Source organism: Episyrphus balteatus, chromosome 2 (assembly GCF_945859705.1).
Source record: "Episyrphus balteatus chromosome 2, idEpiBalt1.1, whole genome shotgun sequence".
Classification (NCBI taxonomy): Eukaryota; Metazoa; Arthropoda; class Insecta; order Diptera; family Syrphidae; genus Episyrphus; species Episyrphus balteatus.
In genome coordinates this window covers 25738452-25882630 of record NC_079135.1, presented here as the reverse complement: position 1 = coordinate 25882630, position 144179 = coordinate 25738452, and the positions used below count along the sequence as shown (strand labels likewise).

The 144179-nt window shown below is 29.6% G+C and overlaps 15 protein-coding genes across 18 annotated transcripts; 9 read left to right on the top strand and 6 right to left on the bottom strand.

The window, feature by feature from the left end:
• Window positions 1–6862: 6862 nt before the first annotated feature.
• Window positions 6863–7483, top strand: LOC129909332 (uncharacterized). The gene is made up of 2 exons (XM_055986419.1): window positions 6863–6880; window positions 6944–7483. The coding sequence occupies exons 1-2, from the start codon at window positions 6863–6865 to the stop codon at window positions 7481–7483; spliced, it is 558 nt and encodes a 185-aa protein (XP_055842394.1).
• Window positions 7484–9039: 1556 nt separating this feature from the next.
• On the top strand, window positions 9040–9529 carry LOC129909331 (uncharacterized). Its single transcript, XM_055986418.1, has 2 exons — window positions 9040–9051; window positions 9116–9529. The coding sequence occupies exons 1-2, from the start codon at window positions 9040–9042 to the stop codon at window positions 9527–9529; spliced, it is 426 nt and encodes a 141-aa protein (XP_055842393.1).
• Window positions 9530–42501: 32972 nt separating this feature from the next.
• LOC129908163 (keratin-associated protein 19-2-like) lies at window positions 42502–43376 on the top strand. The gene is made up of 2 exons (XM_055984492.1): window positions 42502–42731; window positions 42795–43376. The coding sequence occupies exons 1-2, from the start codon at window positions 42636–42638 to the stop codon at window positions 43218–43220; spliced, it is 522 nt and encodes a 173-aa protein (XP_055840467.1). The 5' UTR covers window positions 42502–42635; the 3' UTR covers window positions 43221–43376.
• An 8496-nt stretch (window positions 43377–51872) lies between these two features.
• On the top strand, window positions 51873–52498 carry LOC129912435 (cuticle protein 64). Its single transcript, XM_055990654.1, has 2 exons — window positions 51873–51983; window positions 52054–52498. Exons 1-2 carry the CDS (start codon window positions 51972–51974, stop codon window positions 52438–52440), a joined length of 399 nt encoding a protein of 132 aa, XP_055846629.1. The 5' UTR covers window positions 51873–51971; the 3' UTR covers window positions 52441–52498.
• A 592-nt stretch (window positions 52499–53090) lies between these two features.
• Window positions 53091–70202, bottom strand: LOC129909330 (uncharacterized). Its single transcript, XM_055986417.1, has 7 exons — window positions 69832–70202; window positions 65048–66230; window positions 60468–60614; window positions 60135–60389; window positions 56692–56914; window positions 53630–53649; window positions 53091–53569 (listed from the first exon to the last, which is right to left on the bottom strand). Exons 1-7 carry the CDS (start codon window positions 70170–70172, stop codon window positions 53162–53164), a joined length of 2577 nt encoding a protein of 858 aa, XP_055842392.1. The 5' UTR covers window positions 70173–70202; the 3' UTR covers window positions 53091–53161.
• Window positions 56484–107039, bottom strand: LOC129910862 (vitelline membrane protein Vm26Ab). Of its 2 annotated transcripts, XM_055988451.1 has the most exons (3): window positions 107030–107039; window positions 56997–57031; window positions 56484–56914 (listed from the first exon to the last, which is right to left on the bottom strand). In XM_055988451.1, exons 2-3 carry the CDS (start codon window positions 57006–57008, stop codon window positions 56687–56689), a joined length of 240 nt encoding a protein of 79 aa, XP_055844426.1. In that variant the 5' UTR covers window positions 57009–57031; window positions 107030–107039; the 3' UTR covers window positions 56484–56686. The 2 variants fall into 2 exon arrangements, with proteins under 2 accessions (XP_055844426.1, XP_055844425.1); XM_055988450.1 differs by lacking the exon at window positions 107030–107039 and having other exon boundaries at window positions 56490–56914; window positions 56997–57348.
• LOC129910858 (cuticle protein 16.5-like) lies at window positions 57517–58216 on the top strand. The gene is made up of 2 exons (XM_055988446.1): window positions 57517–57664; window positions 57759–58216. Exons 1-2 carry the CDS (start codon window positions 57653–57655, stop codon window positions 58077–58079), a joined length of 333 nt encoding a protein of 110 aa, XP_055844421.1. The 5' UTR covers window positions 57517–57652; the 3' UTR covers window positions 58080–58216.
• On the bottom strand, window positions 64743–66644 carry LOC129910840 (toll-like receptor 13). Its single transcript, XM_055988426.1, has one exon. It carries the CDS (start codon window positions 66587–66589, stop codon window positions 64919–64921), a length of 1671 nt encoding a protein of 556 aa, XP_055844401.1. The 5' UTR covers window positions 66590–66644; the 3' UTR covers window positions 64743–64918.
• On the top strand, window positions 84364–85870 carry LOC129910844 (uncharacterized). Of its 3 annotated transcripts, none has more exons than XM_055988432.1 (4): window positions 84364–84412; window positions 84647–84731; window positions 84830–85436; window positions 85499–85870. In XM_055988432.1, the coding sequence occupies exons 3-4, from the start codon at window positions 84930–84932 to the stop codon at window positions 85826–85828; spliced, it is 837 nt and encodes a 278-aa protein (XP_055844407.1). In that variant the 5' UTR covers window positions 84364–84412; window positions 84647–84731; window positions 84830–84929; the 3' UTR covers window positions 85829–85870. The 3 variants fall into 3 exon arrangements, with proteins under 3 accessions (XP_055844407.1, XP_055844405.1, XP_055844406.1); XM_055988430.1 differs by having other exon boundaries at window positions 84647–84763; XM_055988431.1 differs by lacking the exon at window positions 84364–84412 and adding an exon at window positions 84543–84561 and having other exon boundaries at window positions 84647–84763.
• LOC129910857 (uncharacterized) lies at window positions 88943–89531 on the top strand. Its single transcript, XM_055988445.1, has 2 exons — window positions 88943–89071; window positions 89134–89531. The coding sequence occupies exons 1-2, from the start codon at window positions 89060–89062 to the stop codon at window positions 89455–89457; spliced, it is 336 nt and encodes a 111-aa protein (XP_055844420.1). The 5' UTR covers window positions 88943–89059; the 3' UTR covers window positions 89458–89531.
• On the bottom strand, window positions 91318–92003 carry LOC129910856 (uncharacterized). The gene is made up of 2 exons (XM_055988444.1): window positions 91769–92003; window positions 91318–91706 (listed from the first exon to the last, which is right to left on the bottom strand). The coding sequence occupies exons 1-2, from the start codon at window positions 91778–91780 to the stop codon at window positions 91377–91379; spliced, it is 342 nt and encodes a 113-aa protein (XP_055844419.1). The 5' UTR covers window positions 91781–92003; the 3' UTR covers window positions 91318–91376.
• Window positions 96196–97136, top strand: LOC129910853 (uncharacterized). The gene is made up of 2 exons (XM_055988441.1): window positions 96196–96643; window positions 96707–97136. The coding sequence occupies exons 1-2, from the start codon at window positions 96632–96634 to the stop codon at window positions 97133–97135; spliced, it is 441 nt and encodes a 146-aa protein (XP_055844416.1). The 5' UTR covers window positions 96196–96631; the 3' UTR covers window position 97136.
• LOC129910859 (uncharacterized) lies at window positions 102491–102899 on the bottom strand. Its single transcript, XM_055988448.1, has 2 exons — window positions 102857–102899; window positions 102491–102792 (listed from the first exon to the last, which is right to left on the bottom strand). The coding sequence occupies exons 1-2, from the start codon at window positions 102866–102868 to the stop codon at window positions 102502–102504; spliced, it is 303 nt and encodes a 100-aa protein (XP_055844423.1). The 5' UTR covers window positions 102869–102899; the 3' UTR covers window positions 102491–102501.
• LOC129910851 (uncharacterized) lies at window positions 103169–103927 on the top strand. Its single transcript, XM_055988439.1, has 2 exons — window positions 103169–103281; window positions 103342–103927. Exons 1-2 carry the CDS (start codon window positions 103267–103269, stop codon window positions 103912–103914), a joined length of 588 nt encoding a protein of 195 aa, XP_055844414.1. The 5' UTR covers window positions 103169–103266; the 3' UTR covers window positions 103915–103927.
• A 530-nt stretch (window positions 107040–107569) lies between the features above and the next one.
• LOC129910861 (uncharacterized) lies at window positions 107570–108597 on the bottom strand. Its single transcript, XM_055988449.1, has 2 exons — window positions 108064–108597; window positions 107570–107969 (listed from the first exon to the last, which is right to left on the bottom strand). Exons 1-2 carry the CDS (start codon window positions 108073–108075, stop codon window positions 107712–107714), a joined length of 270 nt encoding a protein of 89 aa, XP_055844424.1. The 5' UTR covers window positions 108076–108597; the 3' UTR covers window positions 107570–107711.
• Window positions 108598–144179: the final 35582 nt, after the last annotated feature.

Genomic DNA, 144179 nt, shown 5'->3' with positions numbered 1-144179 from the left:
GTTTGAAAAAAAAAAAAAATCATGTGTGCAATTCACACGTGGTAGAAGTGAAACCTTAAAAAATCATTTTTCTTGACAAAAATAGAAAAAATCTACCTATTTTTATTCTATCACCTTCAAATCCATGTTTTTTATATGACAACCTATATAAACTTTATATCATCTGAAAGCTCTTTATTTTAGCTTAAAATATATATATCGATCAGGTCTATGAGGCATCTACAAAAAGAGCTAGAATTTTTTGAACTCGATCAATTTCCATAAAAAAAGCGAAAAAACACGTATTTTTATATTCTCACGCTATTAAATGCATTTTTTCCCTAACAACCTATAAAAAATTTTACACAATCTGAAAGCTTATTGTCTTAGCTCAAAATATATATATCGATCAGACCTATGAGACATCTACAAAAAGAGCTAGAATTTTTTAAACTCGATGAAATTTCATAAAAAAAAGCAAAAAAAAATTTTTTTATGTTCTCATGCTATTAAATCAATTTTTTTGTTTGACAACCTATAAAAAATTTTATACCATGTGAAAGCTTATTGTTTCACCTTGTATAATGATGCATAAATCTTATTTCAAAGATGTCTACAAGAGAAGTTAGAATTTTTTTTAAGTCAACCATGTCGAATTTCCAGACTGAGATTACGGTACTTCCTACACTGGTAGCTGGTCATCGCCAACAGATCACCACAGGTGTTTTGAGGTATTTTTAAATTTTTTTCAATTTAAGATTGTGTAACTTGTAGAGCACGTAACGTTATATGGGATATATCAAATAAAAGGTTATGTTATCTGCATGCGTATTAAAGTTAAATCAAATTTGTATGTGCACTAGATCAAAAGATATAACGTGTGTTAGAAAAGAACATCTTTTTACCGTTATCTCCGAATTTTGAATATGAAATTAATTGAAATTTTGTACAATTATAATTTATTTAATTACCTATCTACAGTACAAATTTCATTCATCTATCTATTAAAACAAAAAAGTTATAACAAGTTGAAGTCGTGTCGCGTTTTCGTTTCATCTTGTTTCAAATCACTACGATACTAAAGAAGTTTTCACTTCAAAAAAATCATCAAAATCAGAGCTGTTCGGCCGGGTTCCCTAATAATTTGCTTTAGTTACTCTACTATAGTTTTTAATTCATCAATGATACTTACAAATGCGAAATGTGTTTTTTTTTTACTTTTTGTACTTTTATATTTCGATGCACTTGTACAATACATATCGAAATTATAGAAATATATCAATTGAAAACAAAATGCATTTGAAATAAAAAAAAAATTAAATAAAATGAAAAAAATGTTAAAAATTTTCTGCATTGAAAAAAAATCTAATACATTCGTCGAATTTGTTACAATTTTGGCCTATATTTTCAATTTTCAACTCTAATGAACCTATTGCAAGACCAAAAATAGTCAAAATTGTAAGAAATTCGACGAATATTAAATAAAAATTTTTAAGGCACACTTTTGCATTGATTTTTTTTTTTTTCAATGCCGCAAATTTTTTTATTTGCAATAACATTTTTTTTTACGCAAAATATTTTTATTTGGAGTAAAAAATTTATTTTTAATGCAAATATTTTTCAGTTGCAATAAATTTTTTTTAATGCAAATTTTTGTATTTGCAAAAGTTTTTTTTACAAATGCATTAAAAAAAATGATTTTGTACAACCCCGGTACATATATGTAGTTATGTATGTAGTTCTTTTCATTTTATTTTTGAAGAGCGAATACGTACGACCATCTTATGGATTTAAAAATTATTGTAATTTATTTATTTATATTTTTCTTATGAAAAATTGAGAAAAAAAGCTGTTTTCTCCAAATTTATAGCCAAATAATTTATGTGCATAGTTTTATGTGTCGAGACACTTCTTAGATTCCAAACACGTTCATGTTTTTTTTTTTGTTATGCTGCAAATACCATAATATTGTGTTTATCTGAAAGACATAAACAATAAATATTTGGAGCTTATGTACAGATAAAAATAAAAATGATTGCAATGGCGGTCTTCTATTGAACTTAAATTTTATCATAAAAAGTCTAAAATCAATACTTGTTGATAGGAGAAATAAAAGAAATGTATGTCATTTAATTTAATTTAGGTATATAAGTTACTTAATGTTTGTATGATATCTAGATGTCTCTGATGTGGTTTGGGGAAGTAAAACTTGTTTTGCTAGTTCATTTAGTTTCAATAAAACGCATTAACTGTGTTATAAAAGCAATTCACTTCTAGACAACGACTATAGTTGGTGGAAGTTACGCATTACGTATGGGTTAATTTTAAGAAAAAAATATACACCTACTTCATTTGAGATTATGACTTTCCTTGCAATTTTGACGGGCAGAAATTTCGGTAAAAATCTCTCAAAGTAAATTCCGGATATTTGCTTTCATCGAAATTGCAAAATGTTTGGCGCATTTTACCAATCTAATCACAGAAATTTGGCTTAAAATGGGAGAGTACTGTAAAATATTTAACAACTTCCAGAATAATTTAGGAAATCTCAGAATTTGTCAAATTTGTATCATAAATTGATCAAAATGATAAAATTTGTTTTTCTCAAGATTTTGTGAGGTCCTACTTTTGAAATTAAAAAATAAACACCTGCCATTAAAAAATATTCTTGATATCTGACTTACAAGTTGATGACTCAACTGTTAACAACGACATCTTTTGTACATTATTGTTTCAAAAATATTTTCAGAGTATTACCTTAAAATTCTAAAAAAAGCCTCATATCCTAAAGTTACGTTTTCAACTTCCAAGACCGTTCATAAAATAATTTTTTTTTTCATTTCTGACTTTCTTGTAAATGATTAACCGATTACACACAATTTGATAAAAACATATTTGAAACCTATGCTGAACAAATTAAACACAAAAAAAAAAGGAAATAACTTTTGAAGCTTTGTAGAAAAATTTAATTTTTTGTTGTAATGAAAAATCAATTTCTTGAAAACGTAAAAATTAATTTGGTTTATAATGGCATACATTTTTTTCTTTTTTTTATACATATTAGGGTGCTTCTTAAAAATCAATTTTCGAAATATTAATGGGATACCCTTTCATTTTGTTCTTCCTGCCTTAAATATAAATTGGGTAAAATTTGGGCCAGTTTACACACGTTCTAGGGGTCGCTACCACAATTCAAAGTTTTGAAAAATACACCAAATTTTGTTTTTTTTTTCCAAAAATTTTAAAATTTTTATCAGAATTAAGTACTTTATATTAAATCTTTAGCTGTTTTGAAAGAAATTTTGATAAAAAATACAGCGGAATAAAAATGTTTGAATATTTTTGAATTCGACATTTTTTTTGTGTTATTCTGTAGAATAGCAAACTAAGTGATCTTCTTAATTGAAAAATTCAATGTTTTTATCTGATTGTTTATGAGCCTAATATCTTTATTCGTCAGACAGTTAACTAACTTTGTATTGTAACAAAAAAGTTTTTGTTGAAATTGATTTTTTTTTTTACTTAAATCTTTAGTGAATGGTAGCGACCCCTAAATTTTAATATTAAAATCAGAAAAAAATACCATATACTATGCTTATATGGTAGAACATAATGCAGGGGTGTCCCATTAAAAAATCGAAAACAAATTTTTTCGACCATATAAGAAGCACCCTAATACATATATTTGCGAAACTGACTACTTTAAAATAAAATATGTAAAATATTCAAATATTTTTGCCCAAGAAAACTAGTTTTAATTTTCGTAACAATGCTTTAACAATGCATTTTTTTTTTTTTAAAGTAGAATGACACATTTTTTAAATTTTATTCAAGTTTTTTGTTTAGTTCTTTGACCGAGTTGTTATTTTACATTCTGAAATCCTGAAACCAAAATTTTGTTTACAAATCAAAAAAAAAAAAACATGCAAATAATTCAGTATTACATATTATTTTGCATATTCTCAATTTCAAAATGCTGCTGTCAATTCAGAATGCTGCAAATCTAAAATTCTTTTTTTTTCGAAGTTCTGTAAATCCATAATTCTGCTTTTTAAAATTCAGTCAAAATATTTTTTCTTTTTAAATTTTCAATTACAAAATTATGGTAAGCAAAAAATTGAAAACCGAATTTTGGCACATACAGAATTACGACTCCAACGTCCAACCATTTTTATTATTCTGTATTCTAAAATTCTGAATGCAGAGTGTTTTATTTCAAAATCTAAAATTCTGTTAATCGATAATTCTCGTTTTTTAAACTCTATAAATGCTATAACGTTGCCAGTTTAAATTCACCACCTTGAAAAAACAAAACCGTTTTGATAATGTGAACTTGCACAATGCTTTTAGAATTTTGGAATACTAACTTTGGATTTATATAATTTTTTGTTAACAGGATCTAGTTTTTTAAATTCAGAATATTTGAAATCGAATTTTGGAACATACCCCATTTTTTTTACTTGCGATATAGGTACTATATATCAAGTTATGCATTCGTACAAAAAAAAAAAAAAGTTGAGATAACATTTTTCCATGACATTATGATGGTAGACAATGCCAAAAAAGTGGGTCCCGGAAGTCCGTCTGTCTGTCTGTCTGTCTGTCTGTATAAGAACCTACAGCCTAAACGGACCAAAAATAACGGTACTTGTCATATACTGATTTTAGTAAAATTGAAATATCTCGAAAACGGCTTCAACGATTTTGTTTAAAAAATTCAAATGTTAGTCTTAAGCTAAGGTGTATCTTTAAATGAAAAAAAATTATTTCTTCAAATCTTTATTAACGGTAACTGCCATAGAACCATTTTTTTCAAATCCGATTATCTCTGAAACTGCTTATTCCATGTCAACGAAACTTTTTGTGAAGAAGCATTTATATAATTTAAATATAAACCAAAAATAAAATTTTCAAAAAAATGATTTTTGGATTAAAAAAAAAAAATTGAAAATTTTTTTTTGAAAAATCAAATTTTCGAAAACGGGACATTGAATTTTTTTGAAATTTTTTTTTATTTTAAAACTTTTTTCCAAAAAATTATTTAGAAAAAATTAATTTTTTTTAAAAACGGCTCTAACGATTTTGAAAATTTTTTTTCTAAAAATGCATCCTAATATATCAATCAAAACTGCATACTTGTTTTGGAGGGCAATTTGATTTCAGATTTTATTTTATTTTTTTTTTAAACGAATTTTATTTTTTTTTTTTCCAAATTTCTATATAAAATTTAAGCAACTCTAAGAGCAAGTTCGTGCGACCCAGTCGTGCATTTTATTTTTAATAGGTTATTCAAACAAAACAATTATTTTTATTATATGCATAAGAAATATAATAAATATAATAAATAATTAATAATTCGAACAAGAAACAAGTCTTCCGAAATTAAGAATTTGAAAAAAAATTTTATCTATAAAATAATAAAATATGTAATTTATTTATTTTTCTTATGGCTAATTTTTCAATAGTCAGTTAAACAGTCAGTTAGTAGTTATTCGCCAGATAGAGAGAAAATAAATTTTTCAACAACCAGATATAGCTTATTCCTAGGAATAAAACTATTTGCTTCTTTCAGAGACGAATAAAAATTATTCTACGGAATGTCAAATGTCAAAGTTGTTTTGAAAGAAATTTTGATAAAAATACAGCGGAACACAAGTAAAAAAAAAACAATTATGAATAAAAATGACGTTTAATTTTGAATATTTTTGAATTAGACATTTTTATTTTGTTATTCTGTAGAATAATTTTTTTTTTTATTGAAAAATTCAATGTTATTATCTGATTGCTTATGAGCCTAATAAGTTTATTCGTCGAACATTTAACTGACTGTTTATTAGAAGATTGAAAAATCGGCTCTAAAAAAAAATAAATACAAAAGTTTTTGGAGTAGGTAGTGAAAAATCTACTACTTAAAAAAAAATTATTTTCATAAGAATAACTCACAGTTTTTGGTACTAAATTGGTGAGGTTTAACAGTATACAATATAGTCTATAGCACAAGTCTATAGCCATTGATGATGTTTTTTTAATGCTGAGCAGTTGCTAAATTTTCTGATATGAATGCAATTGAATAAGAAGGCGACATAATACAAGTTTGCAACTTTGTAATATGCACTCATTAAAAAACGAAAAAAATCAAGATTTATATAAAATCGTGACTGAATGTTTTTCACTGCAATAATAATTCAATTAAAAATATACAAAAATTCAAGGCCAAGATCATTTTGTTAAGAAATTCTTATTACACCTGGCTAAAATAGTATGGCTCAACAGCCATTTTTATTAACCACCATAAAGACACAAATCATGAGGGCATTGCTCCACATATTGGTCACAGTTACAAATTATTTGAACTTCAAATAAACAATACTTCCAATTACAATACTCTATCCATTACTTTGTCTAATAAATTACATAAACTTCTTGTGTGACATAATATTTTATGTTTTAATCGTACTTTAGGTTTGTCCCACTTCCGTTAAACAAAATTTAAATGATGTAACTAATAAATTAGAGGTATTGTTTTAATTCATGTTAAAGTGAGTGACAAAAGACAATGCTTGAAGTCACGAAGACACAATAGCGACAAAAATTGTTCCCTTAAAAGGCTTTGCAACGTAACGAAAGTGAAATTATTAACAATCGATGTTTGACTGAGCTGGGAGCTAGGTATTCATTTAAATTATTACAATTGAATGCAATTTTAATATAAATTGTGGACACATAATTAATGAACAATCATAATTCGACATTTGTTTGAAGTGTTATCAACAAGTTTTGTTAACACTTTTTATAACATTAAACAAGTAGGGAGCTTTATAAAATACAAGCCTAGAGTTTTTTTTTCGTTTAAAGGACTTTTTTTTTTATTTTTCTAAGCAAAATGTCTCTGCTAAAATTGGTAAGATTTAATTTGTTAACAATTTAATGGATACAAAATTAAAATAAAACATAATTCTCAAAGGTTTTTGTCATCCTGGCTATTGCATCGGCTTGCAATGCAAGTATTGGACCACATTTTGATCTAGCACCTCTACCATATGGACCACCAACAGTTTTCCCTCCTCCCGTACTCCCACCTCCTTTATACCCAGGACCAGCTTTTCATGCTCACCCAACAGCACCAATTTGGCCAGCACCAGTCCTGCCTGCACCAGCACCATTATTGCCCGCACCAGTTCTCCCAGCTCCAGCCCCATTATGGCCCGCACCAGCTCCAGTCTCATACTTCCCTCCACCACTACCAGCTCCATTAGCTGCAGCTCCACTTCCTCCAGTTTTCGATCCGATCCCATTCGCTCCTACATACCGTGCTATTCCCGGACCCATCACAAAGACCCACCACGTTTCAGTTGGATGGGCACATCCAATACAAGCCAAGATTATTGCAGCTCCAGCTCCCCACATCCATCCAGTTAAATTAATCGAAGGACACGCACATGCTCATGCACACCTTCACCCACATTCAGCGCCACTTATTAGTCATCATCATCATCAATGGTGATCTTTTGGTGAAAGTTAATTTTATATATGTAGAATGAATTTGTATACCTTATACCTATACCAAAGAGTATTTAAATATTGACTAATTTTAAGTGAGTTTTATATTTTAGAATAAAATACGAAATCTCAAATTATTATTATTTATGTGGAATAAGACAAAAAAATTTTAGCAGATTGAATTTAATATAAAATATAAAATTGAACTAAATCGTTTTTTACCTTAAATATCTTTTTCAAAGTTTTATATTCACCTTTTCCTGGGTTGATTATGAGTTTAAAGAGTCATTTCTTGATAAAATATGAAAAATGAAACATATTATAAATTCTGTAAATATGAGGAAGTAAAATAAAAATTTCCCCGAAAATTTCCCTTTGGGATCAAAAATTTCCCTATTGATTTTTTTATAGAATGAAGTTCAAAAAGTTTGGTTTTAGTAAATTTTTTGCTTTAAATCAATTCTACAGGGTCAGTAAAAATATCCTTTTCTTATTTTACTGCAATGAAATACCGTTTTCATTTTTATTTTTTTTAATTTTTCTGTTTTTTTTTTCTCTTATTCTAAATACAATACATAATTCCTAACTACAGTTTTAGGCATACAAAAATGACGTATGAGACAAAGAACGGAGTAGAAAAGATTGCAAAAGTACGAAACATTTAATTGGAACAATTTATTTGACAAAAATTCATCTGAAATCTAAGAAAACGGTGAAGTGACTTAAGGAAATTGAGTTCCATACTAACTTTAGAAAAGAAAATTAATCAAATATGTTTATTCTGATTGGGTTTAAGTTAAACCGTTTAAGCAAACATTTAAATACCTACTTTTCTCTGAGTAATGCTTATGACGTTTAAAATGTTTTTTGTATGTTTTCCCAAGTTTCGATGATTTAGCCAAAAAATAATTTTTCTAAAAAAGACTCCAATCTTTCTTTTGATTGATCTCTAAGTTGACGTGACGACATTCAAATCTTAAATGCCTTTTTAGATTGTTAGCTTTCTTTCTTTTATAAAGATTTAGCTTCTTTTTTTTGTCTTTTGTTTTTGTATAGGTAATTATGTATTGACTGGCTCTAACTGAGTATTTTGTTTGAATATCAAATTAATTCAAATTAAATAACAATTTTCGATCATTCATCTCGATGCTGAGTATTAAATCATTTTAACATTTTTGTCACGTTTTTTTGTCTTCGTTTTTTTTTTTTTTAACTTAAATTCGGTATAAAATGATTTTTAAGACCATTTTGGCGTATTTAGAATAACAAATCAGACTAGCCCGGTTCAAGCAGCTGATGTGTTAGACCCGGCTTTTTTTGTAAGCGAAAAAACTTTTTCTTTCACTTGAAAGTGTTTTCCAATCACGTTGTGATATGCAAATGTTTTTTTCAAAAAAATAGCAAAGCGGATGTTAGTTTGATGAACAAAACAAAACAAAGTTTTAAAAAGCAAAATAACTATATAAGGTAGTGTGGCAACATTTTAAAGCGCATTCCAGTTTCAACCACTCAATCAGTATTAGCTCTTTTATTTCCTATACAAAAAAATCCTTTTAAACCATGTTTCATTACGTAAGTTCAATAATAATTTCTTTATTATTTAACCTTTTTGTACTTAAATATATTTTCTGTATAGATCGCATTACTGACTTTTGGCCTTGTGACCCTAACCACCGCCAAACCATTGTACACAACAGCTGGATCTTCACAACTAGATGTCCGAAACAATTACAACAGTGGATCAGGATATGCAACATCGATAGGATATGCTTCACCACTACAATCGAGAATTATAACAGCAGCTTCTCCATTCGCCTACTCAGCTCCAATTGCCAGATATAGTCCATCAGTTTTGGCAGGCCCATTTGCATATGGATCTCCAAGATATGAATCTCCAGTTTTGGGCGCAGGATATGCATCACCGTATGCAGCTCAATATGCTTCTCCATATGCGTCACCAGTATTCGCTCAAGTTGCTTCTCCGTACTCTGCAGCTTATGCATCGCCATATACGATCGCCGCACCTGGATCTAGTCCAATTTTACTGTAAAAAAACAAAAATTTTTTTTATAGACTTGAAGTTGTTTAGGTTAAGTTAATTTATTCAAATATTTATTAATTAAATTATATCAAAATTTGGAATTTATAATGAAGTGTGTCTTTGTGTGTTTTTTTTTTTTTTTGATTTTATTACCAAAATTAAATCAATCTTAAGCTTGTTTGATAGCTTTTCTGCTACATTTACATTTTCAGCACTTTTAGTAGCAAAACTGGTGTTAAAAGTTACAAAATTTAAATATTTATTGTTTAAAGCCTAACAAAAATTAAAAAAAAAAAAAATCTGTTAGGCTTATGAGTTTTATTCGGTTAAGATAACTAGGTCTTGTTAATAATAATGTGTTATCTAATAATTAACACACTATTTTTAAGCTCAGGTTACATCAGAGAGAAAGAAAAACTACTACTACTACAAAAAGCTCTAAAATTACGTGTCTCATTTTTTTTTTAACCATTTTACGATTTGTTCTAAAAATTAAAATACAAAATCATCACAGTTTGTAACCACCCAAATGAACGTGCGTATTTTTAGGCGAAAATTAAAATTTCATGATCATTGAATTAATTTTGCAAACATTAAAAATATTTAATCAATGCGTTAAAAGTTGTGGTTTGAGATTTGAATTTTTAATCTCATGAATAAAATAGAAATAATTAATACATTAAGTTAATTTATTCAAATAACATTATAAAAACTATAACAAAATCAATATAAGCAACCAGAAATATAGTGATTTAAATGTAATTAAGTTATTTTTATTCGATTTATTTTATGTCTTTTAAAAGAAAACAAATTTCAATGAATGAATGAATTTTTGTAATAAAAATAAATTTATCTTGAGAAAAAATAATAATATGACTGAGTCGCACATACTTACTCCTATAATGGTTAAATAGCTCTTATCTTAAAGATTTTTATGAACAAAAAATTAGGGAAAATAATAATTTGATTTTACTAAAGCATATTTTTGATAATGTAAGAACATATGCACATGTCTATACAACATCTACAAAAAGAGCTAGAATTTTTTTAACCCAATTAATTTTCATAAAAAAACAAAACAATCAATCTCTTTTCTCTTCTTAAATCCATTTTTTAAAAGACAACCTATAATAAATATTATATCATTATTATTTCACCTTTTATATGACGCTTCAATCATATTTCTACCATGTCTACAAAAAAAGTAAGAATTTTTTAAAGCCAACCATGTCGAAATTTCAAACTGAGATTACGGTACTTCCTCTTTTGCTGGCTGGTCATCGGCAACAAATTGTCACAGGTGTTTTGAGGTATTTTTCAAGTTTTTTAATTAAAGATTATATAACTTGTAGAGCACGTTCCGTTATGTGTGATATATTAAATGAAAGGTAATATTATTAGCATGCATATTAAAGTTAAATAAATTTGTTATGTGCTCTAGATCTAAAGATATAACGTGTTTAGAAAAAGAGCATTTTCTCACCGTTATCTCAGAATTTTGAATATAAAATTAATTGAAATTTTGCACAATCATAATTTATTTAATTACCTATCTACTGTATAAATTTCATTCATCTATCTATTGAAACAAAAAAGTTATGATCAATTGATTTTTCGTGTCGCTTTTTCGTTTCATCTTGTTTCAAATCACTACGATACTAAAGAAGTTTTCACTTCAAAAAAAATATTTTATGAAACTACAAAAATATGACAAAAATTTTTAATTAACAATTTTCTTCTTTAAATAGGATTTCCACATACAAAATCCCATTTTAAAAGTAGAAACCCTATTTTTTTTTATTTTTAGTATTAATCAAAATAATGAGCTAAGTAACTCGACGCGTCGCACACAGGTAAATTTTCCCAAAAACATGGCCAAAATTATTTTTTGTTTTTATTCAATTTATTATTGCATGATTATATCAAAATAAGATAATTTCCATAAAATTCACCATTTTTAAGTAAATTTACACGAAAATTCACAAAAAAGAAGCAAAAAATGAAAAAAGTCGTTTTTTTTACTTTACGCCATAGGGTTTCTTTCATTTGACATTTAATAATACAATATTTATACATTCAATAGATTGAAAAAAACAGTTGAACAGTCGTTATTATAAATAAATAAATAATGCAGGCATAGATAACAACTATATACATAAATAAACATGAGTGTGAGTTTGTATGTGTGTACATCATTCAATGACTTGTGAGTAGGGCTGTAAAAGTAACGACAAAATGAGTACCCGCATGTATACGTTACTTTTGATCAGGGGCGGACTGGGGGTCAAAGGGCCTCCCGGGACTTTAAGGAAAAGGGCCACAAATACATAATTCACTTTTAAAATTTTTAAAAAGAAAAGTTTATAAGCAGAAACTGTTTCTTGATATTAAGTTTTTTCACGTTTATTGATCTATAATCTGTGAACAGGCGGATCAATTTATTTGAGTGATTAAAAATTAAAAAAATGTACCGGGCTTAGTTATATAACATTCATTTTAAAACGTTAAGGGGTAATAACACCTTGTAAACAATGAAATCGTGCGTTATTTTCATCAGCGTATAAAACAAAGAAGAAGTATTATTTTCTTTTGGTGTTTGTTTAGTTTATTTAAGTATATTAATAGGTAACAGAATAGGCTAATGTTAAATTTTTTAATGATGTGAAATTTTTTAAATGGCGGTGTAGTTCAGGAATGATAGTAAAATCCTGTGCTCCCATCGGGCGACCAACTAACTCCTACAGTTTTTAACCGATTGGGCTGAAATTTTGTGTGGAGCTTAAAAATACTATTCTCTAGTGAAGTACGTAGGATTTTTTTGAAATATTAAAATTTAACGATTTTATGGTCTTTTTTTCAACGAATTTTGTTTTTGGAATGAAATAATTTTTTCAAACTAATGCCATTTCTTTAAAATGGCCCAATCGGTTAAAAACTGTAGGAGTTAGTTGGTCGCCCGATGGGAGCACAGGATTTTACAATCATCCTGAACTACACCGCCATTTAAAAAATTTCACATCATTAAAAAATTTAACATTAGCCTATTCTGTTACCTATTGATATACTTAATTAAACTAAACAAACACCAAAAGAAAATAATATTTCTTCTTTGTTTTATACGCTAATGAAAATAACGCTTGATTTCGTGGTTTACAAGGTGTTATTACCCCTTAAGTGGGTGTTATCTAATATAAGGTCTTTATATATCAATATATCGAATGTCACTTTTCATAAAAATGTCCACCTCTTCCAAAAATACAAATACAAATCGAAAAAATCTGTATCTTAATTTGTTTGACTAATGTAGAATGTTATTATTATTATTTGATCTCAACACAACTTTCTAGAATGATATTATAGCCCAGGCAAATTAGTAAATCAAATCGCATTTTTCGCAGGACTAAATTTTTTTCGTGGAATGTATTTTGGTGAATGTCCTTATCATAAAACTCAATTTTTTTGGGATGGTAGGATGTCCAAAGCAGCCGCCATCTTGGAAAAGAGGTTGGTACCATTTATATTTAATAGCTCCATTTTTACTCATTTTAACAATCTTATTCACAATAAAATTATCTAAAAAATGATGTTCTAACGAATTCCGTGGCTATATTAAATTCAATAGTATAACTGGTTCCGGTTTGTCTCGAAAGGTGGGGACAAATTGACACTTTTACTTGCGATATTGGTACTATAGGGCAAGTTAAAAATTCGAAAAAAATAATCGGACTTGAGAACACAATCAGACATGACATTAAGATGATAGAGTATACTAAACTATACTAAAGTGGGTCCCGCTATTCTGGTCTGTCTGTAAGTACCGCGAGTTATAGCCTAAACTAATAGAGCTATTTTTTTCAAACTTGGTAGTTAATAGTTTTGGGTGATTCCCTGGAGGACAAATTGAAATTTTTTTTAGGGCCAAAACTAACCGTACCTACCTGTCTTTTGAAAAATCGATTTTTTGAAAACGGGTTGATATATTTTATGGAAATTTCGTTATTATATTATTTCTTATAAATGGCATACCAACTATATTTTTTGAAAATGTTAGAAAAATTTTATATATAAAAAATTATTTTTTATAAAACGGCTTTAACGATTTTCGAAATTTTTTCTGAAAGTTCCTTTTCATGGAAGATATCAAATAGCATAGGTACTTAGTTTTGCGTAAAAGATCATTTAAAACGGTGTTTAATTAATTACAAAAACAGATTTTATTTATTTTGACGACTTATAGAATTCCTTAAAAATATCAAATTTTAATTTTCCCTAATTTTGTTCAGGGGGCCTATTACATAATACGAAACGAACGGCAAAACAACGATAGCCACGACAAACGATAGTCGCGACAAAGAGCGACTATATAAAACGATAACGCATAAAAGAAATTGTACCAGATGAAACAGGAAAAAAAAATCCTTTTTCAAGCGCAACTAACTTCACTCCTATTTGTGACTGTCAAAATTGGCTCAGTAAACAAACGAAAAAAAAGTAAATTAAATTTCTAAACTTTGCTAAAAATGTGTTTTCAGAGTGTATTTGTAGATTTTTCACAAGTGGACATAAATAAGAAAATACCTAATATAATTATACTTGTGTTTAAAAGAACGTACGCGCTTATCAAGATCGATGTATTTTTCCGGAGGTGCACTTGCATTGAGAGTGTCTGCGAAAATGTTCCAAAGTAATTTGGATTTAACCTTGGCTTGGACTTGGGTGTTTGGCATGGTCGGGATTGTTTTCCATACATTTCATAAGAAAATCCATTAATTAACGGCCTATTAAATGTATAACATATTTTATTATTTTCATACTTCATTTCCAAATACAATGTATTCACATTTTTTTGCCGAACAGGAATATCACTGGCAGACACGAAATATTTTTTTAACAACGAATAAAAAATGTTTTTATTTACATATTCTCCTCCAATTAGTTTTTTATTTTAATTATTTCAAGAGGAATATCACTAGCAGACACAAAATATTTTCCACAACAAAACCAAAACGAAAGCCAAACGACAGCAAAATGTCAGTCGTATTGAAAAAACGAGTATCGTTCAGCCTTAAACGATTTTCATTTTACGCAGTCGCGTGTCATCGTTTTTATACGATAATCGTTTTACGGAGTCGCTTTTCAACGATAACGAGCCGATTTAAACGATAATCGTTTTAAGTAATAGGCCCCCAGTAAAATTCGTTAACATCAGAGTTACTTTTACCATAAGAGCAAGTGCTATATATTTCACAAACTTTTGAAACTATAACACTTCTAATTGCACTGGTTTACAGCCAAAATGGACACTCAATCCCACTATTTTTACTTGCTCTATAGGGCAAGTGTTGGTTTCGTGTAGAAAAAAAATTGAGGTTTTAATCAAAACCAACATTACCATGATGGAGAAGATAAAAAAAGTGGGTTTCGTCATGCCGTCCGTCGTCGGTCTGTCCTACGAGCTATGGCGTAAACGGGAAGATATGGTAGATGGATTTCCTTGAAACTTGGTACAGATGATTTTTACCTATTGTTGCAATCTTGTATTGCCTCCAAAATTTTCCGAAATAAAACTCAATTGTTTTTTGAAGGTGGCACTTGTTGCCGAAATATATTGATCGAAACAAAAAAACAATTGAGTTTTATTTCGGAAAATTTTGGAGGCAATACAAGATTGCAACAATAACATTAACTAATTTTCCGGAAAAACAAAATCCAAAACTAATTTTTACCTAGTCCAAGGACCCGTTTTTTTCAATATACCGTTTTGGAGGTATTGCAATTTTCTCGAAAACGGCTCTCGAAATTTTGTGTACGTAATAGTCTTTTGGATTCTAACAAAACTGCATTTTTAGTTTTTTCTCAAAAAATTCGGCAAACGGAAATATTGCAAAAATTCTCATATTTTTTAGGTTTCTATAATTCATCAAACCATATGCCAATTTAAATCAAAATTTTCAGGCAGGTAATTCTTATCATTTTAAAGTGTAAAATGCAAAACAAAATTTTAAAAAAGTTTCTATTTTAAATTTAATTTTTTAACTTTATATTTTTTTAATTTTTTTTTTCTCGGAACTTAACAAAATCTTAAATTTCCAATAGATATTTAAGATAAAGATACTTTTAACTACAAGAGCAAGTAAGTGCGACCCAGTCGTGCATTTTATTTTCTTACGTGCATTGACCTAAGGGTCTCGGAAATTACATTACAAAAAATTACGATGGATACGTTTTCGAGACATAATTTCTCAGTTTTTTGTCGTTGTTTTTTCCCAGCATAGTTAGTACCCATTCGGGCAATATCTTGAGTAATAAACGACCAATCTGCACAGAAAAACCGGCCCTGATAGCTGAATAAATAAGCAACAAACACTAAAATATTTTTTTGGGTCACTCCAGATGTTTAAGAGCAATGTATAAAAAGATTTTTAAAGTAAATTTTTGACAAACAAAATTTCTTACTGAAAGAACAAATCAAAATCTTTCGAATCCTCATCGTTTTTAATTTTCAATGTGTAGTACGTTTTTTGGAAAAGATAACAAAATACTTTTCTTCAAAATCTATGGATTTTGTAACTATCAATATTTTTGACCCTTTTTGTTACTTTTTGGGTTTTTGTCTATAACTTGAAAACCAAGCTGAATTTGAAAATTTTTATTAAATAATATTTTGAAGATAATTAAATTTTATATCGATTTGTATCCTTTAAATTTTTTTTTTTCAAATTAAAAAAATGGAAAAAACTATTCAAAAAAACTATTCAGAAAAAACTATTCAAAAAGGGAAAAAAACGACATTTTTGATGTTTTTACTAATAGTTTTTTTTTTGTATCCTTTGAGCATTTTTAGATATAAAGGAGAAAAAAGAATACTACTTTAGCTTTCAACATAATTGTCACAAAAATTAAATACGGCTAAAATTGGATAAAATATCGACGTTGAAAATCTACTGTTTTATTATTATTATTTTATTATTTTATAAAAAAACGATCTCATATGATATTGTTTATCCAAAATCCCGAAACTATTTTCTAAAGATAAAACCGCGGAGTTCTATTAAATGAGAGGGTGAAAATTGAAGATAGGAGTGCAAAAGCCACATTTTTGAGGTTCTCAATATATCTCCAAACAAAGCAAAAATTTTATGTATTGCATTTAAAACTTTTTTGTAGAGAATTAAATTTCCTATAAGAATAATGTTTTTTTTTCGTATGAGAATAATATTTTTTTTAAATTCAGAAAAAAATTTGCGTATCTAAACAGTCGAAAAAAAAAACACTTAAGAAAATCAAAAATTTCAATTTTTAGTTTTTTTTTGTTATTTTGGTTGTATCTCTTTTTTCGGCTGAGTAAGACATAAATATTGCTCTACAAAAAGAGATAAAATTTCCTCCAAAAGTGTCTTGTCTATGGGCCGCTTAATACATCAGTGATTGTTTATTATGGAAAGGGGGGATGGTCTATCTGCCCCCTTTTAGGCGGGAACGGCAATTTTCTAAAAAAATACTTTAAATAAAAAAATATTATTAAAAAACAACGGCAGCACTTACAGTTGTTAACGATACTATAAGTTTTTTACAATATTTTAATTTAAAAAATTTCAAAAGGATGCATATCGATAGGAACTTTAAAGTGGAGTATCTAAGGCAAATTATTATTGTAAAAGATCCATAGGAGGCCTACATTGACTAAAGGGCCACAAAAATTATTCTTTGGACCTTGAAAGATAAATAGGAGGCCTACATTTACTTAAGGGCCACAAATAAAATTCGGTGGGCCTTCAAAGATCTATAGGGGGCCTACATTTAATGAAAGGGCAACAAACAAAATTCGGTGGGCCTTCAAAGATCTATAATGGGCCTACATTTACTAAAACTGCCACAAGCATAATTCTGTGAACCTTGAAAGATCGAAAGGAGGCCTAAATTGACTAAAGGGCCACAAACAAAATTCGGTGGGCCTTCAAAGATTTATAATGGGCCTACTTTTACTAAAAGGGCCACAAGCATAATTCTGTGAACCTTGAAAGATCGAAAGAGGGCCTACAATGACTAAAGGGGCACAAACAAAATTCGGTGGGCCTTCAAAGATCTATAATGGGCCTACATTTACTAAAACTGCCACAAGCATAATTTTGTGAACCTTGAAAGATCGAAAGGAGGCCTACATTGACTAAAGGGCCACAAATAAAATTCGGTGGGCCTTCAAAGATCTATAGGGGTCCTACATTTAATGAAAGGGCAACAAACAAAATTCGGTGGGCCTTCAAAGATCTATAATGGGCCTACATTTACTAAAACTGCCACAAGCATAATTCTGTGAACCTTGAAAGATCGAAAGGAGGCCTACATTGACTAAAGGGCCACAAACAAAATTCGGTGGGCCTTCAAAGATCTATAATGGGCCTACTTTTACTAAAAGGGCCACAAGCATAATTCTGTGAACCTTGAAAGATCGAAAGGAGGCCTACATTGACTAAAGGGCCACAAACAAAATTCGGTGGGCCTTCAAAGATCTATAGGGGGCCTACATTTAATGAAAGGGCAACAAACAAAATTCGGTGGGCCTTCAAAGATCTATAGGGGGCCTACATTTACTAAAACGGCCACAAGCATAATTCTGTGAACCTTGAAAGATCGAAAGGAGGCCTACATTGACTAAAGGGCCAAAAACAAAATTCGGTGGGCCTTCAAAGATCTATAGGGGGCCTACATTTAATGAAAGGGCAACAAACTAAATTCGGTGGGCCTTCAAAGATCTGTAGGGGGCCTACATTTAATAAAAGGGCCACAAAAATAATTCTGTGGACCTCGAAAGATTTATAGGAGGCCACAATATGTTTATATTGACTACCAACCGAGTATTTTATGAGAAAGTTTTGTTTTACAAAATAGAATTTCAAGTGCTTTTAAAATTTTTCTTCTTGCCCGAGGGCCTACCGGGAAAAATCCCGGTTGCCCGGTGGGCCAGTCCGCCCCTGCTTTTGATACTAGTACCCGCATCAATAATATCGTTACTCGTTACTTTCGTATGTTTCGCATTTTTCGCATATTTCGTATGTTTTGGGTGTTTCGCATGTTTCGTTACTTTCGTTACTTTCGCATGCTTCGTGTGTTTCGTACATTTCGTATATTTCATGTCTTTGATGCGTTTGGTATGTTTGGTATTTTAAGTATGTTTCGTACATTGGTATAAGGGTGTTAATTTTTTTTTTTTTTTTAAAAACCAAAAACAATTTCTATAATCTAAGCTACATTTTAAGGTCATAAACATTAAAATTAGTTGCGGCATTCTCATGTAATAAGAGTTTAAAGGTAGCTTTATTGAATTTTTTTCGTTTTTGTTTTTAATCAAACGTGGAAACTTTTTTGATTTTTTTCCAAATTTTTAGACAAAACTTGGGTAATTTTTTGTTTATATTCTTTCAGTAATCTTATCACAATTCTTTAGAGACCTTTATTTCAAAAGTGCAACGCGCAGATCTCGAAATATTAACACTTCAATACAACCATGTCGAACAATTTTTCATTTATTTTTTCTATTGAGAGTGATTTTCAAACCTCGTTTTCTCTGCTTTTTTTTGTGTTGAAAATTTTGCACCGAAAATAAACTAATTTTTTGAAAAACCAAAAAACTTTTGTACATTCTTAAGCTAAATATCAACTTTTAACACAAAGGCCATAAACAGATTGGTTGCGTCGTGGTGATGAAGTGATGATACCGATATCGAACCGATACGAGATGCGATAAATGCTGTTCAATTCAGAATGTTCTACCGAAGGGAACCGCAAACGAATACGTAAAAAGCGTTCTCAGTTTTAGGGAAAATTGCGGAACGCAAATTATCCTCATTCCCGAACACGCCCATGTTTCGTTTCCTCCCGGTCCAAACTTAAAAATTGTCATTGCAGCCAACCTAAAATAAAAAACCATTCAATCATTTCATTCAGTCAAATTCATTCCATATTCTCATTCAAAGTTGTCGTCACTCATGTCAGACACCACCTCACCACACACAAGCAAGAAAGTAGTACCTACTTGAAATCAAAAGAAAAAAAAAACAAAAACTTAAAACGAATAAAACCAAAATTGCAATTATTTGTTTGAATCAAACTAAAGAATAAAATAAATTAAACAAATCAAACAAAGGAAAAGAAAAATTCTTTTTATTAATTACAAAAGGAGAAAACAGAATACAAGTACGGCTATGCCCCAACAGATGCAGTGTACCATTTTGTTTTTGTTTCACATTTCGTATACCTATCCAAATTGGTATTCTAATTGGAATGTATCTACACTACACTCAAACACACTTTCACATATCTCACTCCCACATGTCCATAAAAAACAGGTACGAAAGAGAAAGAAACTGAATTCTTATTTACCCCTTTTGATATACATACACAAAAACAGAACAACAAAATCGTAAAATACATAAATGATGATACCGAACCGATACGAGATGCGAAATAATGCGCACACGACAAATGCAGTGTACCATTTTGTTTTCGTTTCGCATTTCGTATATCCAATCCAAATTGGTATTGGAATTGGAGTATCGTCGTTACTCGTATGTTCCGTATTTTTCGTATGTTTCGCACGTTTCGTATGTTTCGCATGTTTCGTTACTTGTTCAGTACCAGTAACGAAACATACGAGTAACGAAATTATTTGGGCAGTAACGTTTCGTTACTCGTTACTGAAGTGAATACCCGCATTTAAGTAACGAATACATACGGTTTCCTACAGCTCTACTTGTGAGTTGTGAAACTGTAACTATAAGTCTGCTTGCTCGATCTCTGGTTCTATTAGAAACTGAAGTATTTCAGAGGGAAACGCATTTTTTGTTTTAGGATTTAGTTTTCTCAAACCATTTATTAATGGGTCAGAAGACACCAAGAGATTATAAAACACATCTTCCATATTTTGCTGCCTCGAAAATTTTCTTGGGAAACTTTCTCGAAACGCTTTATATCTTTGTTTCGTGATTCTTGGGCTTCTTCGCCGAGCTGTCCAATGAATGAATAAATTTTATGGTTATTATGAAACTAAGTTAATTTTCCTTCAACAACTATTGAAAGTGCTTCTTCTGCTGTATATGGAATAATTTTCTGGTCAATTTTTTTCAAAGCTTTTGATATTTTTCAGCACGTGAAGGAGTTGAAAATATTATATTTTTCATTACATTTGATGAACAAGTTTCCCTTTTTCTCGCAGTTGCATGGCGCAGCATAGCTTAATTCTTCGGCATTATAGTTAGAAGGTAAATCTTCTGTTTTACGTCTCTTTGACCGTTCGCTTAGGTCTGAAAAATCCATTTGAGGCCGTCCAACAAAGCCATGGGCTCAGCATGGAAACGATATTTCATATTGCAACCAATTTATATTTTGTTTTAAGAAGGTGTTGTTATTTCTGGAGGCACTCAGCCATCTTCTTCTATGTTCATATATGCAAAATCAAAATCCGTTAAATTTTTCTCTATTTGCTCCGAAATTTCAATATTTCAACCTTTGGCACCAAAAAAATTTTTTCTGTAATGTCACGTGACGAACAGCTTTTTAAAAATTCAGAAAGCTTATTTCTTGAAAGAAAAATGAAAGTTAATTACGATCCTGTGTCAAAAAAGAAAAATCTAATTAAAAAAAAAAAAAAAAAAAATCACCGTCCCCACACTGAACCAAATCCTTACGTAAATACAACGAAAAAATTCGTTGAGCCAACGAAAATTTAATTAATTTTCAGCCGATGAAAAATTTAATTGGCTCAACGAAATGGCTTTCATACGTTAATGAAGAACTTCATCAATCAACGAAAACTGTAGTATTTTAATGAAATTTTTCATAAAAATTTTTGATCGAGAGTTAATGAATTTTTACATCACTTTACGAAATTTTTCATCGATTAACGTAAAATTTAATTAACCACGGTGATATTTTTCGTTAGTCAATGTATTTTTTGATTAATTTATGAAAGAACTTTCGTTAGCTAGCGAATTTTTTCGTAAATTTAATGAACATTTTTATTAAATTACGAAAAAATATTTGTTAGCTAACGAAACTTTTCGTTGTATTAATTGTATTTTTTATTGGACTTGTTAAATTATTAATTTAATATAGTCCAAACCAAAAATTGGCGTTTCGACCCGGTGGAGCTCACTTAAGTCAACTGATGAGTCCGACTTATCGTGAGACACCTTGTCAATACGCAAATATTTTTTACATTCAGCTCAGCTTACATAGATTTTTAAACAAAAACCTAATGTGAACTATATAAAGCAAGATTCAATTTTTAATCATTAAAACAGAAATGCACCCAAGTCTACGTTTTTTTTTTTGTAAGGCAACGATTTTTTTCGTTAACTGATGTATTTTTTCATAAGCCAATGTAATATTTCATTAGTATATGAAGAATTTTCATAAGGTTATGAAGATTTTCGTTAGTTAATGTTGAATTTCATAAGTTAATGAATTTTTTCGTTACTTAATTAAAACTTTAATAAAGTAAGGAAAAAATTCTTATTTTTATTCTTTAAAATGAGTATGAAATTTTTCGTTAATTGATGAATCTTTTCATTGAATTGGATTTTTTGGCACTAAAAAGGGAGAAAAAGTGTATGAAACGTTTTCATTAATTGATGAAGGTTTTCATATTACGAAAAATTACATATTTTCGTTGAGCCAACGAAAGTTTCGTTGGGCCAACGAAAATGTAGTGTATGAAACGATTTTCTTAATTTTACGAAATTTATTATTTTCAGTGCAACACCTTTTGAAGCCAATATTATAAAAAGTCGCAAAAAACCGCAATGTTTTAGGATTGTTTCCCATAAAGGAAACATTTAACTATTTTTCAACACTATTTTCAGTACAGAAAAACGCAAATCAACTTAACTTTTTCATTATCAAAGAAAAAAAATTTGTTTGTTTTTACTGCTCAAACACATTATCTTAAGAAGCTTTAAAATTTACTTTAGACTTAAAATTTTGCATTATCTTTGTCATTATCTTTTTTTAACATACCACTAGCATAAGCCAATGTAATATGTTAATTATTTTTAAAATCGCCAAAAAAAATTAAATAAAAAATAAAGCAAACTACTTCTTATAAGAAACCAACCTTGCTACTGCACTCGTTAATTAAAATGTTCTACTTTGAAAGCATCTACTGATTAAACAGTTACAATTTGCATCGCATAATCAATCAGGTTCTAAGCTTATGTTATTTGTAAACAACTTGGCATTAAAAAAAAACAACAAATCGCAATTTTTTTTTTTGTAGTTTTGGCCATGAATTTGGGAAAATTTACCTGTGTGCGTCGCGACGGTCTCCTCTCAGATGATAAGCCCTTTTTTTTTTATTGTTTTCTTCCTCATATGTATATGAATATATTAAGATTTATTAGAAATAGTTCAAGTATTTTAATTAAATTTGAAATTTCCGAAATTCAAAAAAAAAAATCAGGAAGCTAAGCGGTTGCAATTTAGATATAACTAAAATCACTTTAGTTAAATACAAACAAATTATCTCTTTTGTTTATTTTGTTTGCTATCAAAAACTTGCTATAAATTTAGCGGTATCTTCTTGCAAATCACGATTAAATAAATTATTGAATTTCTGATGCAGCAATTTAATACAAAATGCGTTAATGACATTCGATAAGTACCGTCATCTACTCAAAGCGATGCCTTCATTCGTATATGCGTATCTAAATATTAGATTACAATAACGTAATTGTTTTCAGACTTATTACATTTCGTGAGATACCAGCTTTTTCTTGGAAATACAAATAAATTTATTCTTAGAAAATCCATGTGTTAATCGTCATCAACTTTACCTAATTTCATCAAACAATTATAATGCACTGAAAAACAATGATAACTTTGTTCAAAATTTCAGCTTGATAAATTTAAATCAGTTACTTAGAAATTTTCCATCTGCATGGTCCTTCTAAAACTCAAATAATGTTTATCTTCAGTCACGTGGTACAAAGGTCCATCGACAAAAATCAAAGTATCATGTATCAATGGAATTTGGTGCTGAAAACGTGAATGCCTTTTGCGTCATAGGCACAATTCGTATTCCTATAAACCCACTAGCTATAGTGTTAAGTTTTATAACACAAAAATACTACGCACTCACTCGCAGATTGAAAGGCAAAAAGGATTTAGGACGAAAATATAGCAGAAATAGAAGAACAGGGTACAATAGGTACTTTACCTACATCGATGATTTCAATTGTTTGTATATTTCCTCATGTTTTTGTCAATAATAGTCGATTCGTCTAGAAGGACATTTGTTTATTCGAGAAGAAAAAAGAAGTGCCTAGTACAATTGTATTTTTAGATGGACTATGATGAATGCTTTAGGGACTTCAAGCGCCATCGAGACAAAACAAATGAGTTTTTTTTTTTTTCATTTTATTTTTTGAAACGCAATAAGAAATTTTTGGGAGTGTCTTTTCTAGAACATTTAATTGTTAATAAAGTGAAAACATTGATACCTAAATATTATAATATGTAAATAAGTAGGGATTCGCTATGTAAAAGAAATTAGTGTAATGTTATGAGTTACAATATAAAAACAATAGCATAACAAGAGCTTCAATAAAATCATTGCTTTCATATTTCCAATCATCGTCATGATTTATTCGATTAAAACTTTGCACTTAAATAAAACAAACTATCTTCTTTATATAGACAAACAATAGACGAACAAAAAAGTTTCACTGATTTCAGTTTCTTTTATGAGTTTTTTTTTTTTTTTTTTTGTAATTTGTTTTTATTAATGACAGGTATAATTGACCCCCAAGACAGAAAACAAATGTACAAACTATTAATTATCATTTGTTAAAAATAAAAAAACTTAATAAAAAAAATCATAACAATTAATTAATTCACTATGACTACCTTACTATGCTAAATATTTTGACAAATTAGTTGACAGGCCCTTTCTTTTATACCAAACACAAAAAAAATTTGCAAACTTTTATACTGCCTCAAGCAACCTTCAAATAAAAAAGTTCCATGGCCTCAAGCCAATATGACGTGCAGCAAAATATTATATACTTCACTTTGAGTATAATAAGTCAGCCTCTCTTTATCTTAAATCATTAAAAATCTTAAATCTTATTGTCTTCGAATAAAAATTTAACAACTCGCATTTACAATCACCTCTCTGTATACCAATCATTGATCATTGCGATGATTGACGGTCATCCAGACAGCAGCAGACGAAAATGTATACAAACAAAAACAGTGTGATGCATATGTGTTTGTCAAAAATTTCGATGTTTCGAAATTTTTTTTTTTTTTTAATTTAATTTCAATCCAAATGCGGGTTCACGTGATCATATCAAATCAAATTTAAACAAGTGATATAAAAGAAAAAAAATTACTCAACTCTGCTCTGAAATGTCTTAAATTACAATTTTCATCATTAAACATTTTTAACACTTTGACCAAAGTCATAAAATATTTTGCAAAAATTAATAAATCAAATTTGTAATTATTTTGATTAATTTTGATTAACTTTTTGTTTAAAATTCCCCCACAAAAAAAAAAACAAAAACTAATTTCATCTGACAGTTACCAACCATTCTTTTTTAAATGACTTTCTCTATAAAAAAAAGATGATCACGAGACTGCTTTTATAGTAGCAAACATGATTATGCCCCCTTTTTTTATGCCAAATGATCAAAACAAACCTACTAATTCCAAAAAAAAAAAAAACAAAACAAAAAATTCCCACAACCAAGATAATTAACAACCTGCCAAAAAGTCTCTAATGCCTCCATGATTCACAATCATGTTCGACATCCGACAACACGATGCTCATTCGAGATCAGGTGCTCTCTCAAAACAAATGCTAATTTTATTATTAACAAAACATTCGTCAATAATTGATTCATTGATTAAAATTTTTGACCCATCAAAAAGACTACCTATTTAAAAAGGCCTTTAAAACCTGTTAGTTATATAGACTGACCTAAAGAGCTAACAAAAACATCTTTTTCCCTCCACTTTAGTCACTTAAAATCTATTAATTAAATTGCATAATGAATGTCGTCTATCAGGCCCTAAAATCGATGTCACTATTTTTATTTTCAAAGCCCCTCCAAGTTCAACTTCTACCCTGGATATACAACACGAAAAAAAGAGTCAAATCAACAACAACAACAACTTACACAATGTCTATCAAGTTTGAACTTGGATATACCAAGTTGTCATCTCTTCTTAGGAAGATGAACGAACTTCATCAAAGCTCCGAATTGGCTTTGACCAGCGAGAATCACAAAAACAAAAAAAACTAATTTGACCAAATCTTATCTCTTTTTTTGATGGTGTTTCATCTGCAGGTAAGGTATATTGATAACCATGAGAAAGTGAGAGTATAAGGTAGAAGATGAATCAAAAAATTTGTATTGGAGGGGATTGAGATATAAGACTCAAGGCTTTATTTTTATTCAGATCATTTCATTGGTAAAGTTTTTGTGGTTTGCAACCGGAACTCGGCATCTCTCCCAAAAAATGTGGATTATTAAGGTAGAATTTTGGGATTTTCCTCTAAAATAAAATACAAATTAATTTTTTTAATTCTTTCTAAAAAGATACTTTTGGTGATATCAGCGATCACGACTCGAGCTGATGTTCATGAATTAATCAAAAAAGATGGATATTCGTATGATCGACCGGAATCGATTCCTGCAGAGTTGGCGTTTTATCTGAATGTTCCTGCAGGACATGATCCTTCGGCTTATATTTCAACAAATACTCAACATCATCAATTCAGTGGAGGAAATCTTTCGCCAAATGTGGGACAAAACCATTTCCATCATCATCAGCAACATCAACAATTTAACAACATTGTGCCTTCCTTGGAAACTCATGGACATTCCTTTAACACCAACCAACCATCAAGTCAATATATACCCCCAGCACCATCATCAGAGTTTATCCTGCCGTTTATTAAAGAAAATAGCGGATTTAGACCTCAACATCAATTTTCTAGTCAGCAACATCATCAACAACATTCTTTCCCAGCACCTCAACAACAACAATTTCAATATCAAGTCGAACCAAGGTCCTTGCATCAAAGTCCTTCTCAAAATACATTCAGATTTCCCCAAACTCAAAATTCTAAATATCCTAGTCAAGAATTACAACCTCCACCTACAATCCACACTCTTAGTCCTTCACCCATCCTTAAAAATCAACCAGAATCAAATCATAGATTTATGGCATCAATTTCGAATTCCTACAATGCACCATTACCGTTTCCCTTCGGAGTTGTCCCTTTAAAATTCGAACCTTTGCCCCTGAAAACCCATCTTCGTCAGGAAAAACTTTTACCCATTACATCGTATGAAGCAAAAGTGTTTTATAAGAAAAAGTGAAAATATAGATAAATTTAGAAAAATGTGCGAATGTGTAAACAATGTCAAAGTGAGAATATTTTAGTTAACTGTGATTAGATTCTAAGTCGAAGGATAAACAATTTTTTATATAAACTCTACCTCAAGAACCAAAGTTGATTTGAATTGTGAAGAAACTTAACGAAAGTTCAACGAATAAAGTTTCTCAAGGCATTTGTGTTGTGAAACTCATTTTTATCTTGTTTTAAAGAAGGACTGTTAAAAATAGTAAAAAAAAAAAACTTAAAAAATCACTGTTCACAAAAAAAAGTCATCTAAGACAAAAACTAATCCATGACTAACCTTTCATTTATTTTCAAATTGACTGATTGGAATTTACATAAAATGTTGTTATTATTTATTTGTTTTTATTTTTTTTCAATAAAAAAATGTAAAAAATTGTAAAAATCATTTTAAATTTTATTTTTCAATTAATTTTGTCTATTTTCTGGGAAAATTAATTTCATAACAAAATTTTTTTGACATAATCCAAAACAACAAGCATTTTTTTGTGTGATGTTAATTTTATTGTGATACAAGAGAAGTTTATAATTATTTATAAAAGAAGTCTCATGATTAGGTAAGGTTGACAAGCCCTTCATTTATAAAAAAGTTGTTTTGGTCTACTTTCAATTTTTTTTTCGATTTTGTGTTAAGCCTATGCAACATAATTTGTATCAATAAAAAAAAAAAAACTAATGAATATTTTATGATTAGGCTTTTTGAAGAGATATGCAAATGTGAACCGTATTTCTTCAACACAATACACAATGTATTTTGTTAACAAGTGTTTTTAAACACATAATAATTGGATAGATAGTGGCGATTGGCATGTTATGAAGATTCGATGATGATTGAAGACTTTTCGAAGAGAACAAGATATATTATATATGTACAAAAATTGCATCTGTTTTTCAATTAAGATCTAAAAATTTAACTTATAAAATAATTCTGGACTAGCGGAAAACAATGCAGAATTGTTTAAAGGCAAATTATTGAATCGAAGGACTTGTAAATTACTAGGGATCGGGTGCATGTTTTTTTAGGGACACCTCGGAAGCATGGCAACGAAGTATGTACACCAATCAGGATATTTCCTTTAAAATTGCAATCAATCGTTAGTGCATATTTTTGCATATTTCGATTTTTTGCATATTTTGACATATTTTGGAAATAAATGCATGTGTTTCGTGCATATTTTCGCAAAAATTGGCAAAAATAACGAAATTTCACGCTTAAAATTTTTGACTGAAAGTCAATTGGAAAAAAGTCCAAAACGTAAGCAAATGCTGTGCAAAACTGGCAAATCAACGTTGTCCAAACTCATAAAAAACACGCTCAAATGATAAATTGGATTATTTAAGAGTAAATTTTCGCCAATTTTATATATTGTTTTTAAAGAAAACCCCAATATTTCCAAAAAGTTACATCTTTGAACTCGGAAATGGTTTCATATAGATTTCATAAAAGTTACGTAAAATCTTTTTATAATTTTAAAGAAATATTGATATTTTACAAATTCATGTGGCCTTAAAAGCATATTTAAAGTGCATACTTTTTTTTAAGAGTATGTTTTGAGCGCATATTTTTCGTTTTTACCGACTTCCAAAAAGGAGGAGGTATTCAATTCGTCTGTATTTTTTTTTTTTTTTTTTTTTTTTTTTTTTTTTTTTTTTTTTTTTTTTCAATTCAAATCAAGTTTTCTTATCAAAATCAAATCTTCAGGGGAAATAGAAATTATGTGTGAATTATATTTGTTTTACAGTTTATTTATTACAAGTTAGTATATTTTTTATATTTATTTGTTAGCTGAGATCTTATAGCCCTTTTTACTATGACAAATGAGATGATTTCCCATAAAAGATTCCAACTTGAAATAAGATAATTGTATCATCATTTGCACGAAATTAGTTAGGAAATAAGGCAACGCTTTTATAAACTTACTCTTTTTTTTTATGGTGAATATGTTAATAGATTTTTAAAAGGACATGCAAGTAAGTATGTAGTACAATATGTACATATATGAGTAAAAAAAAAGATCTATTAGAAAAACATATCATATAACTTCTGTTTTCTTAGTCACTGATGGTAGTCGAAATGGTTCCAACTTTTGGACAAGGTGCATTGCCCTCTCCAAGAATCTTAATTCAAAAAACATTAAAAACACGTCGACTAAAGGCATAACTACGATGGCTACTTTTTCAAAAATTTTCAAAAGAATACGATTTATTTTTCTTACAGGTCCCACTTGTAGGTATATCTTTGAAAATGTTCAATTTAATTTTTGAAAAAAGTAGCTTATACCTTAGACAAATTAAAAAAAAAGCGTAATATTGGAAACCGGTTCGAAAATTCTTGAATTAATTGGTACCTATACGGTATACAGGATTAAAAAAAACTTACCTCCAAAATAATAAAAAAATGGTCAAGTGCTCAAAATATATGCTAAATTAACATACAAAATTCTATCCAAAATCTTAGATCAAATGTATTTTCAAGAAGATTTTGTTTCGGAGCTTATATTAAGCTCTGCATACATATAAGTAGCCAACTTGATTTATTTTATTATGAAGAGTTTTTTGAAACATACATAAAAAATTTGAACCCTCTACTGCATACGAAGCCAAATATGGTTTTTTTTTTTTTTATATGCACTTTTCTCTTCTCTTTCACAAAAAAATGTTAAAGATTCAATACAATCTCCTTCTTTGTGTTTCTGAGCACCCATAGACATAGTTTTTTCGTGTGTCCGGCACAAAATAAAGGTGTATTTTATGATCACAGGTGAGTCGATCAGTCGTGTGCATTGAAATCGAAAGTGTAGAATAAATTCATACTTTAAGTGTTAATTACTGCGTTTGTTTGGTAAGAAAAATTTAATTAAAAATTAATTTTTGATCGACTGTCTAATTGTGTATACTATGAACCAATTTTGATTGAAAAAAAATTATTGGCCTGGTCTTGGGAGGGCAAAAAGGACGGAAGCCATATTTGGCTTCGTATGCATTAAGGGGTTGTAAATCTACACAATTTGTTAAATTTTTTTGTTGGAAAATGTTTTCCTCTACATTATTATTTTACTTGGAAGTTATGTTTTACTTCAGAAATGAAGCCCCTTCGCTTTTAGAGACATTTTTCTCATGTTAAGCCCATTTCCAGCGGCGTAACCACAATTACTTCGACAGTGGAAAGAATGTGAACCAGAAAAAATATATATAACGGAAAAAACAAATAGCTTTTCTCGGTTCCATGGCTTAAAATGAGCCAAATTTAAATTAATTCTTAACCTTTTGTAATGCAATGTATTTATTTTACTTTATTTTGTTTTTAAATGATAAATATTTATCTTTTGATAATTTTAATTGTATTCTTTACATAATCTGAACAAATAAAATTAGTAAAATTTCTTACCCCTTAATGCACATGAAGCCAAATTTGGCTTATAAACAAATTTTTTAAACAAATTAATTTAAACAAACTTTTTTAATGAAAACCGTTTTGAAAGAACCCTAAGAACCCATGTAAAGCATTTTTTAATTTTTTCGTCCGCTAATATTAATTCATGCAGTAGAGGGTTAAAAATCACGATTCAAAATATAGTGAGTAGGCGATTTACTGTAATCGTTTACACACTAAGGCCGTGTATGATTTGGGTTAAATATCTAGCCGAGGCTAAGTTTTCGACAATAATTTTTTGAATACAAAAATTTGTCAAACATTCACAAGTCTTGGTAGAAGTTTGTATGGGTAAATATTTATAAAAGTTTTAAACACCATTAATTCTTTTGTTTTGCAACTAATAAAATACTTTGGGCTGGGATCAAAATTCTGCCGGGGTGAGAATTCTTTTTTCAAAATTCTGTTGATCAAAATTCTGCTTTTCGAAATTCTGTTTTTCAAAACTCTTTTTTTCAAAATTCTGTTTTACAAAATTCTGGCTTTTTGAAGCCAGAATTTTGACCCGCTCCCTTTGCAAAAAAATGCCCCTTTTTCGAAAAATTGATATACCTATATTAAAATATATATATTTTTCGGGTTGGGGTCGAAATGCTATATGTTGCAAAATTGTGTATTCAAAATAAGCCAAAACACTTAATGTCAAAATTCTGTATGTGCAAAATGCTGTGTGAACAAAATTTTGAAAGTCAAAATTCTGTACAGCAAAATTCTGATTGGTCGCAAAATACTGTAATTCAAAATTCTGTAAAAATGCTTTAAAAAATATCGTTTTGATAATGTTAAAAAGTGCGATACGATATTTTTTACATCATTTTTACAGAACTTTGAAATACAGATTTATTTGAAATAGGTTTTATTATGAATTTCTAAAAGATAAACTTAATAAAGAGGCAAGCTTCTAATGCTGATTAATCTAGGTACTTTATTAGGAGCTACGGAAAAAGGAGAGAGAAAACAAAACTTTACACTTATTTAAAAAACAATCTGAATTAAGCCCCCGTTGCATACCTAAACCGGATTGCAAAAAAATTAAATTTATACTGATTTTGAAATTTTTTGTTAAATGTATTTTGTATGTTTAAGAAAAGTTTGATTTGTGTTCCTAGAATTGATTTACTTTTTTACTTTTTTACTTTAATAATTGTGTTTGTATAAAATCACAACTTTATTGTCAATAGTTATATTTAAGGCTAGTATTATGTGTTTTTTTTATTAAAGGAAATTTCATGAAAAATACTGTATTGAAAATACATACTTTGCAGCAACGGCGGATCCAGGGGGGGGGGCACGGGGGCACGTGCCCCCCCCCCCCCCCCCAGAACTGGTTCATACTTTAAGCAAATCAAATTAATAGAGTTGTTAAATTATATGAATAATTACAGAAAGTACTTGAGTGAAACTCTTGTCTATTTCTGGGTGGAAATGCGAATTTTATTGTTTGTTGCATCCCTTTACCACCTCACAAATAAATAAACGAATAACTAAACACGAAATTTTTTTTTCAATTTTCTAAGTGTTTTTTTTTACTTCAAAGTGATTTTGGTATATATAATAATGGTATAAATATGTCCATAATATTGCAAAATTTTATACAAAATCAATTAAAAAACGAAAATATTTTTTTTTAGAAATTTCATCTTTAAAACTTATTTTCTCAAAAACCATTTAATGAAACAACTTGAGTCAAAAAATAAAATAAAGAATAAATTACTAACTTTAAGAAAAGTAATAGCACAGGATTGTACGTACATTTTATGATTTTTAATATTTTTTTTTCTCCCGGCTAATCGGGAGGTAAGTGGGTAAGCACTTAAGTGGGTTTAGTAAAAATGCTAAGTCTATTCATTTGCATGTTGATAAACTAAGAAAACCTGCAATTGGGTGAAGCTAATCACGTGTGCGAGGTAGCGCAGTGCGTAGTGTACTGGCTTCTGAACTCGCTTGGTCTAGGTTCAATACTCAAGTGTGACGGAAGAAGTTTTTCAAATCAAATGAAAAAAATTACTAGACTAAGCACCACGCACAAAATGGAATAAAAGGAGTCTGATGATCGGATTGGCATCCGTGAAACAGTACTGTAACTCTAGCCATAAACACTTGGTGGTAGCACCTTCAAGATGTTGTTGTTGTTCAAAGATTATAAAAAAGTAATTAGTCGTTAGGTAACAATACAAATGGGGTAGTGGGGAATTCCCAGTTAATTTGTGCAGGTAGGTGCGTAGTAGAAACATATCCCTAAAAAATATGCAATAATGCGATTTGGGATGATTGTTTTTAAAACAAATTACTATTTTTTCGGGTAGGTATATTGGGGAAATTACAAATCGGCATGAAAGGGTTAAAGGGAAAGTTATGAATGAAATGTTTTAGTTCAAAAGCTGATTTCTTGCGAGAACAATATTTAAATATTAATCTTCTGAGTTCATTTAAAAAAGTAATAGTTTTATAAAAAAAACAATGGAAGAACAAAGTATTAGCTTAAATCTTAATAATAATATATTTTCTATTTGCGACAAAAGAAACTGCCGAAGTAAGGTATGGGGGACTTTTGGCGAGATAAAAAATCAAAATGGTGATACTATACCAAACTTTGTGGCATGCAGATCGTGCAAAAAAGTGATGAAAATTTTTAAAACAACGACGAACCTTTTGAGGCACAGATGTTTTAAAGAAAGCTTGCCAAATATAATTAAAGAAGTGATTGTGTCGATGGCCGATAAGAAAGCAGTTTTTGATGTGTCCGTGAAGGCGTGAAGCTGTGTATTGAAGATATTAGACCGTTTTCTACTGTAGTAGGCTCTGGAATGCAGGCATTTGTTAAAGAGTGTATAAAAATCGGTGCTAAATACGGAGAACATGTTAACGTGAAAGACATGCTTCCCACTGGAACAACCATAAGCAACAATATAAAAAATATTAAAGACAAATTAGTGGAAATAGTCAAAACAGAACTCGGTTTTATTAAAATCTTTTCGGCAACAACAGATTTGTGGACTGACCTTTTCTGAAAATTCAGAAAATTTAAGTGATTTAAAATACAAAGTAAAACATTATTTAGTGAATTTGTTTCATCCTGAAAATCAAAAACCTTTATGAAGCACATAAAATCTTGAATCGTATTCCCGCAACATCAGCAGCATCAGAACGAGCATTTTCACAGGCTAGAAATAGAATTACAGAAAAACGATCGAGGTTGAACCCAGAAACTGTAAATAATTTGATGATTGCGAACTTAAAGATAATTCCAATTTAAATATTTTTTTTTTTTTTCATAAATACAAGTGTCATAATTTTTAACTTAATTAAATTTATTCAATTTTTTGTATCTAGCATTAAGTTTTATTTAATTTTTCTTTTTTTCTGTATTTAATTTAATTTTATTCTAATATGTTTTTCTTCATTTCATTATCTTGTCAAATTAATTAATTTAAATAAAACAAATGTAACGACATGCGACATTTTATGCGACATGGCGACATGGCGACAAGGCGACATGGCGACAAGGCGACAAAGGGACAAGGCGACAAGGCGACAAGAAGACATGGCTACATGGCGACAAGGCGACAAGGCGACAAGAAGACAAGGCGACAAGGCGACATGGCGACATGGCGACAAGGTGACATGGCGACAGGGCGACATGGCGACAAGGCGACATGGCGACAAGGCGACATTGCGACAAGGCGACATGGCGACAAGGCGACATGGCGAGAAGGCGACAAGGCGATTGGCTGATTTTGCCAATCCGTCCCTTGTGCCCCCCCCCAGAAAAAAATCCTGGATCCGCCACTGCTTTGCAGTACAGAATTTTACAAAACAGTATTCTGTTCATACAGTGTTTTGACATACAGAATTTTGTATTTACAGTATAATGACATACAGAATTATGGTCTTACAGTATTTTGACCCCACAGAATTTTGTCGTACAGAATAATTTTGACAAACAGAATTATGACCCTATTCTTAATTCAAAAAATTAATTTTTCTATATCTAATTTTTAATTAATACAATCAAAGCTTTTGTTAAACAAAATTTGTTGAAACTATTGAGGTTGTCATTTTAAACAAAGTTAGAAGTTAATAAACGTTCTACACTGTGTGAATCTTAAACCTAGTTAAAATAAACGGAAACCACTTTGATTTAACTGTTTTTCAGAATGATTTTGCGTTGAAGACCATCATTTTAAAATGAATTTTTCTTAAAATCAAATCAACGTTGACCATACTATATCTTACATTGCGATTGCAGTTGAATGATTTTATAAACATCGAAGGGACCAATTTGGAGAAAATTAACTATATTTTTACAAAGTTCTTACGTGGAAGGTACCTTAATTTATGGTTCAACTATTAAGAGTGTACTACATAATTGTAAAAAAATAATTCAGTTTTTCTTCCACAATCGTGTTTTAAGTAGAACTCGCCTGGTGCGCTTCACTAAAAAAAAAAAACTTTGCAGTTTCGATATATCGATGTTTTCAAGAGCGATATTTTCAGCATCATTATTTTTTTGCGGAAACATCAAACCATAAATGTTTTTTTTTTCTATAAAAAAGTACCGAGTAAAAATAGTATAATAATATGTTTGATACACATTTTAAGAAATGTGATCTTTGATGTCATGACATTAGATTTTTCTAGACTTTTGAGGTATGTTATAGAATGCCAAAACGAAGATATTGAGCAAAAAAAATTTCTATTAGCATTCATTCCGAGGTGAAACCCTTATTTGACTGGATTATATGTATATATTGTTAATATCTTACATCACTTTGTTTAAAGTTATTTATAATTTAACAGCTATAAAAAAAAACAAAACAGAAGCCTATAAAATTGTATTTCAATTTAAATAAATTTTCCTTTTAAAGCATTTAACTTGAAACAATGAACGAATAAATTCAAGGCATTCTCTAACTCTTCTTAGAACTTAGTCTTGAGTGATTTGTTGAAATAACAAAAAAAACCAATTTCAATTATTTCAAATTGAATTTTTTAATACATTTTTAATTTAATAAAAAATCAATTTAACCAGTAATACTGGTGTACAAAATATAAATTTAAGAATCGACAAAAAAAAAGAATTGACCTCATTTAGATATATTTAAAAAGCCTGTTTTTACATTAAAATTAATGACACAAATCGGAATAAGAAACCTTTCAACAAGTTTATTTTATATTTGAAAACATTGCCATTTTATATTTTTATACTCGTATCAATCCTTAATGATCTAGTTTTTATAATCAAAACTTGAAAATTGATTTGGCTTTTTAATTTTTTGTTTGTAACCATATGGTTGACTTTGGGTCGTTGATTCACCTTGAATGTGTGATGCCTAACATCAAGATAATTTTGAAACTCATTTTAACTTTCATTTACAACTTCTACTACGTTGTTATGGACTATTTTTCATGGTATCTATTCACATCCGGATAAGTATACACAAACCTAGTTCAAAGTTGTTAATGGTTGAAAAGGTCATCTTTTTTTTTGAGAATCAGAAGTCGAAGAAGTTAATCTGTATCAATCAATTAAATAACCTCAAATCAATTATGCAGCTCGGGAAAAGAAAAGGTTTACCTCTTTCAAGATTGGACAATTTGATTAATAAAGAAAATACATTTTTATTTGTTTTTGTCTCTTTTTTTATTAACTTTGGTTTTATTATAAGATTTGTCAAGTAAACGAAGAATTCAACTACCAAACAGATAACGGGTTTTCATCATCAAATGCTCCAAATGGTCTTTGATCATTCACAACAACAGAGTCACCATAGTCTTCAAATCCAGCAGTTGCATAAATTCCATGGTTATTAAAGCTTCTAAACGTTGCTCCGTAATTTCTTAGCGCAGGGCTTCCAAATGAAGCTCTATAACCAGCAATTGGGACAGCAGCATAAGCAACAACACCTTGCCTTATCTGGGGACTTGACAAACCAGAGTGCCTTAGAAGTTGAGGAGCAGCAAACGCACGAACTAATCCACCACTGGCATGTCTGAAAGTTCCAACAGAAGCTGTCAAAGGAACAGCGGTGTAAGCAGTGAACCTTGTGGAATATGATGCAGCTAGTGGATTCGCGATATTTTGTGGGGAATATGAAGCAATTCTGCCAAAGTTGTAAATATTTGGACTAGTTAGACGACTAAAAGCTTCTCCATGAAGAAGTCCTCCAAGTGTCGACTGAATGAATGTCAAGAATCCAAGTAAAATGATGAACTAAGAAAAAAGTTATTCAAAAAGAATTCGAAAATCCGGACCGAAAAAAAACTTACGTTAAAGTTCATATTCGAAGTTTTGATTTTATGATTTTTGAAAGGAAGTTACCGGAAGAATGTGCTATCTGCAATTTAAATTTTGGCTTTTATAGAAATTGTCAACATTCGCACCACCCAAAAAAAAATAACAACGCACGATGAGCCTTAACAATGTGCGATATGTCCACCGAAATTGTATCATCGAAAAGTAAAGTACTAAAAGGTACCTCCTGTCGAACTTATAAGATTTATTATTCACGAAGTAGTTTAAGTTATGGCAACACAGACCTTCTGCATCGCTTTTAACCACACCGCAACCAGCCAACATACCTCTTCGTCATAATAATTGTCACGTTTTTGGTACATTAAATTCGAGGTGCACCACGAAAAACCTGTCCCAAAGATGGCTACATTGACTAGAGGAACCTCTTGCACGACAACTAACTGAAAAAAAAACTACTTTCAATGACTCACTGCACTAGTGGCACATTTCTTCTATCCATTTCCTGCCATCTAAAGCTATTACAGAATTTGCTAGCTGAGCTCGTAATAAAAATTCATTTAAATGTGAGCAACATAAAATCGATTCCAATCAAGAGTAAAAGTTGTTGAACCTTAGTTTGATCGAGTTTATACCAAGAGACGGGCGACGACGACGACCAAGCTATTGCAATTATGTAATTAAACTTCTTGATCTTGTTGAGCTATTGGGCTTTGGGATTTTAGATGAAATTGAAATGAACTTTCGATGACCACATTCGATTTCAATCATAAAAGTTGGCTAAAAGTGTTAGTATAGGTACCCACGAGTGTGCTTTTAATATCATCAGGGGACTTAAATGTTAAAAGTACTTGTGACTAGTTGGTAGATAGGTATAATTAAAAACGGTCTTGGAGTAAGTTAAGGCATTTAAAACACACAGGAGTGATGACCTTGATAGCAGTTTTTTTTTTTGCTGGTGCTATTCTCTTGAGAGAGGTTCACCGTAGTTGTAAATTGAACAGAATATTTTTTTTTTATTTTAAATGATATTTAATTGCGACAACTTTTTGTGGTGTTAATTTTGTAATATTGAGAAAAAATTAAGTTTGACATGGCACAGATTCTAGATGAGATAATAGTGACGTCTTAATTAAATTAATACCTACTTTTTTACACAGTTTATGAACGGTTAAAGCTACTTATTTAATCTTTTGGGACAGAATGAAATCATTAGATTGGCAGTAAGTGGTACGGAATGGTTAAATAAACATTTAAGGTTTTCATAGCTCGACAAGCTCAAATTTTTCATTTTGAAAAAGTTAATTTTTGAAATTAAACTCTGGTAATAGAGAAAGGCTTTGATTAATTTTTGTAAAAGTAGTAACAATTGTTCCGTTTCAAGTTTTTGAGATATGGACCCGGAAAAAAATCTTGACATCCCAGAAGCAAAGATACCAGAAATAACAGCCAACCTTTATTTTGAATCAATTTCTTACTTTTATTTCGGAGCAACATACTGAAAAAAATTTTTATGGTGTGACACTGGTTTATTATTTTGAAAACTTGCCGTGTTATTGCAGTTTTCAAAAATGTATAAGAATTTCCAAAGTTGAAATTAGAACGAAAGATATTACAACTTGAATGCAATAAAACAGATGTTTTCATAGCAAAATAACAAACAAAAATCGAGGCTTTTATTCAAAAAAAAAAAAAAACAAACAAACAAACAACAGTCGAGAAAATGTGTTTATTTTTCTTTGTCATTTTTCTCTGAAAAGCCCTGTTTTTTTGCTTTTAAATTATAATATCTTTAGTTCTAAATTCAACTTTGGATACTTTTATACATTTTTGAAAACTGCAATAACACAGCAAGTTTTTAAAATAATAAACCAGTGTCAAACCATACAAATTTTTTTCAGGGTGTTGCACTGGAATAAAAGTAAGAAATTAAGTTTTTATAAAACATGGAACTGTTAATTATTTTTTGTATAGCGAAATGTCGTATGAAATCAAAAATATTTTGATTAATAAATGGTTCTCAATTATTAGGCAATGTTTAAGTGAAAGAATTGTAAAAAACAAAAATCAATTATGAGCAGAGAAAGCAAAATACTGTGGCAAAGTCGGGATTTTTCGAAATTTCACAAAAACTGCATTAAATCGAAAACCGTAAGGATTTGGGATGAACAAGTTACCAAATAACTGTCAAATCGCATACAAAATTTAAAATTTCAATTTTTAAAGTGCGACTTTAAATTTAATAGAGTGTGAATCAATTGGGACTAAGGTCCAATTTATTCACACTCCATTAAATTTAAAGTCGCCATTAAAAAAGGGAAATTTTAAAATTTGTATGCGATTTGACAGTTTTATAATTTTTAATGGAGCCTTTACAAATAATGGAGAGTGAATAAATTGGGCCTAAGTACATTTAATTAAAATTCTCCATTAAAAACGAGAAATTTTAGATATTTTATTTATATGTCGATTTTTTTATTTGTAATGGGGACTTTATAAATACGTAAATTAATAAATTGGACCAAAAATGTTTATAAGAAAGCGTTTAAGTAACCATAATATTATAATTTTAGAAAATTTTTTTGATAAATCATTTCTCTGTAAAATGTTTCGAAGTTTCGTAAATTAAATTAAGTGTTGTGTTAGTTAATTTTTTCTTCAAAATGGCATACGAACTTTTTTTTTGAAAATTATTAGAAAATTTGTATATATGTATATAAAAAATATCTTTTTTTAAAACGACTTTAACGATTTTCATATTTTTTTTCTAAAAATTCCTTTTTAAAGGAATCATTTTTAGTTTTCATACATATGAAAAAATTTTGAAGTTTGTTTTAATTTTTTTTATTACATTTTTGAAGTTTGGTTTAATTTTTTCCGGAATCGAATTTATCATGAAAACGTGATAAAACTTATCACTTCACAGTTTCACAGATCGGGAATTGACCCCCAGATGGTGTACTTTGTTTTGTCATCAAAACCATTAAATACTGTGTTTCATTAATTATAAAACAGGATTTATTACACATGGTCGATATATACATATTTTGAGCTGAAACAATAAGCTTTCAAATGGTATAAAATTTATGGTAGGTTGTCATATAAAAAAACTGATGGAATAAAAAAAAGTTATATTTTTTCGAATTTTTTAAAATGATTTTTAAGGTTTCACTTCAACCACGTGTGAACTGGTGATGCAACCAGGCATCCAATAATCTTTTGGTTTTCGGTTATGAATAGAGCTTAAAGAGGCCTTCCTTTTGATGTCTCACTCGATGGATTTGGAGAACTTTTTTGAAAATACATTTGATTTTTTCTCGAAAATCCTCAAAAATAAATTTGTAATTTTTTAACATAAATGGAAAGGCCTATTCATTGTGAGCTCATGTCTGTTAACTAAATCTTGTTTCGAGACCTTGATCCGAAAATATCTGCTTCCGAAAGTAACAAAAAAAAAAAAAAAAAAATTTCGATTGCTAATAATTCAGCAACCAGACTTCCAATAAACTTTTGATTTTCTGTTATGAATGTAGCTTAAAGAGGCCTTCCTTTTTGATGTCTCACTCGATGGATTTGGAGAACTTTTTTGAAAATACATTTTCTTAAGGCAAGGGGTTAACCTTGATTTTTTCTCGAAAATCCTAAAAAATAAATTTGTCAGTTTCTTCTTAAATTACACCCAAAACCTTTTTTTTTTGGGTTTTTTCATTTGAAGAGAGTTGCTATTTTGTAGGTTATTTATTACTTTATTGGTTTTTTTACTATTTCGGCAATATTAGTTTAAATATTAGATTTTTTTTGACAAATAATGATAAAATAAGTTATGTGACACTTTTTCCTTTAAATAAGGTTGTCACATTATGGTGTTAAAATTTTAAAATGGCAACCCCTATTTTTATATTATTTCATTCCGCCAAACCCAAACCCAAACGACACCAAAAAAATGACAAAAAAGACAGTTTTGTCCTCCCGTACCTATATTAACGAAATTCATTTAGAGTATAAAAGTTAGCTAAGTTAACTAAGTTGCATTGAAAATCGTAAGTAAAATACTAGTATGAGTTTCAACTAAAAATCATTCCAACTGACAAAGCTAGATTATTTGCAATAGCTGAGGTTCCATAAAATCGTTTTTATCCGCATATTGAAAAGCAAAATATGAAGTCTTACTATGTTCTACAAGCTTTACACAAATTATAAGGTCCTGAGACCTTGAAAATAGACGAAACGATAATTTACATTTAGGTTTTCATTGAAAAATGCAATTTTGTAGCACAAAAAAAAACAAGACTTTTCGATCAAAGACATTTGTATTTATTCAAAAAAAGAAAAAAAAAACAAGCGATTTTTATTCGTTCTAAAATCCAATGAAACAGTTAAAATCGATTCCAATTCAATACTTAAATTTTGTAACTGTCTTGATGAATAATCAAATACAAATAATTTGATTATGCCTAAGGAAATTTTTATGTTCTCATGCTATATAATCAATTTTTTTCAATGACCACCTATATTATATCTTATATCATGTGAAAGCTTATTATTTCACCTTTCACATGACGTTTCAATCTTATTTCTGTGATGGGTACACGAAAAGCTAGAATTTTTTAAAGCCAACCATGTCGAAATTCCAAACTCAGATTACGGTACTTCCTACACTGGTGGCTAGTCATCGGCAACAGATCGTCACAGGTGTTTTGAGGTATTTTTCAAGTTTTTCAATTAAAGATTATATAACTTGTAGAACACGTACCATTATGTGTGATATATCAAATGAAAGGTAATATTATCAGCAGGCGTACTAAAGTTAAATAAATTTGTTATATACTCTAGATCAAAAGATATAACGTGTTTAGAAAAAGAACATCTTTTCACCGTTATCTCAGAACTTTGAATATGAAATTAATTGAAATTTTGCACAATTATAATTTATTTAATTACCTATCTACTGTATAAATGATTTTTCGTGTCGCTTTTTCGTTTCATCTTGTTTCAAATCACTACAATACTAAAGAAGTTCAAAAAAGATGAAAAATTATTTATAAGTAGGTATCACATCAAAATCTATATCCATAAGATTAACAAAACTAGAAAATAATCAGCCAACTAGCCGGTCAGTAATTAAATCCCAAAATAATGACTGCTATTATCTGATAGCTTCTAATAGAAATAATTCCCCCATCAACGCATTCCCATCGCCAGGTGGCAACTGATAAAAGATATGCTACCCACAAATTCACTCCATTGCGCACATTAGCAAAGAAATTATTATCAACAAACTGTTCCACTACCATAAGTATCCATATCCACTACCATCCACCACCGCCTCCCAGAGGAGATCGTATAGTTATTATCTAATTTTCCTGATGCCGTAACAAATCAAACACGAAAAACTCTTTACAGTTGTTCTTCGTTTTCAGCCGCTTTTCTGCCGCGCCCCAAAGCATCCCAAAAACCTATTACGTCTGCATCGCGAGATGAATGAAGCCATACAACTTATATTGCCCACAAATTCACCACTAAGCGGTCCCAGACATAAATCAAGGAGCAATAGAAATCGGGTGCCCATTGCACACCTCAAAATGGGAACGCGAGGAAAAACTGCATTCATCGTATGAGTTGCGTTACTGCTGGATACAGTGGATATAGACTGGACAGCGGACAGGTGGCAGTTTCGGTTAAGTAATTGGATTAATGTGGCAAGTAGCAAGTGAGTAGGGGTACGGATGAAATATAGATAGAAAAAAACTGATCCAAATGACTAAAAGAAAAAAACCTATTACTGATTAGCGAGAGAGTAACGCTAGCGTTTGTTTTGGTCGCGCAACTACATAACATGTTTTTTTGGTCATATCTTGTAGATGGATTGGAAACGATGCTGGTGCCAGTGCAGTGACTTACGCAGCAAAATAAAGGCACGCAGTTTTTGGAAATCAAAAGCGATTCCTAGTTCACGCGCTCCTAATTGGTAGGCGGGTATGATTAGGTTTTTTAGTATAAAATGCCTGAGGTGTTCCTTCAACGATATCATTCAGCAGTTGTCTATCATTCGACTAGCTCCATCATCCACATTAAATCTAGCAAGATGTTCAGATATGTGAGTATTATTGAGTCAAGTTGATTATTTAGAACAAAAAACTATATAACTTTTGCGTTACAGGTTGCCGTTGCCTTTGCTTTACTGGCCTGCGTGCACTCCAGTCTGGGAGGATTATTGGGTGGTTATGGAGGATATGGTGGATACGGAGGAATAGGTCATGGATATGGTGGATATGGCTTGGGCCATGGATATGGCATTGCAGCTAGCTATGTTGCACCGGCTGTCACTAAGATTGTGGCACCTATCGGCCACGGATACGGATATGGTGGCTACGGACATGGTTACGGATATGGAGGCGGATATGGCCATGGATACGGCCATGGTATTGGTCATGGAATTGGAATTGCTGCTGTAGCACCAGTTGCAGTTGCTGCTCCTGTCATTAAAGTTGCAGCAGGCATTGGTCATGGTTATGGCGGATATGGCCATGGATATGGTTATGGTGGCTATGGACATGGTTACGGTTATGGTGGTCATGGTTGGTAAAGAAGTTTCTGTTTCTGTAACCAATTTTTTTATAGGAGATAATTCGTAGAGCGCCATTATAGATAGAATGAATGATAGATTCTTTCTAAAAAAAAAAAAATATATTTTCACTCTCTCTCTCTATTAGACTTGATAATTATATAGTCAACATATACTTTTTTATGTGCATTTATTTTTAGTTGTTAAGATTTTTTTTTAATGTTGTTTTTTTTTTTATACCAAAAAATATACACAATATATTAAATACAAATTTTGGATTTTTTATTTTAACTTTAAATTTAATAAAAAGATATCAAGCTTAAAAATGTGAGCCTTTTTTTCCTTCCAAATTTGATAAAAATATGACTTCGGTATCCACTTTCTTGCTTTGATTAAATTTATTTTTCGGAAAATAAATTATGTATTTGCTTTCGTTTTTATGTTTTTGATTTAGAAGTTTTGCTGCAATATTTTAGATTAAAAAAAATTAAATTAATATTTTGGATTAAAAAAGTTTTCTGCATTGAAAAAAAAAATTCAATGCATATGTGTGCATTATATATTTTTTTTTATTATTAATTTGTCAATTTTTTCTACAATTTTGACTATTTGACCATATTGAATATTTCAACTATTAGGTACCTATAAGACAATGTGTAGACAAATAGTCAAAATTGTATGAAATTCGAAGAATATTAAAAAAATATTTAGTTCACACTTTTTCAATGAATTTTATTTTCAAAACCGTATATTTTTTATCATTTTTTTTAATGCAAAATATTTTTAGATGTAATATAATTTTTTTTAATGCAAATATATGCATTCTTTTAATGCAATAAATATTTTTTTTAATTTGTAATGAGAAGGAAATGCATAAAAAATATTTTTTACAAGTTGTTTATATTCATAAAAAATTATGAAAATTTGCGGAATTTTTAACTAATAACATTTAAAAAATATTCGTATGAAAGTGTTTTTTATTACTTAGTAGATACATACTTAATAATGAATTTGAAATTCACAACTAAATACGAATAGGTAGACTTATTTAAATAATTAATTTTACCGACAAAATTTGTTTGACTTTTTTTCCGAACGAAAACTTAAACAAAATTTTGTTCCAGGCTATTCCCGATTTTTTCCGGAATGTTCCAAAAACATTTCAAAAATGGAGTTTTTAGAGCAAAAAAACTATTTTTGACCTAGCCTCTCTTTGTTCAAAAATTTAATTTTCAAAAGTTGTTCCGGATTTTAAAAGTTTTTCCTAACAATGTTCCAAATTTTTGGACATCTAAGTTTAATATTTCGATGGTTAGAGGCAAAAAATTCTAGGCCCCTGTTTTCCATTTTATAAGTTCTTATATTTTTTTTTTTTCAATTTTAAAAAAGTGATCTAAACAAGGTTCCGAAACCAAAATTTTAGTTTTTAAAATATCGCTTTCGAAACTTGTTTTTCAAAAAACTCAAAAAAATTCTTTTTCAATTTTTATTTTAAAATTTTTTGTTAGAAATTGAATATTTAACTAAATATACATATTCAAGTGAGTTTCAGTGTTTTATAGTAAGAGATTCAACTTTCTAAGTACATCGTAATGTTTTTATATTTTCAAAATTTTATACGCCCCCTATTTCGAAAAATAAAAGTTGTTCCAAGTTGAACATTAATATTTATTCAGCCAAACCAAAAATCGTTAAGAAGAACAAAAAAACTAGACATTTGAACGAAAAAGAAACACCTTTTGAAAATCTTAAAATCAAAAAATTAAAACAGGTTGAAATTCTATTTTTCTAAAATTTAAATATTATCTGTTTCGAAGATATGCCAATCCCCAAAAATTACAAAAAAACCTACACCGCCCTGCAAAATCGAAGATTGAAAATCCAAAAAAAAAAACACACATATTGTGGTGTACAGTTATTCAAACCAAAATTTTCCCAATGTTTATCAAAAACAAATGAAAAATATAGATTTTAGAGCAAAAAACAATTTTTATGATATTACAAAAAATTTCTTATTGAACCCCAAAATGTTCAAATATTAAAAGTTAAAAAAATTAAAAAAAAAATGTTTAGGTACATAATAACAAAAAAAAACTAAAATTCTGGCTCCCCCTTTTCGAACTCTAAAAATCCAAAATTTGTTCGGGCTCTTCTTTTTTAGTATGAAAAATTAAAAAAAAAAATGCTTCTCTGGCCCCTCTTTGACAAATCAAAAATCTAAAAGTTGTTCCAAGTGCAAAATCACTCAAATACAAAAATGTTTCAAAGATTAATTCAAATATATTCAAAATTAACCCAAAATTTAACTGCACCCCTATACTTGACTGGGAAGCTATATTGCAACACAGAGAAAAATAGACCACATAAAATAGAACAAAAACAATAAGATTTCTCTATGGTTTTCATCCAAGAAGGAAACCTTATTAAAACAATCGGGTTTTCCTTATTGTTTTAAAATCTGCAAAAAAATAAAAAAAAACATGACCAGGCTGGGAATCGAACTGGAGACTTCAAATCATTAGTCGCCCACCTTACCACCTGAACCAACCTGCCATGAAAATATTGATCGCGATTTTTGTTCTAGTGCTAAGTTGCAAAAAAAATCAACTTTTCAGTCAAATTTTAATAAGATTTTCTCTATAAAAATAATAAGAAATCTCCTTAAAAAAACCTTATTAATCGTTGATTTTAATAAGATTTCCTTATGAAATGTATGGACGGTAAAACAATATGGCAATCTGTTAGTTTTTAGCGGGTCATATTTTTTTCTGTGAAATTTTAGTATTTTTAATATCTTATAGAGAAAACACTTTAGGCCTTTTCATTGATGTACAATTTGTTGTACAATTTTTTTTCTTAAACCTAAAAACTATTAGTTTATTTCTTGATCATTGTTGAACTTGATATTTAGGAAATATTACTGAAGATAACCTCATTTTTTGAAAACTCTTGTAAAAATATTCATTAAATGTTGTTTCCTAACTAACATTTATATTAACAAAAGAAAATATTATTTTAAACGAATTTAAATTTTTAAACCTAACTAAATTTTTCTAATTGTTTAATAAAATCACAATCATGTTTACTTTAGTTCAAATGCCTGACTAAGCCGGTTTTAAAATTATTTTTATTTTCACCCTCTTAGTCAATAAAAAAACCTAAATGACTTTTTTTATTGTAATCCAATTATATCATCCATTAACAAATATGTTACTTGATCAAGCATTCCGGAAAACAAGTTTATGGTTTAGACCTATTTTTAACGTTTTTTTTTTTTTTGAAAATTACGTCAAATATTTTTTTTTTTTTTTTTTCAAAATACACTTTCTTTCTCATAATTTTATTACCATCTAACGATCACTTTTCATTCTTATCCGCTAGCTACTAACTTAATGATAAATCAATCTGCGTAGGAATTCTTATTAGCATAATTGCACCATTAGTATTCTTTGAGTTTCTATCATCAGCTTCAGAGCATGGCTCAAACCCATTCACCACCATCGATATGACGACTGCTACCAAAGCCAGTCAAAGCTTCTTCCGTGCTTGGGCGCCATTATTATATTCATCAGCAGAAAAGCATTTCGTTTATAGATTAAAATACACCGATGACGCTATGCATTTGAGTAGGTGTGATAATGATATACCTTAACCAGTCACTTTATCTGATATAATGAGCTTGGGGCTGGCTGCGCAGCGCGCGCATCTTCAAAAAATTTATTTGTAAAGATTAAGATCGCGTGGGTTGAATGGTACAAATACAAATGCTTTGAGGCTGGCTAAGCCGCCATCACTTGTATCACTATTGTTTAAGAGTGTTTGGTAAATTGTTTCAAATTTTTCAAAATTTTAATTTTAATTTATGTGAAAATCTATCGAGACCAACACTGCGATTAACCAGCCAGAGATCATCGATTACACTTAAAAATATGAATGAGTGCATTTGAGACGACAGTGAGTCTAGCACTTGCCACACAACTTGCTAGAATAATTTATTTAAATTTTATTCTATGAGAATTAAATGGAGTTGATTTAAGTATTGAACAAGTTTGTTGTAGACAGCAGAAATGAAATCCAATAGTTGCTATACAGTTGGGCATGAGGAAATAGAAATGGTCTAATTTTTTTTAAATTATTTTTCATTATTTACAATAGGAAATTTGATCAGATCATGGTTTTCAATTATATAAATACTTCAAAGCCTGTAGGTATATCGAGTCTTTTTGCAAAAAAAAAAACATTGTAAACGCTAAAAATTGCTTTTTCACTGCTGAGTTTTTGTCATATCGCTTTGACAGTTAATAGATTTATTTTTGTGGAGAAGAAAAGCTTCGATTTAAAAAAATATAAATAAAATAAAATATTAAAATATTTCAACAAATTAATTAAAAAAATATAATTGTTTTTAGTTTTTTTATATAAACTGCCCCACTGTAAATGCCCGAAAGTCATATATTGCTTTTGATTAAATACTTTGACATGGTCCTATAAAATGAAACCGGATTTTGACATGAGGCAGACTGAATTATTTTTAATAATATGCATCTTTTTACAAAAATGGTAAGTATCTCTTTTTTTTTTTGCATAATTGCAGTGATCACTGATCATATGAAACTTTTTCATTTACAAACGCGTTTTTGATTGTTTAGATTGAAATAAAATAACACAACTAAAACCATACTCTCATGACCCTGTCCGAGTTTAAGAACATTGCATTCATTTTGAAACCGGACTTGCCACAACCAATCAAAATCTTGATAAAAAAAAGCAAGAAAAATTGACAGGCCTCTTGTAGTAAAGGTTAACAAATATACTTTGTGTGAAGACAAATTTTTGATTGAAAGTCATACAAAAAATAATGTTTAACAGTCTTGAGGAAGATTTAATTTTTTTATTATTTTTTGTCTAAATAGCATTGGTTGGAGCCAATGTGCGATTTTCAACTGAAAACATCAGCTTTCTGCATCATTTTTGAAATTTTTTTGGCATTCAAAAATAAAGTTTTAAAATTTTCAGTTTTTAACTTTTTGGGCCATTGTGCTTGTAGATAAGCCTTAAATGTAGAAACACAAAAACTATTTACAAAAATAAAATGTTAACAAAATATAACACTAAAGCCGCGATCTGTAAATTAACACAGAAGAAAGAAAATCGATATGTTAACAAATGTAAACATGAATTCTATAACTATCTCTTGACATAGATCATAGAAATCAAGAATAATTGTGTGCAATATAGTTGTTGCGCATGCAAACTAAAGTACATAGTTTGGTATTGATTATGTTGTTGCGCATGCGGCATGAGTGATTTTAAACAATTTTGGTTATTTTTTTTTTTTGTTTGCGCATGCAAGAATGTTTGGTGTTTGTTTAGAGATTACACAATGAAGTGAGTTAATTAGAGTAAGATGTACCTTCCCAATTGACGAAACTAGTACAAATGGATGTGTATAGAAAGTTTTTTAATCGCTAATTTAGTTGCAAGAATCAAACTAAATGTGTAGTGTTTCCATGGTATTGTTTGGTTTTTCTGTCTTTGCTTTGTCTTTCTGTGTTGTATAAATGTCTTGTGTAGTATCAGCTTCCCCTTCTGCTTTGTTTTCAGTCCCTTAGATTAGGCAATTTGTTAGCGATAGAAATCTAAAATTAACTATTTTAGTATTTTCTATGGAAAAAAAAATGTCACGCATACGCCACAGTGACCTACACTTCGTTCGATTTATCACTTGATTGCATAGGAAAATTCCATTCGATATAATTTAATATAACTAAATTATAGTAAAGTAAATAGAAAAAAAAAACAATCTTTCAACAATATTATTTTGGAATTTCCTTGTAATTCTTAAACTAGGCAATTGATTATGAAGGAAGTGGTCTTGATTAATGCTTGGAATTCTAAATACATATGTGTTTTTTTTTTTTTTTGTTTTTTTTTTTTCGTTAATGCGATTATTATAAATAATTATCAAGAGTGTAAAAATTGTTTACTGTTTTTTATTAAATGCCTATGACCCTAGAAGAATTATTGAATCTAAACAAACAATATAATCATAGGCACAATTGAGTTTGAGCTTAAGCTTCATTAGTCCATAAAACAAATCAGCTTCATTTCCATTGATAAAGACAAACCAACTGCAATATGTTTCCAGTTTGTTAAGATCTTCAAATCATATTTTTGTACGATAGCTACATTTTTTTTTGCGATAAAAAATCCAAAAAATATATATGTAGATTAGGGTGGGTCAAACAAATCGAAATTCTTTTTTTTTTTTTGATTTGGTACTCCGAAAAATCGATTGCTAGACACCTCTAGAATATACACACCAAATATGAGCTCTTAATATTAATGGTAAGGTCATCCGCTTCGCAATTTTCCATTTTTACATCAAGCTTTTACTAAAAAAAAATAATTTTTTTTTTAAATCGATTTTTTAGCAAATTTCTTTACATATTCTTGTAGGAAATTGAACGCTCTACAAAAAAGGCCTTGCACTCTTTTTTTTGTTAATATAACCTATTAAACGGTTAGATAAACGAAAAAAGTGTACAAGGCAAATCAAAAAAAAAAAATTTCAATTTTTTTGACCCACCTTAATGTAGATACTTTTATATGGAAACAAGATTTCTGAAAGAAAGAGTTTTGTCTCTTTTTTTTTTAAAAAAAGGTATATTTGTATTCATTTTTTTAATAATCTTTGCAGTGAAAAACTATATTTCATAGGGTGTGTGAAGTTAGACCCCTCTTTTTGTTTATTGTTTTTGAAAGTTGTTCCTGGTTTGTTCTTGTTTGTTTTTTTTTTTTTTTTTTAATATTCAAAAATTAACAAAACAATCATTTTAGGCCTTGCCACCTTTTTTCGGAAATTAAAATGTGAAAAATGTTCCAGGTCATAAAAGTTATTGTGAAGAATGTGTCAATTTTTGAACCTATTAGTTTAATATTTCGAATGCTAGGGGCTGAAAACAAAACAAATTTAAGCCTCCCTTCTTTTATATTTTTTTTAACTTTTAAGAAAATGTTCTAACAATTGTTCTTAAAAATTGAGGTCGTAAAATTCAAAATCGATTTCAAGAAAGGGGGCTAACCTTACTCACTATGTTGTAAAGGGAGTTTTATGAAATAAAAACAAAATTGTCGGATTTTTCTTTAATTCATCTTTTGTGTGACAACTTTAAAATTTAGCAACCTTAAAGACATTAAATAATAATACAATTTTAAACAATTATTCCAGAACTTTTAAACTGGACTGTTTTTGAAAACACTTCAAAGAAAAAAAAAATATTTTTGAAGATTCAGTATATATTCTATTTGTCTGATTAACTATGTTTTTAAGGAGCTAGATCCTAAACGGATGGACTGATTAACATCAAACTTGGTATGCTGCGTTTTTTTGGAGACTCTCCACATGGGTTTTTGGAAATATTTTTTTCCTTTGACCGAATTTTATGATTTTTTAAATTTTTTTCCGTATATACTTACATTTATCAAATTTGTATATAAAAGTCTTTAAAATGTTGGTAAAAATAATTTCACCACGAACTTCAAATACACTGATGCACAATTTATATTTTTTGCACCATTTTCTGAAAAAAAAAAAATGGAATTCCTTGGATAACATTTTTATGGGATTTTTTTTTTAATGCAACTCTTTTAAAAGAAGATTTCAAAATTTAATTAAAAATTACATAGGTACTTTTAAATATTTTGCAGAAATTTTGGCTTAATATTATGTTAGTAAAAACCAATATTTTGAACTTCTACGTCATCATAACAATGTTTGACTTATGACACAAACTATTTACGCACAATCTCTTATTTTAATTAAAAATAACTATTAATCTACTCATTAAATAAATTACACTTAACCATTTTACCGCTTTTAAAAGCTCAAAACATTAATCATTTCCGTTTAAACTGTAGGTACCTATATAATTAAAGGCCAGAATCAAAGTCGATTAGCAATTATTACTTACTCTGTGTGTGCACACACATGATAATTGCTAAACGACAATTATGCACGCATGCAAGTGTTCAACTTTGCAATGATACCTATAATACCAGCTACCAAACTTAAGTATATGCCACCCGAAATGCGACAACAGCTCCATCTCATCGCTGCAAAAAAAAACCAGGTGACCAAGAGATCAACCGAAAAAATGTCCCATAGAATAATAATTATTATCTAATGTTGCATGCATCTAATTTCTGTTTGCAGTCACATGCAATAATAGTGTTGTTGATCCAGCCAAGAAACTTCTCCGGCAAGTTTATAGCCACCCAGAGGACCGCCCAATTGTTGCAGCCATCAGGCTTTAATTTATTCTTTTGCCAATGGCATCTCATGTATATAGAAAATGGCAACACAAAAACTATGACCACATGCCGGTCAACGTATATACCACCACCCCAACTTTATACAGCCCTAGGAACAACTTCAATTGCCAGCTTATACTTGAAGGTTTCAAACGAAGCCGAGGTGCGGTTAAATGCTCTCTTGTATACCAGACATTAAAGACCCCTATTCGATGTCTTGCCCCACAATACAATGTATTAATGTATACCTATCTACTTCTACATGCATCAAGTTATAATAAGTGTATCTTTAGCCGACTCTAATGCAACAAAAAAGTAAAAGTCGCCCAAATCGATTTTCATATAAAAGCATTTGCCTCCGAATCTAGTGTCATACTCCGGTTAGGACAGTTCTCCAGTGATCAACACAACACTTTACTTGCATCCAGTTCTCCTTCCAGTTTAATAATTCACATCAATATGTTGAGATTCGTAAGTGCCCAGAGAGACCGCGTTGCATAAAAACCGAATTCATTCATAAATCTTGGTTGCACTTTTTTAGATTACAATTGCCGTCGTAGCTTTGATTGCTGGTGTTGCAGCTGCACCAGGACTTGCATCTTTGGGACATGGACCAATTTTGGGAGGACCAATTTTGGGACATTCACCATATGGCCTTTCTGCACCAGCTATATCGTATGCTGCACCAATTGCTAAAATTGCTGCACCCATTTCGTATGCGGCTCCAATCACAAAGATTGCTGCACCAGCTTATTCACCATTAGGATTGGGATTGGGACATGGAGGACTTATTGGTGCTCCACTTGGACATGGAGGACTTATTGGCGCTCCACTTGGACATGGAGGACTCATTGGGTCACCAATTGCACCATTAGGATTGGGTCATGGATACGGATTGGGTTTGGGTGGGCATGGACCAATCTGGTAGACAATAATTTAGTGTTGTATGCCGTGAAGTGTTTGTGTCTGAATTGGATATTAAAAGATACCGCTTTATTTTGAAACAAAAAAAAAAAACTCTTTTACTGTGGGTGTTTTTGTGGAGACAGAGTGAAATGAGAGTGCTTTGTGAAGCTTCATTATGACACTGTGATTATTTATTTATGAATTGGAATTTTTTTTTCAGAAAAAATTTTTTTTTTGCAAGTTTGTACACTCATAACTTCTAAATTACTTATTATTTTTTTAAAGTTGAGGTATCATTGAAAACGTCTTCTTTGTCTGTTGATAATATAGTAAAAAAAGTTTTTCTAATATGGCGCCTACTAAAGGTAAAATTTAATGAACATACAAAATTTAGTTTTGTAATACAATGGCTTTGCAAATTCTTTAAAAAATGATCATCAAAATATAATTCAAACAAAAAAATATATCTTAAACTAAAAACCGGTAAGTTCATGATATTTGCCGCTAGAGGGCTAAATATTTGGAAGTTTTTCGTAATTTATAGCCTGCGGACAAACAAGGTGCTTCTAATGATACCTCATTTATTAGTTTGTGATACGTAGTTTAGAAGTTATGATGGAACATACATTACGAAAACACAAAAAAATAACAAAAATGAATGAAAAACACAACTTTGCACTTCAATAAGTCTTAATTTCTTTAATTCCAATCACATTTTTGATACAAGCTCAGATATTTTTTGTTTACTTCTTCAAAACAACTGGAGCAATTGGAGCCACTGGAGCTACAGCACGAGCAACTGGAACTGGGAAAGCACGAGCTACTGGAGCGGTGTAAGCAAGTGGAGCTGCAACTGGGGCACTGTAAGCAAGTGGAGCAGCGACTGGTGCACTGTAAGCGACTGGAGCAGCTACAGCTGGTGCACTATAGGCTAATGGGGCAGCTACTGCGTATGGAGATGCAGCATAAGCGGCTGGATAAGCGGCAGAGTGGATGACATTGCTGGCAGTGTAGCTGGAAGCGTAAGGAGCAACAACTGGAGCAAATCCAGCGTTATAGGCCAGTGGAGCTGAATAGGCGATAGGGGAAGCTGCCAAAATAGCTGGCTTAGCTGCGGCACAAGCGAAAACGGCCAAGATGCAGATAGCGAACTAAGAAAAAAATGATAAATATAAGGCAAGGTTTTGACAAGTTCTATAAATCGATCTTACCAATTTGAACATATTGAAGAGTTTTTTTTTTGTTTCGGTTGATTAAATGTGCTTCTTGAGCAAAGACTTCAAATTGAATGATAATTCTTGATCACGACCTATCTTCTTTTATACTATCAAATATTTTATGATCAAGACTCTTTAGAATCCTTGATTGAGAATTGAAATTTCAATAAGTCTCGTTTAGCTTATTAAAAAAAATATAAGTAAAATTAATTAACTCCCAGTCACGTACAATCTCACGGCCAAATTGAGGAATTCCTCACAGGTTCGATGATTTGAATAATGAAGTTTTTTTTATCTGTCGAACACTAAACTGTCATTTCAATAGGGTATTTCAGAGTGTGATCAACACACCTCTCGCTCTTCGAAAAGAATTTAAAAGACAGTTATCATTTGGAAACTTTGAAAAAATTAAAAAAAAAAAAATGTCAGGGGAGGCAAGAGAGAGATAGTGGGTGATTTATGTTTATTAACACATTTTTTTGACACAAATCAGAAATTTTAAATTTAATTTGTGAGAAAATTTGTATGATCAACTTGAGGGTATATCCAAAAATTTAAGAATATTTAAACTTTTGCTTAAAATTCTGTACAGCGAACGCAAATGTTACAGAAAAAAAAAATGGACATAAGTACAGATGAATAAAATTAACAAGAAATGGATTGTTGAAAATTTTCTAATTTTATAATAGGTAGGTATGTATGTTTTTTGTAATATACCTCTCAAAATTTATTAAAAATAATATCTATTAATTAAAAACTCGAAGCAACTCCGACTAAAAAATCAAGAAAAAACAAAAAAATGCAAGTTTCAGAATTTTCACATTTTTCTTTCAATTCATAAAATATTCTGAATTTCAAAAGAATAGGTACATCAAATTTATTTTCAAAAAATTGATTTTTCAAAAAATTTAAGTATTCTAAAAAAATCTGATTTTTGAATATTTTGTAAAATGTTTATATTACCGTTAACAAGGATTAAAAAAATATTTTCTTTAAAAAATTGTGTCTTATTTGAAACTAACACACAAAAATTAACTTTTTCTGAAAATCTTCAAAATTATAAGAAATATCTTTCTATAAAATTTGAAACCAAATTGGTTCACCAGCTCACGAAGTATATGAGATTAACTAAAAACTTTTGACGAATAAAGGCAACGTCAATTTTCCATTGTCCGAATTTTTTGAGAAAAACTAAAAATGCAGTGAAGCTAGAACACTGAAATCATTATATACCTACACCAAATTTAAGCGAAATGTTTACAGCTGTTTTTGAAAATTTCAATATGTAGCTACCTCGAAAATGTTACAGGTATGGGAGATATCCCTTAAAGAGGACAAATTAAAAAATAACAAAAAAAAACCAACCTTGGAAATCATGCAAAAATCGTTTTGTACCAAGGTTGGAGCAAATTTGTCCATCCGTTTAGGCCCTAGTTCGGTTTGCGGATAGACGCATAGACAAACAGACACACGGATGAACAACGGTATGACTAAATCCACTTGTTTAGAACTTCTCCATCATCTTAATATTGGTCTTTATAAAAACCAGGAACTTTTTTTTGTTACACAAAACCAATACTTTCCATACAGAGCAAAAACTTATGAGCGTGAAACACAGGTTTTCAAAATAGTTTTAAAAAATTTTTTGGTTAAAATTGAAACCAAACAGATTTGAGTTTAGATTTATAACTTTGCAGCTGTTTGTTCATTCAAGCCATAATATGTAAAGATTGGGCCAGAAAATGTTAAAGATGTTTCGCAGACAACAATTTATGAGTAATTGAAGCTTCCTTAAAAAAAGTTGATGCTTGATGGAACTCTTCAGGTGCTTGAACAGTTCGGTAGTATGGAAAAGCTTGGTTTTTAAGCTGACAAAATTATTCCAAAACCTATTTTTATTTATTGAAAAATTGCAGTAAAATGTAAAATTTGTGCTTAGATTTTCAATTATTTAAATATAACAAGATTTTTCTTGAAAAAAATATTATTCACAACGACTGTTCTCTTCAAAAGTTTTTTTTATTTATTTTCTGTACTATTAATAGTTCTTATATTCCCGATCTGTGAAACTGTGATGTGATAAGTTTTATCATGTTTTCATAATAAATTCGATTTATGAAAAAAATTTTAAAAAAACTTCAAAAATGTAATAAAAAAAAATTTTTAAATTAAACAAACTTCAAATATTTTCATAAGAAAACTGAAATGATAAATTTTGTATCACTTCACAGTTTCACAGATCGGGAATTGTCCCCTGACCCTAATGGATTTTTTAGATAAACTACCCTCAACTGTTATTTACAAAAATCGATCATTTTTTGAGCAAATGTTTCTTTTATACAGTTCCCAGGTTTAATAGATGGGTTTGCTGTTATCTTTCCGATATTGTTTCAATTTTCTATACAATTTATGTTTACAGCCATGACAATAAGTAAACCAAAAGAAAGGTTTTTTGAATTTTCGGTCTTTGAATGCCTCAAAACTATTGATTGATTTCAAGACTACAAACAATGGTTTGTTTTTTTTTACAATTTTTTAATAAACACAAAAAACTACATTTATGAAAATAGCGTTGGAAGAAATGCCGAAGTTCTTGATATTTTGAAAAATAGTGTGTATAATGCTGCTCTTCTTTGGTTAAGCTCTGGTGACTTTTTTCTTTCTAAATTTACCATTATTTATCACTTTAAGCCCTGATTTTTCAATCGTCAGTTAGACTATCAGAGAAATAAATGTCAATTAAAAAAAAATTTATTCCTAGGAATAAGCTCTATCTGATGTTTATCTGACTATTGAAAAATTGGCCCTAAATAAAATACATATTTTCAAGTTCTAAAACATAATCATTTTATTGAGTGTAAAACACAAAAAAGAAAAAAACACAAAAGTTTAAAAACAAAAAAAAAAAAGTAATTAAAAACAAGGATAACACATTTCAGCGCGAAACAAATTAATCCTCAGGTGGTCGAAGTAGAAGGGAGCAGAAAAATTATAAAGTTGCATAAAGGTCAGGTCGCAGTGTTACAGTCGAACAATCTTCTTCAACAATACTTAACGGAAGTAAGCAGCGGCATATGGGTATGCTGAATAAGCTGAAGCATATGGATAAGCTGAATAGGCGGCATAAGGTGCTGAATAGGCAGCAGCATATGGAGCAGTGTAAGCGGCAGTGTAGGGTGAGGCCACCAAAGGTGCTGAATATGCTGAATAGGCCAATGGAGCAATAACGGCTGGCTTAGCGGCTACAACAGCGATGAGAGCGAACAAGCAGATAGCGAACTAAAAGTAAATAAAAACACAAATTAGTCACTTAATTTTTCTCGAATCCTTGTTAAAGTGCTTCAACACAAACTTTACTTACGAATTTCGACATGTTGATTTTGTTGAGGTTTTTTTTAAGTTTGTTGTTACAGAGAAGAGCTGGTTCTAAGAACTGATGTCTTTCCACTCCGAAATCAGTTGCTTTTATACCCGAATTTCACGCAACAAACAAATATATTATTATTATTGCTCACCGCACGTATATTTTACCCCCTACAACACTCATGAATTTTTGATACCCGCCAAAACTCTGTTCCATCTGAAGGCTATTATGCTACTTTGCCTATACCACCTACCCATCAATGCACAATAGAACGAAAAAAGACACAGACACACAGGGTTGATTCAAGGAAAAATGAACAAATTTGTCCCGAATTATTATTGTTTGGCCCATCAAACTGACGACGTCTGTTTTGGCTGGCTTCGAACACTTACAGAATATAACTTTAAAGCTTTTCAGACTTATTCATATATCTAGCCTTATATTCAATTCGATATAACAAACGCCATCTGCATGCGTAATGAGGAAGACTCATTTGTTAGCTTATTGTCATCATGCCAAGTATTCAGCGAGCTAGATGAAGTATATAAACGAAACCCGCTGTGAATTCTCAAACACAGACGCTCATTTAATTTGTACCGATCGATCCGGGCACAAAAAGATCAAAACAATCAAAACAAACAAAACAGTTCACAATGTTCAAACTCGTAAGTCAGACATATTCGAGGCTTATTCGTGACAGCTGCAATCCGTCGGCATCAATTAAGACAAAACCTAATCGATATTCGAAAATAATTTCAGATCGTCCTTTGTCTGATGGTTGCTGTAGCCTGTGTTGCTGCGAAGCCAGCTCTGTTTGCGACTCCATTAGCCTATTCAGCGCCATTGGTAGCAGCGGCGCCCTTCAGTGCAGCATACGCAACAGCTCCAGTGATTGCACCATACGCCAGCACCTACAATGCCCACTCGATTGCCCATTCAGCAACTTATCCAGCATTGTATGCAGCTGCTCCTGTACCTGCACCAATTGCTCCACTTGCTCCAGTTGCCCCAGTTGCACCTGCTGCACCGGCAGTTCGACCACCGGTTGTAGAAAATGAAGCAGCTGAAATTTTATTCTAAAATGGCAATTCTTTTTTTTTATTTTGTGACCTAAACTTAAAACTTCGCGTTCCATTGACCTGTACCTATATTTTGTTTTAATTTTTTTTATTTTTACCAAAACTTTAATAAATTATGTGATAATTTTAAAATGAAAATTTCACAATGTTTTTTTTAACCTTTTGAAAGCTATTGGGTATAATTATTTCAGTTTAAAGTTCGTAAATTCCTTAAAATGAAAAGGACAAGCAATACACACAGCTCAAGGCATGAATAAGTTGCCCTCGTGGCATTTGTGTTTTGCTATTGTTTTGTGATCGGGAAAAATTTACAGTCCAATGCTATCAACGCAACAATTTACATCGAAAGTTTGCCTGAAACATTTCATTGGCAAATGGTGCTAGCAACATTTTAAAACTAAAAACTTCTCATCAACAGTGTACCGTCAAAAGTTGCAGGGAGTATTTTAAGGTCAAATGCTGCCAGCAACATTTTACTACCAAATGTTTCCAGCAAAATTTTGCTGTCATCAGCTTCATTTGACTGTCAAAGTGTCTGTTCAAAAGAAAAACTCACTAAATACATAAGATTTTAATAGCAGTAAGTGAGTTTTTCCCTTGAACCGATGAAATGTTTCAAGCAATATCTTACTATCAAATGTTGCCGACAACATTTTACTCCCAAATGTTGCCAGCAACATTTTACTCCCAAATGTTGCCAGCAACATTTTACCGTCAAATGTTAACGGCAACATTTTACTGTCAAATTTTAACAGCAACATTTTGCTGTCCCAGAATCATTTTGATGTCAAATGTTGCCAGCAACATTTTACCGTCAAATGTTAACGGCAACATTTTACTGTCAAATTTTAACAGCAACATTTTGCTGTCCCAGAATCATTTTGATGTCAAATGTTGCCAGCAACATTTTGCTGTCCAATGTGTCCAGCAATACTTCACTATGAAATGGTGCTTGGAACATTTTAGCAACAATTTTTCACTACAAATGTAGTGAGCAACATTCGTCTGTAAAATATTGCCAGCATGATTCTAGTGTGAAATGGTGCCATTACCATTCTTCTGACTTATCGAAAATATTTCAATGTCATAATTTTCAAGCGAAGTTTAGTATTCAAAGCTATACAGTAAAAAAAAATACCAGCAGAATTTCGCTGTTAAGGATTGTCAGCCCCATAGTGTCAAGGAATCAGCGGCTGCCACTCGCTTGTTTGTAATCTATACTTTGGGTAAGGATAACTTGCTAATACATCACAACTGACCCTTCTTGTTGCTAAAAGTTCTGAGAATTTGAATCACAATAGAATGAGATAAACAGTGTTGTATAAGAAACTTCTTTGACTTATTTGTCAACTTTTTTTTTTTTAAGCTAGAAAAAAATTTGTTCATGCAACATTTTGGCTAGTTCGTTCATTGATTATTTTTGCTGCCGTCAGCTGTAGCGATGAACTGTTTCAATTCAAATTTTGCAGCTTCAGCTGCGGTTTACCAATTTCGGCTGAGATTTATGAGCTTCATTGTCAATTTTCTAGTTTGACTGCGATTTACCAGTTCTGCGAAAAAATAGTTACCTTGAAAATGTCAAAGAGCTTGTATTTAAATTTCAGAAAACGTACACTGTAACTTGTTAGTCTCGTTAAACCTTTAGGGAGTTGTTTTTATGAAGAGACTTTTCAATTTCCTAAAGCTAGCTCAACAGAGATACATATAATTACCTTTCAACTTGTCTAGATAACTTCTGCACCATTTTTGCAACATGTTCGTCTTCATACCGTGAACAAATTAATCATCCAGAGCTGTTATTTTAAACTGCTTTGCATTTAAAAAATATAAAATAGTATTTTTTCTTCAAATTTTCATTATAATTTTATTTTAAACAATAAAACAATATTAAAATAATAATACAACACTAAAAAGTATAACGATTTATGTTTTTTTTTTTTTGTTCATTTTGTGGGAATGTTTTGCAATATGGTTAAAATCTTGGTCAGGTATTCAATCAGTCTGTCATCTTTTTTTACTACAATTTTGGCACTTTTTAGAAGAATGAGGTGTAAGCGGCAGCAGTGTATGGATAGGTAGCGTATGGATATGCAGCAGCAACTGGAGCGGTATAAGCAGCAGCAGCTACAGGAGCTGTGTATGCGGCAGCAACAACTGGTGCAGCGGCAATACCATTGTAATTCCTAGCAATATATTGTGAGCTGCTAGCAGTCACAACTGGTGCGGGAGCAGCAGCAACAACTGGAGCTGAGTATAATAATTGGGGCTTAGCTGATACAGTGCAGGCCAAAGCCAGGACAACAATAGCGATCTATAAAGGATAACAAAAAAAACAAAATTATTAATATCAAAGATTAAAAACATGTTTTTGAATAAAAATTATTTTTACCAATTTGAACATTTTGGGTGGAGTTGTTTTTGAAGTAAGTGCAAACAATGGACTACGTTTTAAAAATAAAGAACTCTCACTTTTATAGTCCAAACCCCAACAATTCGATTGAAATCGAAAACAAAATCTGTCCTCCAAAAATGTATGCTAACTTTAAGGCTAAACAAAACTATATTTTGTCTTTGAATTATTCTGTCCAAGCAATGGTTTTCAATTCCAACCGAAGCTCGATGAGTTAGTAGAATTAATCGGTAAAAATATAAAAATATCTATAGCGTCAACAGTAAGCGATTTACATTAAGATTCTCCCATATCAGAAGCTCTTTAGCAGTGGGGATAAAAAGCAAATTCGCTAAGTCCGTCCATCAAAAGTTCAAAATTTTATTCAAATCACGTCCTCATTGATTTGACACATTTATTCGTATTTAATACTGGAAGCTTTTCTGACTCTGATGATTTTTTTGTTTAAATGTAATAAACGTGATGTGCAGCAATTTTTGGCACTCAATTCTGTCTTTATTTTTGTTTTTGTTACGATTGCAGATATATTTTTTTTTTTTTATTTACGAGTATAATTTTTGTTTATTTACCTATTTTAATTTTATCAGTAACATTAAATTATTTCTTATGAAATTCAGGTAGCGTGGTAATTTGCATTTTAATAAATGCATTAATGCAACAGCAATTGCAGCATGATGTCTGACTTAATTTGGCAAAATTAAAGTGTGGCATTTGAGTAAATGGGGTTCGATAAGCCAATATAAAAGCATATAAGTGAGCATGGGGATCAAGGTGAATGTAACGATCCAAAAAGATGTATTGCCACAAAGTTCACGATAACTATTTTACTCAGGAATTTGTAATAAAAAATTTGTGTTGAACATAAAAAGTCGGTAAGTTGGACAGTAATTTATAGGGAGCTTTAAAAATTGTGTCATAAAATACATTTTTACTGGCTAAACAATTTTTTTTTTAATATTGAAAAACAAAAAAATAATAAAAATGAGGTCAGTAATCTGAAATATTTTGTATTCCCGAAATGTGCTGTTTTTTCAACTTGATCTTTTTATGAAAAATTTAAATTTTCATAATATTAAATTTTTAAAAATTTTTTCTTTTACGAAAACATGAGCAGAGCATACTGACAAAAAAAATCCCACAAACAAAAGGTGTATATCTGGACTTTTTAAAGGATTTTAAAGGATTTTTTACTTGCTCTATAGGGCAAGTATTGGTTTCGTGTCGAAAAAAAATTTGAGGTTTTAATCAAATCCAACATTACGATGATGGCGTCTGTACGTCCATCTGTACGCGTGGAAGGATTTTCTTAAAACTTGGTACAGATGATTCTTAGAAGATTCTGAAAGTTGGCTTTTTTTGTTTTTCTTATAACTCACTTAGAAAGTGTACCTCCCATACAAATTTTTCAAACTAGCTATACCTTCCAAATAACTCGAAAACGGCTCTAACGATTTTGATTAAACTTTTCAGACGTTATTCAAAGCAATTGCAATAAAACTGCATTTTTAGTTTTTTCTCAAAAAGTCAATAACAAACAAAAAATTTCATTTAAGAAATTTTGACCTTTATGTACATGTCAGCTCTTTCCCAACAACAACAAAATTTCTTTAAAAATGATATAGGGTCAGCTCTTAAAATCTACAAGTAAATTGACATAAAAGTGCTTTGAACTGCAAGAGCAAGTACGTGCGACCCAGTCGTGCATTTTATTAAACCATTTTTTTTTTTTTAAGATAATTATGAATTTTATTTATTCCTATGACAAAATCGTAAGTTTTAAACGGTGGTTTGTTTGACCAAAGTTAGCGCAGGATAGCAAAACTTTGATTTTCGCTATCCTACTATTAGTTTAACATTTAGAAACATTTTTTTATTCACCTCTAAAAAAAGTACTCATACACCACAGTGACCTTTTTTTAAATTTATAATTTAGAAAAGGTAAATCCACTGGTGTCTGCACTGCGCCTCAAATGTTAATTATTTGACAATGAATTCTTTCTGGATTGAATGTAGTCCATTTAAAAAAATACAAATATTTATAAGTGTAAAAATTATTGCTAGAAAATCTACATGCTTGATATATACATACATATGTAGGTATTAGCAAACTTTTTTTTTTTAAGTAATAACAAATTTCTGATTCCTTTTTAAGTCCACGAATAGTACTTTCTCATCTAACCATGGTAATTTCAACAAACAATAACATCACTTTTTTTGTTAGCCCTCCTTTAGTTAAAAAAAACTATGAGGTTGAACAAAAGGAAAATGCACGACCAGAATGCAGAAAAATGCTCTCAAAATTCATATTTTAATTTTATTTTTGGTTTACATCTATACTATAAATATACTTTCGTATACAAATTTTTGTTGGAATAAAATCAGATTTAAAAAAAAAAAACGGTTTTATGACAGGTACCGTCAATGATGAATTTTCGCAAAATTTAAATTTTGTATTAAAACTAAACAATTTGCGTTAAAAAAAATTTAATGCAAATACAAATGTTTTGCATATATAAAAAACAAATGTTTTATACACACATTTTGTGTTAAAATGCAGATATTTTTTTACATTGAATTAAAACTTTTTTAAGCAAAATATTTTAGTATGCAGTATACATTTTTTTAATGGAAATTTTGTTTTATTCTTTTTTTTATGAAAAGCAAATTCATTAAAAATAAACTGATTTTTTACAACCCTGAAGTTGCTTTATGTTAAAACTTTGTATGAAAAATCCATGAAATAATTATAATTTCATTCTTAAAGGTATTTCATAAAAAATATTTAGGTAAATTTTGTTTTAACAAATATTTAAATACTATTTAAAATAATTTTGAAAACAAAATGAATTTTTTCATTTCGCCCATTGAAAACAAGAGTGGCCCTATATAAAAAAAAACCTTTTTTTTCTATGGGGGTTCAAAGTCTTAGACTTTAGGTCCAACTATAGGTCCAACTGAACTGCTCGGCAAATGCGGTCTGTATTACTCCTTTTTACAATTGTTTGGACTGTCAAATAAAACTTTTCTAAACTGTTCGTTTTTCTTATAATGCTTACTTTTAAAAAATAGGTAAAATCAACATAAACTCAAAATTAAATAAATTTGGGTTATTAGGTATACATCTTATTTTTTAATGCATTTTTTTCCATTACAAATTAAAAAAAATATTTGTTGCACATAAGAAAAATTTGCATTAAAAATAAATATTTATTGCCACTGAAATATATTTGCATTAACAAAATTAACTTTTATTGCAACTGAAATAATTTCAATCATTGCACTGAAAAAAAAAATATTTATTTGCAACTAAAAATATTTTGCATTAAATAAAAATTATTGCAAATAAAAAAATTTCTGCATTGAAAAAAAAAAATTCAATGCAACATGTGCGCATTAAACATTTTTTTTAATACTCGTCAAATTTCTTACAACTTTGGCTATTAAACTTTTTCACTATAATATTGAAGATAGTATAAGGTCAAGGAGTCAAATTTGTAAGAAATTCGACGAGTATTGGAAAAAAAATATTTAATTCACACATTTTGCATTGAATTTTTTTTTTAATGCAAAATATTTTTATTTGCAGCAAAAATTATTCTGTCAATACAATTTTTTTTTCATTTGTAATAAAAATTTTTTTAATGCAAAATATTTTTCGTTGCAATAAATAATTTTTTTTCAATGCAAATATATTTCAGTTGTAATACAAATATGTATATCAAAAAATTATAAAAAGCTTTAACTTTATAATCGTCCAAAATTACAAAAGATAAAAAAAAACTATTTATATTCCTGAACGGCAAAAAATTTCAAGGAAGCTGGTACAAGGATTCGCCAACTCCTAACTAATTGTTAAATGTATTTCTAGATTGTGTTGGCGTTGGCCTACAAATATGACCAAAAAACTACACTACCGGAAGTCTACCTGTGTTAATGAAATTATTAGTTCTTGATTTTCAAAAATTGTTTTACGTTACCTCTCAGACATACAGGAAACAATTATACAAAAAAATGCAATTTTAAATATTTGACCATTCTTGACCTAACCCAAAACGTAAAAAACGTGATTTGAATTGAGAAATCAAAAATTTTCTGTCAAAAATTGACTACCTCAAGTCTCTTTATTTTCAATTATATTAATCAAAACAAAAATTTAAAAAAAAAAAAATATTTCTCACCTTGACTGCTTCCAATGTCAACAATATACTGTCAATCCACAAGTGTAGTATTTGTCCACACAAAAAAAGAAAATCCATTAAGAATACTAAGTACGTTTTAAAAATATTATTCCCTCGACCATCACACGATCGACTCTATCAATAGGCAAACGAACTTCAACCATCAATCGTTTTATTTTTGTTTAACTTAATACAAAAACTGTTACAATCTAATTAATATGCATATAGATACAATTTTAACACTTTGAAATGTCAGTGTTCCATCGAACTATTCATAGTAGCAGTAGAACGAAACACAATACTACCATTACGTCCAAATTGACCCGAAAACCGCCTTCGTTCACAATTTGCATATTTCAATATCAATCCTGCTGCACAAACACAAATCAGGATAATTATCAGGATTTTTAGAGCCAACAGATAGACCTCTAATCGCCTTCCATGACTTTCAAGTCGTGTTATTGTACTTCTCAAAACATCAATTTCTGGCTCAGGTTTAATGTTCGTAGAAGGATTTTCATGCTGCGTACTGTCACAAACAATATCCCGAATGTGTGTAGAATCTTCTGTAGAATTTTCCGGTTCAGTGTGCAACTCAACAAAACCCGATAAAAATGGTGGCGATAAAATCGTATGAAGATAGGAGCAATTAAAACGATTTCTTGAAAGACCGACTTTAACAAGATTCGGGAAGGCGTAGGCAAAATGGATTCCATGAATTTCCGTCAAATTATTTCCATCAATGTAGAAATTCTTTATTTTCGACATGTAGGGGAAAAAGATGTTCAAATTGAGGTAGGTTAAGTTGTTAAAGGAGAGATCGAGAGTCTCCAAACCCGTCTGTTTCGAAAACATGCCGAAAGTGATTTTCGAAACTCCTGCACTTCGTAAATAAAGCTCTTTAAGACGACGAAGTTTTTCAAACGAAGTCACATTTAACGGGCCAATTTTGTTATAAGACAAATCAAGAACTAAAAGACTGGTGATATTGGTAATGTTGGAGACATCGGTGAAGTTATTCCGTCCAAGTACCAATTTTTCCAAGAAATTCGAATTTAAAGCTGTGATTGATGAAATACTATTATTTTCTGCTCGAACTACTTTTGTAGAGTTGATGACCAATGACGTAAGCTGATTACTGTCTAAATGAAGTCTCAGGAAGATACTCTTATCTGTCAAACTGAACTCTTTCAGCCGATTACCACCTAAAAGAAGTGTCTCAATCCCATAAGCCAGCTGAAAAGTATCAGGATGGAGTGATTTTAGTCGATTGTTTGATAAGTTAACTTCTCGAATTCGACGAAGTCTTGAAAAAACTTCCGGATCGATGTACTCCAAAAGATTATTCTCCAACGAAATCGTTTCGAGAGATTGATTTTCGAAGAAAACATCCTTACTGAGATTTCGAATTCGATTATAAGCCAGCATAATTTTATCAACCTTTTGTAAACCTCGAAAACTAAACTCATTAACATCTTCGATAAAATTTCGACTTAGATCAATTCGAATTAAAGAATTTGCTCCAATAAAAACCGAAGTCTGAATAGTTGTTATATTATTGTTGCTCATATTCAAAAAAGATAAATAATTTGCTGAGGCAAATGTATTCCGAGGAACATCTAATATTTCTGTAAACGAAACATCCAAAGTTCGAAGATTCGGAAAATGTTCGAAAAGTTTAAAGGGAAGATATAAAAGTGTTGAATCGTAGAATTTCATGAATTTTGTCATATTGGCACGTGTGTAATTCATCATTTTGACATTTTGACTGTGTGTAACGTAAAATCCACTAACCGTACAAAAGGCTTCTTGACTTTCGTAATTACTTTCGGATTCGTCGCACTTTAAAAGAACCTCTTCGCCTAAGACAAATGATGTCGAAAAAAGTGTCATAGACAGAATTATTGTTATTTCAAAACGCATTTTGACGAAATGCAAATAACTTAACCGAACTAACGCGACAAGATGCCAATTAAAAACTAAGAAATGGAGAAGGAAAATTTTTTGATGAATGAAAAACTTATAAGAATTTTTTTATCGGCGGGAGCAAGTCGTCTTATCAAAAGTGCAAGCTTTCTGTTCTTATTTTGGTCTAAGGAGCAGGTATTGAGGTTGTAAAAGTTTCTGTCCAACTGTAATAAAGAGTTTTATTCTAAACAGGTGGAAAATTTGTCAAAAAGTTTGGAACGAATGAATTTTTCAAAATTTTCGTTCAAAAATTTTAGGAAACAGCCTAAAATTTATTTATTTTTACATTTTCAAAATTTTGTCAATTTATAGCCTTGAGCCTTAACATCCAACCACTTGGGATCCCTTAATCATGCATTTTTATTCTTTTTTTTTTTGCTGTAAGAAGAGATTTCAAAGCTGTAATGATAAATTTATTGAGGATTTTGCATATCAAGAATTTTTTTTTTTGGTTTTTGTTGCGGATGGTCAAAGTACGATAAAAGAATACCTAATACAATTTTTTTTTATAATAAAGAATTGAGATAAAGTTTGTTTCAAGTTCAAGCTTATCAGTTTTAAAGTTGCAACTGGTTGCATTTAAAAAGATTTGCCGCGGCTTTGTTTTATTTTCAATTTCAAACAATCATTGTGTCAACAACTTCAAAGGGTAGCCTATAATGGTTAATTATGCGAGTTGAGTGTTTTATGCGGCCTTGATATTTTTTCTGCGGAAGTTCATATTTTTAGATGGAGATTTATCTTTGGTTGTATATAAAAATTGCAATATGAACGCATTTTTATGATAGATGGTATTATGTTGCTTACATAAAAAAAATATAGCATTTAATGGGACGTAAAAACTGGATGTCATTGCACTAACAATGGGGAAGGTCGAAAGATTTGCAAAAGTGATTCAAGAATAGAAAGCGGGTTTTCAACCAAATCCGAATAAATTTTTAGGAAATTAAGAAAATTATTAAGAAAAATAAAATGGCGTCAAAGGAAAGAAAAAATTCAAAGTTTAATAAAAATCTTTATAAAAACAATGAGTTGGTAACCCAAGAAGTGGATTTTGCTGATTTTCAACAGACTGCAGAAAAAATTCTCAAACGGGAGACTTACTAAAAAGTACCAATTCGAAAGTAAGCCAATTTTGTATAGAAGCCTCAAGAAAATGCTCAACTATGAGATTTCCTGTATAAAAGTATATAAAAAATGGAAATGATTCATTATGTAGATTCCTAAAAAGCTTAACTGGGAACGATTCTTATCATGGAAACCCGCTCTTGAAATCTCAAGATTTGACCGGGGTCGCATCGCAAATCGCAAAAACTTATTTTTTTACAAAGTTTTTTAGGAACATTTTTAATACGGCCTTATAAAAACGTATATGAAAACACCTTTCAGTATGCTATAGTAACAAATTATATGAAGACAGAGATTGCGAATAACCAATAAGTTTTTGGAAAAAAAAATATTACTGATAAGGATATTAGCAAAAAAAACTTATACCAAATGAACAGTTTAGATCACTAAATAGAAGACGAATAATTCTATTCTGATAGATTTTGACACAATTTTGACAAGGTTTATTATAAGGGTCTTCCTCTTCAGTTCAAACTGGAACGGAATGTAGGAAAATCAGGCCCCGTAACAAAATACAACAATAGCTTATATTCTGTCTTTTATTTATTTATTTCAATTAAAAATATTAGTGCTGCTAGTTTTGAAATGTTTTGCTAATATTTTTTTGTTCAAGTTTTAGTGCTAAAATTCGTTGAAAAAGAAGTTTTTTTGGTGTACGGTGTAAAAACGACGATTTTTGTTTTATGTAAAGATATCAAGGTAAAAAACGACACAAATTGAAATTGTTGGGGATTTTAGAGAACTTGAATTTTCAGGTAAGTACAAAAATCTCCTAAAGGATGATTTTTGGTTTGTATCCATTTCTAGAGCTGAACAAACGTTTTTCGTTTGAGTTTTCTAATAAAAAAATTTGGGGATTACAGAAAAAAAAAATAATATTTTGTATGAAAGGTGCCCTAACCAATAATCAAATTTTAAAGCTCACTTGAATATTCATCTGAATTCTACATTTTTCTCCGAACCAAAAATCAATTTAGTATAGTCAGTTTAACGCTCGGTTAAATTTTATAGTTGGGATACTCAACTACTAAATTTAACCGAGTTTTAGAGTTAAAAAACTGACTATTAAATTGGATTTTGATATTGTGAAATATGTGGAATTTAGTTAAATAATAGAATTTGGTTATTACTAAGGCCCGAACGTTGAACGTATAAACATTGACACATTTAACCCTCTGTCGGCACACACGGATGCGAATTTGGAAGGAGAAAAATAAAAAAATTACAATTTTTCAAAAAAGTGGTCACAAAAAAGTCTCTTTAAAAGGGCGGAAATATATTTTTTTGGAATTGTGAATATAATATTCGAATTCCACGAAAAATTCTACATCAATTATATATATGATTCTTTAAAAAATATTGAGACCGAAAAAAGTTCTAGCGACATGAAAAAATATAAACCAAATTCGCTCTCGCGTGTGCCTATCAGGTCAAAAAGAGGTGTGCATACAGAGGGTTAAAAATGAAAATTAAGGTCTTAGAAATAAGCCAAAAAAACTGTAGAAAGACTTTTTAAAATAAAAAATCCAATTTATGTCGATTAAGATTCTAGGGTGCCTTTTCAGAAATCTGAAGAGAACTCCGAAAAAAAATCAACTAGTACCTACTGAAAAATGTTCACACCCCTGTTTTAAGGAACTATTTGCAAAACCTGTTGGAAAATTAAGAGCTCGTCACTGGAAATTCGAGTCTGATTTTTTTTAACTAAATCAGCCATTCCATTCTACTAGGTAGCTATATGCTCTTTTGTAATATTCCCGCCAAAATTTGTAAGAAATTTATTAAAACCAGTTTGAAATCCACCAAAATATCGAAATAATACCTACTTCTCGGAAGTCATGGAAACTGTTACAAACTTTTATATTTTTCTGCATAGTAAAGTAAAAATTTCTTATAATGGAAATTGTGTTATTTTCCAAACACTTTTTCACACTAAATTTGAATATTTTAATTTAAAAACCAATTTTTTTTATCAGTTCATCATTCTTTCGAATCTTTTTATTTTAACAACTTAACAATATTAGTTCTGTACATTTCTGGGAATCGCTGATAGTAGTCTTCTGACTTACTTGAACAAGTAAGGTGAAGCATAAGCGGCAGCATATGGAGCAGCGTAAGGGGCAGCAGCGTAAGGAGCAGCATATGGAGCTCCAAATGGAGCAGCATATCCAGCACTATAAGCAGCGTATGGTGAAGCTACCAATGGGGCAGCAGCAGCATATGGAGCGGCAGCGTATGGAGCAGCAACATAAGGCGAAGCAAAGTTTCCATGATATTCCCGAGAGTAGACAGCAGAAGCTGGTGCAGCAGCAATCAATGGTGAACTATAAGCCAATGGAGCGACAATTCCTGGTTTGGCAGAAGCAATAGCAACCAAAGCCATGAGGACAACAGCGACAAACTTGAACATATTGATTTGATTTGTTGTTTTCGAATTGAAGACGAACTGAATTATGCCTTAAACACCAGTAGCGCTCAAGTTTTATAGTAAAAGAAATGATAAAAATGTATCCTTGAAATAGTATACAGAGTGTGTTAATCAAAAACTACTTTCCGCCATGGAAATTGAAAGCGAAGAAAAAGCAAAAAAGAGGGCAGTTACAAATAATAAAAACACACACAACTTGTCTTAGTTTTGGCCAAATTATTCTCACAAACAAACACCACCTATTTACAAATCAAAATGGCATAAATACCACGCACTTGGGTTTTCTTCAATTATGCAATGAATATTACCATCAACTCTTAATAAAGCACCAAAAGTCTGTCTTGCATACTAATTGTTAGTTTACGATATTCGTGGACAAAATTAATTGCCCATCAATAAACACAATAACCCAAAGAAGACTCTCGGATTGTTGGTTAAAAATAAGTTTGACAGAATCTTAGTACAAAAGCGTGGTTTTAAAATTTGTCGATTTGGTATTCCAAAATATTCTATCGATCATTTGTTCTGAACCATTCATACATTTGAAATCGTTGTGTTATAATTTGTTTTTAAATATTTTTAAGCAATTAATTTATTTAATTAGAATTTTTTAATAATTCTTTCTTTTCTCATGCAAATATATGGTTTTCGAAGGAACATTTCTGAAACAATGAGGAAATTTGTCAAAACATAAAAAAAAATAAACAAAAATGCATAATAATTATTTCTTTAAACGGTAGTGGTTTATTTATTCAGTTAGTTTAGTTTTTAAATTTTTAAATTCAAAGATACATAATTATTCCAGCGTTATCTCAACCAACGAATTCTTTAAATCACAGCTTAAAGTATACCCTGGAATTATATCTTCCAAAGCCCATTATTTGGCATTTAAAAGTATGCAATCATATTTAGGTATTACTCCGAATAAAACTCCGAAAACTTTATTAAGACTTTAACAAACTGCCTTAAGATTTGAATTTTGTTTTAACTGTGACATTAGTGAATAAGTTTCTGCAAAACAAAAAATTGAACCAGACCTCCTAGAAACTTGTGGTTTTCAGTTTTTCAGGTTTTTTCAGTAATCTGGAAAAAATTATTTTTTTTTAGTTTTTTTAACTATATAAATATGGTTGTCTGTTAAGTCGGTTTACGGACGATAATTTTACCTGATAACGTCAAAAATAACAGGTTGTGTGCTTTTGTTAAAACAATTTAAATATTTAAAAACTATTTGTTGTCAACTTTTTTGTTAAAAAAAAAATGTTTAAAATAATAAATCTTATTGTAAAGTACTTAAGCTACACTGAGAGAAAAGCCACCATGAAACCCACATTGATTTAACTATAATTCGGAATGATTTTGCGTTGAAGATGGACATTTTAAAATCAACGTGGAAAAATGGTTAATTTTTTGGGGTTTCGTATCTTAAAGCAACATAATTCAAAGTATTTCATCATTGAAACAAAGACGTTTCAACTTCAATTTATTTTTTCTCTTAGTGTAAAGATTAAGACCTTACATGTTTATATCTGTATGTTTTGTAGAAAAACGGAATAACTTTTTGAATAGAATTATAATTTACAAGAAAAAGTTAAAAATCAAAATTACTTTTTTTTTCTATTTTTTCATATGAAAATCTTACAAAAAAATTAATATTTCTTCTTAAGAATAAAACCATACTTAGAGTCAGTTGGGGTAGGTGCGCGCACTTTTCACTTTAAGGCGAAATTGTGAAGATTCTGTAAGAGATATCAGGATAATGTTTTTTAGATTTGATAAACCTATACTTTGGGAACAAGAAAACACAGAAAAAAAGTTTTTTAGTTTAAATATTTCATATGATTAAAAACAAAAACCAAATGAAGTCGAAGTGCGCACTCTTGCCCCAAAGTCAGGGTAAGAGCGCGCACATAATTTTAATAGGAATCTTGACAGTTTACGGCAACTAAATGTCTAAAAACTTAATGTTATACTTAGTTAAACAAGACTTTATTTCAAAACTTTCAAGTTTTCACTAAAATGAATGAAAATGTTAATGAAAAAACAAATTAAGTTCAAATACAAAAACTTAAACTCTATTTATAAAACAAAACAAACAAAAAAATATTTCGAATTAAATTAGAAGATTACGGCTTTTCTTTTTTGGAATTCATGAATAACAGCCTTCGTTTTTCAAAGTTCAAGTTTCAAATGTTTCTGTCCTGTTGAAAAAAGAAATGTTTAATATGGGGAGAAGTGCGCGTTCTTACCCACAAATGCACTGCGCGATTTTACCCACAAAGGTACTTTTTTTTTTCTATTTACCAAATTTATAATAAAATAAAACAAAATCTAACAAATTTTTGACTTTAATCAAATATTAATATGCACAATTCCAAAGTATGTACTACTCTCGGTATATAATGCTCCCACGCCGAAGCTACACACTTTTCCAGCACAACTTTTTTTTTTTTGTTTTGAGCCGGGTTTTTTCAACCCGCTTTTAAAATAAAATGGAGCTGAGCACACAATCGCGAAGGTCATCACCAGGGATAGGATCTTGTGGACCTAAAAACTTATAAAAAGGAAAAATAAAACTACGAAAAAGGCATAAAAAGGCATTTATTGAGAGAAAGAATGAAATATAAAATCTAACTGTAGTAATTTCTAACAACCATGAGTTTTTTTTAAATTTTAGGTCACAAACGCATGCGATTTTCTCTTAAGAGTGCTTTAAAGGAGCTAAAAGATGTCTCTACATCTGTAGAGACGAGTGGAGCTAAATAAAAGCACTCGACATCACCATCTGCAACATTCGCCGGGAGCTCTAGATTTGTGTCCCCATTCATTTCTCAATTTATTTGTTCAACTCTCTCGAGTCCCTTATTTGCCAAAAAATCTGATTTGTACTTCTCAACAACATCTTTTGCGACTGCCCCTTTCCTGGCTTCTAAATCTCTCTTGATTTTGTCCAAAATCTGGAGAACTTCTCCAATCGTATTTTATTGATTAAAATTTAAAAATGTTGGAGCTTTCTCGGTTCATTTTGCATTTCCAAATATAATGACTGGACTGTAGGCAGATCTTTTCACTCGAATTCGTTAGTGTGGGGTAATTAGTGAATCCTTAATACAGGTATATTGAGTTTGTAATATATTGTGTAAGCTTCCTATTTGTCAGTGTTTTGTGTGAACTTTAAAGACGCTAAAAAGATAAAAAACATAGGAAAAGGCAAAAAAGGCAATAACAAGAGAAAAGGCAAAAAAAGGCAATAACGAAAGAAAAGGTAAAAAAAAGGCAAAATAAAATACATATATTTGGCACGAGGGGGACGTGAAACGTGTTTGTTTTTAATCTATAATATTGTACGATTAAGCAAGAAAAAAAGGCGAATTCCACAACATCCTATCCCTGGTCATCACTTATTGACGTCTTACTAAGCGCTGATTTCCTCATTTTTCGTTTTAGTTTTTTTTGGACACAATTCGAGAAATAAGCACTGCGCGCTCTTACCCACTGAGCGATCTTACCCCAAATGACTCTACATTTTTACAATACGCAGAAAGTATAGAAATAATATATATAATAAGAATATATAGCTGACCCGACGGACTTCGTTCCGCCATTTCTTGTATTTATTTCTAATTTTCGACTCTGTAATTAGTTAATTTTCAAATAATAAAGAGGATCAAAACTCAAAAAGTTCATAAAATGAGTTTAAAAAAAATATTCACTTTTAAACTTTTAGTAAAATTGGCCTATGCCAAATAGGTACTCATTCATGCGCATAATTAAAACCTATATTTAGTATAAGTTTGAGATTTTTTGAAGACTTTTAAAAATTCAAAAAAAAAAAAAAATAAAAGACTACTTAAAAATGTCCCTAAAAATTAGTTGTTTTTCAAAAATTTGTATTTCAAAATGAAAAAATCCGAATTTGACCCCTAATTTTTTTAATATCTTTCTAATAGTGTAACTCAAATTTCTGTGCAAAATTAGTCTTTTGTCGAAGGTCTATAACTGCAAAAAAAAACCTTCATAACTAGGTTTTGAAATTTTTTTGAATTTTTTTCCAAAATTTTTTTAACTATGCAATAAATTTGTCTATTATTAAAAAAAAAAAAAATCAGCTCTTTACAACTTACCGTTTAGGAAATAGCCTCTTTTTTCAATGTCGTGTTACCCCTATTTACCCTATACAATCTTAAGTTAAGAAACTAAGTCAGCCGGTGTGGCCGGTTAGCGAACGTACACAAAACCAAACCCCAATATATATATAATAGATATAAATATATTTTATACCATCTTAAAGCTTATTGTTTCATCTCAAAATATTCGGATCAATCATGTCTGTGAGATATCTCCAAAAATAGCTAGAATTTGAAATTTGAACCCAATCAATTTTCACTAAAAAAGCAAGAAAATCAAACTTTTTTTTTACCGTTATCTCAAAATTGTGAATACAAAATTGATTGAAATTTTGTACAAGTATAGTACTGTGCTATTGTCTATCTTAAGTATATTTCATTCTCTTATCTGTTAAAGAAAAAAAGATAAAAGTAAAAACGGCCAAAAAACTTAGGGCAAAAAACTTGTTTTTAAAATTCCATGCATGCGCATTAACTTATAAGACTAAAATGTCTTATAAGTTTGTAATCCAGTCAAATAAGGGTTTAACCTCGGAATGAATGTTAGTAGACATTTTTTTTGCTCAATATCTTCCTTTTGCCATTCTATAACATATCTCAAAAGTCTAGAAAAATCTCATGTCCGCTTGTCGCGATTTCAAGGTCAAATCGCGAAATGGAGATTTTCAAAATTAGCAAAAATAGGCTATGGTATTATATACACATATGATACATGATTTCAAGGTATTTTTTAATGCTGATTCCAAAAAATCTAAAATCAAGACAATCTGACGTCTCTGGAAAAAGTTATACCTGTTTTTCATCTGTCAACTCATATTATTATAACAGTTGCAAACTTACTGCCGAAAATCCCTTAAAAGTTATGGTAGATGAACCAAATTTTGCATGAAGATTTTAGAATCCATCATTATTACAAATCAAAACAATCCATTAAAAAAAATATATATACCTACGAAATAATGGTATTTTTTGATGGAGGGGCAAATTTTAGGATATGCACAAAGAAGATTCTTGTTCATCTTAGGAATAAGTGCTAATAGGCTAATTTTTTCATTTTAATCTTTGTTTGGATATTCTTTAACTACCCTCAAAAATCTAAAAAAAATCTCATGTCCGCAAGTCCTAATTTTCTTGGTTTAAAAATAAGGTGCAGATTTTAAAAAATTAATAAGAAAAGTTTAAATTTTTATATGTATACCAACATAAGCGACATGATTTAAAGGTATTTTTTAACACTAATTCCAACAAAACTCACAAACAAGTCAACCTGACCATCCCTGAAAAGTAATGCACCTTATTCATGTTGATCTGACACAAATATCTGAAGTGTAGTTTTCCAATTTTTTAAAATCTGCACCTTATTTTCAAACCAAGAAAATTAGGACTTGCGGACATGAGATTTTTTTTAGATTTTTGAGGGTAGTTAAAGAATATCCAAACAAAGATTAAAATGAAAAAATTAGCCTATTAGCACTTATTCCTAAGATGAACAAGAATCTTCTTTAGTGCATATCCTAAAATTTGCCCCTCCATCAAAAGATACCATTATTTCGTAGGTATATATATTTTTTGTAATGGATTGTTTTCATTTTTAATAATGATGGATTCTAAAATCTTCATGCAAAATTTGGTTCATCTACCATAACTTTAAAGGGTTTTTCGGCAGTAAGTTTGCAACTGTTATAATAATATGAGTTGACAGATGAAAAACAGGTATAACTTTTTCCAGAGACGTCAGATTGTCTTGATTTTAGATTTTTTGGAATCAGCATTAAAAAATACCTTGAAATCATGTATCATATGTGTATATAATACCATAGCCTATTTTTGCTAATTTTGAAAATCTCCATTTCGCGATTTGACCTTGAAATCGCGACAAGCGGACATGAGATTTTTCTAGACTTTTGAGATATGTTATAGAATGGCAAAAGGAAGATATTGAGCAAAAAAAATGTCTACTAACATTCATTCCGAGATTTACCCCTTTTTTCTCCTTATTTGACTGTATTATTGAGATTTTTGGAAAACTCCAAAAATTTGCTAAAAATAAAAAACTACCCAAAAATACCCCTAAAAAAGTACATAGTTGTTTTTCAAAAATGTTTATTTCCAAACGCAGAGACTTAAAAAAAATCCTTATTTGACCTCCAATTTTGTTGTTTTATCTTCTGAATGGCCTTCTTCAAATTGTCAAAAAAAAAAAATTGCCCTACCTATAATCACCACTTTGTCAAAGGCCTACCACATGTTTTAGTTTAAAAAAAAACCGTTCGTTAATTGGTTTTGAATTTTTTTGGGTTTAAAAAACAAACATTTTTTTGCAATTTCCTTTTTTTTATTTAAAATATTTTTGTTTTTATTTAAATATTCAATGCTTATTTAATTTCAATTTAAAGTTTGAATAAAAACTATAAAAGTACTCCATTCCAAAAATTGTATTGATTGAAGTTTTAATGGCATTTTTTACTTAATTGGCAGAACTTTCCAACAATTTTAATCCCTTAAAATCTACATAACGTTGTGTATTTAAAAAAAAAAAATAAAAATCCTACCATTTTTGAAACAAATCCTTCCATCCGATTAGCCTCCTAAAATAAGAGAAAACCAGAACTACTAATATGTATGAATGTTAATTCCACAAAAGTTCTCCTTTCTTTTTTCTTTCAATCTTAAAAAAAAAAAATAATCCCAATGTTACCAGATAAAAACAAACAAACATTTTATTCATATTGATTGCAAAACATACAAACATTTTTTTTTTTTTTTCAAACATTTTCCTAACGAATCAATTTACCAGAAATCAATCCACCGGATACCAATCCGCTTTTAATTCCAATTGGCAAACCAACTCGAACACCGACTGGAGCAATAATTGGCGAACGAATAATGCTAACGGCGGGTGCTGCTGAAATAATTGCTGCTGGCCTAGCTGCAATTGTAATGGCTGCTGGTCGGAGAATTCCAGGTTCAGCAAAGACTGCAGCAACAAGGCAGAAGAAAATAACCTACAAAGTAAAAATATATAATCCATTTTTTTTTTTTGCCAAATAAAATCCTTAAATCAATTGCAAACGAAAGGATTAAACTCTTACGTATTTGAACATGATGATTGATTGGATTTTCGATGTTCTGATAAAAAAGAGTGAGAACTTGATTTGTTCTTTTTGAACGTTGGCCGCTGTCTGATGCTTGGGGTAAGATTTTCTGCATAATTTATATGAAAAAGCTCAAATTAAGAATGACTCAATAAGTCAACCCCTGTAATTCTAGCAAAACAGCCTTGAAATCACTTAGAGTTTCCATACCTGTTCTACTGTTTCTGCAATGCACTTGTGAAGATTGCGAAAAATTATAATTTTGTAATAAGTCTCCATCAGCTGATGATAGAGGGTCTACTCTACACACATATTGTCAACCATAAAAATAAAAATAAAAAACTAAACCAACACTGATATCAATCTGCCGCACTCTGTGGCATAAAGTATTAATTTCAATTTTATTTTTTTAATTTCGCAAAGTGTATGCAACCGCACCGTGCCGGCAAACGATGCCTCACCTTAGTTGCACCTTTTCTTGCCTCAGTTCGACCACCTTTAAGGGTGATTGCTCAATTATGCAGAGAGTTGGAATTAAAATAGTTAATCTACACGCAACGATTTTACTTTTACTACGCAGTCAGCACGCCCTTTAGTCGATTAAAAAATTGTTCTTTAGATAATTACTATCCTCCCGAGAAGGACAAAGGGAAATAATGAGTGAATGACCGCTAGAGTATACAAGGCAATTAGGAATTCTTTTATTTAAGTAATCAGATTAATTGAAAAAGAAAAAAGTTAGATGATGCGTATAAAATTTGAAACACACGATTTTACATCGTTTGATAAAATCTTCCACTTGTTGGCTTTGCGAGAAATCAAAAGAATATTTCTAGTGATTCATGGAACATCATTTGCGGCGACCTCTTGATCTGTATACTAAAGAGAACTGTCTCACGTGCCATGCTTCAAAATGACGACGGCGGGCGGTTATACTTCAAATATAAAAGATATCTACATAATAAATAATTAACGAGAATCCTATCAAAATTTATGTGCAAAACAGAAAAAATTTGCTGTAAAAAAAATTGAAGACTTATTATGCAGAGTGTGGCCAGCTTTTTTAGTATTTTCATTTTTTTTTTACTTTCGATACTAAGTACATTATTCGTAAAAAAAAAACCACGCGATAATATTAGTCATGATAATATTACATCTCAAAAGCGGTTCTAATGATTTTGATTAAAACTTGAATAACATACGTAATTTTAAGAAGCAAATATTTTTTTAAACGTTATTTACTGTAGGTACAAAATTTTTTGGGTGAAGGTTTAAGTTTTTTTTATTATGTTATCAAAACACATATTTTTGGATTTTTTAAAAATACATATCGTCGGTCTCATGAGAAAACCTCGTAACTCCACTTTTTCAAAAATGACTTTTGAATGCCATTCTCTAGAAAATATGTCAGCGGAGCAACCCAGAAAATTTGGGGTCATTCCGAAAACTCTAAATAGACTTAAACTCAAATTTTGCACAGCGCGTTTCTTCCCAACTACTCTGTTGTTTGTTTACTCTTTCGTCTCTCCTGTAAAATTTTGATTTTGGGAGTTACGAGGTTTTCTCATGAGACCGACGCGTCGCGACGATATGTATTTCATTTTTTTTTTATATTTTTTTTTAAATCAATATTTTGAAAATATTTTATTGAAAAAATGTTTCAAAAATATTTAAAAAAATTTATATAGGATTTTGGAGGAATGTGCCAAAAAGCTAGAGGTTCATGTTGGGTCGAGACAAGAAAAAAATCTTATCGTATCGTATCGTTTATTCAGGAGGGTCAATTTAATAAATAAAAAAATGATTTAATTTGGAAAAAAATTATTTAAAATCCACGGTTACACATACAATAACGTATAGTACTTTTTTGTATAGCCAAAAAACTTGTTTTTTATCTTGTTTTTAAATAAAACTATATTATGCAAAAGATTTTGAAAAATAAATTTTCAAATTCAAAACTTTGAAAAAAAGAATGAACAAAATTTTCGAACTATTTTTTTTTTTTTTTTCAAAACAAAGTGCAAAATTGTCTTGTCGTTTTTAAACATTTCGAATTGTATGAACTCACAATACAATACACTGTACTAAATTTATCCTTTTTTTATTTAATAATGCCTGAAAACTGTGAATTTTTCGTATGTCTGGAGCATCTGATTAATAATTGAGCCATTTAATTTTGGAAACTGAATTTGTACTTTACATTAAATTATTTCGAAATTTTTATTTATTCATTTTTTCAAAATTTTGAATTTGAAAAATAATATTTAAAAAACTATAACATAAAACAGTATTATTTAGTAAAAAGATAAAAGACAAGCTTTTCGGCTCTATAAAAAGTATAACATATTAAATAGTTTTTTTTCAAAATTAAGTCAATTTTTTAGAAACTTCCCCTCCTGGATAAACGCATAATGAAAGCAACCTCCAATACATTTTTTTTTTCTTTTCTCAACCCAACCTACTACACGCTCTTGCTTTTTGACACATTCCTTCTTATTATTCTGTATATGAAAAATTATTTTTTAACAAACTAAAAGTTGATGTAATATTTAGAATTGGAGTACAATACATTTTTCTAGTAGAAACCTACTCGTATTATAAATGAAAAATTGGAGCAATAATATTTTCAAAATTTAATTTAATTTTGTTATTATTAGAGCAACCACAAAAAATTAAATTGTTGACCTGATTTGGTTTGAAGGACTTATTTAATGATGTAGATATTAGTTTTGATAACAGAACAGAACAATTACCTCTTTTAAGAAGCCAAAATGCAACCATATTAGAAGCATGTAGCTCAACTCCCCATATTATAGAGAAATTTCAAAAAAAGTTTTTTAATATAAATAACTTAAATTAAATTAATGCTTCATTTAACTTAAGTTGCAATTTTTCGAAAAATAATTAATATTTACAAAAAAATATCTCTAAGGTTTGATTAAAATTTAAAATTTTATCCCAACCCAACCACTAAAATTTTCCAATATCTTTGAAAAGAAAAATAGTGTTTTAAATAAATAAATAAGCAGTTTTGAAAAATATTTCGCTGTGATCAAATTTGACGTCAGTAGTACCTATTTCACCTGCTGAAGATGTCGTTATAGTAAATTGTTAAAAATTTTTAACCGCGATACTTTAATAAGTTGTGATCAGTGATAACTCAAGGTTAAGTTCAAAGTTAAGCCATTTTCTATAAATCATTTTAATTCAAAAGTATAAGTGTTTTTTTTTAAGATAAAAGTTTCTAATGGGGATAATAATATAGTTTTTCTCATTAAAAATAAAATTTTTAATTCTATCGCAACTATTTGTTCCGAAATTTGAAAACTGGGCATAGGTGCCTACTTAAACCTAAAAATTAAAATAAATGAAAAACCATATATGTAAAATTATAAATTTTTTTGAGCAGAAGAATTGTAAAACAACAAGAAAAAATAAGTTATCTAGTAAAAATGATATCTTTGCATATTTCGTAGATTTTTTTTGAAAATATAAAAACACAAAATTATAAACCATTTTATTACCAACGTCAAAAGGATATTTTACGAATACAGTTGTGATCACTTTAAGGGGGGAAGTCCCTCTGAAATGTATTACTTTTGCATTATTTTTTTGTCGCCTACCTAATTCATTTATCAACCGAAGAAACTATTTTCAGTGGTCTTAGCCTTAAATGAAGCCTCAAAAGTCCCTAGATAGTCCCTAAACCAATGCGCTCCGAACCTACCACAGTACGAAAACGAAAACTTTAAACGCATTTTTCTATAAACGCGTTTTTTTCCGCGCCGTGCAACGTAACTCAAAATCTAATTAAGCTATCGACTTGAAATAAATTGTAAATTACTCCTTTATTCAATAGACATTGCATTTTTACAATAAATATTTTTTTTAACAATTTGTTTATAAAAACACATAGTGTTTTTTCGTTTTTTTGGTCTCTAATTTTTATTTTACACTTTTGTTTACTAAATTTAGGTTCATGCAATGCGTATAGATATATTTTATTGGAAAAAAATGTTGTTTTTGATTATAAATAATTTTCTGAACCTGGGCATTGAACGGCGCAAACTCGAGGCGTCAACTTTAAAGAGCTGTAGAGCCTCCATTTTGTTTTTTTTTTGTTTACTTCAAAAAAATTCTGTCAATACTTCATAATGTGAATAATATCATATACTTTTCCAAATTTCAATAAATACTTTCGGTTTTCCAAAAAAAAATTATTGAAAAAGCTGTCGTAGAGAGGGATTTCCCCCCTTAAGGTGAAATAATAAAAATAAACTATTTTTTTCTAAATTGTAATACTATAATAATGTTTTGTCACTTTTATGTTACACAAAAATATAAAAATATAAATTTGGTGTAATTATTTATTTCTATTTACAAATTTTGCAAACCCGACATAAGGTACAAAATTTTAAACTTCAAATATTAGGTATTAGATTTGTTATTTTTAGTTAAATTAAATTTAATGTCAAAGATTTCCTTAAAGTTTGTTATTAAATAATTTGGAACATTTTTCTTAAACTCTTTCAGCCTAATTTATAAACGTAGTATAGACAGTACATAACATTATACACTCTTTATAATGTCCTTAAACAGAAAATTGCTATTTATAAAATTTATGCAACGTTACATAGAGGTTGTTTAAGCTAAATGCGTTTTTATGTTGTTTAGAGCCTGAATAAGAATATTTTTTTCTAAAAATGCATTTGAACATCACATCAAAAAAAGAAAAGAAAACAGCAAGGATTTGTATATATTGTTTTTTTTTTTTATTGAAGAATTCATTTTTGGCATTTGATTTACCTATTTGTAATGAATAATTTGCATTTTTACAATAAATATTTTTTTTAACAATTTGTTTATAAAAACACATAGTGTTTTTTCGTTTTTTTGGTCTCTAATTTTTATTTTACACTTTTGTTTACTAAATTTAGGTTCATGCAATGCGTATAGATATATTTTATTGGAAAAAAATGTTGTTTTTGATTATAAATAATTTTCTGAACCTGGGCATTGAACGGCGCAAACTCGAGGCGTCAACTTTAAAGAGCTGTAGAGCCTCCATTTTGTTTTTTTTTTGTTTACTTCAAAAAAATTCTGTCAATACTTCATAATGTGAATAATATCATATACTTTTCCAAATTTCAATAAATACTTTCGGTTTTCCAAAAAAAAATTATTGAAAAAGCTGTCGTAGAGAGGGATTTCCCCCCTTAAGGTGAAATAATAAAAATAAACTATTTTTTTCTAAATTGTAATACTATAATAATGTTTTGTCACTTTTATGTTACACAAAAATATAAAAATATAAATTTGGTGTAATTATTTATTTCTATTTACAAATTTTGCAAACCCGACATAAGGTACAAAATTTTAAACTTCAAATATTAGGTATTAGATTTGTTATTTTTAGTTAAATTAAATTTAATGTCAAAGATTTCCTTAAAGTTTGTTATTAAATAATTTGGAACATTTTTCTTAAACTCTTTCAGCCTAATTTATAAACGTAGTATAGACAGTACATAACATTATACACTCTTTATAATGTCCTTAAACAGAAAATTGCTATTTATAAAATTTATGCAACGTTACATAGAGGTTGTTTAAGCTAAATGCGTTTTTATGTTGTTTAGAGCCTGAATAAGAATATTTTTTTCTAAAAATGCATTTGAACATCACATCAAAAAAAGAAAAGAAAACAGCAAGGATTTGTATATATTGTTTTTTTTTTTTATTGAAGAATTCATTTTTGGCATTTGATTTACCTATTTGTAATGAATAATTTGCAATGAACAAAAAACAAAAAATAAGAAATTGTGTTTTTTAGGAAATTTTTTCCTAACTAACTTTTGCCTGCAGTGAATACATGTGTATTAGAGTGGGCCGAAAAACACTTTTTTTTCAAATTTCAAATCGCAATAGCGCGGAAAAGTTGCGAATGGTGATGACCAATAAAAAATAATCAAAATCAGTTCATATCTTCCGGTCGCGCATCGGCTCTGAAGCATGAAAAAATTAAAAAAAAAATGGTATTTTTACAAAAAAAAAAAAAAAAATTAGCTTTAGAAAACTTTCATATGAGCTAAGTAGAAAAAAATATTGGATCAAATTGGATCAAATTGGCTAAGGACTTCGGTGGCGCATTTGTTGATATTTTTTTCCTTTCTATAAACTATTTGTAAAATTATTATTTTTACCAAATAAGAATTAAAAATGAAGTTGACACAATCAGTGAAAGCCATGAAGTCGCTGAAGATATAAAAATCTTTCGGTCAAGTACGCTTTGGCTATTTATTATTCTCTTTGCCGCACAGTGGTGCCTTTGGAGCTTTTTGGCTTCAAAAATCATTTTCACCGCCATTTCTTGATGAAAAGTCATGAAATTTAGAACAGTGAAGTATATAAGTTAGTATAAAATATACGAAAAAGCTACCAACTTTTTTTTACTCAAAATGGCGATCAGAATAAGCATTTATAGAATCTTCTTTTGCGAAACTGTTTATAAGCTAAAAATTTAGCTAATTGATGAAAAACAGATGTTCGACTTTTGAATTAGGTACAACTGTTCATATTCAATAAAAAAAATTCAAACATTGTTGAAACAAAGTTCAAAAAGTGTCAAAGTAGTTAACCGCACTTTTGACCTTATTTTTGTGCTATTTTTTGATTTTTTGTTTATAAAGCTCAATTTTTGATATCTTCCCTATTTATTTTCATTTTTCACTATTAGCAAGTTTAAGGAGAGTGAAACAGGACACATTCTTCAGACTTTCTATTCTAAAGAATCCAAACATTTCTGAACCTGCTATTGATTTGAAACTAAAGAAAAACCATAAAGATGGTCATACCAATAATATACTATTACCTAATATTGATAAGTAGGCGCCATCCCTCTTGACAAGATTTTTTGTTTACTATATTTGTGTTCATTTTTTCCAATTTCTTTTTTTTTTTTTTGTTTTCTTTTGCATCCCTCATTCCCAATATGCATTTTCTGGTAAATAAAACAAATTATGCGACGTCTTAAACTGAACCAATGGAGCTTCTTTTCCATCACCAAAGCCACGTGCTGAAAGCTGAATAATTTTTTTTTTTACGATTTTCCATATCTTCCCTCTGAAGATTGTCTGTGAAAAAAATCTAAATGTAAAAATTAAAAAAAAAAAAGAAAAAGTTGGCTTTTTGCATGATTCTTCTTCTTCTTTAAGAATTTCTTTTTTTTTTCTTTCAGATTGTGGGGAATACCTTTATATTATTGTGATGGAATGCAAATAACGTTTTATAGAACGTGTTAGAATTTTTTCCTTCGAACTAAGGTATTTCACAAACAGAATCATTCGACAAAAAGGTGGTTTATGTAATTGGGACTTCAAAATAATACCTATATTAACTTGGGTTGTTCTTTCTTACGCAGGTAAAATGTATTAGGGTTTTGACAAGTTCTGTCTGGCAAAATTATGGGTCACCAAGAGAAAGGTTAATCAAAAACACGTTATTGATGAAGAAAACTACGTATGCTAAAGGGTTTTGACTTCATGTGGGAATATTGGAAGAAATGCTTTTATCAAATACAAAGCTTTTTTATCTATAGTATCGAAAAAGAAAAAAAAATCAACTATACCTTAAGGTATGATCCATATTCCACATATCAATATAAAAACAGACTAAGTTTAATGAGCTCAAAACCTGTGGTAAAGACGGTTTCAAAAGCAAGAAACTTGAGAAGGTTTGCGTTTTTCATTACCAAATTAAACTTCTTGTCTTCTGTGGAGCTACTTCTTTACGAAAGGTGTTGCACTTTGTCTTTCGTCACAAGTTGCTTAGCAACACTAAGAAAAAACAACACATTCGTGGTATATTGTGTTCCGTTATATGCCTTTGAGAAATACAAACTTGGAATTATTATAAAATGCCACAGAAAATATGATATGAGCATCAGACATTCGTCAGCATTCAACAAAGATTCAATAAGCCTTCAAGCTAATAACAAAAATATATCAAAAATCATCATGTTCAAATACGTAAGATATTTATTTAAGGACTTCTTTTATCTCACATTTGAATACTTCTTTATATCCTTCAGGTTGCTTTGTTCTGCATTATTTCCGTGGCTAATGCTGGAATTCTTTCTGGATCTTTGGGTACTGTTGTCTCAGCTCCAACTGTCATCGCAGCTCCAAGAATTATATCAGCACCAGCCGTTAGTGTTTTGAGAACAGCACCAATAGCAACTATTGGAGCTCCATTGGGAATTAGCAGTGGATTGATATCTAATGGTCTTATTTCAAATGGACTGGTTTCGGGAGGATTAATCTCAAATGGACTTGTATCTGGTGGATTAGTTACTAAGGGATTGGTTTCTGGCGGTTTGATCTCTGGAGGATTAGTGTCAAGCGGAAAATTGTTGATCTAAAAATGTTAGTTCTTGTAAATCCTTTGATATTGGATACAATAAAAAATGTGTTTTCTTTATGAAAAATTCTAATTTGTTTTGCCATTTTAACTCGTCTAAGGTGAATTTTCGTATTTACAAAAAAATTATCACTTACTAAATTTGTTTGTTAGAAAAAAATGATACACATACGCCACAGTGACCCGTCATATTAAAAACACAAAATTTTCAAAATTGTTAGAGCCGTTTTTTAAAAAACAAATTTTTTATAAATAATTTTTTGGAAAAAAAGTTTTAAAATAAAATTGGTATGCCATTCTGTAGAAATCACTAATCAACATCTAAAAACAAAATTTCAAAAAAATTCAATGTCCCGTTTTCGAAAATTTTGTTTTTCAAGAAAAAAAAAATTCAAATATTTTTTTAAAATCCAAAAATTATTTTTTTTTTTAGTTATGTTTCTGGTTTATATTTAAATTATATAAATGCTTCTTCACAAAAAGTTTCGGATTTGAAAAAAAAGGTTCTATGGCAGGTACCGTTAATAATGATTTAAAAAAAAAATTGTATTAAAACATATAGGGTAACTTCGGGCATTATGGCGCACCGGGCATTATGGCGCACCTCTCAACTACCATACTTCCAATACTCGCATTTAAATAAAACCAATGCAGAAACTTTGGCCTTCGTCGAACACTAGCCTTGTGACGATCGCAGGTCAGTGCTATTATTTTTGTGGCAAACAAAAAACAAAACAAAAAAAATATACCGGTTATGGGTTCCAATATAATATCGCTTTGTTTTTGTTTGTGTGTATCTCGGTAAGTATACAGTGCACGTGTTTGTTGTAAAGTGTGAAACGCAGAGTACAGTTTTGGTTTGGTTATATCACTTGTTATATTTTAACTGAAGTAAGAATTGTGTTTGGTTTTTGGAGTTTTGTGAATATGTGTATATTTTGCAATATGGCGCAGATGTAATAAGGGCATTATGGCGCTATATTATACCCGACTGCGCCATAATGCCCTTATGTAAAACTAATTTCAAAAGTAACTCTGCATTTTTTTAAATTTGAAAATAACCTCAATTTAACGTTAATTTTATGAAACTTATTTACAATTATATTTCAGAAATGTCAAATATACGTAAAAAAAGTAAAGAGCTCCGAAGTAAATGGGGTTCGCCATATTGCCCGTACATAGGGCAATATGGTTTTTTTTTGACTATTTTTAATTTAATTTATTTTTTGTTAAAAAGCTTGAATTTTTATTCTTAAATAATTTATTTATGTTACGTTTTTATGAAATTTAATTAAAAAAAATGATTGAAGTAAAAATTGTAGTCCGTAGTAAAGTTATTTGAGTTTGTGCTTAGGTATGCCATAATGCCCTAATTTACCCTACCTATTAGAATTTTTTAAACAAAATCGTTGGAGCCGTTTTTGAGAAATTTCAATTTTACTAAAATCGGTATATGACAAGTACCGTTATTTTTGGTCAACAAAAATTAATTCCAAAAACCCCTCTGGAGAGTCGCCAAATAATGCTACATACCAAGTTTGACATCGATCGGTCCATCCGTTTAGGCTGTAGCGTCGTTTACAGACAGACAGACGGACAGACTGACAGACGGACAGACAGACGGAGTTCCGGGACCCACTTTTTTGGCATTCTCTACCATCGTAATGTCACGGAAAAATGCTATCTCAACTTTTTTTTTTGTACGAATGCATAACTTGATATACAGGGTGTCCCAAAAGTAATGGATCAAACGAAATATGCTGATAGGCCAACTTTAGGGCTCTCAGAATTATGATATGATATAAAAAATATTTTAATTAATTAATTATTTCTTATTATTAGCCAATGTTTTAGTGAAAGAATTGTAAAAAACAAAAATCAATTATGAGCGGAGGAAGAAAAATACTGTTGCAAAGTCGGAGTTTTTCGAAATTTCACAAAAACTGCATTAAATCGAAAACCGTAGATTTGGGATGAACAAGTTACCAAATTCTGAGAGCCCTAAAGTTGGCCTATCAGCATATTTCGTTTGATCCATTACTTTTGGGACACCCTGTATAGTACCTATATCGCAAGTAAAAATTACAAACCTATTTTTTTTTAGATTTTTGAAAAAAAAATCTCAGGGGTACCCTTTGGCAAAAAAAAAAATACATTTTCAAACATTTCTTCCAAATCCATTGAGTGAGACATGAATAGAAAAATCTCTTTTAGCTCTATTCATAACTGAAAACTTAAAGTTTTGTGGAGGTCTAGTTCCTGACATATTTCCAACCAAACTGATTTTTATTTCTTTTTACCGACTTCCAAAAAAGAGGAGCTATTCAATTCGTCTGTATTTTTTTTTTGTGTTTGTTACCTCATAACTTTGGACTAAGTGAAACAAATTTTGATAGGTAATTCTTTTTGTAATGGAAAGCTGGTGCCTTCGAAAAATTTAACTTCTGAAGATAAAAATTTAATCAGGTCCAGGTTAAATTTTTAACGCCTGAATATTTTTTTATTCACCTCAATATTATAGTGTCAAAAATATAACCTCGGTTAAATATTTAACCCAATTCATACACAGCCTTACATTTCGAAGCCGATATTGAATTTGAATTTAAGATATATGAGTTTATAATCAATACTTTCAGGTGAACAAATTACAAACTTATTTTATTTTTTTTTGGATTTTTGAAAAAATCTGGTATGTTTTTTTTTTTTTAATGGGTGGACCAGTTATGAATTCGGTTATAAGTTATTCTTATTTTAATAAATTTTCAAAAGAATAAAACGAAGATCCTCCTTATGTCTGTCTTATTATCCATGGTTTTATAACGGGTGTGGTTAATCTCGATGTCTGTTGTAACCGATTTGAAGAAAAACCTTTGCATATTATGAAACCTGAGAACGATTGCACTTTTCATTACCAAATCAGACTAGTCTAGTTAGTAACATAATGTTACTCTTAACTGTTTCAGGTTTTTTCATTTCATCGACACATAGTAGTCGTCTATTCTCTATGTCTGTGCTATAGACACATGGGTGAAGGGAATTTAATTATTCTTCAACTGCTTTAGCAATAGTAATATTACGTGTCAATGTGTGTGGTTGACAAATAAAATGTATTTTTTGAATTTAAACCTGTAACTATAAATGAAAAAGAAATAAAGATAAAATCATCAATCAATCATCAGCATTCAATAAAGATTCAACCAGTCTTCAATAAAAACAAATCTCATTAATCATCATGTTCAAATTCGTAAGTTAATAGAAAATAATACAAACGGTTTACTTTATTCAATAAATGTTTTCATTTCTCAGGTTGCTTTCTTATGTGTTATTGCCGTCGCTAAAGCTGGTATCCTTACTCCATCATTGAGTATTGCTGCTCCTCCAACTATTGTATCAGCTGCACCAGCTTTGAATATTGTAAGGACTGCACCAATTGCTTTGGGTACAACTACTATTGGAGCTCCATTAGGCCTTACTAGTGGAATTATCTCCAATGGACTGATTTCTGGTGGATTGATCTCAAATGGAATTGGGTCTGGTGGATTAGTTTCAAAGGGTTTGATCTCTGGTGGATTAGTGTCTGGTGGAATTATTAACAGTGGTTTAGTATCCTCAGGAAAACTGTTGATCTAATTAAATGATAGTTAAAAGAAGTAAGTTCCTAAATTTTTGATACTGATGGAAAAATAAAATGAAAAATCGAAAATAAAAAATAAAAAAATAAGTCTTTCAACAATTTCGCCATCAACTTAAAAATTGTTAAAATTCTTACTTAACATTTTTTAATTTATAATTTGTTTTGTAAATTCTTTAAAATAAAAGATATTACAAATAAGGAAAAATATGATCATTTTTTAAATTGGAATAAGGTGAAGTAAAATCAAATTTAGTGTAGAGAAGTAAAAACAAATTTTTAAAGCCTGCTTCAAAATCTCATCCAATATCCTTTTAAATTGTTGTCATATTAAAATGATTTTTAAGAATTATAACGGAATTAAAACCTTTTACCAGGTCTTGTTAGGCACTGTTTAAACTTAAAAGAAGGAACATTTTTTACTCGATATAAAATTCATCAAATTTTTTTTGTAAAAAGAAAGCAAATAAGGCCTAAAATTAAATAAGCACAGCCAACCAAAATCACATTAAATTCCATGGGGATGCATAAAGACAGCATCCACTCAACAACTGTTGCATCCACATACAATACACCAAGGTTGTAAAAATATCAGTAAAAAAATCATTGGAAATAAAAAAAAAAAATATTTATTGCAAACAAAAAAATTTGCTTTAAAAAAAATTGTATTTCAAATAAAAATATTTTGCATTAAAAAAAGTGTATTGCAAATGTTGGATATTTTTATAATTTTAATATCGTCGAATTTCTTACAATTTTGGCTATTTGACCATAAAGAAGCTATTTCAACTATAAACATAATCAAAATTGTAAGAAATTCGTCGAAAAAAAAAAAAAGTTAATGCACACATATTGCATTGATTTTTTTTAAATCCAGAAATTTTTTTATTTGCAATAACATATTTTTATTGCAAAATATTTTTAGTTGCAACATTTTTTTTAATGAATTTTTTTTTATTTGTAATTATTTTTTAATTTGACTTTATAATAGAAAACAATTGCATTAAAAAAAATAATTTTTACTACCATGCAATACACTAGAGACTATATAAACACAACATACCTACACAGCTAGCACTTAACACCTGCCAGATAATGACGTTCAGCAGCCAATGCTTCTAAGACATCGGCAGTCGTATGAACATTGCACATGCACAATGACAGCAGTGACGAGTCATCTTCACGCAGAAAAAGCATTGTGATTGAAACAAACATATTTGACGACAACTTGTTAAAAACAAAACTATATTTACAATTTTTCTTTCTGTTTTTTTTTTTTCTATCTATATAATTCACAGTGAGAAAAATATGTGAGAATAGACTGACCCGATAGTCAAATTTGATGCTTGTTGACCAGGAAATATTTAAGGAAAACATAATTTTGTTTTTACATTTTGTTTTTAATACAATATATTGTTTTCCTACAATATTTCTCTGGACGTCTTGAGGCTTCTTTATATCCTGAGTGGCAGCCAAGTTTTTTTTTAAGTATTAGAACTCTTCCTTTAACCTAATTTCCGGCTTTGATATTATTCTCTTATGAAGAAGATTATGTCCTTTTTTACTTGTTTTTTTTTTTTTTTTTTTTTTTTTTTTTTTTTTTTTTAAGAAGAAGAAGAAGAAGATGACGACGCGAGACGTTTTACTTGTGCTATTAATTCTTATGAATTTTATTCTTTGAAAGTTGCTTAATATGAAGTACTAAATTACTATGTTCTCTTTTAACAATTTCCTATTTACTAAGAGAAAACCTTGGAATTCACGAAAACTTCAGCCTAAAAAAGTATTGAACTATTTTCAAATGCTTCTATGAAAAAAGATTTAAAAACAACTGAAATTTTTCATTTATAAAACACACATTTTTTATTAGTATCCAATATCAGAGGATCTAGGAACTACGATTTAAAATCTTCAACATTTAGATCAACAATTTTCCACTGGACACTAATCCTCCAGAGATCAAACCACCAGAAACCAATCCCTTAGTAACTAATCCACCAGATACAAGTCCATTTGAGATTAATCCTCCCGAAACCAGTCCATTTGAAATAAGACCATTAGATATCAATCCACTGCTAATTCCCAATGGAGCTCCAATAGTTGCTATTGGTGCTGTTCTCAAAACACTTACAGCAGGTGCTGATATAATTCTTGGAGCTGCGATGACAGTTGGAGCTGAGACAACAGTACCCAAAGATCCAGAAAGAATTCCAGCATTAGCCACGGAAATAATGCAGAACAAAGCAACCTGAGGGATATAAAGAAGTATTCAAATGTGAGATAAAAGAAGTCCTTAAATAAATATCTTACGTATTTGAACATGATGATTTTTGATATATTTTTGTTATTAGCTTGAAGGCTTATTGAATGCTTTTGTTGAATGCTGACGAATGTCTGATGTTGATATCATATTTTCTGTGGCATTTTATAATAATTCCAAGTTTGTATTTCTCAAAGGCATATAACGAAACACAATATACCACGAATGTGTTGTTTTTTCTTAGTGTTGCTAAGCAACTTGTGACGAAACCAAAGTGCAACACCTTTCGTAAAGAAGTAGCTCCACAAGTTTAATTTGGTAATGAAAAACACAACCCTTCTCAGATTTCGATAATGAAACCTTATCTTAGTCACAGATTTTGATATCATTAAATCAAATTAGTTGTAATAGGATTTTAAGGAAATATAAATAAACTAAGTTGTAAGTTCATTTTGTTTAAGGAGAAATAGACAAAAATAACAAAATGTCTTTTCAATAAAATTCAAAGAAAATCTGTTCAATAACCGCTGCAAGAGCAATACACTCAGCGATACCCCCAAAATGCTTAGTTCATTATACACTACAAGAAAAAAATCAACAAAAAAAAAAAAAAAATAACTAAATCTATAAACATGGGGGGGCGACAATTCCAAATATGAAAATGATAGAAAAAATTATGTGGCTTCCATATGTACTCATAGCAAAAAGGACCTCCTTTATGAATGCTGTTGTAGTGGGCTAGTGAAAATCTAGCGCTTTTCACTGAAAATATGCAACAAAAGAGAAGTCAACAAACTGCATTTCAGCTCAACTATAGAAATTGTGGTAAAAGAACAAGAACAAGGTAAAAGAACTTTTCTTCAATTTGTATTCTATATCAATCAAGGATAACCTACAATATAATAGAGGAAAATTGATTTATTGTAAGTAAGTAAATAATTTCCAAGCAATACCCAAACAATGAACAAAAAATGGTTTTATTAAGTTTTGCATCTCTCAGAAGTTACAATGAAAAGAAAAACACCAAAAGAAAGGTGCTTCCATGGAAGAAGTGCACTTCTTTTTAACCACAGTTTCTTTTGAATCTGTGAAATCCAGTTTTTTTACCTCGCTTTTGTTTGTTTGGTTTTTTTTACCCCTAACTTTACAATAGACTGTCATCGTTACTATAAAACCTGATAGACATTTTTTATTGAACATCAGACTCAAGTCAGCATTCATCAAAAGGTTCCATTAACTCTCTCAAAGCCAACAAAATAATTTCATTCATCATGTTCAGATTTGTAAGCGCATATGCTTTCAGGAAGCACATTACCTTTAAAAGCCTTTCAATTTATTTTTTTGAATATTTTTTTTTTTACTTTTGGGTTGTTTTGGTTTGTGTTTTTGTTGGAGCTTATGCTAAACCAGGTATCCTTGGATCATCCTTGAGTATTGCTGCTGCACCAGCTGTTGTTGCAGCACCTTCTTTGCAAATAGTGAGAACATCACCAATTGCTTTGGGCACAACAATTGGTGCTCCTTTGACTTTAAGCAGTGGATTGGTATCCAATGGATTGTTGTCTAATGGTTTGGTGTCAAATGGAATTGTATCTGGAGGATTAATATCTGGTGGAATAGTTTCTGGAGGATTAGTTTCTGGTGGTATAATTAACAATGGATTATTACCAATTTCAAAGCTTATTTCAAAAGGATTATTGTAAATTTGTTGAAAATGCAGTCAAATTTATGTAAATAAATAAATAGACCGTAGACAAAATATTATCGTTAATTTTTTTATTTAATTTCTTTCGCTCTTATTAAAGATATGGTTTACACTATAACAACCATCAGTTATTGATAAGTCGAAGCCAAAAGAAAGGGACATTTCAAAAATGTCAATGATTTAAACTGATTAATTTCATTAAACATTTCATTACTTTTTTCGGTTTAATATAAATTTGGAAACACATTAGCGTTATGATTTAATATTTATTAGGTGTAACGAATTTACTTTAAGGTTGTTAATACTTTATTCTAGTTTACAAAAATTTTCATTCAGATTTGTCAATCTCAAAAAAGTTACTCATACACCACAGTGACCATATAAGTTCTAATTTATTCAATCGCTGAGTAAAAAGTGAACATTTGTAACTAAAATCTTTATAGCTGTTGAGTAGAAATTTAACTCGTTGGATTCGATCAGTCATTACGCTGCTGAAGCGAAAGGAAAAATCTCATGCAAAAATACAACAACGAAATTCAAAACGAAAACAAATGCAAAATATTGTAAAATACTTGGAGTTAACGATTTCTTACACAACAAATTCTTTAAACAAGCAAAAAGTTACTACTTGATCGAATGGTAGAAATTGCTCAGTATTTTGAAGCTTTTTAAGTAAACATCAATAAAAAATTAAAATTACGAAAATAAATTTTCTAAGTGTCTACAACCAAAGCATGTCATTTGATTTTTTTACAACAAAGATTTTTTAGAAAAAGTTGTTTTTAAATCAATTTTTTAAGATAAAATATTTGTTTGAAAAAAAAAAATTAAACTTAAACTAGTTTTGAAAAAACTACATCGGAGCATTTAAAAAAAAATTCATTTTCGAAATAAAAATAAAAATGCAAATATGTATGTATTTATATTTTGAAATTATGTTTTATTATTTTTTTTTTCGTGATAACGTCTTATAAATCGATGAACCATGGCAGCCACCACGAAAAACTGACGCCATTTTCTAACGTTCCACTTGAAATTTTTAACAGTGCGGCAAAAATTTCAATTCGAAATTAAAAATAAACTATTAGAGATACAAAAATCTTCTATAGCTTATTTGAAAGAAAATAACCGAAAGTTAAATAAATTTGAAAGATTTTAAAAAATTCCATCTTTTAATAGATAAGGGGTAAAACAAAATTTCAAAAAATTGGCTATTTTCTAAACGCGACAATGTAAAGAGTTGAATTTTTTTTAAATCAATAGATAAATTTATTGCAAGAATGACAATGGTATTGAAAAAATTCTAAAAAATTTCAAAACCAAGCTATTAATGGTTTTCTAAAACTAAAACATAGGTAGACCTTTGACAAAGTAGTGATTATAGGTAGGAGAATTTTTGACAATTTGAAAAACGTCATTAGAAAGATAATAAAAAAAGTTAGGGGTCTGATATAGATTTTTTTTTTTTAAGTCTCTGCGTTTCGAAATATGAATTTTTAAAAACACCTACTTATTTTGGGGTATTTTTGTGTGAGTTTTAATTTTTTTAAATTTTTTGTAGCATTCAAAAAATCTCAAGCTTATAGAACAAGTAGTCTATGACTGTGCGCATACAAATTGGTATTTCAAAATGGTTTTTGACTGAATAACGGAAAAAAAAGTTTTTTTATCCCAAGTTTTTTGACCTTTTTTAACCGTTTTTTTTTATTTTTATCTTTTTTCCTTGAACAGATAAATAAATGAAATTTATATTGTAGATAGATAATAGACATGACTATATCTGTGCAATTTCAATCAATTTTGCAGTTTGAGATAACGGTAAAATAAAGTTTTATTATTCAACAGGTTCTATCTTTTGATCTAAAGCAAATACAAATTTGATTTAACTTTATTGAGCATCCTGATGATGTTACCTTTCATTTGGTATACTACACATAACTGTACATTCACTACATGCTACACAATGTTAAAATAAAAAAAACTTGCGAAATACCTCAAAACACCTGTGGAGTTCTGTTGATCATGAACAGCCACCAGTGTGGGAAGTACCGTAATCTCAGTTTGGAATTTCGACATGGTTGGCTTTAAAAAATTCTAACTTTTTTCTAAGCATCGCAGAAATAAGATTGAAATGTCATATATTAATTTTTATAGGTTGTCTAAAAAAATTGATTCAATAGCATGACAACATAAAATTATATGGTTTTTTTTGCTTTTTTTGATAAAAATTGATCGAGTTCAAAAAATTCTAGCTCTTTTTGGAGATATGAGATTTTAAATTAACAGTGTTGCATACACAATACACTATGTTAGTTACATATATGTTTTTCCGTTCGCTCAAATGAATTCGAAGTTAATTTCACTTGATCAACTCAGGTTTTATAGATAACCTCAAAAGGTGTTCTCATTCTCAGACACCATGAAATAGATTTTTTGAGGTAGAAAATCTGATGTGATGAACTTCGGATTCACTTTCAGCTACCGAAAAAAATACAAATAACATAAGTTTACCTCCAGGTCAGACTTTTGTTGTGACTGTGTTATTCAAAATAATAGTTTTTTTTTGAAAAAAAATTTTATATGAATTTAAAAAAAAAAATAAAAATTAAAAAAAAAATCCTTAAAAAAATCAATCAAAAAATAGTTTTTTTTTGTTTATTTTTTCAAAAACTTTTTTTTTGTCGAAATCATGGAGCAATATTTTCAGAATACGTTTACTAATCTTATTTTACTTTTCCATTTAAATGAGGGCTTCCAAAAAAAAACAAAATATACAAAGTAGATGAAAAAAAATCAAATAGGAAAATGAACGAGAGTGGAAGAAATATAATCAGTGTTGCATTTTCATGATCAAGTTGTGTCTACTTTACCATCTTACCAACCATATAGCATCAAAAACTACGTAATGACTCAACCAGAGTGAGTCAGTGTGTCAGAAAAAATAAAATGAAGGGTGTTTCACGTTGATTTATTTCGTCACAACTTCTTTTGCAATATCAACAACCTACTAACCAACCACACATCACATCATAATGTTCATTCTGTTGTGACTTTTATTCGTATGGTTTTCATTCCGTTACTTCAAAGTTGTAACAATTTGACTATAAAATGCAATAGAAAAACCTCATTCAGCATCAGACACTCTTGTCAACCTTCAACAAAGACTTCTTTTAGATCACAAAAAAAATCATAAACAAAACAAATCACCATGTTCAAATTCGTAAGGATCTATTAATCAGGATATTTTTTTGATCATCATACAAAAAAACATTATCTATTTCAGTTGGTGTTCTCTTGCGTTATTGCCGCTGTTTTCGCCAGACCAGGAGGACTTCTTGCTCCATCCTTGACTGTTGCTGCTGCTGCTCCATCTGCAATTGTAACAGCACCTGCTGCTACAACTAGCATCATTAGGACTCCAATTACTTTGGGCACAACAGCTATTGCAGCTCCATTAGGACTCACTACTGGAATTATTAACAATGGCTTGATCTCCAATGGTCTTCTCACAAATGGATTATTATCGAATGGTTTGATTTCAAATGGTTTGATATCTAATGGTCTCATTGGTAATGGACTGATCGCTAATGGACTTGTTTCCGGTGGATTAATCTCAAAGGGATTGATTTCAAATGGATTAATTGCCAATGGATTAGTATCAGGCGGTATTTTGAGCAATGGTTTGGTGTCATCCAGAAAATTGTTGATCTAAAAATGATAAATGAAATAAATTAAAAAAAGATTTCTTTATAAAACAAAATAAATTTTTTTTTCTTTCAACTAAAACGAAACGCAGAGTTACAAGAACTCGAAAATTAAATTGGATCAAGTTCATCTTACATTGGTCTAAGAAAAACAAAAAAAAGTGTTTTTGATACTTCAGGACGTCACACGTTTTAAACTTAGCAAAATTTTGCATTCTATAATTTGATAGACCATCAAAATTTCTATATTTTTGTATACATAATTAGATTTCATGTACGTCGAAAAATTTTCAAGATAAAACACGATAATGCTTCCAATATACAGTGAATATTTTGTGAATATTATGAGGAAATTTGCGCTTGCCGCCACCTGAAGGAAAACTAAGACGTTTTTTTTGTATAGAGGGGTTAAATACAACAATACAATCATTTTTTATTGTGAGAGGGGGGTCTATTTCCTCTTATTCAGACAGGAGGGGCAATTTTCAAAAAATTTACTTAAAATGAAAAAAATATTATTTAAAACAACGGCAACACTTAGAGTTGTGAAGGATACCTTTTTCAAAAGTCAGAAGCTTACACTTTTATTTACCTATATCAATTATTTTCGAAATAATCGATTTCAAAGTTTAAAGTCAAAACATGGAAAACGGCCGAGAAATGCTTTTTGTGGCATTTTTTTTTTTTTTTTTTTAATTTGGAGGTCTTATAGAACTCCTCTTTAAAATAAAACAATAAAATTCTCCCTAGACATTTCTGTAGATATTTTCTTATATAATAATTCCCACGCCTCTTTCCCCCCCAGATACCGCACGCGCTGGGGTCCATTTTCACCGAGTACGAAGTCATTTGCGGATGATTATCGTATCGGCACTTTTTAGTGTTTTTTGAAGGTAAAAACAAATTAAAAAGAACTAAATAAGTAAAGAGAATGGTGATACGAATATCAAAGGAAGGTCAAAGATTGGGACTGCTTAGTACAAGCATTTATTATATCTGTGCAAAATAAAAAAAATTTAAAATGAACAAAAAAATAAATTTAATATTTCATGTTTAATTTTCAGAAAGTGTCAAAATTTTAAAACAAAAATGTTTTAATAGTCAAGAGTATTGATAAAAAAATAATTCAATATACATATGTACATACAATTAGGTATAAAGACATTAAATGAGAAAAGAATCAGTAAACATTGAACATAAATACAAAAAAAAAGTTTATGAGCGTGGTACACTGGTTTTTAGTATTTTTTTCAGACTAGTTTTATTAATATTAAAATCAAACAGATTAGTATTCAAATTTACAAGCTTACACATGCGAGTTAAGGGCACATGCATACCATAATTAGTACGGTGTTGGGGTAATTTTATTAAATCTAAGCTACGAAAGTTATAAGCACCTCTCCGGTAGTTAAAATTAATAGAATTAAGCAGATCCGGGCCATCAATTACACCCGTTATAAGTTGATGAATAAATACAAGGTCGTTATTTACTCTCCTTTGAGACAAGGTTTGGATCTGCAGTAGGTTGATTCGATGCTCATAGGAAGGAAGGTTAAAAGGGTCCGTCCATGGTAAGCCTTTTAAGGCAAAACGAATAAAATTACGTTGGACTGATTCTATTCTTTCTATATGGATGCTGTAAAAAGGTGTCCAAACTTGAGATGCGTATTCTAAGTGGGGGCGAACTAAGCAGTTGTAAAGAGCTAATGTAACGTAAGGGTCCCTAAACTCTTTCGACCAACGCTTGACAAAACCTAACATAGAATTGGCCTTGTTTACAATCAGGTTTATGTGCTCTGAGAAATCGAGGTTGGAGTTAAAGTTAACACCAAGGTCTTTAAAGCTATGCACACGGAGTAAAGTGTGATGCGATATCTTATAATCGTACAGACTAGGAGTTTTTTTCTTTGAAAAGGTCATCGTCTGACACTTAGTCGGGTTGAGATTTAAACCGTTCCTTGTACACCAAATAGCAAATCTATCAAGATCATCTTGCAAGGATATGCGGTCATTCACAGAGCTAATGCTTTTGTAAATTTTCATATCATCTGCGAAAATAAGAATTTCACTCTTACGTAAACATAACGGTACGTCATTAATAGCTAAAATAAAAAGAAGAGGTCCCAGGTGACTACCTTGCGGGACGCCCGATTTGGCAATGAACGATTTTGAGAAGGTCCCTCTGAATTTCACCTGATATGATCTATTTTTAAGGTAAGAAGAAATCCAAGTGATAAAACTTATAGGAAAACCAAACATTTTTAATTTAAACTTTATGATGTCATGAGAAAGTTGATCAAAAGCCTTAGAATAGTCTGTATAAATGCAGTCGAGTTCCTGTCCACTTTCTAAAGCGAAGGAGCAATTTTGCAAAAATGAAAGTAGATTCGTAACCGTTGATCTTTTTTGCATGAAACCATGTTGTTGATTACAAATAATATTTTTACAGTAGAACGTTAAACTATCACAAATAACTTGCTCAAAAAGCTTTGGAATACATGAAAGTTTAGATATTGGCCTATAGTTAGTTATGTGGGCTTTATCTCCCTTTTTAAAAACAGGAGTAATATATGCGCTTTTCCATATGTTTGGAAATATACCCGATTTAAGAGATAATACGAAAATGTGTTGAAGAGGGAGAGCTAAAACGGATCTACAGTTTTTCAAAACTATCGGAGGAATTCCATCAGGTCCCAGAGAGCAATCATCATGAAGAAGTGAAAGACAGTGTGAGATCTTATCGAGCTCAACTGGAATACTGTTAAATGTAACTTGGGGGTAATCACGTAAATAATGGAAGTTATCTATATCTATATCGATGGGGGTATCAATAAAAGATTGACTAAAGTTATTTGCAAACGCGTCAGAGATCTCAATAGTACTTTTTAAGATATTATTGTTATAATTAAAGTTGACTGGATAGCCGTCAGACTTTTTTTTTGAATTGACGAATTTCCAAAAACTTTAAGGGTCTTGTTTGATAGAAATCTCCATCGACTCAAGATATTCTGCATAAATACTATTAGAGAGAGTCTTAAACTCATCAAAAAGAGAGATGTATAAATCATGATTTTCCGGGGACATATTTTTCAAATAATTTTTCCATGCTTTATTTCTTTTGTTTCGGAGAGTTTTAAGTTCTTTGGTATACCATGGATGGCATATGCTTGTGTATTTGGATCTTTTCAAGGGAACTATCTCCGCTATACAACTATTTAAAACGTTATAAAAATATGACACCGCGTTTTCAACGTCACACGAAACTGGAATATTTACAATACCAGATGCACTAAGTTTATCAGATAACTGATGAAAATTAGCTCTCCTGGTCGAAAAGTTCAGTGTCCAAAATTGTAACATTGAGCCAGGTTTCAGTAAATGCGATAGCATCGTATGGTAAAGCTTGAGAGTTTTTAAAGATTTGAGTAGTTTTGCTACGAAGCCCTCTTACGTTTTGGTAGTAGAGGGAGAACCTACTAAGTTTTTTGAAATGTTTTTAATATTTGACTTTCGTTTATTTTTTTGCCTAGACGGGGTAGTAAATTCTTTTACCAATGTATTAGGTGGCCAGTTACTAAAACATAATATGTTCTCAAAAATTGGGCTTGGGGCAATTATTTTAAAGGATGATACAAAGCTAGAGGGTTTATTAATTTTCAAACATTTGATGCATGAGGCGTCCGGAATGACTTTAGCAGCAATTAAGTGTTCAACTATGTCTTGAGGTGTAGTTACAGGTAGCAAACGGGAGATAAATGCTGTTTAAGGTTTGGGTACAGTTACTAAACTTTTAATGTTGGTGTTCAATGAGTCACGAATGGGTTCTAAAGGTGTTGCACCCACTGAACTTTGAGGTGTAACAATTGAGACTTCAATGTTATCAGTCGCATTAACTAAAGGAGGACTATTTACTGTTATGGAATCGGGTGAAGGGTTTATATTATTTCCATTATTATTTTCGATTTTAATGTCTGGACTAGAGTAGTATTGGACTGTTTTAAATGTAATATACAAGTATTTCCCTGTCGAAATTCACAGAATTGAACATGTAATTATTTATTTGCCATAATTTATTATTTGTCTAGTAAGCTTATCGATTCTAAACCGTGCGTCAAATTGTCGAAAATGCTAAAACTTTCAAAAAATAGGTAGTCGAATTTTTCGGCCTTCGTTGATTATATCTCTTAAGGATTTATTTTTCGGCCTTGAATTCCAATAATAATTGGAGTCTTAAATCATGTCTGTTAGGCTAGAGGCTGCTTAAATATTGCTTTTCGAGTTTTGTCAGTTTCGTTGAAATAGATTCCTTTTTTACCGACTTCCATAGGAGGTATTCAATTCGACTGTATTTTTTTTTTGTTTGTTACCTCATAACTTTGGACTGAGTGAACCAATTTTGATAATTCTTTTTGTATTGGAAAGCTGGGTGACTACCATGTGGTCCCATTTCAACTTCGTTCAGTTCGGTCCAAAGGAACTATTAGAAAAACCATAAAACCCAGTTTTAGCCATGGAAGTCAGTTTTGTTTTTTGATAAAAATGATTATTTCAATATTTGTTTAGCACAAGTAGTCAGGTCAGTGCTGAGTCAAGCCCTTCCATTTTGTTTTAATTATTTGTACGTGTTGTTTTAATATTGACTATTATGAAAAATTTATTTTGTCGATATCGAGAGAGAGCTCGATCTACCATTTTGTATTAAATTGGAACTGAAGTTCTTTTTTATCAAATAACAACAAAAAAGCTGTTACAGCATAAAATACAATTTTTGTCAAAATTACGTTGGTAAACAATTCACAATAGTGAAAAAGTGAATTTGCAAAAACTCAGCGAAATTGCTTGCCCAATTACCTAATAGTAAAATCTCTGACTTTCTCATAAATGACTTAACCAATTTTAACTATTGTACAAAATCCATTTTTTAGCTTAAATGATAAAATTAAGACAAATACCAAAAAAAAATATTTTTTTGAATATTCAATTTTTCGAAAACAAAGGAATTTTTTTGGAAACTTTGTGTTTTTGTATCGATTAATATATTTTTTTTAATTTTTATGTAAGAAAAACAATATTTTTTTACAGACGTTCACTATTTTTCTAAAAATTCTTCAAAATTCCTAAAATAAGCGGATTTCTGCATGGCTTTTTTGTCAAGATGACTTCCATCTTAGATGAAAATCTTTTTATTTTTATGATAATAAAAAAATGTTCATCTTAAATTAATTTGACTTGCTGAAATCTGCCTAATTTTGGATTGTCTTCTTCTCCGTATAGGCACAAAAGTCGTTTCTGAAACTCAAATCAATAAAAACATAATAAAATTTTGTTTTTCTTTAAATAATTTCTAATTTTTATTTATCACATCTCAAAAGAATTAGATCAATAATTTTCCAGAAATCAAACCTCCAGATAATAATTTGCCTGATGATACCAAACCACCGGACACTAGGCCACCATTAATCAATCCACCTGAGACCAAACCCTTTGAAATTACTCCTCCAGAAATAATTTGACTTGAAGGTGCTAAAGCAATTGGAACAGTCCTCACAATATTCGCTCTGGGTAGTGAGATAATTGAAGGAGCACTAGCGATGCCCACTGTTTGAGATAGAATTCCAGGTTTAGCCACAGCAACGGCAGCGGCAATGACACAGGAAAAGACAAGCTAAAAAAGGAAACAAAATTATTAATAAATTTCAAGATGATCCTCATGATATCAAGAATCTTACAAATTTAAACATGATATTTTTTTTTTGTATTGCGGATATTAAGTTGAAGTCTGATCACTGTTTAATAAATTTTACGAAAAGAGTCTACAATTTATAGTAATACACCAATCACAAGAAATTGTAAAAAAGAATACAAATAACCACACAATGGTGAACAATTAAAAACACTTCTTTGACAAAGTATCACAAACACCTTAGACTTCAAATCATAGGTAATTTATCTCTCTGAGTGCAACCATTAATACGCAATTCAATTACCAAACAGCTTCCCACTTTCGCAAAGCAATGACAATGTAAAAGATATTTTTGCATAAAATGAGGTTCGCACATTTGAGAAAGTATCAGACAGCTTTCAGTCTTCATTGTGATTAAATCTCAAGTCCCACAAAGCTCAAACCATCTCAAAGACAATGATGTTCAAATTTGTAAGACGCAATTATTGAAGAGATAAAGAATTCCTTTTACAGGATTTTACTCTTTTTCAGGTGATCCTTTTCTGCATGGTTGTCGTAGCAGTCGCTAAACCTGGAGTACTTTCTTCATCAGTGGGTATCGCTGCCGAACCTACCATTGTATCTGCAGCTCCATCAATTGTACGAGTATCTGCCCCAGCAGTTGCTGTAACTGAATCCAAGACAATTCCAATTCCAATTTCTTTGAATACAATTGGGGCACTTAGCTCTCCAGTAATCCTTAACAACGGTTTATTGTCTAATGGACTGATCTCCAATGGATTAGGACTAGTATCTGGAGGACTTTTGTCAAATGGACTCGTTTCAAATGGATTAGTGTCGAATGGGCTAGTATCTGGAGGACTCTTGGCAAATGGACTTGTTTCGAATGGACTCGTGTCAAACGGAATCGTGTCGAATGGACTCGTGTCGAATGGACTTTTATCTGGTGGACTTGTAACCAGTGGACTTGTCTCAAATCAAATCTTACCTAGTGAACTCATCTCTGGCAATTTAGTTTCTGGAGGAATTATCAGTTCTGGCAAACAGTTATTGTCTGGAAGCTTAGCCACAAATGGAGTGGTTAAGAGTGAGTTGATTCGTTAAGAAAAACTTTGGTTAGAAGTTAAATAAAATTTAAATAGAAAATTATATTTCGTTTTTTTTACTTGATTCTAAACACCATTCTTAGATAACTCGAAGCAGAAAGTAATTAGAAATTTTATGCAATTGGATTACCTATTTTTATTTCAGATCCTAATTTCATTGGAAAAATTTAACATGGGACATAATTAATTTTTTTGTTAGTTTTTTCTTTAAGTATTCATAAACAAATTATTCTTGAAAAAATTATTAAAAGTTTTTTTTTTCAAAATAACGAAAACATTTTTTTAATCATTTTAATCTCCAAATGCAGTATTTATGCCATTTAATTTCTTGTATAGCAATGAATTTTTGGATATTTTTTGAAAATGGTAGATGCTGATTTTAAAACCAATAATTTTTGTATTTGAAAATTTTGCAAAACTTTTCAGGAAAAAAATTGTTATGCTGTTTTAAAGAAATTATATTTTCACATGAATTTTCGTTTCATGGAAATTCATTAATGCGTTTTGAAAAAATTGATATTAAAATAAATATTTTTTTTTTTTAAATCCCAAATTGATATTTTTGAACATTTTTCTTAACTTTAAATCGGTTTTGTGCAAAAATTTTTTGCGAAAAACAATTTTTTTTTATTTGGATTCTAAAAAAAATTTCAATTTTGCATCAAGGTATAACCCAGTAATATCAATTAAATTTTTTTTTTATTACGTAGAATTTTTTTTTTTGTTTTTTAATATATTTGAGTTTTTTTTTTTGGGTAGTCATATTGTTGATCTTTTTTTTGAAAATTTATTTTAGGTGTTAAACAACAGTTTCGTACGAATGGCATTCCAATTTTGTTTTGAAAATGTTTGAAATTTATAAAAAATATTTAAAAAAAAAGGTTTAATGATTAAAAAAAATAAATAAAATGTAAAAATTCTTTGTTACACAAATAAATAAAATAAAAGAATGTTAAAAAAAAACAAATTAGATTTTTTTTCTAAATAAATGAAAATTAAGACAAAAAGCAATAGAAATCAATAAGAGCAAGTTCTGGCTTGATAATATTTTATTGTTTTAATATTGAAGATTTTAAATAAAAACCAAAATTGGCTCAAAAACCAAAAATCACTTAACTCAGTAAGATTTCGATGTGAGTTATGAATTCGAAGTTATTGCAGTTTTAAAAATCGTTTTATTACGCGAATACTGTTTTTTTTTCGAATCGTTTTACGCCATTTTTTTTTCTGTAACACTGTTGTTGAAATATTAGTTTCTTTCTTTTTACAACCAACCATACACTCGCAATAAGAAAGACAGAATCATTCAAATAAATGAATTTTTTGTTTTTCAACTCGCAGGCAACAGTGGACAACATATTTATAAAAGCTCGGCTCGAAATATGCAGTACCAAAACCCATTTATTATTTTTAGATGGATTTAGAATTTTAGTGCTATGAATTAGAAAATTAAGAAATACAGAACAAAATCTTTTTCTCTATAAAAATTTATTTAACTTCTAACCAAAGTTTTTCTTAACGAATCAACTCACTCTTAACCACTCCATTTGTGGCTAAGCTTCCAGACAACAACTGTTTGCCAGAACTGATAATTCCTCCAGAAACTAAATTTCCAGAGATGAGTTCACTAGGTAAGATTTGATTTGAGACAAGTCCACTGGTTACAAGTCCACCAGATACAAGTCCATTCGACACGAGTCCATTCGACACTAATCCATTCGACACGATTCCGTTTGACACAAGTCCATTCGAAACGAGTCCATTTGACAAGAGTCCTCCAGATACTAGTCCTAATCCATTGGAGATCAGTCCATTAGACAATAAACCGTTGTTAAGGATCACTGGAGAGCTAAGTGCTCCAATTGTATTCAAAGCAATTGGAATTGGAATTGTCTTGGATTCAGTTACAGCAACTGCTGGGGAAGATACTCGTACAATTGATGGAGCGGCAGATACAATGGTAGGTTCGGCAGCGATACCCACTGATGAAGAAAGTACTCCAGGCTTAGCGACTGCTGCGACAACCATGCAGAAAAGGATCACCTGAAAAAGAATTAAATCCAGAGTTATGATTCCCTATTTTTTTCAATTGTGTCTTACAAATTTGAACATCATTATCTTTGAGATGGTTTGAGCTTTGTGGGACTTGAGATTTAATCACAATGAAGACTGGAAGCTGTCTGATACTTTCTCAAATGTGCGAACCTCATTTTATGCAAAAATATCTTTTACATATTCATCAGTCATCACTGTGCGAAAGTGGGAAGCTTATTGGTAATTAAATTTCGTATCCATGATTGCTCTAAAAGAGATGGATTCCTAATGATTTGAAATGTGTTTGTGATACTTTGTTAAAGAATAAAGAAAGGAAATATTTACGATTATAAAATTATATTTTATGTCTGATCTGTTACAAACATTTTGAAAAATTGTTGATATACCTGGAATAGAAGATGAGGAATTGTTTTAAATAATTTTTAGAAAAAAAAAAATGAAAATCGTTAGAGCGGTTTTTTTTAATATACCTATATTAAATATATAAGAATTTTCTAAAATTTTTCAAAAAAAAAAACAAATGTTATGCCACTTTTAAGAAAGTATTCTCCAACACATAAAATCGAACTGTCGATTAAATTCATGAACCCGTTTTCAAAAAAATTTATTTTTCAAATTAAAATTTTAAATATTTTTTGAAATACAAAAATGTGTTTTTTGAAAATTTCTAAAAATTTTGAAATAAAGTTTATTTTAACGTTTCTGAAAAAAAAAATTGGTTGAAATCGGCCTTATAGTATCTATATCGCAAGTAAAAATAAACGAAATTGTTTTGAAATTGCTTTTAATAAGCTGTGCAATTTTTTTAGAATTTCTTGAATTTTTTTTTTCGAGAAAGCCTAATATAGGAAGTATTCAAGCAAAATATTATACTTGCATTAAATCTATCGACCCATCATTGTCACTATGTCACCCTGTCATATCTTCGTTATATAGCCTTTGAATTTAACGTGCACAAAATTAAATCCAAACTTTTGGAGCAGTTTTCGAAAAAACTAGTTTACCTCAAAATTTTATATCCGTTCTAGCTAGTCACTTTTTCACCTCGTCTTTGTATCACTTTGTTGTCCTGTCGCTCTTTTCCTTTATTATCTCTTTTTAATAATGATTGTTCTGTAAAAAATTTACCTAAAAATATATTAAGAAAATATTAAAATTAAAGTTCGCTTATCAGCTCTTTTGTTTGAAGAAGACCGAGCGGAATAGCTAACAAAGTACCTATCGGCACATTTGTTTTAAATCAAATTTCTATATGTACAAAAACATTAATTGAATTAAAAATACGTATATAAAATTTCAAGGCCATTAAAAGCTCATAAAATGTTAACAAAAAAAAGCAATCCTATGAAGCGGCGTTGAAAAATGTACATAATTTACTTTTGAATGTTGAAAAAAAAATAAAACCTTTTCTTTTGAAGAGAAATAACATAAATACTCATTTGGGCCCTGTGCTCGTGCAACTATAAATACGCTCCTGTTTTGGTTCTTAAATCTTGATCAGCTGAGATGTGCAAGCGAAACCCGATTCCTTTTAATTTATTATTATAAATAAAATTATTACCCACAAATGAACAAAAAAAAATAAAAAATAAAACCACTTTATGTAACTCATCAAATCAGTTTCTGTTTTATTCCACAATAGTGTAATGGTATAGGTGTCACATTACCAATATATTCACTATACACGTTGTCATGTGTGTTCTGTGTGCGTTCTGTTCGTTGTAGCGTTGTGATGTGAGTTTAGTAAATCAAGCCAGCGGAATAGGTCAATGGTTTGTAATCAGATCTGTATTGTTGCTGGAATGAGTTGGCTGTTGCCACACTGTTGTATGTTTCTGATGCAGCCGGTGCACTCAGCTTGGCATAGGCTAATGGAAGGGCAATTGGCAGGTTGGGAGACACACCGGCATAATAGGCTGGTTGGTAGGCTGGTTGGTAGGCTGCTTGATAGAGTACTGGATTGGCAGTAGCGATGGCCAAAAGGCATGCGAGTAAGATCTAAAAATGAAAATAAAAATAAAGTTACTTTGTATGTCGAAGTAGAATAATTTTAAAGGCTGACTTTATAGTCATTTAAAGGGATATAACTTACTGCTTTGAACATATTGAAAGTGGTGATGTTACTTGTCCTGGTGATTAAACTGAACTATGATCCTAGAAGGGATTATTCTTCCCTTATATACTCGTTGCCACAGAATAATTGAAAAAAAAGAATTCCTTTTGCGGTTTTGTTCTTTAGAAATGCTTGAAGGCCACCAGTATCATACATAGGTCCATCTCCGTCATCATCATCATCAAGAAGGGCAACAAAACTTGTTTTCCAAGAAAAAGAACAAAAAGTGATGCGGCCGGTGCGTAGCTAATAAGACATTGAAACAAAGGATTCTTAGCTTGTTCTTTGATATGGAAAAGAATCTTTTATTCTGATAGTGAACTTGATTGCATGCGTTTGTATGTAGTTTTGATGAAACTTCTATACTTCTTCGTGGTTTCTGTCTTTTTAAATTGACATGACTTTGAGCTACGAACGGTTGAATGCATTAACACAATTTGACACAGCTGATGAAGACCTTGAAATACAAAACGATACACTATCGTATACCCTGAAGAAAAGTCAGAGATTTTTAAAAAAATTATTAAAAAAATTTTTTTTATTCATCGATTGATAAAAATCGGAAAAAATTATGTTTTACCTGTGAATTTGTCAATTTTTGTTTTTTATAAAATGTCTCGGTGTTTTTGCTGACTCAAACGTTAAAAGCAGAAATACCAAACCAAAATTTGAAATTAAAAAGCAACTCTGAATTTTTGGGATTCCCTAAACGACTGAATTGTGAAATCCGTATTGACGATTCGTAGGTGTTCACCAATTTTATCTTGGGATAATGAAGCAATTATTGCATATTTTCTCTTTAAAATAACAAAAGTAGCTTTTTGGATCTACGAAATGAATTAAGGTTTAAACCTTTTAAATTGATAGAATTGAATTGTTTAGGTACCTAATTTTCATTCATTTAGTGGATTTATAATAATAATAATTAATAATATATTAATATATTAAACATTAATTTCATACGTACTGAATCCAAAGTTAGTTTTTCCCTAACACCCTCAAATTTTAAATAAAACATAAAATCAGGAAAATCGCCATAAAGTTCGGTGTTTTTTTTTTTTTTGCAATTTACTCGACATTTTTAGGGTGACTTCAAATTTGGATTTAGAGGATCGAAACACTCAAAGATGGTTAAAAGTACTGGCAACTATTTAATTATGGGCCACCTTTGGAGTAACCTGAATCGATTCGTAAAAAAAAAAATCGACCTCGAGATAACAACCATACATGTCATTACTATGATAGAGATTAGAGAATGCCACAAAAGTGAGTATGACTAAATCTAACGGTACCTGCCATATAAATAAAAAATATTATTTTCCTTTCAAAAACGAATTAAACGATTTTTATTTTTAGATAAGACCTTTTTTACTTGCGATATAGGTACTATAGGGCAAGTTTAGGATTCGTAAAAAAAATCGAACTCGAGATAACAATTTTACATGACATTACGATGATGGAGAATGCCAAAAAAGTGGGTCCGGCAATTCTGTCTGTCTGTCCGTCTGTCTGTCTGTCTGTCTGTATGTACCTCGAGCTACAGCCTAAACTATTTGAGCGATTTTGTTCAAACTTGGTAGTTTACAGTTTTAGGTGATTCCCTAGAGGACAAATTGAAATTTTTTTTTAGGACCAAAACTAACGGTTCCTGTCATATAACGGAAATAGAAAAGTTAATTTTCTTCAAAAACGGCTCTAACGATTTTGATTAAAATTTTTGAGTATAGTATTAGACATAAGAGCCAACTTTCGATATAAAAAAAATATTTTTTTTACCGTTATTAACGGTACATGTCATAGAACGGTTTCTTTGATTTATGAATATCTCGTTCAAGACCAACCCGATTTCAACGAAAATTTTTATACAAAAGCATTTAGGTAAAGGTAATATTAAAATCTTAGAAAATTATCAAAAAACTCATTTTTGGATTTTTAAAAAATATTTCAAAATTTTTTTTTGAAAAATCAATTTTTTGAAAACGGGTTTATGAAAAATTTTGAAAATTCGTTTTTATGCGTAAATAAATTATTTATTCAAAATGGCATACCAACTGTTTTTTGAAAAATGTTAGAAAATTTTTATATATAAAAAATTATTTTTTTACAAAACGGCTCTAACGATTTTCGAAATTTTTTTTCTAAAAATTCCTTTTTATACAAGAAGTAAACTGGCGTACTTGGTTTTTTGTGAAAGATCATTTAAAGCGGTATTTAATTAATTATAAAAACAGATTTTTTTTTAATTTCTTAATTTTTCTTAATTTTCTTGAATAAAAAGCTTTAACATAAGAGTAACTTTAAGCATAAGAGCAAGTACGTGCGACCCCAGTCGCGCATTTTATTTTAAATGAATAAAAATATTTTTTGAACCGTTATTAACGGTACCTGCCATAGAACCGTTTTTTAATTCTGAATCTCTCTAAAATACTCAGTCGATTTCAATAGAAGCGTTTAAGTTATTGTCCTTTTTTTTATTTTCAAAAACACAAATTTTTTGTAGTTTTTAAAAATACATAAATATATATGTATGTAAAAACTTTTTTTGAGAAATCAATATTTTCAAAAACGCTTGGTGATTTTTCATTTTTAAGTTTTGAAGAGGGTAGATATTACCTCTTAAAAATGTTAAACCAAGTTTTTTATTGAAAAATATTTGTTAATTTGTAATTAATTAATATAGTCTTTTGCTTGGCTGTTTTTTTTTTTTTTATCTGAATCTGAAATTGATTTTAATATACTTAATTCTGTGAAAATTTACGAACAATTTTTGTAAAATTTCAAAGTTAAAACAAAAATGGTATTATGTATTAATCAAAGCATAAAATCAAAAAAAGTTAACTACTCTTTTTCAAAAACTTCTTTTCCACAAAGAAATGTGTTTTCTCGTAAATTCTTCATTTTACGTTACTAAATTACTTTTTATATAATTTGAACGTGATATTACCCACAAAAAAAAGACAAATATGTACAAAAACTGATTTTAAAAACTTTGAAACGCACTTTTAAAAGGTTTCTAACTCATAAAATGATTCAATGTGATGTCTCTTAAAAAAAAAAATTGATTATTTTAGAAATTTTTTTATAAAAAATTATTTTTTATATTAAACATTTTTTAACCTTGCTAAGAAAAAATTGAATTGTAATTTTTAAGAAATTCTTATTCAACATCATACACCAAAATTTGACAGTTACATATTTTAATCACCCGTTTTAAAGAAATTTTTAAAGTTTTTTTTTAAGTCCAAAAAAGGTTTTTTTTTATTTAATTACACTAAATTTTTAGATTATGGCTATTTTACCGCTATATTACCTTTACCTTAAGTGAAATTAATCATCTTATTTCTTAAACATTAAGACATTTTGGAAAAAAAATCGATTTTTGTTTGTTAAATATTTAAACACATTTCACATGCACAAGAAATAAAGTTTTCCACAAAAAGTGGGTTTTCATCAAAATCCCAAAATAAATCAGCACTTAACTGTTCAAACATTAATAGATTCCAAACAAACACATTAAATAGCAACAAAATCCTTAAAAGCATTTCATTTTCTTATCATTATTTCCTATATTCAATAGTCCTTTTAAAGAGACAAAAACAAACTACCAATTTCCGGTGTGGATTGAATTTCCCTAACCATTATTAATATGTTACCAAAAAAGAAAAAAAAGTGCTTCTCAACAGGTCTCAGCCCACAGATGTATTAAAATATTAATTTCATTTTTGTTTACCTGAAAATTTCATCACAATTCCTGAGATTTATAATATTCTCGAGACACCCACAACATGATGAACATTTCATTCACATCTTTTTGGTTGCTCCTCTGTATTGCAAAAGAAGGATGAGACATTTAATGTAATTTGGTTTAAGCTTTTGCGTATCTTCGTGTATACGTTTGTTTACTATTTTCAATTTTCCACCCACAGAGTATTTCTGCGCCTTATATTTTCTAATAACAAAACGAGTGTGACCAAAAGCGATAGGCACGTTTTTTTTGTTGTTGGAGGCTTTCCCATGATATAACATTTCCTATGTCCTGAAGGTTGCTTTTTTTGTTTTTAAAAAAGCCAAAACCCATACAAAGACATTGACCATTTTATTGTATTTGGACAAAAACAAAAAAACTCTTTCTTCTTTTTATGACCTATGACACCAGAAAATAAAAACAAACAAAAAATGCTATACCAGAATAACAATTAATTGTAACTTAGTTTTATACTGGGAAAGAGAGTCTACTCTAGTACTGACTGTGCGGGCGGGCTCGTCCTACTGTAGTACTTCCGCTAAGGGTATGAAATTTATTTGGGTGTGTTTTTCTGGAGTTAGGAATTCTAAAGGTAGGCGATGTCGTATAGATCAATTTAATACAAATCCACGGGTGGGAATTAATTTGTTTGTAAACAGAAAATAGGCTTTTTTTGTGGATGGGATATGACTAAAGAACATTATAGACTGCGCGCTGCGTAGAAAACAGAAAAGGACTTTTCCGCATTTACATTGGAAAATTGAGAAAATGGCATTAATTTATTGTGTAGGTAGATTGGGATTCTGGAGATGTTACTAGCTAGATACTTTATCTAATTTTACTTGGTAGTAAATAATATTAAAGATGTGCTTTAAGATGATGAATATTATATTTTTGTGATTTAATGTGTTTTTGAATAATTTTTGTTTACAATTAACCATACACTTGAAGAAATGAAAGGATTAAATTTTGTGAACATGTTTGCTTTATTAAATTGTGTGGCTTAGGTAATTTTGATTTAAGGAAGGATTTAATTAAAAGTTATTTAAATATACGCAGTTAAGCTCCTAAATAAATTTGTTCTTCAATAAACCTCTCACTGTTGATGAAAACCACGTTACTAAGTTTATTCATTATCAAATTGTATAACTTTTATTAAAATAGTCGGGTTACAAAGGAACACGGGACATAAATCCAGATTATGGTATATTTGGTTATCAACAGTTGGCCTTTTTACAGAATTTCGAAAAAAATCCGTTGTCGAAAAAATGCATTTTAAAATTCATCGAGTGTGACACCAAAATAAAGGTCTCTTTAAGCTCTATTCATAACTCAAAACCAAAAGTTTGTTGGAGGTCTGGTTGCTGAGTAATTTGCATCCAAACATTTTATTTTCTTACTTTCGTAGGCAGATATTTTCGGATCAAAGTCTCGAAACATGTTTTAGTTTACAAATATGAGATCACAATGAACAGGCCTATCCATTTAAGTAAAACAATCAAAAGTTTATTTTTTTTTCAGATTATCGAAAAAAATCCAAGGGGTTAACCCCTTCCCGAAAAAAATGGATTGAAAAAAAATTCCTCCAAATTAATCGAGTGAGATACCAAAATAAAGGTCTCTTTAAACTCTATTTATAATTGAAAACCAAAAATTTCTAAGACGTCTGGTTTCTGAGTAATTAGCATCCAAACATTTTATTTTCTTACTTTTGGAGGCAGATAACTTCGGATCAAAGTCTCGAAACAAGTTTTGGTTTATAGATATGAGATCACAACGAAAAGGCCTATCAATTTAGGTAACACAATTACAAGTTTATTTTTTTCAGATTTTCGAAAAAATAAAACCCAAGGGGTAGGGGAGAGTGGGGCTAAATGTAACAGGGGTAAGAATTAACAGCTAAAAAAAGCGATGTTCCTTCCAATATTAAGAAACGCGTAAAGGAGAAAAATGCTCAATTTTTGCATATCTACCGGCACATTTTCTTCGGATGAAGATTAGACGACAGGGTGAGAAGTTACACTAGTGGTGCCCAAAAAATGCATGTTTGTAACTTTTTTTTTTAATTTTATTTTTGGTCTACCTCTTTACCCGAAAAAGATAGAGTGCTAAGTGTTTTTTTGTTATATGCAACTGTGTTTTGGATCAAATTGCGTGTTTATGTTATGTCTATATCAGTTTCGCTTTTTTTTTTAATTGATTTTATGTGCCAAATTTCATGCTGGGGCTAGTTGTAACATTTTTCCGGGGCAAGTCGTACCATGTAAAAACCTACCTATACTGAAAAATTGTTTACCTAATATAATTAACAACCCTGAATATGAATGCTTGTAATTGAATTTGTATTTATTTTGAAATTGGAAACACATTTTTGAACCACCACTTGAATTCATAGAGCTTATAAAACAATTTATGAATTCGAATAACTTTTATTTAAGACTACTGTCAAATTTTCTCTGGAAATCTTGGATTTGCTCCACTTTTTACAAATTTGCACCAAAATTTCATGACTGAGGTTTGTTTTTATTGTTATTAATTAAAAATAAATAAATATAAACAAATAAAGTTATTTTTCTCTTATTTTTAGTTCTTGGTACAACCTACCCCGGTATGTGTTACACTTTGCCCCGTATGTGGGGTAAGTTGAAACAACACGATTTTTTTTTTGGAAGCTTTATTTTTCAACATTACCGTTATGTTTTGCTAAATTTTTATGATGGATCTTGGAGCTAAAACATGGGTCTTTAATTTAAAAAAGGTCTGGTTGACCCACTTTCAAATTTGTAGGAGAACCATCGATTTTAGAAAAAAGTGTTACATTTGGCCCCACTCTCCCCTACCTCTTGCCGAAAAAAAATACATTTTAAAAAATTTCCTCCAAATTCATCGAGTGAGACATCAAAAGATAGGTCTCTTTAAGGTCTATTCATAACTGAAAAACAAAAGTTACTCGGAGGTTTGGTTGCTGAGATATTTGAATCGAAACATATTTTTTCTTAGATTCGGACGCAGATATCTTCGGACTAAGGTTTTGAAACAAGTTTTGTCTTATAGATATGAGTTAACAGTGAAAATCCTATGCATTGCGGAAAGAAAATTACGTACGGTTTATTTTTTTCAGATTTTCGAAAAAAACCCTTACCGAATAAAAATGCATTTTAAAAAATGTCCTCCAAATTCATCGAGTGAGACATCATAAGAAAGGTCTCTTTAAACTCTATTCACAACCAAAAACCAAAAGTTCTGGTTCCTGAGTTATTTGCATCCAAACATACATTAACAATTATTGATTTTATAATATTTTTTTTTTTTATCACCCGATTTATTGAAACCACTTGAGCTTGAATAAAAACTCATCTTCTTTGACAATTCAATAATCACTCAACCCTGTTGCTATGCTTAGTCATTAAGAACTTATGCATAGCAACTGGAGCTTAAAGCAGTAGCAAAATGTTATTCTAAACCTAACGTCAAGGCCATAAAACGCACAGCCCCAACATTGTCAGATCATCTTTCAAAGTTCTAAACAACTCAAATCATATATAAATGTCTCACACAAATGTTTTAAGTTATCAAATCATTTCAAACCTTCTTACTCTAAAGAACAAAAAAAAAAAAAAACTTCTAACAAAACAGGATGTTCAAATACGTAAGTTTCCCCATAAGGATAACAAAAATAATAATTTTTACATCAAATTAAATTCGATTTTTGTCCTCGTTTTCAGTTGGTTTTCTTTTGCATTGCCATTGCCATGACTTTGGCTGCTCCAGCTCCTGCTCCAGCACCAGCTGGCAGCATCTTAGCCCCAGCCATTTCTTTGGCAGCACCAACTTTGACCCTGTCAAGTCCAATCATTCGAGCACCAATCTTGGGCACACGCATTGTTGCTTCTCCACTGGCCATCAATTCGGGATTATTGCTGTAAGAAGCTGCGTGTGGACAAAACCGCACATTAAAAATGCGAAAAACAAAAAATGCAATCAAGCAATAACAACAACAACAACAAAAATATAATTAATGCAGAAGCATGGCTCGATTGACAGCAATAAAGACTTTATAGATTTTAATAAAAAAAAAAAATGAATCTTCAATAATATTTTCTTTGTGTTACTTTCGCCTATGTGATTTGTGAGGGGGGTTTGAGGTTGGATTAATTGTGTTTGTTGTTTTGATTTTTATTCTTTTTCTTTCTTCTTAACTTGGCACGTGCATGTTTATATTTTCTTGAGAATCAATCATTCAAGGGTAAATCAACCGGTTTTAACACAGTAAAAAAAGATGACATGATTGGAAGCAACAATTGAAGACATTGAATAATTAATTATTTTTTCTTTCATATTTGTATAACCTTTTGATGCATCCTAAAAAAATAAAATGCACGACTATTCGTACTTGGTCTTATGTTAAAAGTTAAGACTTTTTAAAAATTAATAAAAGATTTTTTTTAAGAAATTTAAAAAGTAAAAAACTAAAAGAATAATATAAAATTAAATTTTAAAAAGTTTTGATCTTCAAACGAAATATTAGATTTAATTTTTTTTTTCAAAAAAATTTTAGAAAAAAAAATTTAACTATTTCTTATAAACAAAAATTTTTTTTAAATTTTTGGCATGCCATCAAAAAAAAAATCAAACAAAGTTTCTATAAAAATTCGTTCATCAGTTTTCAAAAAATTGATTAATCATAAAAAAAATTTGAATTTTCTTTTTTAAATCGAAAAATAATTTTTTTAAATTTTTTCCTAATTTCAGCATTAGAAATACTGAAACGTTTTTGTACAGAAATTTTCAGTGAAATCGATCGTATCTCGTATTAGACATCAAGAATACAATTCTATGACATGTATACCGTTAATAACGGCCCAAAAAAATATTTTTATATATATCAAAAGTACCTAGTTTGCCAAATTACATTTGGCAATCAAAATCGTTTAGCCAGTTTTTGAACAAAACGACTTCTTCCATTTTTGTCATAAATAGCAAGTAACTACCTTTAATTTTGGTACTTACAATTAAAATAAAACCCTTAACTACGAAGACAGAGAGACAGACAGATTCGTTAAACTCAACATTTGAAGTACAGCCTATTGCACCAAACACTTTGCACTTTGCATTTTGCAACTTTGCAAAACAATACATTTCTGCAAAGTAAAAGTGCAAAGTGTTGCACCAAAAATTAAAAGTTCCCCCCTTTGCACTTTGCAATTTTTGATGTTTTTTTGACAAAGTAAAAAGTGCGGGCGTTGCACTAACTAAAAATGGAACTTTGCATAATTTGAAAAGTTGCAAAGTAAAACAATGTAAATAGTTTCAACTTCTTTTCGTTGTTGAAATAGTTGAGAACTTGTGTTTTAAATTTAAGGGGGGAAATTCCTCTGGAATTTTTTATTTTTGCATTATTTTTTTTTTGCGTAATAAATTTATTTATCAACCGAAGAAACTATTTTCAGTGGTCTTAGCCTTAAATGAAGCCTCAAAAGTGCCTAGATAGTCCCGAAACCAATGCGCTCCGAACCTACCATAGTACGAAAACGAAAACTTTAAACGCATTTTTTTCGAAACTAGTTTTTTTCCGCGGCGTGCAATGTAACTCAAAAACTAATGAAGCTATCGACTTGAAATTTGAAGCAAATTACTCCTTAACTTATTGGCCACAACATGAACCTAAAAGTTGAATAAAATTTTGAATTACAAATGTAGGTATGACCAAAAAATAACAAATCATTTGGTATACTACAAAATTTCGAAAGACATCGTTGTTAAGGGGGGAAATCCCTCTGGACGACACCCTTTTCAATATTTTTTTATGAAAAACTGAAAGCACTTATTTAAATTTGGAAAAAGACAAGATATTACTGACATTATTAAGTATTGAAAAATTTTTTTTTGAAATGAAAAAATAACAAAATGGCGGCTCTGGAGCCTTTCAAAGTTGACGCCTCTAGTTTACGCCGTGCATTGTACAGGTCCAGGAAATCATCTTAAATAAAAAAGGAAATTTTTTTCAGTTAGATGATATTATAGGTAATTTGATTAAAGAAGTAAATATAAGAGTTTTTAATATCAACATACATAATATCAGGGTTTTAATTTTAGATTGCAATCGTTTTGTATTAAAAAAAAAAGGACGCCATCTTTAATAATTATTATAATGCGAGAAAATTTTGAATCAAAAACATGATTTTCGGTTATAATAATGGAATTAGCATTATTCTAACAAAAAATGGTCGTTTGACAGTTTAAAATTATCTAATAATAAATTCCTAAATGATTTGTAAAAAGAACACAACAAATTCTAACAATGCCACTTCAAATTGTTTTCACATACTAACTTAAGTTAAATATTCCCAATAGTTAATTATTCCTTATTTAAAAATGTATTCTTAATTTTACATCATTCACGTTACTATTACTATACTCTTCATCTTCAAAAAGTCGTTCAAAGCGATTCATTTTAAATTATCATTTAATATACCCGAACTTTACACGAGAAATGGCCGTTCGCAAATGAAATTTTGTCTTTGCATATTAATGCAAAACTTTGCAGAATTTGAAATGGAAAGTGCAAAGTTTTTTTGTTTGGTGCAACTAAATCAAAGAATTCTTTGCAAATTGGCAAAACTTTGCACTTTTCAGAAAAGTACTTTGTACTTTGCAAAATTGCGGTTGGTGCAACAAAATTTGCAAAGAAGGAATATTTGTTTTACTTTTCAAAAAAATAATTTCCTCTTTGCAAATTGGAGTTTGGTGCAACAGAATTTGCAAAGTTATAGTACAAAGTTGCAAAATGCAAAGTGCAAAGTGGTTGGTGCAATAGGGCCCCTGGTCGGAACCCACAGATATAACCTATGTCAAAGCAGCTTCTGTCACCTTGAATACACCCATTTTATTCTTTTTATCATCTAACACAACTTCTTTTAACTGTACGAGTTTAACCATATGCTGCAGAAAGCAATCACAGCTGCAGATTAACTACTTAAAAATCAAGAAGGAAATCAAAATATTACGCAAATGTTGCATATTAGATACAGAACTTTAAGTAGAATATATAAGCTGACCAATTTCCTAATCACTTAAAAAACTTTTTTTTTCAATACAATACATACATATGTATGAACTTAGTATAGGTATTTTGTTGTAATTGCATAATGTAAAGAAAATTTCTCATTTCCCATTTTTTTTGAAAAATAAAAATGTAATAAAATAAAATAACAACCCCCGATGTGATGATATTTGACTATCCAACTGGGTTAATTGAATTTAATTTGAATATCCTTGATGTCTAGAATATACCTAACAACAAAATGATATTCTTCATTATTTGATTTTATTTATTTATTTATATTTTTTTTTTCCTTTTTTTATTTATTCAACATCTTTTGTAGACAAAACTCCTCCACTGACTGGTATACAATCTATCATCATATCTTTTAGCTTATAGAAATTAGAAAAACAAATAAACCAAGTAAACAAACGATTAAGTCCTTTAAATTATAAATTGTCACAAATTTTTCATCTTTTGGTGGCAAATACATAGGTTGAAATTGTGAATCCTTGGCAATATCAAAAGGCAAAAGCAAACAAAAAAATATGAACTGAAGAACGCAAAAACGGATGTTTCTGAAATTTATTTTTAAATTTTTTCCTCCCAACATCGATATTTTAGTTTTACGTCAAAAAATTTCCATTCATTCATGCGATGCCATTTCTTCAAATATTGATGGGTATAAAAATAAAATCCAAATATGTATAAGGACGAATTTATCAGAAATTTTTATCATTTTTTGGGGGCGAGAAGAAATTCCTCTCTCGTCTTTTCATCGTGATTTCACATCCTTTTGCCCACACCATATCATTGAATTCCATCAACTCATCTCTCTATCAGAAAATGATGATAAACAAAACACTTTTCGAACAAAAAAGAAAGAGTCAAATAAGAAAAATATCCTTAGGCCAGACAGGACACTTTGTATATATATATATTTGGGAGCGTGTTGAGAACCGTAGGCGTATTTTGTTTGGTAATTGTAGCTTTTTTTTTCTACTTGATTTGGTAAATAAAGTCATAATTAAATAAATTTCCCCAAGGGTTGTTTTCTTTTTTTTTTTTGTTTATTTTTTTCGGGATATTTTTAAGGCAATTTTTTATTACGTTATATATATTAAAATTTATATCTACATTAAAATATCTGATGCAATCCTCAAGGACTCTTTCATACCTTCAAAATGTCATCCTCATCACTGTGTCATACATGTACACGTACAGTACATATTTATTTTACCTACCGTCCTTACACACGCTTATATTAAAAAAGTGCTATTGCTATTTTTGATGTAGGTTACTACACTACACTTTATTGGGAAAAGGACAATTTTCCAAGAGAATCCCTATATTCTAAGACACGTGGACGTGATTTAAAGTAAATGTATTATCGACGACAATGATAAACACAAGGAAGCACTTTTCAAAATTGATTTATGTAATTTTTTCTTGAAGTGATTTTATGGGTTTGAGTTGGGGAGAGTTGTACCTATTAGAATTTTTTTTTTTTTGATTTTTTAAGGAAATATTTACAACTTCTGTTTTTTTTGGTTAAGGTTTGAGTAAGTACACATATTCTTGAGCTTATAAGGAAGACTTTCAAAAAAAAATTCTTCATTGATTGCAAATTGATGGTGAGTGAAATATTATTGATTTTTTTTTTTGTACCGTTCCCTGGCGGGCAATAATATCTTATTTCAAATACACCTGTTAGATTTTAGAAGGACCCACAGTTGTATTAGTGTAGGTGTATGTGTGTTAGTTAGAAGTAGCTCGTGGAATATATTATTCATACAATATAGTAAAAATATTATTTCTTTTCAATAGGTACCTTATACAACTTGTGAGAATTCCAAAGTGGATTCAATGAATATTAAAACAAATGAAAGTAGGTAGGATGATAGGTACTTTGAAAAAAAAAAAAATAAATAAATGGCATAGCGCGCGTGGAACGAAATTCATAGAAATTTTTACGTTCGGATGACAATCATTACCTAATATAATGATACCCACTAGAGGTTCGATTAGGTATCATATCAATATCTAAGTAGGTATGAAAATATGTATTTTCTTTTATTTGAATGATAGAGGATTCAGTTTTGTGTTGCTTTTTTTTTTTTAATATATGTAGAAGGGAGGAAGCCAATTGTTATAAGCCAGTTGCATGAGTACCAACTACCAACGTATTAATAATATAGTCTATGGCTGAGTGGCAGACATTTTATCTTAAGGTACAAATTTTTAAAAATCTTTTAAGAAAAATGAATGTTTTAGATGATTTTTTAGAAAAAAAAAAAGTTATCTTTGTAATTTTTTTAAGTAAAAAAGTTATAAAGCAATTGTGTGAATCTCAAAACATGGTGCCACAATTTTTTACAATTTTCTGTCAATTACTTATGTTATTTTACCAGAGCGACATTGTATGGAGGAAAAAAAAAATATCCCCGCAAAAGTTGCATTGGGCCCAAAAAAGTATTAAATTTTTTTTTTTTTAATTTTTGAAATGACCGCTAAGGGGTCTCGCATCCGCACTGAAAATTGAAAAAGAAACAAAAAACAAAATGGGCTTGTAAAATGTATATAATTATTCTTCTTAAAAAGCTTCTATTGGTTATTCCTCATTGCCAATGAAACTTTAAAAAATAAGCTTGGAAAACAAACGATATTTCAGGGATTACAGAAGAAATTACATTCAATTTTTTTTTTTTTAGTTTTAAACTTTGTTTTTATTTATTTTTTAATTTAGTTTTTTAATTTAGTATCAACTCTACACAGAAAAAATACAAAAACAAATAATAATAGCGGTATGAAAAAAAAATTTAAAAATCATTAAATTAGTTTAAGGACTATATGCAACTTTTGCGGGGGGTATATTTTGAATTTCCAGAAAATTAAATTTCGCTCCAGTCCATTTTTTTTTGCATGGTAATATCTCAAAAACGTGATGTGATCGAACAGGGCAGAAAAAATCGAATGCCTTGTGCAATTTCACTAGTCAAAAAGTTTTTTTTTATAGAAATCTAAATATATTTTTTTAATGGTTTTTTGTGCGCTGTTCCGAAGTCAAAAAAATTCTATCGCATCACGTTTTTGAGATATTACCATGCAAAACATCACAAAAATAGTGTTTTGGACGTCCAAAATTCAATATCTCAAAAACTTTTCACGTTAAAGCTATTCTAATGCTAGATTCAAATTGAGAAGGTTAAAGGCCATTAGAAAAGTATAATTTAATTACTATGGAAAACTATTTCCCGACAATATTACTGTCATTTACGGAAAAATCGATCTTAAAAATCATTTTTTTGTTTTTTTCAATTTTGTTCGACATTTTATAAAACAAAAGTATAGTTTTTCCACACAATCTTAAATAATAGGTTTTAAAATAAATAATTGCATTCCAAACTTTTCAAAAATCAAAAATTTTTTCCGTAACTTTTTTGTTTAAAAGAAAGGCTATTTTTTCAAATTAAATTCGTCAAAAATCCAAAAATTATTGCTCAAAAAAAATTTTAAATACATAGAAAATATAACAAAGTAGTTTTTGACCAAGTTTTGCTAAAATTCAATCATTTTTGAAAAATATAAAAATAAAAAATAATAAAATCGTATTTTTCCATTTTTCTCAATATTTTGAGGTTATAATATAAAAAAATGATTAAAGTAAAAGTTGTAGACACTTTTACGATCTACAACTTTTGCTTTTAACTTTTTTCGATAGGAGGTCTACTTTTGATAGAAATCGTAAGATACCACGATTTTTGACACCCACCCCCAATTTGTTTGTGGGCAATTTATTTTTCCCCTTTCATACACCATTTATCCTAAATTTTCCAACCACCCATATGCTGCTAATAATTTTTTCAACTTTTGCCCTCTGAAAACCGGATTGGCACTGGTCTAATATGTATGTATGTACATATATTTATTTTTTTATTTTCTCTGCTTTAGCGTAGATGGTCACTGTGGTGTATGTGTAACTTTTTTTGTTTTTTGAAAAACGTGCAAATAAAATAACGATTAATGCATATTCTTGAGGACTTTCTTTGATCAGTTTTGCAACTTTCAAATAGTTAAAATTCCTATCTAATGGGTACACCAAAAACAAAATTGAAAATAACAGCGATCCAATTTTGATATAAAAATCATAGGTATTGTTATAACATTTTTTGCTTCTAGGATGGATAAAATTAAGGCAACACCATGGACCTAAAAATTGCTTGAATTGTCCCAAAACACCTTAAAGAGTGTTGAGACAACAACATATCACTAAAAATACTACAGCTATTTTATAGATAAAGTGATGGTGTTGGTCTTAAGCTCACCTTTTCTGAGAATTACCATTTCGTATGTTGTTTTCGACGAGTTTTTTTTTTTTTCTATATTAATCTGCGGACTGAGCCAAATTTCTTCGAAATTCTCATCACGAATTATAAGGCCCAGCCTCCGATATGTACACATATTTCACTTAACCAAAACATCAAAGGCTGACGACCTCTTATTTCAATATCAAACATGTGTCCTTCCACAATATTGAACGTCAACATAACAACCAAATATGAATAATAAAATCCCGCATTGAACCTGAACTTGACCAACAAAAAAAACAAAAACATCTTTCAAGGATTTCTTTCCTTTTCATATACATACCTACCTCAAGTGTGAGTCGTGCTGTCAACTTTAGTCACAATTATTCTCAAGACACGTCTCTCATACACTCTGGCACATATGACGTAAAATTCCTTAATCTTTTGTGAAAGTCTTTTATAGGTACTACCTTTTGAAATTGAGTCTTTGTAACACAAAAATTAAATAATTTAAAGCAAGCTCTCTCACACCCACTTGCAGCAGTCCTGTTAAGTTTAACACTTCTTTGGATTGACTCTGGCTGGCTGATGGCTGGTCATTCTCCTTTGCACCATCATATCAATAGTGGTGCAACATCAAAGTTCATATAGCGTCGATACCGAACATGTGACTGCACTAGTCACGTTTTGTCCTAAACCCAAACGGTGATGCTGTTTGCCTGGATCATAAATCAGTACACGCACCTCGGCTGGGTGAGAAACTGCATTCATATGACTTCAAAGAAATTTTTCCACTTTTTCCAATTTTGCACTGAATGACGTACGTGGTACAGAACAGCGTGTCCCTCTACATTCACATCCAACTTGTTCTTAAAATAAAATCCCTGGCCTTACCTGTCGTCGCTATTGGTCGTATGTCGTTAGAACTTAGTTATAATATAGCGAATCCTCCATATATCAAAAAGTTGGAAGTAAGTCACACCGGAAGAATAAGGGTAGAGAGTAGGTGTTACGTTGGTTGTTTGATTTTTCTCACACACAAAACAAAAAGTATGAAGAAAATGTGACTCTTTTAGTCTCATGCAGAGCAAAGGTGCGATATGGTGCTAGTTAAAAAGCTTTTTGGGATCATTTGCCTTTTCAGGCCTTGAAAATTCTTCATATCACCATGGGTCAACAGCAGACAAATCAATTGACTAACCACCTGGACAAAACAAATAGATCCTTTTGTTTGTTTTTTACTTTCTAAAGGAGAGAGTGTGTTCTGTTTATAAACGACAATGTACTTTTCGTTAGTCTGTGATAATTTGGCCGACATCAAGGTTCATGACTGCGAATGAACGATGGTAATATAATATTTCAACTAATGTGTCATATGTGGTTCAGATACATATACAAAAAAAATAATATTTTACCGCTTGGATAGTTCATTTAGTTGGGCAAAGTTCATTAAATTTTGTTACAGAAGGTCAATTAACTGAAAATGAACTTTTGGAATTTTGATGACGATTTTTTTGGGATATTTTTTTGGAAGAAGTTTAAGCTAACTTCGTACTCGTACACTGCACTCATAGAGAATGTTCTAGAAAATTGTGTTACGTAAGTATGCCATTTTAATCCATCTGCTGTTTTCTATATGGACAAAACTGAAGGCAGATGGGAGATTGAGAATGATCATGTTTCTAAATTGATTTATTAATAAATTGAAACGAGAATTGTGAATTTGAACAAAGTGTATAAAATTTCTTTGACAGTTCTTTGACACATTCCAATAAAAACTAAATATGATCTTAAAAATTGCATAGAATTGCAATTAGGGTTCAGGGATAAAATGTCAGAAAAATTGGAAAAACGTAGTACCTAGTTTCATCGGATCCAGGGGCACGTGCCCCCCCCCCCCTCCCCTCCCCAGAACTGGTTCATACTTAAAGCAAATCTAATTATAAGAGTTGTTAAAATATATGAATAATAACAGAAAGAACTTGAGTGAAACTCTTGTCTATTTCTGGCCTAAAATGCGAATTTTATTGTTTGTTGCATCCCTTTCCCCTGAAAAGCTCCACCTCTCAAATAAATAAACGACTATTATTGTTGATGGGTAAACACGAATGTTTTTTCGATTTAAAAAAAAGTGAATTTTCTAAGTGTTTTTTTTTTTTTTACTTCAAAGTGATTTTGGTGAAAAATTTTGATATGGACGGACATCGACAATCAAGGTATGAATGGTATTCTAAAAAAAAATTAAATGTATACGCAAATCTATTTTTCATACGGAGGGGTTGAAGTCCACACATAAAATCTGCACTTTTTTCTTTGTTTTTTTTTAACATTAGTGTTTTTAAAATAGCGTAACACTCCACAACATTGCTTAGGTATATATTATTGAACTGCTGGATATGTAGAACAAACTTAAATTTCAGAAGTTTGCCCAAAATTGCACCCCGAAAATAAAGACCCCTTGCAAAAAAAACTATTCAAAAGCGACCCTTACTTATAGATTTTTATAAATATTATGTTATTGAGAAAATTTCTCCAGGGATACCTTTAAAAATATGTAAAAAAAAAATAGTGTTCCAAATTTCAAAAGAATCCGTGCATTAGTTTTGAAGTTATGAGGGGCACCGGCTTTGAAAGCATTAGTTGTGGGAAGAACGATTTGAAGTTATGAACTCTGGACTAAAACGTTCGTAAGCGAAGTATTAAAATACCCATAACTTGGTCAATTTGGCTTCAATAGACCTACAATGTGAACACAATATTCTTGAGATATAAAAAAAATGTAATGCAAAAAGGTTTCCCGAGGAAAAAGTATGTTTCAGTTTTTTTTTTTTTTTTGTTATTCTTTTAGAACTTTAATATTTATTAGAATGAAGATTTTAGTATTTGACTAAAAACTACTTATAATGGTATAAATATGTCCATGATATTGCAAAATTGTATACAAAATCAATTAAAAAACGTAAACATTTTTTTTTTTCTAAATTTCATCTTTAAAACTCAATTTCTCAAAAACTATTTAATGAAACAACTTAGGTCAAAAAATAAAATAAAGAATAGATTCGGTACTAACTTTAATATAGCACAGGATTGTACATGCATTTTATGGTTTTTGTATTATTTCTTTTTCTATCGGCTAATCAGGAGGTAAGTAGGTAAGCACTTAAGTGGCTTTTACTGTAACAAGAAAATGAAAAAAATCCTGGATCCGCCCCTGATTTCCAGCTAGGAAAATTATTTATTTTTTAAGCAGAATCGGATGTGTGAGTCAAATAACAGGGCTGAAAAAGGAGTGTTGTTCTACTTTTTGGAATCCTATATCTTGCTGCATTGTGTATATGGCTTAAGTACTGCAGTTTGGAATAAATTTCGATTTCGTTATTAGTTTCTTTTCTAGGTTAGGTATCAATCAGTTCCAGGACAAAGAAAAAAAAAAAAAAACGAGAACACAGAACACAGAAGAATAGAATCCTTAAACTTTAAATATAAACTATTTTCAGTTGACAATATTTAATTAATTCTGAATTTCTACATTGCACATTTTAAGAAAAATTTATTCTCTTCAAACATAATTCATCTGGGAATGACATAGGCAAAACAGTTGATGAATTCAATAAAATAGTCGATTTCTATCAAAATATTGTGAATGTCAAGCCAACTGCTCCTCTTGTAGAATTAAAATTCAATTTTGAAAGAGATAAATATTCAATTAAATGGCTAAATGATTGCCTAGAAAAATATGTTAAAAAATGTTTGTATTTGACTTTTTTGGAAAAAAATAAAAATGCAGTTTTATTGCAATTGCTTTGAATATAATGTCTGCCTCAATTTTGTTTTCGACTCGACACCAATACTTTCCCTATAGAGCAAGTAAAAATTTATGTTGAACTTTAAATTGAAGATACATACATAATTACATATAAATGCATTGGGAAGAAAATGAAGGAAATAACTATGGGACAAGAGTAGGGAAATTAATATGCTTTATTCTTCTTATCTTTTACACAAATCAATTTAAATTGTTGAAGGTGTCATGCAAAAATCAAAAATCTGCAAATGGTGGAAAGAAACTAAAGTGAACATGAACAAACGAAGACTAGGATCAGGATGTTGCACTATGGGACTAATTTACCTTTTGATGTCCAAAAATTTGTAAAAAACAGCGAAACTTAATTGTTCTAAAAGGTCTCGAAAATTTATATGAATACCTAAATTAATTTTTTTATATATTTTTTAATAATATATCTTGTAATAAAAATTACTTGAATATTAAAGTTTATTAAAAGTTACTTGAAGAATATTGTTGATTAAAAATTATAAGAAGTTTAGAAAAAAATTAAAACACAATATAATTTTTTTAAATTAAAAAAAAAAAACCATCTTTATGTTCTACTTTTCTGCAAAAAAACTAATTTTTTATTTATAAAAATTTACAAAAGTTTTTCAAACAAAAAAATTGACATGTAGTACAGGAAAGTTAGTAAAAAAACAAGCATTTTGTGGAACGAAATTTTTCAAATCTGAAAGAGGGATATTAGAAAAGCTTAAGTCCTGGTTTTCGGGACGCCACCCCCTGGCGAAATCCTCCATTTTGGAAAACGCGAATCACTCTACATATATCTCCAAAACTATGGGTCCTATACAAATGGTTATCAGACCAAAGTTATTGGAAATTTAATTATCTTTTTCTTTGTAGTACATTATTTTTCTGAGCGGGCAATAGTTTTGAGGTTATGTTATTTTAATTTATTTTATTTCGGTTTTTTAACGATTTTATCATTCCCGGTATCAGTTACATAATTTTTTAAACAGTAAAAGTTATTGACCATCAAATTTCTAATAATTCGGTATATTTTTGAAAGTCATGCGATGTATAAGTCAAAAGTTATTGATCTGAAAACTATAAGCTAAGTGCAGGAAAGTTAGTAAAAAAACAAGCATTTTGTGGAACGAACTACAGGACGGCTGATTTTTTCAAATCTGAAAGAAGGGTATTAAAAAAACTTAAGTCCTGGTTTTGGGAACGCCAACCACCTGGCGAAATCCACCATTTTTAAAAACGTGAATTGGTCTATATCTACTACACTTTTGGCTTGACGGAATAAGTTACTTAACCGAAGTTGTAGGTAATATAAATATCTTTCCTTGTGCATGCACTCTTTTTCAGCAAGGACAACGCTTTTGAGGTTATGTTGTTTTATTTTCTATTTTTTCGTTTTTTTTTCTCAGTCTCTATGATAGAAACATAAGCATCATTAAAGTTGTAGATCATCAAATTTCTATTAATTTGGTATACTTTTAAAGATTATATAACTTTTAACACCAAAGATAAGGAACTTTAAGAGCAATCTTTCTCAATATTTTCAAAAAATATACCCACTAATATATTTTTTCATAAGGTATGAAAAAAAGTCTAAATCGTGCACGTTATGTAAAAACAAGAAAAATATGATATGAGAGGGCTTCATTAAGGTGGGTAATGGTAAGACTTACAATATTGTGGTACACATATTTTGTTTTAAGTCAAACATCCAACTTTTATATTTCTATCATAGAGACTGAGAAAAATTACAAAAAAAAAAACGAAAAAAATAAAAAAATAAAACAACATAACCTCAAATGTGTTGTCCTCGCTGAAAAACAGTGAATGCACAAGGAAAGATATTTATAGTACCTACAACTTTGGTTAAGTAACTTATTCGCTCAAACCAATAGTGTAGTAGATATAGACCAATTCACGTTTTTCAAAATGGTGGATTTCGCCAGGTGGTTGGCGTTCCGAAAACCAGGACTTAAGTTTTTTTTTAATACCCTTCTTTCAGATTTGAAAAAATCAGCCGTCCTGTATTTCGTTCCACAAAATGCTTGTTTTTTTACTAACTTTCCTGCACTTAGCTTATAGTTTTCAGATCAATAACTTTCGACTTATACATGACTTTCAAAAATATTTCAGATTTGAAAAAATCAGCCGTCCTGTATTTCATTCCACGAAAAAGTCTATCTTTCCTGTACTAATGGTATTAAGAAGGAAATATAAATCAACACATCAAAACAAAGTTTTAAAATAATTAATTTGTCCATTTTCAAAAACTTGACTTTTAATCAAAAATTTAGAAATATTTAAAAAAAAAACACAATAATGATTTTTTTGGAAAATTCGTCTTGGTTAAGTTAAATGGCTAAATTTTTATCTAAGGTGAACGTCTAGCGGCCAAGAACTTTCTTATTTTTTGATTATTAATTAAGTTAAAAAAAAATGTTTGTTTAATAACGATCCAAAAATATTTTTTGTAAGTTATTATTTGTAATACACACTAAAACGGCATACTTTATTCATTTTTTTAACTTTGAAATTAACTTTAACTTAGACTAGTATTATTTGGATGTTATTTTCTTTTTCTGCGTGTTAATGAACCATGCAATTCTATTCTTGAACGACTGATATATCTTTTTTTTTAATTAAGCAAATTTTCAGGCTTTTTTACAAAATTATTTAACAGGAAATTAAACAAAAAATATTTTTTTTTGGTTTTTTGCTTTGTCTCTAGATATTTTTGAATTTATTTCCAACATTTTTTTTGAATATTTTTGAAATTAAATTCTACTCCAAAACCAATGGAACCAATGTCTCAAGTTTGTATTGGAAATGTTCAACTTTTTATCAACCTATAGGTAACAAATTAAAATTCTCGAAATGCTAAGAAAATTACAAAAAATAAAATACTCATTTCACCCTCACCTAATGATATCTGTTATTTCATAAGAAACCCCTTACAGTCAAACATTTATTTGATTTAAAAATTACACCAATCATTTGCCATGGATGTTACTAATCAAACGATTTGATGGCTTTACTCGATTTTTCTTCTTATCTTGACCTTTTCTTTAGGTAAACTTTTCAAGTTGAAAGACCGTAAACGAGAATGACACACAACCAACAATTACAGAAAATTGCACTCGCATATGGTAATGGCATACAATCTTCTCATCTGGTTCTTGTAGAAAATCCTGTTTTTTTTTTCTTTCGTTCCTGCACGCACTCCTCACATGGTCAGAACATGCTGATCAAACAAGGTGCATCATCATCACCTTACAACCAACGAACCAACTAACTTACCAACTATGTATATCCACCACCTCAAGGTACATGTCCTAAGCCCTTGAAGAAAAGGTTTAAACAAAGGAAAAGAGAATTAATTTCAAGGGCAAAGTCCAAGGAACTGGTTACTTGGCTACTATACACACACACACATGTTATAAACGTGTTACCTTGAACTAGGAATAAAGGTGGAGGCTATAGCCCTTTCTATGCATCTCTACTGTACGTCAAAGAAACCATTCATGGGCCTATAAAAGGCTACCCACTTGGTCTATTTCTATGTCAATCGTTTGCTTGTGCTTCTCGAAGACGTTTCAAATCAAAAAAATACACTTAAAAATGTTCAAATATGTAAGTTTAATAATTTTTTATTTTTTTTTTTTCAAGACTGATAAATTCGTTAAAAAATATTTATTAAAAAATAACAAATTCGTTGTTTTACAGTTAATCTTCGCACTCATCATGGCTTTTGCAGCTGCCACACCCATTCTCCCACTTAGTCCAGTACTGACCTACACTGCTGCTGGTTCGCTTTTGCCTGCTACCGAGTATGTTTCACCACAGGCATATTATGGATCTCATGTTTATGCAGCTCCCTATCCATATAACTATATCGGAGGTTACAGATCAATTCCATATTCTCTGTAAGAACAAGGAACAACAAAAAAAGAAATTTAATGAAATTTTATATTCTTTGACAATTGCGACTAAATAAAATGATTTTGAAATTTGAACTTTGAAATTAATCTTTTTTTTTTTCAAGTCTTCATTTTTTTGAACAAATTTTTACCTCAGCAAAAAAAAAAAAACAGCCTTTTCATTGACAAAATCAATAAAAGTCTTATTAATTAAACCTGATATACTGCGGGTCAATAAAATAGGTTTACTTTGTAACCTGCAAAGGAGAGCTTTTTTTTCTCAAAAAAACAGTGAATGCTGTTTCAGGCATGTCTTTTCCATTTTAAAATAAAAAATAAAATGCACGTACCTACTTGCTCTTATGTTAAAAGTAGCTTGGAGTATTAAAGATCTTTAAAAATTCATAAAACAATTTTTTTTTGTATAGAAATTTAAAAATATAAAAAGCTTAAAAATTAATATAAAATTTGGTTTAAAGTTAAAACAAATGATTTTGATCTCCAAACGAAGTAAACTATTTAATATTTTGCTTCAAAAATAATTTTTCATTTTTTTTTAATATAAAACTTTTCAAATATTATTTAAAAGCAATTTTGTATTCCAATAAAAAGGAAATATTTATTAATATTTTGAAAAAAAAGTTTTAATAAATTCAAAAAATTGATTTTCCAAAAAAAAATTTTAACAATTTAAAATTTGTAAAAGAAAAATTTGTTTATTAACAATTTATTTTTTTGAAAAAAAAAATTTTTTTTAATATTTTTTTTTTGAATTTGGCATGCCAAATTAATTTCTTTTTTTTCAAAAAATTGTTTTTCAAAAAACTGCTCGCTCATGATTTTCATACCTACTTTATATTGGGACAGGATGTTATATTTTTTTCCTTTAAAGAACGATTTTTATGTGTTTGTTTTTATTTTAATTTATTTATTTTTTATACAAAAAATATTTTGATAAATTATTTTTGCCAATTATGTCTTAATAAAAGGATTAAATAAAAAAATTATGAACATGGGAATTAAAATACAAGTTCAAAATATTCGAATTTGAATTTTTAAAAAATCCAATTTTCAAAAATGGGGATTTGATTTTTTTTTTGACAATTGGTTCATAGTTTTTCAAGTTTTCGAAGACGTGAGATTGATTTTTTTCAAGTTTTTATTTTAGGTGTTGATTAGAAATCGAAAGCAAGTGGTATAGGTACTATCTTTATAAAAAAAAAAAAAAAAAACTGTCATACAAAATTCTCATTTTCTGTGCCTATTCAAGGAATTTATAAAATACACTAGCTGACCCGGCGGACTTCGTTCCGCCATTTCTTGTATTTATTTCTATTTTCGACTTTGTAATTTGTCATAATTCCCAATACAAAAAGGAAATCAAAACTTGAAAAGTTCGTCCAATTAATTTAAAAATATTCACTTTTAAAATTTAAAAAAAAGTGGCCTATGTTAAAAACGTTTTTTAAGTTTTTTAATTTACCATTGTGAAGCTTGTAGTCAATGTAGCGTTATGTGTGATATATCAAATGAAAGGTAATATTATATATTATGCTCAATAAAGATAAATCAAATTTTTGTAAGCTCCAGATCAAAAGATGTAACGTGTTGAAAAATAGAGTTTTATTTTACCGTTATTTCAAATTTGTCATTACAAAATTAATTGAAACTATGTACAAATATAGTCTTGCCCATTATCTATCTACACTGTAAATTTCATTCATTTATCTATTGAAGAAAAAAAGATAAAAATAAAAAACTGTTAAAAACGGCCAAAAAACTTTCGGACAAAAAAAAATTGTTTTTCCCGTTATTCGGTCAAAAATCGATTTAAAAATTCAAAATTTTGTACATGCATGCGCATGATTAAAACCTATGTTTCCTATAAAATGTCCCTAAAAATTAGGTTGTTTTTCAAAAATTTTTATTTCAAAATACAGGGCCTATGAAAAAAATTCGTTTTAGACCCCTAATTTTTTTTTTAAATATCTTTCTTATGGTGTAACTCAAATTTCTGTGCAAAATTTTGCGTACCTCTAATTAGTCTTTTGTCGAAGGTCTATGACTGCAAAAAAACCCTCACAACTTGGTTTTGAAATTTTTTTGAATTTTTTCAATACCTTTTTTAACTCAATTGAATAAATTTGTCTATCATTTAAAAAAAAAGTCAACTCTTTACGACTTACCGTTTAGAAAATAGCCTCTTTTTTCAATGTCGTGTTACCCCTATTTACCCTATAAAATCTTGAATTTTGTTTGCCTTAAGCCTTCTCCTCTTATGCCTCTTTGATTTCAAAAAAAAATTAAGAAAATGAGTCAGTCTGTGTGGCCGGTTAGCGAACGTACACAAAACCAAACTTTAATATATATAATAGATTATGTTCTTAAAGTAAAATTTCCAAAAAAAAACTATAACCTAAATTTTTAATAAAATGGTGTTTTCGTTAGGTATTGTTTTAACAAAACAACTGTCCGTCAGAAAAGTTGATATAAAATTGGGACAATGTCAAGATGAAACTTGAAACTGATGGTAGTTAAAAAAAAGCTGCATATTGTTCAATTTAAAAACTTCTTTCTACATTTTTTGATCTTCTACGAAGTCAAATCAAATTTATTCGAGTCCATATAAAAGTATGAACTCTTTTTTAGCAAACGATGTCACAATACATTGGAAATATTGATAGATGTAGAAATCAAATCGAGATACAAATGATTGAATAACACATATACCAAGTTAATTAATAAGAGGAAAGGGATGTCTGCATATCAATCAAAAAAAAAACTTTTTTTCGTTCTTGTTATGGCAAAGTTTCTTGACCCTTAGAAATCGATAAATGAGTAAAGGATAAGCTCATGATGTTATGTTTCCTCAACACACAAAACAAAAAGATAAAATCTATAACGCCAAAGGCGAACAAAAATGTATTATTTTATTTATTTGGTTTTGTGGCATAGTGAATGGATTTACTCTGTGAGACATGTACATATAAAGAAAACAAAGTTTATTCACTATAATAAATTCTTTACTTCGATTCAAACCAATCAAAAAGATGATAAGAACAGAGATAAATGGGTTTCTTAAAGTCAAAAAAAGGACGCATAGAAATCAAAAAAGAATAGTTTAATGCAGAATACACCCAATCTCAAAAACGAACGAACGAAAAACTTTGTATGCTACCTAATACTTTTTGAGCTTTTTTTATTGTGTTATTTTGCTAACATGTACAAATACATACTAATTCCTATTGCTATATTCTGGAATAACGCCTACATTCCAACCAACCAGACTTAAATCCTAACCCAACCTCATCTAATCTTAGAACAAATAACCGACTGGATTGTTACATATACCACTAGGAAAAATAATTCCCTCTCTAAATACTACCCACTAAACATTACTTTAGTCTCATTTAATACCAAATATTTGATTTTCCAATAATATAATCCATTTTCTAACCAGCAAAAAGCACGTTTACTACACTGCTTGGGATTATGTTATACGAGTTAACCGCCTGAGATTTTCAAAAATCATATAACACTTCACATGATATCCTTTTTTGCAATGATTAAATGTCAATTTCAAACGTGACTTTTTTTTAAAGCAACAAATACTACCCTATGCTAACAATTTGCATGAATACATAAGTCAGTCAGTTTATCTACAATCCTTTCTAAACCTTCACAACTATTTTCCTCTATGTATATTATGCTTTTGAATATTGTCTTTGTAAAAATGGGATAAAATTTCTTTTTTTAGATCGAATATTGACCGAGCCATTGGTAGTAAGCATTTCTAATCTTGTATTTCTTTTACTAAATATAGTTTGCTTATTATATAACAATTTGTAAAGATGTCCTGCCTTTCACACAAACACACACAAATCCGTTGCACAATAAATGTCTCTACAAATTTTATCACCATTTAGTTATTTTGTGTACATCCTTCATTTCAATCTAAGATATGACCATGAAAAATTTCTAAAGAAGGAAATATTATTCAAAGTTTCTTTTCCTTGATGAGTGACATTTTTATTCTCGATTATTATGAAGGATTTAACTGTATATTGTTGTTGTTCATGGAAATATACATAAGTTTTCATTGAAAAGTACTTCAAAGGAATATAAAGATTTTCTTGGAAAAATATAACACATAACCGCTGCGCTGATTAACATATTTAGTTTGTGGTTAACTCATTTTGATGAATTATTTTTAGATTGAATCTCTTCAAAACTATATAGTACATACAAATAAATAAATTTTGTGGAGTGAAGATTTCACGGAAAATCAAGGAACTCTTGTGTTTGTGTTTTTAGTTTCCAAGAAAGGACGAAAGCCCGTATGATAATTCTTTTTTTTTTTTCGTATTTTTAATACAAAAAATCTGACGATTGTGTGAAGAAGACAGGAAGCTTTTTTTACCGAAACAAATTTACTTTTTTTACTCTCACATTATCACATTTCAAATAATTTGAAAAAATCAAAAAACAAAATGTCAATTAATGAAAAAAAAAAACATTTTCGCTCTTACACAAATATATATGCAGCTTAACTTCTTTTTTTCCTCTTTGAAAAACGAAAGCAACAAGATTTAAATTCACCACGCACAGAATTTAAATTTTCTTATATATTTTTATAAACAGATCCAAATATTTTATACGTAATAAAATGACAAATAAACAAACAAAAATGACTGAAATAATCATTTTTAGCAAAAAAACAAAACCGACTTCCATGCATCAAAACTGCTTTTTATAGTTTTTAAAATAATTCCTATGGCTAAAAGTAAACGAAATTAAAATGGGACCACACTGCAGCCAGCAGCTTTCCAATACAAAAAGAATTATCAAAATTGGTTCACTCAGTCCAAAGTTATGAGGTAACAAACATAAAAAAATAAAATGCACGACTGGGTCGCACGAACTTGCTCTTAGAGTTAAAGTTGCTTAAATTTTTAAGACTTTTTATATAGAAATTTGGAAAAAGAAATAAAATTCGTTAAAAAAAAAATAAAATAAAATCTGAAATTAAGTTGCCCTCCAAAACAAGTATGCAGTTTTGATTGATATATTAAGATGCATTTTTAGAAAAAAAATTTTAAAAATCGTTAGAGCCGTTTTTTAAAAAACTAATTTTTTATAAATAATTTTTTGGAAAAAAAGTTTTAAAATAAAATTGGTATGCCATTCTTTAGAAATCACTAATCAACATCTAAAAACAAAATTTCAAAAAAATTCAATGTCCCGTTTTCGAAAATTTGATTTTTCAAAAAAAAAATTTCAAAATTTTTTTAAAAATCCAAAAATTATTTTTTTCAAAATCTTATTTTTGGCTTAAATTTAAATTATATAAATGCTTCTTCGCAAAAAGTTTGGTTGAAATTGAATAAGCAGTTTCGGAGATAATCGGATTTTAAAAAAACGGTTCTATGGCAGGTACCGTTAATAATGATTTTCAAAAAAAAAATTTTTCATTAGAAGATAGACCTTAGCTAAAAACTAACATTTGAATTTTTTAAACAAAATCGTTAGAGCCGTTTTTGAGATATTTCAATTTTACTTAAATCGGTATATGACAAGTACCGTTATTTTTGGTCCAAAAAAATTAATTCCAAAAACCCCTCTGGAGAGTCGCCAAATAACGCTACATACCAAGTTTGGCATTAATCGGTCCATCCGTTAAGGCTGTAGCTCCTTATACAGACAGACAGACAGACAGACAGACTGACAGACAGACTGACAGACGGACTTCCGGGACCCACTTTTTTGGCATTGTCTACCATCGTAATGTCATGGAAAAATGTTATCTCAACTTTTTTTTTGTACGAATGCATAACTTGATATATTGTACCTATATCGCAAGTAAAAATACAGACGAATTGAATACCTCTTCCTTTTTTGAAGTCAGTAAAAAGGAAAACTTATTTTCTTTTTTAGTACTCACTCTTCAAGTGATTTTGTTTGCAGAAAATGTAGTACTGCTCTGTTTTCTTTTTTAAATTATTAAAATTAAGAAAAAAAGAAGTATCATACAGGCTTAAGATACACTTCTCCATTATTATTATATGGATTGAACTTGAACTAAAAACTTTTAACTAACCATTAAGCCAGGAGTAGAGAGTAGTTCGATTGTGAGTAAGTTTCACGGGTTGGGGTCGAAATTCTGTATGTGCCAAAATTTGGATTCCAAAATTCTGTATTACAAAATTCTGTATTTTAAAATGCTGTAAATTCAAAATTTTGTATTTTAAAATTCTGTATTCCTAAATTCTGTACCTAAATGATAAAAGAAAAATTGTTTTGATAATGAAAAAAAGTGCGCACTTTTTTTGATTATCAAAACAATTTTTCTTTTATCATTTACAGAATTTAGGAGTACAAATATTTGGTATTTTCTTTGAAGAAATTGTTGAAGTAAAGTACCTCCCTAATTAATTTGCATATGACTTACAGCTATTGGATTGAATTTGAATGACATACCTTGAATACCAAAATACTAGGTGGTAATATTTGATTTAACCAAGAATCTTCATTATATATTTCACCATTTTGTTTTTTTGTTATTTTTTATTTGTTTTTGTCTTTTTTTGTAAGGTCTGAAATGAAACTTAAATATTTATGTATGTAAAACATAATCTCTTATTTTCAAATTTTTCCTCTGCGAAAACTGTCATATGAGGCTTTATGTAGAACATTAATCCTTAACTTGCGTTTTACCAATCGGCTCTTATATACACTTTTGTACTTAATTTTTTAATTGAATACAAATTGTTTAACAGGAAAGACAAAAAGGTATAGGTGTGGAATATACATAATTCCAAAAAGCAAAGTAATGGATTTCCAGAATTTTGAAAACAGAATTTTGGTCATACAGAATTTAGGAATACAGAATAACGACCCGTTCTAAAGTTTCACAAACGTATTGCATATAAGTAAATGGTACATTCGGTTATGCTGCAAGAGAAACGTGGTATTATTAATTTTAATCCTCTTTGTTTATTTGCAGATTGAAGCATTGCACTTATATAACCACTTATTGTGGACAATATCGTGGAATGTAAGAAAAAGCTTAAAACTTAAGTAATGATGAAAACTCATGTCAACGAAAGTGTGTGATAGTAGCGTTTCTCGGAATACCATGTAAAAACAAATACTCGTAAAGTCTTACTAGAAGCGTATTTTTCAAGGGAAAAATTAAAAATGTTTTCCCAAAAGAACTTTGAGCATATTATGCACAATGCACTAAATAAAAATGCAAAAACAAAAAATAAGGGATACAAAAAATATATACTTTTGTAGTTTTCATTTAATTTTTGGTGCTCTATTTTTAATTTGTCGTATTGGAGTTGTAAAAAATAAAAATAAATTGAAACTCTATTTAAGATTTTTTGGTTTTGGTTTTCTTTTCTTCAATGTTTTCAAAATATTTTATGATTTAGTGGTCTTTTATAAAAATTTGTATTTACCATTAAGTAATTAAAAGCGTAAAATTTTGATAAAAGTTTTCATAGTTTTGACTAGGGCTGTAAAAGTAACGACAAAATGAGTACCCGCATGTATACGTTACTTTTGATACTAGTACCCGCATCAATAATATCGTTACTCGTTACTTTCGTATGTTTCGCATTTTTCGCATATTTCGTATGTTTCGTGTGTTTCGCATGTTTCGTTACTTTCGTTACTTTCGCATGCTTCGTGTGTTTCGTACATTTCGTATATTTCATGTATTTGATACGTTTTGTATGTTTGGTATTTTAAGTATGTTTCGTACATTGGTATAAGGGTGTAAAATTTTTTTTTTTTGAAAAAAACCAAAAACAATTTCTATAATGTAAGCTACATTTTAAGGTCATAAACATTAAAATTAATTGCGGCGTTCTCATGTAATAAGAGTTTAAAGGTAGCTATATTGAATTTTTTTCGTTTTTTTTTTAATCAAACGTGGAAACTTTTTTGATTTTTTTCCAAATTTTTAGTCAAAACTTTGGTAATTTTTTGTTTGTATTCTTTCAGTAATCTTATAACAATTCTTTAGAGACCTTTATTTCAAAAGTGCAACGCGCAGATCTCGAAATATTAACACTTCAATACAACCATGTCGAATAATTTTTAATTTATTTTTTCTATTGAGAGTGATTTTTAAAAATCGTTTTCTCTGCTTTTTTTTTGTGTTGAAAATTTTGCACCGAAAATAAATTAATTTTTTAAAAAACCAAAAAACTTTTGTACATTCTTAAGCTAAATATCAATACCATTAACACCAAGGCCATAAACAGATTAGTTGCGTCGTGGATATACATATTTCGGCCAAATAGAGAAAATACAAAAACGTCTATTTTGATATTTCTGTATAAATTATCGATAACACAATGATTTTATTGAACCATGGCACTACTGTTTTAATCGAGACAAAAGTTATCTCCAGAAAATTATCTGCAGTTAGCATTCTGACTATGGTTACGATACCGATACGAGATGCGAAATTCGACAAATTGAGTGTATCACTTCATTTCGTATCTCTTACATCGGATTTAGTATTGGAACTTGAATCGCGTCGTTACTCGTATGTTTCGTATCTCGTACGTTTCGTATGTTTCGTTACTTCAGTACCCAGTAACGAAACATACGAGTAACGATACTGTTTAGAAAGTAACGTTTCGTTACTCGTTACTGAAGTGAATACCCGCATTTTAGTAACGAATACATACGATATGCTACAGCTCTAGTTTTGACTGCACTTATTTTTTTTTATATTTTTAGAGGGTCACTGGGGCGTATGTGGAACTTATTTAGGTAATTGAAAAAAAAAATATATTAAAAATTAATATTAATTAAAATTATTATAATTATATATTAAATTAATTTCGATTTTATCCAGCTTTTGAATTTCGTTTTAAGTCAAAATCCGTACATGGTTAGTTATAAAAAGGGTATTCTCAGTAATCTGTAAGGGGTGTATAATACAAGTTAATTAAACCGAAGTTTTAAAGAAAAGGTTCAAGAAATAATTCTGAAATATTTATCTACCGAAAACTGCTAAGGAACGTTGTCGTTTTTAAGGATGGCATTACAGTGGCTTTCATCCGGTTTTTATAATAATACACTAGCCCAAAAAATTAAGGGAACAAAAAAAAATCGTGATTTTTTTAGTGATTTTCGATAGGCTGTATCTCAGTAAAAATTACCGCATCGTGATAAAATAAAAAGGATGTGAAAGCTCTATTCTTCTAGTTTTAGGATTAAATATTAAATTATTTTATTTCTAACGGTAAAATAGCAAAATTGTTGCAAATGTTCAAAAACCAAAATTTTCTAATTATTTTATGTTTTTACTTCTCTCGTAAGGAAGTGGGAAAATTTTTTCTGATAAAATGATTATTATTTTTAGAAAGGCTTTTTATTTGGCTTTAGAATTCCTTTTGTTTCAAACTTCTACGATTTTTTTTACACTGCAATATCAGTCATCAAACCAAAAACCATACTTTTGACTTTGACTGTCAATATCTGAACAACGGATAACTAAACAGAAAATTTAAGGACACATTTAAAAACTTCATTCAATTCTCTACAAAGAAAATAAGTTTTTTTTGTAAAAAAAAATGTTTTCTTATTTTTGAGATTAATTTAGGAAAGCTATCAAAATAGGCATTTTTACGGTTTTTTAGAAAATGTACCGCTATTTAATTTCTATGGGTGAAAAGATTAAACTGAGGCTTAATTATTGAAGCTTAATATACCTGGAATTAATATGCAAAGTTTCAGGCTTATTCATCAAGCAGTTTTTCTGTTGTGAAGGTTTGAACATTTGAGATGAAGTAAAACACCATATTTCTGCAGTTCTAAATGACTTACTTCTTGTTACTTTTTTATGAGCAAAATCAATTTTTATTGAGTTTATTTGAACATTTTATTGATAAATATCGTTTAAATTTAAGATAAACCAAGAAAAAATCAAAAGTTTTCAAAAAAACTTAAATTTTGAAAAAAAGCTTTTTATACCATTTTTGGATAGAGTCAGTTGGGGTAAGTGCGCGCACTTTTCACTTTAAGGCAAAATTGTGAAGATTCTATAAGAGATATCAGAATAAAGTTTTTTACGTTTGATAAACCTATATTTTGGGAACAAGAAAACACAAAAAAAAAGTTTTTTAGTTTAAATATTTCATATGATTATAAATAAAAACCAAATGAAGTCAATGTGTGCACTCTTACCCCAAAGTCAGGGTAAGATCGCGCAAAATCTTGGGTAAGAGCGCGCACATAGTTTTAATAGGAATCTTGACAGTTTACGTGAACTAAATTTCTAAAAACTTTATGTTATACTTAGTTAAACAAAACTTTGTTTCAAAACTTCCAAGTTTTCACTAAAATTAATGAAAATATAAAAGAAAAAACAAATTAAGTTCAAATACAAAAACTTAAACTTTATTTACAAAATAAAACAAACAAAATAATATTTCTAATTAAATTAAAAGAAAACTGCCTTTCTTTTTTGAAATTAAGGAATAAAAGCCTTCGTTTCTCAAGATTCAAGTTTGACATTTCTCTGTCTTGTTGAAAAAAGAAAAGTTTAATATGGGAAGAAGTGCGCGCTCTTACCCACAAAAGGACTGCGCGATTTTACCCACAAAGGTACTTTTTTTTCTATTTATCAAATTTATTATAAAATATAGGAAAGTCTAACAAATTTTTGACTTAAATCAAATATAAATAGGCACAATTCAAAAATATATGCTACTTTCGGTATAAAATGCTCCCACGCCGACGCCACACACTTTTCCCGCACAACTTTTTCTTTTTTGTTTTTAGTCATATTTTTTCAAGCCTGTTTTAAAATAAAATGGAGCTGAGCACACACTCCCGAAGGTTATCACTTATTGACGTCTTACTAAGCGCTGATTTCCTCATTTTCAGTTTTAGTTTTTTTTTGGACACAACTCGAGAAATAAGCAGTGCGCGCTCTTACCCACTGCGCGATCTTACCCCAAATGACTCTATTTTTCCTAATTTTGAAATTTTTTTTGTTTTTCTTTGGTTTATCTATAATTTAAACGATATTTATCAATAAAATGTTCAAATAAACTCAATAAAAATTGATTTTGCTCATAAAAAAGTAACAAGAAGTAAGTCATTTAGAACTGCAGAAATATGGTGTTTTACTTCATCTCAAATGTTCAAACCTTCACAACAGAAAAACTGCTTGATGAATAAGCCTGAAACTTTGCATATTAATTCCAGGTATATTAAGCTTCAATAATTAAGCCTCAGTTTAATCTTTTCACCCATAGAAATTAAATAGCGGTACATTTTCTAAAAAACCGTAAAAATGCCTATTTTGATAGCTTTCCTAAATTAATCTCAAAAATAAGAAAACATTTTTTTTTACAAAAAAAACTTATTTTCTTTGTAGAGAATTGAATGAAGTTTTTAAATGTGTCCTTAAATTTTCTGTTTAGTTATCCGTTGTTCAGATATTGACAGTCAAAGTCAAAAGTATGGTTTTTGGTTTGATGACTGATATTGCAGTGTAAAAAAAATCGTAGAAGTTTGAAACAAAAGGAATTCTAAAGCCAAATAAAAAGCCTTTCTAAAAATAATAATCATTTTATCAGAAAAAAATTTTCCCACTTCCTTACGAGAGAAGTAAAAACATAAAAAAATTAGAAAATTTTGGTTTTTGAACATTTGCAACAATTTTGCTATTTTACTGTTAGAAATAAAATAATTTAATATTTAATCCTAAAACTAGAAGAATAGAGCTTTCACATCCTTTTTATTTTATCACGATGCGGTCATTTATTACTGAGATACAGCCTATCGAAAATCACTAAAAAAATCACGATTTTTTTTTGTTCCCTTAATTTTTTGGGCTAGTGTAGTAGAAGGACACAAATGAAAGATAGTTCCGAATTTATGAAGTCTTTGAAATTATGCTAGTAAAATAATAATATATGTGCCCAGTTTCATTTTTCCTGGTTATGGTCATTCCAGCTTCCAAGTAATAATTTATCTCTTACACTACAAAAAAAAAAAACAAAGCTTATTTGATTGGATTACAAGAAATCGGCAGCGTCCAATTCCCGTTAGTTCATCATTCTCAAACGAGTTGACAATAATTGAACAATTTTCATACAAAGAAATTTCCAAGAAAAATAAAACAAGAATACATCCAAAGTCCTTCATAATCATCAGGAATATAAATGTCACTCATCAAGGAATTTAGAATAATACATCTACTCCCTTTCCAATGAAATGTTTGTTAGTGGTTGGTATCTTTATCAAAACGAAAAGGATGTACACACAAAACTAAAATGGTGATAAAACTTGTATAGGGAAATTTATTGTGCAACGATTTTGTGTGTGTGTGTAAAAGGCAGGATTCTCTTTTCACAATTTTGTTACACAATAACAAAACTATATTTAGTACTCGTAAAGATATACGAGATTAGATACTACAACAAAATATTGCCTCGGTCAATATTTGTTGGAATCTAAAAAAAGGAATTTTATCTCATTTTCACAACACAATTCTAAAACATAATAGGTACTTTGGAGAATAGTATTAGGTGAAGGTTTAGGATTCTATGTAGTATAGTATCCTGGACTGATTTATGTATGTATATTCATTCAAATAGTGAGCATAGTAGTATAGTTGTTGCTTCAAAAAATAGTCACGTTTGGATCGACATTTAATCATTGTAAAAAGGATATCATGTGGTGTGTTATATGATTTTTGCGAATCCCAGGCTGTATACTTTTATAACGTAACGCAACGCAGTGCATTAAACGTGCTGTTTGTTGGTTTCGATTATGATTTATCAATAGAAAATAGATTTCTATTTGATACAAGACTGCAGTGTGTTTTAGAAAGGGGAACATTTTTTTATCAGTTTATGTTGCGAAATTTATTATTTTACATGTGGGTGATTTAAGCTTTACAAAATTAAAACTAAAGGGTGTAGTTTAACGTGATTATTGAGGATTCTAATCGGTGGTATATTTTACGTCAAATTATAGGCCATATACATACTTATCATAGATGACGTCAGTTTAACCATATCGTTTGCTTGCAACCAAAACTAGTTGACGGGGTTTTGTCAGATTTTGGTTCTAAATCATTCGGATTTATGAAGACTTTTCCCTTTAACGCAAGGATTATAGAACATGTAGCGAGTAGTTGAAAATAGAAAATTGTGTAGGTAAGGTTGTGCAAAATTAACTTTTCGGTGGAACAATATCAGGGATCTAAATAAAATCAAATCAAATTCAG

Coding starts and splice junctions, on each gene's coding strand:
- LOC129908163 (XM_055984492.1), top strand. CDS start 42,636: ATGCCTGAGGTGTTCCTTCAACGATATCATTCAGCAGTTGTCTATCAT. Junction 42,732..42,794: donor CTAGCAAGATGTTCAGATAT/GTGAGTATTATT, acceptor TTTGCGTTACAG/GTTGCCGTTGCCTTTGCTTT.
- LOC129910840 (XM_055988426.1), bottom strand. CDS start 66,589: ATGCGTTTTGAAATAACAATAATTCTGTCTATGACACTTTTTTCGACA.
- LOC129909330 (XM_055986417.1), bottom strand. CDS start 70,172: ATGTTCAAGTTTGTCGCTGTTGTCCTCATGGCTTTGGTTGCTATTGCT. Junction 66,231..69,831: donor GCTTCACCTTACTTGTTCAA/GTAAGTCAGAAG, acceptor TTTGAATATGAG/CAACAATAATATAACAACTA. Junction 60,390..60,467: donor CACCCAAAATGTTCAAATTG/GTAAAAATAATT, acceptor TATCCTTTATAG/ATCGCTATTGTTGTCCTGGC.
- LOC129910844 (XM_055988432.1), top strand. CDS start 84,930: ATGCTAAAGGGTTTTGACTTCATGTGGGAATATTGGAAGAAATGCTTT. Junction 85,437..85,498: donor AAATCATCATGTTCAAATAC/GTAAGATATTTA, acceptor TATATCCTTCAG/GTTGCTTTGTTCTGCATTAT.